This window comes from Eumetopias jubatus, unplaced genomic scaffold (assembly GCF_037043125.1).
Source record: "Eumetopias jubatus isolate StellerSeaLion01/CBP00866 unplaced genomic scaffold, mEumJub1_p1.0 scaffold_4, whole genome shotgun sequence".
Taxonomy (NCBI): domain Eukaryota; kingdom Metazoa; phylum Chordata; class Mammalia; order Carnivora; family Otariidae; genus Eumetopias; species Eumetopias jubatus.
In genome coordinates, this window is record NW_028274810.1 from 94,963,315 (window position 1) to 95,099,943 (window position 136,629).

Consider the following 136,629-nt stretch of genomic DNA (forward strand, 5'->3'; position numbering starts at 1 on the left):
TTCCTACCCTGGCCCCGCCGCTCTCCGGAGCTGGGAGACTGAGGGCAAATTCCCTAACCTTTGTGCGGCTCGCTTGCTTCATCTGGAAAGTGGCAAGGTTATTGGGAGGGGCACAGTGATCCAATCCTACTACATGAAAAGCGCCGCTGGACCCGTGCCTGGCGCACAAGAAGAACGCATTCAGGGCCCGCTCACTCCTTCTCTCCGGGCAATCACCGCCCCTTGCCTGACGTTGTCACTATTCTGCTCCCCATCGTGACCTGCCAGCCCCCAGGGTGGGGGTGCAGCGTTCCTCCCCCCAACTCCAGGGCCCTAGCTCCCCCATGGGTGAGATGAGGGTATCATGCTTTGTGACCCCAAGAAGGGGGGACCTCTGGCATATGCCCAGTATCTGCCCCATAGTAGGGGCTCAAAAGTAATTCCAGTGGAGGGGTGCCCAGACAAGAGCCCACCTGGGGGGACCCTCAAAGTCAACTCCCAGATGCACAATCTTTCTCCTGTTTGGCAGGTAGCTGCCCTTGAGCTGTCTCCTGAGTCTCACTCCTGTCAAAAGTTACCAGGGTCTCCCTGGCTCTGTGAGCCTCTGGGGGCAGATGCCCCCCCCCCAGCCCAACTCAGACCTTTCCCTTTGTCCACCCACATTCCTCCCAAATCCTGGCTACCCACCAGCCACCGGGCTCATCACCATCTCCTAATTTGGGCCGCCTCAAAAAGGCCGCTGGGGTCAGAGGCTGGGTGTATCTCAGCTCTGGGCGCTTGTGAGCCTCCATCCCCTCATTCAGGTGCACCCCCTCCCAGGGCTCCCATTCTCCCAGCAACACTACTCCCTTCTCAAACATGTACCCCCTCCAGCCTGCCCCCTCCTTCTTGTAACCTCTGTCCACTCCGGCCCCTTCTCGCTGAAGAAGCCACCCCGGGGCTCCCACTGCACACCCAGCCAGCAATGCCTTGGCTTGGCATTCTGACCCTGTAGGCTGCTGGGTTCCCCTGCCAACCGCTCCCCATTCTCCCTGATCGGTGGGGGTGGAGGGGATGTCAGCTTGTGTTCGGCTCCCTGGCTTTGCTCCCAGGACTCCCTTCTCCTCCCTTCCCCTTAGTTTGCAAACGCCTCCTTTAGAAAGGCTCAGGCCCGGACCCCAAGCTGGGCTAGTGCGCCCACTCCCTCTGGGCTGCCACCACTTCCTGTCCTCGCCCCTATGACGGCTCCACCGCTGCATTATCTGCCCTGAAAAGCTGGGGGCGCCCGGAGGGGAGGCTGGCCCTGCGTCCTGGCACCGGGTAGCTGGGAGCCCACTGAGAGTATGCTGAGCGAGTGAACCAAGCGTGGAAAGGAGGAAATTGGCAACCGCTGGCTTCACCCGGATTACAGGCCGGGGGTTGGGGAAGGGGTGGGGTGCGCGGGCGATGGGGGGGGCGGGGGGGAGTTGCGAGAAGTGTGGGGGCGTGGCCACGCTTGACGGACGGGCCCCCCGCCCCCTGCGAGAGGAGGCCGACCGGCCGCCCCGCCCACCGGCCGTAGATAAAGCAGAGCTCCGGGCCGCGGCGCAGGCAGCGGGAGTGGGCTCACCTGCCGCAGGTGCCCGGGGCGGACCCGACCTGGACCCTGGACGAGCGAGGACCGGCACTGCGGGAAGATGCTGCGCGAGCGGACCGTGCGGCTGCAGTACGGGAGCCGCGTCGAGGCGGTGTACGTGCTGGGCACTTACCTCTGGACCGATGTCTACAGGTGAGTGGGGCCACCGCGACGGCCTGAGACCCTCCCCCCCCCGACCCCAGAAATCCCGAGACCCTCCTCGGATGTGGGGACGCGACGGCCTTCCTCCAGCGCGAGTTGCTCCTCGTCCTGAGGCCCTTGCATCCGGAAATCCTAAGAAACTCACTCAGAAGCCTGACTGTCCTCAAACTGACAGCCTCCCGGAAATCTTGAGACCCTCTCCCACCCCGACCCAGACCCAGCTCCCTCGTCACCCCTTTCCCAGAGCCCCTCCCCTGGACCCCAGTCTTCCCAGGGTCTGACCCTCTGCAGCCCCTCTCCCAGGACAACCTGGGAGAACCCTAGTCTTTCCCCTTGCTCTCCCCTCAGCACCTCCCTTCCCCCCCCAGGCTCTCCCCTTCCTCTCAGAACCTTCTGACTCACCACCCACCTCAGATCAGCTGAGCTTCCTCCAGGATCTGCTGGGGGAGGGGGGGTGAGGGGGGGGCGTGGGGCCGGGCCAGATGGGAGCTGCCTTGGGGTGGAATCTGGCCCTGGGGGTTACTCAGGCTCCAATTTCACCCTGTGGGGGCTGCTGGTGGTTGGCCTGTCCCCAGGCACTGGCTGTGAGCTCCATGTCCCTGAATGCCTTCCCCTGACTTCACCCTGGGGTTGGGGAGGACTTGGTTCTGCCAGGCTGGAGGGTGCAGGGGCAGGGTGTTTGGCAGAAGAGCGTCCCTGACGGCACCCTGTTCCCTCCCCCTGTCCTCTGGCCCACAAATTTGGGTGGGGTGCAGGATTTCTGAGACAGCAGGACATAGGGTGGGGAAATTGAGGTCATGCCCCTCCCCACTGCCCCCAGCCCCCAGGAAGCAGGCAAGTCCAAAGGTCCACCTCCTGTATTCTGTGGGGCATCCTTGCGAAGGTGTGGCTGGTGTGCATTAAGGGGTGGAGAGGGTCCCGGCAGGGTCATTCCATGAGCATTCTATCAAAGCAACACTCTATTCCAAGCATGCAAAATGTTTCCCCCTAGCTAGATGGGACGGGTCAGCGCTGACAGGAGGGAGCATGCAGGACTCTAAGGTGGGACCCCACGCTGATAACCTCAGGCAGGTCCCCTAACCTCTCTGTGCCTTGAGCTGAGCTGGAGGTGCCAATGTGCCTTATTGCTCCCAAATCATTCTGTCATCCAGAGCACCCCGCCTCCTCCAGACCCTCACCAAATCCCATCCCTGTGTCTTCCCACACACCCTCCCCAGCCCATCCTCTCGGTCACCTCCGGTGGCCCTGGCAGCCCTGCCCAGCCAGTCCCCTGCCACCTCTTCAGCAGGCACCAGCCATGCTGATACCATCAGGGCCCCAGCCTCCTTCTGTGAGGACAAGTGTCCCGTCACCATGCAGACCAGGGACCCTCTCCGCTCATCTGCCCCTGGCCTCAGTTGTCCGCACGGACACCTCAAGGGTGGTTTCTGAGGGTCATAACACAGCAGGGGACTGTGGGCCCGGCCTCAGTGGCCTGGAAGAGCTCCCCTCTTTTCCCCACCCCTGATCCTAAACCGGGCACTGCCAGGGAGCGGGCCAGGAGCCAGTGCACTGAGGTCTCTAAGCCTCAGCTGTCCCTATACCCGCCTGTTTGTTCACTGGGGCACTTTTGCTGCAGCCTGAAAGGCTGGCATGGTGCCTCTGGTGGGGGGATGGGGAAAAGAGGGGGGCCATGCTCGGGCCTCCTGCCCTGCCCTGTCCTGGAAGAGAGAGGCCCAGCCCCAGCAGGGGCAGTGCATGGGGCAGGGGTGGACTCCTCTTCCTCCCTCTGGCAGGGGGCAGAGGTGTGATGATCCCCTGTGTCCTTTCTCAAGAAAGCCACCACTGCCACGATGACCCCCGTCTCCCAGCTGCACTTCACTCAAGACCCCATCACCCCCAAGAGTAGAACCCCAAGAGTCTACACCAGCGCTGTCCAGCAGAAATAGCATGCCAGCCACAGAGAGTGGCAGGTGTACATTTAATTTCCAACAGCCACATTTTTTAGGATTCAAATAAAGAGGTGAAATTAATTTTCATAATATATTTTATTTAACCCAAGAGATCTAAAATACTAGTACTCCCATATCTAATCAATACAAAAATGATTAAGGAGATAGTTTACATTGTCTTTTTTCATACTAAGTCTTTGAAATCCAATGTGTATCTTATACGTAGGGCTCGTCTCAGTACAGACTCACTGAATTTCAGGTGCTCAATATCCACAGGTAGCTGGTTGTCCCTGTACTGAATAGCACACGCAGTGGTTCTGACCCTCGGCTCTAGTGCATATGGAGCCGGATAATCGTTTGCTGTGGGGGGCTGTTCTGTGCGTTGTAGAACGTTTAGTGGCATCCCTGGCTTCTTAACCCCTAGATGCCCGTAGTAACCCCCCTGCCACTGTGACAACCCAAAATGCCTCCAGATAATGCCAGCAGTCCCCTAGCAGGAGGATAAAAACGTCTCCAGTTGAGAACCACTGGTCTAGTGGAAGGAAACCTCTTCTAGAACAAAGGAGATGGGGCTATTACTGCTCTTGTCACTCCTAGTATCCAGAGTGGTAAGAGCTAGTGTCAGTATGAATAATAGCAGGGATATTAGTGAGCACTTGGAAACCTAATGCATTCTCTTGTATCTTCCTCACCACAGACCTTGGGGGTCATGCTGAGATCATCCCATTTTGTAGACGAGGAAGCAGGGCTCAGAGAAGTGAGGCCAGTTGCCCGATGTCACACAGGATTCAGGTCCAGGTCTGTCTGACTCAGAACCCATGCTCTTAATCTCCACTCTCTTCTGTGTGACTTGAAAACTAGCAAGTTGAACTGGGTGACCCTCTCAGCCTGGGTCTCTTCCATCCTCCATTGCCCCCAAACACTTCACCCACCCCCTTTCGGAGTCCTTCTGGACTCAGACACAGGTTCTGACTCTAGACCCCACATGATGCCCCCCCCACCCAGGGTCTCCAAGGAGACATCAAGGGGCAAGGCCTGGTGGACCCTGGGCCCAGTTAGTAAGGGAGTATGTTTGGACCCCTCACTTCCTGAGTGACAAAAGTGAATGAACAAGTCTCAACACCCACCCCCTTTCCCAAGGGCTTGGGCCCCCTTTCCTGAGATGCACGCGCTGCCCCCGTTCCCTGCAGACACACAGTCGGGGCTTCCCCTGTGGGTGAGGGGGTCACTCAGGGATTCCTCAGCAGACCCTATGGTTGACCCACCCTTGGGGGTGACGCCCTGACCCAGGCACATTCTGAGTGCTGGTTTCCAGCGAGCTATAAGTAAGTAAATGCACAGAAAAAAAGGAAGAAGGGATTTTTTTTTTCCTAGAGATTTACTTTGCAGCAGTTGTTAAAGGTACTTCCTGTTTCCTTCTCTCAGTCCCAAGCATCTTCTCTTAGATCTGGCACATGTATGCCTTGCCCACACCATCTCCCCGACAGTCCCTTTACCCGGCAGCTGCTTCCTCGCTGGGGCTGACCCGGGTCCCCATCTGCTTTGGGCTTGAACCTGGAGAGGGCACAGAGCGAGTGGCCTCTCCATGTTGGTTTCAAACTCCCTACTCATTTTGGTTTCTCTGCGGAAACACCCCCAGAGCCGGGAAGGATGAGAGAAAGGGCAACCTTGGAGTCAAGTAACGGGGTGATCACACTGTGCCTGACTGTGTGGGCACACAAACCGGGCTGTGTAGACAGCTTCTCCTCTCCCTCCCTTGGTTTATGCATCTGTCCAGGGGAGTGAGAGACATCCCCTTCTCTCTGGGGAAGAAACGTCAGGATCCGTTTCCTAAAGTCTGCAGGAGCTTCAGGGCACAGATGACCTTAACAATGGTCTCTTGCCTCTGCAGAGCACTCTCCTAATTACATTTGACCTCAGGATGAGGTGGGAGGTAGGAGCGATCCCCCACCCCCTCCCCTGGGATACCCCAAGGCAGAGGCTGGCCGGTCATTTTTCCTGACGGTGTCTTGCCCATCACTCTCTGGCAGAAGATAGGCAGAGGGTACTGGGGCAGGAGAAGCAGGCACAGTAAAATGCTGGGAAAACAGGGAAGGGCACAGAGATGTACCCCACCTTGGGGAAGAGCCTGGAGAATCAAAATTCACCATCTCACTCCCTCGACCCTTAGACTTCCTCCCCATTGCTCAGTTGGTGTGAGTGTTTTAGAAAGTATCCTTAGGACAAAGGCCAAGGAGGGGGGTGGTCTGTGATCCAGTTAGAAGCATTAGAGAAGTGGGGTGCCATGGTCTCCCCGTCCCTGAGAGATCCAGGCCCTGCCTCACTGATCCCATCTCCTGCCGACTACCCTGCACACACTCCACTCTGGCCACATTGGTTTTGTGGATGCTATTAGCTCTTGACCACACCAAGCTCATTCGTGCCACAGGACCTTTGTACGTGCTATTCCCTCTGCCTGGAGTACTATTCCCCAGACCTCTGCAAGCCTGACATTTCATCCATCAAGGCTTACTCAGACGTCACCTCCTCTGAGCAGCGTTCTTCACTACCCTCGTTTCGTGGTACCCCACCTCAAGCCCCAGGCACTCTCCACCTCTGTACCATTTTTCCTCTTTTATCCACCTCTTTCTCGTCTCTTTGTCCAATTCGCTCGTTCTCAAACTGTGATCCCTGGACCAGCAGCGGTAACAACAGCAGCTGGCAACTTGTTAGAAACGCAGTTTCCAGGCTACACATTCGTGATGTTAAGACCGTGCCTGTGTCGCCAGGCCTTGGTCCTTCCCCAGGTCTGGTTTTATAAACACTGGTGACCAACCATGTCTGGTTTACATCATGCGTCTTCTGCGGGAAGTGCCTATGATTCTGGGTATCTGATCAACCTCAAGAAATGATAGCACATTTGGTGTCATAACTTTTGGGAAGATAACCCTTGTTAATTTGCCATTAGATGAATTCTAAAACTAAGAAAAGAAAGAAGTATAGTTTCTTTCCACAATGTAATATGTACAGCAAGTCATCACGTTGGGCACTTTAAATATATATAATTATATCTGTCGATTGTTCCCCTGCCAATTTGGGGGAGAAAAAGAAATATAAACCATGTTTCTCAGGCTCCACCCCAGATCAGCTAAGTCAGAGATGGGATGGTCCAACAGTCTGTATTTTAACAGGCCCTTCAGATAATGCTGACACACATTCCAAATTTAAGATCCGCTGGTCTAATTAATGCTTGCTGTCCTTCAGAGTATAGGGTTAGACCCCAGCTCCAATGCCCCTTCCTCCAGGAAGCCCTCCTTGACCTGCAGACCAGGGCTTCATGGCACCCTATGCTTCTATGTTAAAGCCATTCTCATCGCCAAAGCCACATCATCAGCTGTGTAACCCACTGAAAGTCTTCCTCTTCCACGAGAACGTGTGCCCCATGGGCCCAGGGAACATGTTCTCTCTTTTGCTGATCTACCCCTAGCACCTAGAACTGTTCCTGGCACATAGTAAGTCCTCGGTCAATATGTGTTGAGGGCATGAGTGACCACATAAGCAAGCCCTGCTCTTCCAGCCCTTCCTTCAGCAAACACTTTGAGCTACTATGAGCCTGAACTGGGCCAGGGGCTGAAACAGAAAGAAGAGACAAACCCCACCTTCAAGGAGCTACAAGGGAAAAAGACATGGATGGAGACAAATGTATTGAGTCGGGTCTTTAACGAGGGATGGTCAGTTGCCCGGCAGAGAAGTCAGGGAAAGGAAAGGTAGAAGGAACTGCATTTGCAAAGTGCCACAGTGAGCTGGGATAGTGCAGGCCTGAGAGGCTGGAGAGTCAAGCTGAGACCCAGGGGCTGAATGTCACTGGTTGGGTCCCAACTTTTATCGTATCGGCTGGCACTCAGGAGCCACTGAATATTTTCAAGCAAGCAAGTAACCTGATGTCTTTTTTTTTAATCCCTCTGGTAATACAGTTTGGGAAGCCAAGAAGGGTTGGTTCAGTCATTCATTTATTCCCAAAGTATATATGGAGCGTGGCCCTGTCCTGGACGCTGGAGTGCGATGGTCGGTGGGGCAGATGTCCCGGGGACTGGCAGCCTGTCCTGGGCTCGCTATCTTTAGCTTCCATCTCACAAGCAGGAGGTCATGGCCACCACCAGTACCCCCACTCTCTCCCTCGACACCATCCTGAGCCCCTCCCTGCAGCCTCCAGGGACAGTCAAGTTGTCCCCAGCCCCTGGGTCTCAGGTTTCTGGGGGATGAGTTCTGCAAGGTTCTTCCCGGGCATGGAGGCAAAGCCAGCAGGATCCGCAGGGGACAATGGGTGCCTTTGTTGCTTCTGCCAGGGCCGCTCCAAGAATAGCTGTTTGCTCAGCTCAGAGCAGGGCTGGTGCTGGGGTAGGAGGGTGTGGAGCCCTGGAGCTCCAATGCGGGCAGGGCGTTAAGCCCCTGAGCCTCTGGGGCCTCCTCCACTTTCTCCCTGGCCCAGAGGAACGAAGGTGGCAGGAGACATCGCTTAGAGCAACTATTGTCAGAGTCGGGTCCTAAAACTCATCCTGCCCCATGAGTTTGTAAAGCATTCTTTTTCCTAAATAGAACTGAATGCAGAAACCCAATATGTAAAACCAGGTGAAATCTCAGTGGCTCTGCTTAAAGGAGAGTGGGGACCCAGCCAAGTGATCCCCAGCTTTTCCATGCCTCCCTCCTTACCTCTTTGTCCAGGGCTTGCCCCCTCTGCGCTGCCCGGATGGCAGCCACCACCCCTACCCAGTGCCACACGCCACACTCCCATGTCACACTTGGTGAAACAGAGGGAAAGTGCCTTGCCCGAGACCATCCAGCAAGTTGATGGTCAAGGCTGGGACTTACACTAGAGGTGTATTTCCCTGACCCGAGCCCACCCACCATTGCTCAGACTAACCATATTCCACGTGTAGTGCTAATAACTTAACATTTTTCTTTACATCAACTCACATTTTATTACTTTGGTTTTTTTTTTAAGATTTTATTTATTTATTTGAGACCACACGAGAGAGAGCAGAGAGCACAAGCAGGGAGGGCAGGGGGCAGAGGGAGAGGGAGAAGCAGACTCCCTGCTGAGGGACTCGATCCCAGGACCCTGAGATCATGACCTGACCTGAAGGTGGATGCTTAACCGACTGAGCCACCCAGGCGCCCCTATTACTTTGTTTTAAATGGAGATCTTATGGGGTGTCTGGCTGGCTCAGTTGGCAGAGCGTATGACTCTCGATCTCAAGGTCATGAGTTTAAGCCCCACATTGGGCATGGAGCCTGCTTTACAAAATAAATAAATGGAGATCTTATATTATTACCATAAGTAGCAATCAGTGGCCATAAAAAGATAACACGTTTAATAAATACATAAACCTTCTTTTCGATTGTGCATCCCTGTGCCACCTGGCAGCATCTGACACACGCACCCTCTGGGCAATGCCACCAGGCACTCTAAGCATCTTGCCTCTGTCCCGCTCGGCTCCACCCTCTTTGCTGGGGTGTGTGCAGTGTGCCCAGCCCTATGCTGGACTCTGAAAGAGGAGGGATGGAAGAGACCAGACCTGCCCTCAGGGGCTCTCAATCCAGAGGAGGACAGGTACCCCACGGCAACACCCTGAGATGAAGGGCTGCCCCTGCCCGGGGAGGGACGAGGGGCAGAGCCTGTGGGGCAGCGGGGATGGGCGGGTGTCTTCCACGTCAGCAGATGGACACTCAAGTCTCCCTCAGCAACTCAGTGGCAAAATTGGACCCAAACCCACATCTTATGCGAAAGTACCCCCAATCCAGGGTTTTTGCTGAGACTCCGCTTCTCGTACTGATGGGTGTGGACAGATGGCAGCAGACCATTGCCAACGAGTGTCCAGCCTCCGATCGGCCCAGTGACCCCATGAGGGGCTAGGGAATTTAGAAGGGGGCAGATGGACAAGAAACAGGGTGGCTCCGGAGCTTTTTTTCTCAAGCTCCTCTCCCAGGCCTGGGTGTGGACTGCCAGGCCCTTGCCCACACTCTCCCGCAGTGGCCTCCAGACCAGTGGTCTTTACCAGCAGCCCCTGCAGTCAGTGGCCTGGGTCCTCAGAGAGACCCTGCAGGACTCACACTCATGGCCTTAACCACCCCAGGGCTCTCACCAGCAGGCCACACTGCTGAATGTCTAGACCAGTGGTCCTCAGAGTGTAGGCCTGGGCCAGCATCACCAACCGTTCCTGGAGATGGGGTCCTCACTGCAGACCTATCGGATCTGAAACTCTGAGGAGGGGTCCAGCAATGGGCGTGTGGACAAGCCTTCCAAGTAATGCTGCTGAGCTCTGAGAACCCCTGGTGGGAACCTCTCATCCAACCTGACCTCTGCCCTGCCAGCCAGACTCTCCAGGGAAAGGATCTACAGATCTCTAGCCTTAACAAAACAAAAAACAAAAACCCAGAGATTTAGACTGCACCCCTGGCTGATTCTGACGCCCAACCATAGCGGAAAACTATTCTGGAACCCAGGAGCGCCAGGCCCTCAGAAGAGCTGATGCGGTTTTGAGGCAGATGCTTGTACCTATAACTTAACCCCTGAGGATCCCACTTAAACCCCTCTGAGCCCTCTTCAGCCTCTGGAAACCTTCAGACCGGGGACTGGATTTAGCAAACCTGTCTGCCCTGAGCACCTTCCTCCCCCAGTCTCCCCATCCTTCCTATCACCTCCCCTTAAACCAGTGTCTCAAACCAGTAACAAAACACCGTGGGCTGGGTGGCTTAAACAAAGAAATGAATTTCTCACAGTCCTGGAGGCTGGAAGTCCGAGATCAGGGGCCAGTGTGGTCGAGTTGGAGTGGGAGCTCTTCCTGGCCCACAGGCGACCACTTTCTCACTATGAGCTCATACGGCCTTCCTCGCAGTGCAGGAGAGAGAAAGATCTCTCTCCCCCTTCTTACAAGACGACCAGTCCTATTGGATCAGACTTCATGCTCATGACTTCATTTAATTCTATCTTCTGAAAGCCCTCTCTTCAAATGCAATCATGTCGGGCAGCGGTCAGGGCTTCAGCATATGAATTTGGGGGCACACAGACATGCATATAGCAACCAGATCAAATCAGTCTGTTTCCTGCCCTGAAATCTTCATGGCTTTTCAAGAATTCCGAAAGCACTAGGGCGCCTGGGTGGCTCAGTTGGTTAAGCATCAGCCTTCGGCTCAGGTCACGATCCCGGGATCCTGGGATTGAGCCCCGCCTCTGCCTGCTGCTCCCCCTGCTTGTACTTGCTCTCTCTCTGACAAATAAAAAAAAAAAAGAATTCCAAAGGTATCAGCCTTTAATAGAACACCACTCCAGAACCCCTAGGAATAACTCAGCCCCTAGGAATGACTCTCAGAGGAGGGAGTTCCAAGCTGGGAAAGAAAGTGTGGTGGGAGGGAGGGATCTTTGTGACAGAGCCAGCCCACCCCTGCCCTTTGAGGACCCAAGTCCCAGGCTCCTTCCCTGGGCAAACCCAGCGCTTTGACACCTGCCTCATGCCCTTCAGTCAAGTTCTGCCTGCAGTTCGCACACTGGATTGCGGGTGGGCGCTGCCTTTGGAGCCAACTCATTTCTTGGTCTGGGCCTCAGTACGTGCACCCTTAGGGCCCCACATGGCTGTCCATCAGAAGCACAAGGAAGCCTGTTAAGAATTCAGATCCCCAGGCACCTGGGCGGCTCAGTCGTTAAGCATCTGCCTTCGGCTCAGGTCATGATCCCAGGGTCCTGGGGTCGAGCCCCGCATCAGGCTCCCTGCTCGGTGCGGAGTCTGCTTCTCCCTCTCTCTCTCCCTCTGCTTGTGTGCTCTCTCTCTCCTTCTCTGTCAAATAAATAAATAAAATCTTTAAAAAAATAAAATAAAAAATAAAATAAAGAATTCAGATCCCCAGGCCCCGCCCGCGAACATTCTGGCTCAGTGGGTACAAGACTGGCCCAAGGAACCTGTATTGTTACCAAGTATCCTCCCCACTACCGGGTGATTGCAGTGCAGCTGGGCCCTTGGGGGTCCCCCAGACCTGGCCACCCGGCGGGGGGCTGTCCCTTGCAGCCCCGCCCCTCCAGGAGTCCTTTTTGGAAGCCCTTCATTCCACCCGCCCTGGAATCCCCCCCTCCATGACCCTCTCTCCTCTCTCCCGACAGCGCAGCCCCAGCCGAGGCCCAGACCTTCAGCCTGAAGCACTCAGAGCGCGTGAGGGTGGAGGTGGTGCATGATGGGCAGGCCGAGGAGGTGGCCACCAACGGCAAACAGCGCTGGCTTCTGTCACCCAGCACCACGCTGCGGGTCACCATGAGCCAGGCGAGCGCCGAGGCCAGCAGTGACAAGGTACCCTGGCTGGGGAGGTCCTCGGAGGGTGGCGGGAACCCGGGGCCAAGCTAGAGCAACACCATCCAACACAAACAGAATGCGAGCCACACTTGTCACTGCCACATTCCTAGTGGCCACACTCAAAGAACAGAAAGAGACAGGTGGGCTCCATTTTAGTAGTGCATTTTCCTTAACTCCATAGATCACCATATTATTATTCTGACATGATACCAACATAAAAAAAAAAAAAACAATTCATGAGCTAGCGTACGTTCTTTTTCATACCAAGTCTCTGTCAAACTTAGAGCACATCTCAGATCAGATTTGCCATGTGCATGTGCGCAGGACACACCTGTGGCTGGTGGCTGCTGGACTGGAGGCAAGCTTAAGGCCAGACCGTGGAATGATGGCTTCGTGGAAGGTTAAAGCTGTGGGCTGCTTAGTGATATATTAGAATCACTGGAAGTTACAGCCCCAAACGTCCTTGGCCTCCTTGTGTATTAAATGGGGTGCCAAGTGCCCATGCAGCAGGGCGATTTGCCCAAGTGATGAAGCTGAGACCAGACATCTCTTCTCTGGCTTCTCTAGTTATGAACCTCCCCATGCGCCCTGTGGTAGTGATGGCACTGGGCATTATCCAAAGAAAACAACCTCAGCCCCGCCCCCTGGTGGTTTAGCAGGAGCAAGTCACACACCATGGCAGATGGGGGAGGGGGCCGGGGCCGGGGCGGGGGCGGGGGGGAGGGGGCGCGGGGGCAGGCAGCAGAATGCACCAGGGGTCATAGGTAAGCAGTCAGCACCCTGCATGCCCTCTGAGAGGAGGGGAGCCTCCTATCTCTTGGATAATTTGAGAGAAGCAGCCCACCAACCCAGGAATGCTTCCTGGAAGAGGGGGTTTGGATGTTTGGGGAGAATTGGCTTGACAGGCTGTGAGAGGTGAGTCAGGGAGGGTGGTCACTGCAGATTTCCCCACCTGTGATCTGTGATCTCTGCTCTTCTCTCCCTCCCAATGAACCCCTCCCTGCCAAGGTCACCGTCAACTACTACGAGGAGGAGGGGAATATGCCCATTGACCAGGCTGGGCTCTTCCTCACGGCCATTGGTAAGTTGATGTGGCTGTGGCCTGGGTGCTTTGCTCCCCAGGGGCTGACGCTGCTGCCCTTCTCAGCAGCACTTGGCCTGTTTCCCATGCTGCAGACCTGGCACTCGGAGCTTCCTCTGAATAATGCAGGACTGAGAAGTGATGCCACACATGCCCAGATCCTTCTGTCCCGGGGTGAGGGCTGTCCTGCAGGAGGAGGCATACCCTGGTCTGCCAGCACCTCGCCCCCAGTGTCAGCATCCCCACCCCAGGCTCTGTGGACCACTGAGAAGAGCAAAGTCTGTTCCTCCCCGCCTCTCCCCTGCAGCCTGGAGAAGAGCTTGCCTCTCATAGCGAGGGAAATGGCCGGTCTGCTCTGTCCCTGACAGTCCCAGCTATCCCCTTGCCCTCCCTAGACCCTGCCCTGGGAACACAGAGAGGAACTCCACCTAGTGCCAGCCTTTCATTTGGCATTGAGGACAGGGAGGCTCAGAGAGGTTAGGGAACTTGTTCTAAGTCACACAGCAACTCCCTGGCAGGTTGGGTCCAGGGCTCAGGGTGGTTCCCCTCCCGGGGTCTTCCCATCTGCACAGCACTCCCCTGCCTGGGTGCCAGGGCTCGTGGGGTGTGGTCTTCTTCAGTCACTCGACTCTCCTGCAGGTGAGGTGTTACTTTTATATCTTCTTTTTCATTTTAATTACATAATGTTTAAGCCAGGAGGAGAGGTCAGGGGGTCGTTCTATCTGTCCAGCCTTAATTTAGCATTGATAGAGCTGCCACATGGCAGGGAGAGAGAACTATCAGCTATTGAGAATGTCTTCCATTTATTCAACACCCACTCTGGGTCCTGGACGGTGCTGGGTGCTTCGAGGAGGAGAAGGAGAAACACCTGACCTTTCTTGAGCACCGACCGTGTGTCGAGCTCCAATCCTTTACTGTCACAATCTCAGTCCACTCTCCCAGCTGTGCCCAGGATAGGCAAGGGGTCTCAGAACTTCCCCCAGAAGACAACTAATTCCCACAACAGCTTCTCCTCCTCCAGCCACCAAAGTAGGCTCCACAGCGGCACACCTCCTGTTTGCTGGTCACCCTGACCCTCTTTCTGCACCGGGGGAGTGCCCAGCCTTGGGGTGGGGTCCTCGGGACACCCTCAGGGGGCCCTGAGAGAGGCAACAGACCCTCCTGATTTGCAGTGGAGGGCTGGCCCGCCCCTCACATGCACACATGGCCCCCGGGGCATCTCAGATGACCGGCCCTGAGGAAACCTAATCCCACTGAGACAGGGACACCTGAGGACGTAAACAGGAAGGGCAGTGGCCCGAGGCCTGTGAGGATGTGTCCCAGAGGGCTGACTCCACCATGAGCGAGACTTGCCCCAAAGCCAGGCAGACAGGATAGATGGCAAAAAGGTGCCCCATGAGGAGGCAGGACTGGAACCCCCGCCCCCCTGCCTTGTCTGAAGGACTGTGGAGCTTGTGCTCAAGGGAGCAGCAGGGCTGAGACCCCCAGAAGGCACTAACTACGCTTACGGATATTCAGGTTCCAGGGACCAGTAAAATGCCCACCCCACCCCCCAATAGTAAGCCTGACAATGTTGATGCTTGGCCAAAAAGAAAAAAATATTAATAAAATAATTTGCCAGCAATTATCACCATCATTCTAACATTTTCGCACCTAAAAAGTAGGCAGAGGAATCATTCCAGAATAGAAGACCGTAATTTACGTTGCAGAAATAAAGTCTTGTGGAAACCTCACCCACTGAACTTACAGTTCCTGTTCCACCAGGGACCCTGGTGGAAATTGGTTCCTCTTAGAGTCCACTGGTCTGTCTGACCCTCTGGGTCTTGTCTTCCTCAGGTATCTACCCCAGGGGCCCTGAGCCCGACGTCCTGAGTATTCACCACCCCTTCATAGGGAGGGCACCTCAGAAGCAGGAACACCCCGAAAGTTCTGGGATGGTGGGGCTGCTCCCCCAGGGACATATCAGAGTCCATCAAACCCTAGTTCTGCCCTGAGCCCACCCTGAGCAGAAACAGCCCTGGCTGCAGAGTAGACATAAATTAGTCCAAGTTCTGGTTCTGCCCCTCCAGCCACATTGTGACCATCACCGCCTTGAGCCCCAGGTTCCTCATCTGCACAGAGGGCTTCACCGCGCCCTCGTGCACAGTGCTCACAGGGATCCGATGGGAGGGTGTGTGCAAGGGGTAGATGCTCAGTCAATACATGTTCTTCTCTCCCTTCTGCTTGGGGTAGCCACATCTTTCCTCCGCCTAAGCCAAGTTGAAGAACTGTATTGTCCCTTGGTCTTGCTCCTGGGATTTGAAAACAAACCCATGGTGCCCTTGGCCAAACCAGGCCCCGGGGCTTGGCTCCCAGTCCTGCCAAGGACGTGCTGTGTGACTTTACCAAGCAGCCCACCCCTCAGGACCTCACTTTCTCCCAGCTGTAAAATGAAGGCTTCCCGCCTGTTGGTCCCTCAGGGCCTTCAAGACTCCAGGTAGGGCTGAGTTGCAAAGCCCTTCCTGTGAAGGGGACCGTGGGAGGGGAGGACCGGGAGAGGGAAGAATGGTCTCACCCTCTTGGCTGTGGTCCTGGCAGCAGGAGCAGGACATGAGCCTTGAGAATTTTTAGCATCATCCTAAGGACCTCATTTCTTGTGCCCCCTCCCCAGGGCCTAGGATAATTGCCCTAGTTGGCTGTGAGGGAGAAAGTCCTTCCTTCCCACCATACCCCAAGTTGCCCAGTTACATGAGAAGGGCCGGCACCCTGCCCCTGGGGGCCCGCCTGCCAAAACGCTTATGCCTCTGTGTCAAGCCTGAAGCCTCAGTGTCTAGATCCTCAGGGCAGACTACCTTGAACTCAATCCCAGTGACATTTCCCATAAATCTGCCCCGTACCCCAGGTGCAACCTGATGCCTTGGGGCTATTCTGGGGAGCTGAGGTAGGATTCCGAGCCTCTGGGAAATGTCATCTGGAGCCCAGATGCCCCAAAACAGATGTCCTCACCCTCCTTCCCTGCAGGGATGACGGAGGGCAGAGCTCTGGGTGGGTCATGACTGACGGCCCTGTTTTCTGTCCCTACAAGGACCATCCTGTTGAAACCCAGTTAAATTGAACATTAGAGGAAACTTCAAAGAGGAGAAGCCCTGGAGGTTGGGAGGTGGGTGATAAGAGAGCCCGATGACATAACGTCTAAATTTTATAAGGGGAAGTCAGTGAAACTTGTCTGAAGTTAATAAATCAAGGAAGAGCACTAAGTATTATGGAGATTGCCTCAGGCAGGTGAGAGGATGGGATGGACAGGAAACTGCTATTTTTTAGACGCTGTTTGGTGCTATTTGAGGTTTGTTTGTTTTTTTTGGGGGGGGGTTGCATTTTGTGCAAATATTACATCGATAAAATTTTTTTTAAATATTTTATTTATTTATTTGACAGAGAGAGAGAGAGAGAGTTAGCGAGAGCAGGAACACAAGCAGGGGGAGTGGGAGAAGGGGAAGCAGGTCTCCCGCTGAGCAGGGAGCCCGATGCGGGGCTCGATCCCAGGACCCTGGGATCATGACCCGAGCTAAAGGCAGATGCCCAATGACTGAGCCACCGGAGCGGGCGCCCCTACATCAATAAAATTTTTAAACTTAAGGAATTTATCATGAAGTAAAGCACAGTTAAGTGCTTCATAATGTTTCTCCTGTGACCTACTGTGTTCATGGACCCACCAACAGCCATGGTGTGGTGCCACCTTGACCTAGAGACGAAAGTCCCAGGGCTGCCAGGGTGGGGATATGGCCAGCTCCTCTGGGAATGGCCTTAAGGGGAGTAAGTCTTGGGTCTTTGAAAGCGGTCTTAGGTTTTAGAAACAGCCCAAGGTGGAGATCAGCCTGAGTCGGTGGAGAGGAAACAGGCCAAGGTCAGCGGTCTGGAGTCAGAGGCCCAAGTGGGGTACCTGGCTCTGCACTCTCTGGGGACTTTGTGGGCACTTCCCTGCAGGGTGCCTTGGTCTCATCCGTATGGTGAGGGTGGCTGGGTGGGTGATAACTCTCCCTGCTGGTATGATTGAGGGGAGAACACGCTAGGGGAGGTGCTCTGCCTCCGGCAAAGGGAACTGCACACACAGAAGAGATTGTTATCTGGAAAAGTAAAGACAGAGATTCCTTAGGGAGCCCAGGTCTCTGGCTGGTTCCCAGGGAGGAGCTTCAGGAAGCCACCTCCCTGAAAGGCAGCATTCACTGGGGAGTGTCCAGTTGGAAAGTTCATGAAGGTCTGGAAGCCAAAATTAATACTGTTCCTCCATCTGAGGCTTCAGTCTCTTTAATAGCAGCTGGTGGTACCCGCTTCCTCACTTTGTCCCTAGAATCCTTACCCTGCACCAGCCTCCAGGTTATCAGCCCAGTTTGCTGACAGGTGACATCTCTGAGGCTGGGTTTGCTCACCTCTACAGTGGCAACAATAATATTTATGTCATAGGACTGGGTACTCCAGGGCAGGCAGTGTGCCCCGAATGCCCACCAAGGGGTCCCCATGCCTCGTAGAGTGCCTGGAAAACAGAGGATGCTCAATGGTGATTTGCTGAGCAGATGGTATCAATGGGAGGAGCTTATCTAATCATGCATGTCCTATGGCACCCGACTGACAGCTGGGCTGCAGAGGCTGGACACTGGGGTGCTGCCTCTCCCAAGGACCAAGCGCCCTAGGAGTTTCCCCCATCCTGCCTCCTAGACCCAGAAAGGCTACATTCAGGGAATGGGGCTGTGAGCAAGGAGAGGACTTGAGTATTATCCCCAGGGTGAGCCGCCTCAGGGAGGGTGACATCAGCGGCCCTTCCTGTGCCAGGACCCTCCTCCCCCCCGCCCCCGATCCAGGGAGAGAGCAGGACTGCCAAGGGAACAGACCAGGAATGCATTCACTCCCATCCAGCTCCCGCCTCTGTCCAAGTCATGCTCCGCATGAGACGGAGCCCACGGAGCAGCTCAAACACCTGGACTCGATTCATCCCATTGTGTGACACTCCCATTACCTTGGGACAACCCCCTGCCCTGCCCTGCCCTGCCCTGCCCTGTTAGTCTCTAACTCGGGGCCATTTGGCCTCCCAAGGGACATTTGGCAATATCTGGTGACGTTTTGGTTGTCACAATTGGGGGATGTTACTGGCACCTGGCAGGCGGAGGCCACGGATAATGTTAAACATCCTCCAAAGCAGGTAGGGAAACTAGGGCTCAGAGAGGCTGGCCAACCTGCCCAAAGTCACACAGCTTGTAAGCAGAAAACCAGGGTTCAAACACAGCACTGTCTAACGCTAAATCTTGGGCTCCTTTTACCGCCCCACAGTTTCCATGAAGCCAGTCCCCAGGACAGGCCTAGGGATACCAAACACCCCTTCCCTAAGAGAAAGAATAAACAGAGACCCCAGTCTGGACCCTCTATCTGACAACCTGGCTTTCTTGGGCACCCTCAGATCGAGAGGGCTTGGAGACCCAGCTTCCCACCCAAAGTAAAACCCTGGTGGGAGGCAGGAATTCTAGAAGAGATCACGCACAAATGCATGTGTGCATACCACCAGGACAGACTGAGAAAGGCGGTCAGGAACTCCTATGAGAGTTTTCCAAACATGAGCTTCAGGTCAGGCCAAACGCACCGTGTAGGGCACATGACTTGGCATCTCTGAGCCAAGGCTCCTGGCTCTTTCCAGTGACTTTCATCCCATGCACCACCCAGAACCGCCTGCAGAACCATGAAGTGTTGGGGGGCGGTCCCCTGCCCTACCTGCTAGCCCCTCTCCAGTCTGTCAGGTGTCCGCTTGTGTCCTCCATCAGGCGGCGGGAGGTTGGGGCAGGGGCTGCATAAGATGGCAGCAAGCCCCACCCCTTCCAGGGACCAAGCGAATGTGTGAGCTGCACCCTAATCACACAGGGCTTCCTCCCGGCCCCAGCCCCGCCCCACCCTGTCTGGCAGGCTCCACAGCTCACCTGTGTGTCTGTCCCCAGAGATCTCCCTGGATGTGGATGCAGACCGGGACGGCATGGTGGAGAAGAACAACCCAAGAAAGGTACTGAGTTACCAGGGCACACGGACCTGGACTAGGGGGCTCCCGGGGCGCGGAGCCCCAGGATGGATGCTGCAGGCAGCCATGGTCCTCCCCACAAGCACAGACAGCTCTCCTTTTATAGATAAGGAGACTGAGGCCCACAGAGGAACCAAGCGCCTTATAGCAACAGCTGCAAATCACCTTCCCCAGCCGGATCCCCCATCCACAGGATGGGACACCCAGTTCACAGAGCTGTTGGAAAACGTCCTGCCACAGAGGAGGCGTTTGCTCTTATTACTTTGCCTTTTTTTTAATGTTTTTTTTTTAATAATTTTGTATTGTTATGTTCATCACCATACATTACATCATTCGTTTTTGATGTAGTGTTCCGTGATTCATTGTTTGTGCATGACACCCAGTGCTCCATGCAGAACGTGCCCTCTTTAATACCCATCACCAGGCTGACCCATCCCCCCACCCCCCTCCCCTCTAGAACCCTCAGTTTGTTTCTCAGAGTCCATCGTCTCTCATGGTTCGTCTCCCCCTCTGACTTACTCCCCTTCATTCTTCCCCTCCTGCTATCGTCTTCTTCTTCTTTTTTTTTTTTAAATGTTAAAACTGAATGAGGGGGACCATCGGAAGCAGAAGACCGCATGAATCATTCTCAGTTTGAGGCATGTTATTTTTAAGGGTGCACCCACACCCCTTCTCTTGTTTTATTCATTCATTCATCATTGCTTCATCGGTTTATCTACTCATTAATTTATTCCCTCTTCTGCATTTCACACTCCCATTTTGCTCCCCTACAAAGGACGATTCTAATGGGTTTAGTGTTCCTTTCTGTTATCACGGTTCTTGCAAAACACACAGTGTGGTTGGTGCGCATGTATCTTTAGCTTGCGTAGACAGCGTTGTGTTCTCTGTCTCAATCTGCTGTGCACGTTGCCCTCCAGGCAGGTTTTAAGCTCCAATGGTTTTGCTCTGTGTACATGCAGAGTTGCTTCTGTGTTCCATTTTCTGGCCTTCTATATCACTTACATTGGTTGTTGCCACCGGCTTATGTTACTTTCATAAAACAACCTAAACCCTGTTTTAAATGACATGTAGATGGATACTTGAAAAAGTTACATGAACACAGCCCAGAGAGAAGCCTGGGTCCTAGCAGCCAGCCCCGGACTCTCTGTACCAGGGACGTGGGGCCTCAGACCTGCTGGGGAGCCCCTTCTCCCCGGCTCCTCCGTGGGACTCTGCCTTCTGGAGGCCGCCAGCTGCAAGGAGACGCTGAGTCTGCGTCCGTGGCCAAGCCACATGACGGTAGACTCCACGGAGGCCTCAGCGGCACCCAGCCTCCCCCGAGCAGCTCTGCAGCCTTGGTGAAGTCACACAATCCCTGTGGGCCTGGACTTTCTCAGACTCTATCTGGGCCTGTGAAGTTTCATATGTTCTTTCTACTTGTCCCATACGTATTTGTTGATATTCCAGAACTGGTCAGGCCCTGGGGCTGCAGAAGGAAAGAGAGGAAGTCAGTTGCTGCCCTCAAGGAGCCCACGGTCCAGGGCGGGGGCGGGGGGCCCACATTAAACAGAGTGACATGGGTGACCATCTCATCACAATTGTCCCAAGTTCGCCCCCAAAAAGAACATGTACGGTGACCTAAATGTAACCCCAGGGCAGCCGCTCAGGGCTGGAGACTCAGAAAGGTTTCCAGGAAGAAGGGACGGTCATGCTGTGACCACAGGAGGAGTGGGGTTGGCCAGGTGAGGGAAGACCGGACTGCGCTGGGAGCACGGGACCTGTGAGGGCAGAGATTTGGGAATCTGCTTGGGGGGGAGCAGAGCGAGCCAGCTGGTGGGGGGGACGGATGGAGGGAGAGCGGGCCAGTCTTACCCGGCCTTGCAGCCTGCAGTCAGGGATTGGGGCTTTATCCTAAGTCAACAGGGAGCCCCAGACAGGGCTTAAAGCAGGAAAGCAACATGATCTGGTTGGAGCTCATTCTATTATGGCCCTGGCTGCAGCAGAGAAAGTGGATCGCCTTGCAGGTCCCATTTGGAGCACTCAGCATGTCTGGAAACAGCTGGGTGTCCGTCCATCCAGTCGTCTCCCCCTGATCCCCTCTGGGGACTCCAGAGCCTGTTGTAGAATGCGTGCCTGCTCATTCCTCTGGCCGCCCTCCGTCTCCCTGCCCCCCACCCCTTCCAGGCACAGGCACACCAGGCTTGAGGTTCATAAATGCCCAGTTTTCCAATCTCTGTGTCCCCCTCTGCCCCCATCCCCCTCCTGAGCTCGTCTCTGGTGCCTACACTGAGCCTCTCTGGGCATCAGATATGGGGTTCACATTTGCCAAGTCACCCCTGCCCCGATGCTTGGTGGCTGCTCTTTGTTCTCATCCTGGGGCTGTCTCTTCGGTGTCCTGTGGGGTCTGCAGCGGAGCTGGGAATCAGCCAGAAGGTAGCCAAGAAGGCGCTGACCCCTCTCCCTGACATTGCAGGCATCCTGGACCTGGGGCCCTGAGGGCCAGGGGGCCATCCTGCTGGTGAACTGTGACCGAGACACGCCCTGGCTGCCCAAGGAGGACTTGAATGATGAGAAGGTCTACAGCAAGGAAGGTGCCAGCAGGACCCACCTTTAGGGTGGGGGGCGGGGAGGAGCAATGGAAACACGCCTGCTCCACCGTGGGCTGGGCCAAGACTGAGGCAGGAGTGATCCTCCATCTCCTGGGGATGGTGGACTCAAATATCCACTCTTGGGGCACCTGGGTGGCTCAGTCAGTTAAGCATCCAACTCTTGATTTTGGCTCAGGTCATGATCTCGGGGTTGTGAGATCAAGGCCTGTGTCAGGCTCTTCGCTGGGTGTGGAGCTTGCTTAAGAGTCTCTCCCTCTCCCTCTCCCTCTCCCTCTGCACATACCTGCTCTGCTCTCTCTCTCTCAAAAAAAAAAAAAAAATCTACTCTTGCTAAAATGCAGAAGATAAAACTACTAATGCAGTTCAATTGGAACCATGGTTTTAGAACAGGAATTACACGTACACAAACACATAGGGAAAGGACTGGAAGGAAATTCCCAAAAAATTACAGGAGGTCATGGTGTCAGAGAAGACAATCAGTTTTTATGCTTTTCTACGGTTCCCACAATACATATGTGTGGGGTTTTCTGTCCCGATTGGAAAAGTAACGATTATTCCTGAGCCCACATTGCAGCTGCATGTCTCTTAATTCTAACCTCCTCTGCATCCCCCCTTCCTCAGACCTCAAGGACATGTCCCAGATGATCCTGCGGACCAAAGGCCCTGACCGCCTCCCTGCCGGCTACGAGATAGTTCTCTACATTTCCATGGCCGACTCGGACAAAGTGGGCGTGTTCTACGTGGAGAGTGAGTGACCCCAGTGCAGCCCTTCTGGAAGTTTCTATCTATTCGGTGCCCACTGAGCTAACCTCCCCGGGGTCCAGTTCTGCCCTCCACGTTCCCCAGAGTCCCCCCTCAGCAGCTATGAACCCTGCAGGTGCAGGTGACTGGAGAGGGCCAGGACGTACCGCTTAGTAACGGTCACTGGGAACACTGTTGTCCCTTGAAGTCAGGAGGCCCCAGGGACAGGCCTTTCCTCCCTCAAAGGAGTTGGTAGTGACTTGAGTTTATGTGCAAACCAGAGCTCCTTCTTCCCCCATGAAGCAGGGGAGGAAGGGCTTTTGAGGTCTACATAAATACGTGTTGAGCCTCCTCCATGCCAGGTGCTGTTCTCAGCGCTGGGGTCCCCTGCAGTGAACTCTGCGATCACACCCCACCTGGGGAGAGGTGATGGTCTGGGGAGGGACACATGATAAGGAGCACAATGGGAGAAAATGACACCCACCAAGTACGAGGACTTTCAGGGGCAGAGGCGAGGTATCACTGGCCCTGGGCGGTCCGGAAAGGCCTCTCTGAGCAGGTGACGTTTGACCTGAGGCCCAAATCCACAGTGAGAAGGAACCAGCCATTCATGAGCTGAGGGAAGAGTGTTCAAAGCAGAGGGAACAGCACACACAAAGCAGAGAGGAGTGGACCAGCTTGGAATGTTAGAGGAGCAAAAGGGAGAGATGAGAGGTGGGGGATGTGTTGGAGTCAAGGTCAGCGAGCTGGGCAGGGGCCAGGGCATGCAGAGCGGGCTTGGATTTTATTCTGAGAGCAGTGGAAAGCCATTAGAGGGTTTTAAGCAAGAGACTGTCAAGATCTGATTTATGTATTAAAAAGTTCTCTCAGCAAAATAGTTAGCTTTGCAATTTGCCATGATGAGGGGTGGGGCTTCCCCTGTGCGCCCAGCTGTCTGGGGGGCCCAGGATCTCTGGCATCCCTCTGGGGCCCGCCTCTAGAAAGGCCCGCTAGAACCAGGACAGTCGCCGTGAGGAGCTGGCCATGGGGGCCCCAGACCCTCACCACAGGGAGTGATTTAGCCCAGACGGCAGTGGACAGCTACCACCCAAGGCCAGTCCTCCTGATCCACCCTGGGCGCTGGCAGTGACCTCCCACAGGCTGGAATGTCCCCAGTGTCAGGCAGGCTCTGCTGCCCCAGGGGGCCGGAGCTGTTGACATTTATCCCGTCCAGCCCAAGGTAACCTCGGTGGATGGGGCTGCCGGCAGGGCAGGCGGGAGTGGTACATCAGAACCTCTACCTGCTCCTCTCGACTGTGGCATTGAACTGGGACATGCAACGTGTTGCTGATAGTGACACCTGGATGTTTTCTAGAGGGTTCTGTTCATTAATGGGAGTGGATTGCCCTCCGGCCCCGTAATCGCCCCTCACTTATTGCTTTGGCTGGGATTATTCTGATAATTATGAATTATAATCCTTGCAAAAGACAGAAGTCCCCCATGCCGTTAAGAAGACACAGGTGTCTGAGTGTCAGCCTCAGATTCTGCCCCAGGATCCCAAAGTCGGGGCCTGACCTCTTCCTATAACAAGACAGTGACCAGCTTGTCCCAGTTTCCCCAGGACCTCCCTGGTTTTCACGCTGAAAATCCCTCATCCTGGGAAAACCCTCAGTCCCAGGCAAACCAGGATGGTTGGTCACACCATCAAGGAGTCTCCTTGGGAAGTGGAATGGCTCCAAGGCGACCAGAAGGGTTATGCCAAACCATACCACGTGCCGGCCAGTAGGGCCAATGCCTGGGGCCAAGGAGAGGTCAGGGTGGCTTGGCAGGCACAGCTCGGGGCATGTGGGCCGCTCAGTAGAAGGGCATTGCTGGCTCCTGCAGGGAGAGCTGGCCACCGAGCTGGGGGCAGGGGAAGGAGGCTGCTTGGGACAATGGCTGCATTGTTCCCACCACGGAATCAATCCGCCTTGAGCCCAAGCACCAGAAAGAGAGACACATGTAAATCGCAGGCCACAAGAGGGAGAAAATTACATGCAGAAGCGCAAGAACATGTTCTTCCACCTGACCCAGCTTCCTGGCCAGACCCCTTCCCTCCCCAGGCCCGGGCGGAATGCCTGGCTGCCCGGAGTCCTGGGGAAGCTTTGGAGCTCTCTGCAAAGACAAGTCAGCTTCTAAGCCTGAGATCTCTCCCCTGAGCTTCAGCTCAAGTGTAGCCTGAATGCCTGGAAGAGAACTTTTTAATTATGCAGATCCATCTGGATTTATGTAGCGATTAGGATCTCCTGAGGGTGCACCCTGTTGTTTCTGAGTGAGAAGGACTTTACCTTCTGTGTCAGCTCCTTGGCACATCCAGGGTCTCAGTCTGTCTGCCTCATTTCTTGGGCCCATCTAAGGGAAGGTGAGGTGAGGTATTATTTCTTTGCCTTCTGTTCATTAGCCATTCAACACAAAGGCCGTAAGTTTCATAAGTTTTGCAGAAAGGGACATGCCAGCTCATTCAGGGGCTCTCGTAATACTGATACCTACAGGTCCCAGCTGTGTTAATGAGGGTTACCCATGGTTACCGGGGTTCCCTAAGTTACTGATGCTGTGTCATTTTATCTTGCAATGACCTTGTGGCCTAGGTGTTATTATCCCCCATTTAACAAACACGTAAACTGAGGCTCGGGAAGGTTAAGTGAATTCCCTGAGGTTTTGCTGCTTGTAAAGCCAGAACAGTATTGGAACCCAGGTCTCTCTGACTCTGGAAGTCATAACCACTAAGGTAAAGTGCCCTCAACAAGACATATAACCAGGGTCTAGTTGAGCACATTGTCCTTCATGAGGAGCTGTCCCGAGCCTGGGCTTCGGAGGTTCCTCTAATTTGCCAGTTTTAATCATGTACCCTATTTGTACGAGGACTGATCCGCGGGTGACAAGTCATTAACTGTTACCATTGTTCTTGACAATAAGTACTAAGCTGAGCCTGATTCTGCCCTTCCAGCTCTGCAGGGCATAAAGAAACTCCTTCTGGAACTGCATACTGTCCTCCTTCCATGCCTTTTGGCAATGCAAGTATCTCCTCTCCTCACTGCATCCCACCTCTGCCACACCGAAGGGCATCTCAGAGTCTCCCTTCCTCTGCTCACATGCTCCCCACCTTGCCTGCCTTTCCCCCCACTCCCCACCCCAGGAACCTGCCCGTAGCTCTCTCCCATGTTACATACTTCCCACATCGGCATTATCTTATCATCGGCCGAGCACTGCTCTTGGACAGAAATATAGCATCTTGACCATTTCTATCCACCACCACCCCCCCAGAGGTTGCCCGTGCTGGGAACAGAGTAGTAATTCTGCTCTGGCCTGAAAATTCTCCCATAGGGAGTAGCGTGGAAGCTATGGGTTCATTAGGTAGAGGTTTATTAAACACGACCTGTGCGACTTTGGCACTGGGCCCGGCCAGGCCTGTCTCTGCCCTCAGGTGACAGTCTCTCAGGGCCAACAATTAATCACTGAGCTCATACCCACTCAGAAGGGCTGTGATGGGCAAGGATGGGGGCTACAGAAGCACCACACAGAGTCCCTGGCTTGGTTTCTGGGCGTCATTCCCAGAAGGGACCCAAATCAAGGCCTGGAAGGAAAGGAAATATTCCCAGAGGAGGGAACAGCACTGGAAAGGGTTGGGGGACCGCAGTGGGGCAGATACCCTGGGGAAACCTGCCTTTCCTCCCAGCCACGAGATGGTACAGCCAGAGACCATGCACGGGGCTATATGCCAATGTGGCTTCCATTATACGGACGGGAATTTGGGGTATAAATGGGCACCTTGGTGTTTTGTGTCTGAAAGGGGAGGGGAGCTTGAGTTTCAGAATTGCACATGAATTTGAGCCCCAGCTTGGCCACTTGCTGGCTCCACGACCTCAGCAAGCCATTTTTCCTTTCTGAGAATCGGTTTCCTCATCTGCAAAGCAGGAACGTAATATCTTTCCTCAACACCACTCGGTGCTCCGTCCTCACTTGCTATCATTTCACCCGTGCCATCCCTGGGCGTTAGCCCATTTTTATAGACGAGGAAGCCAGAAACTAGAGAGGTGGTCTGGTTTCACTGTGCCACATGGCGAGCACACAGCAGTGCTGGGATGATGACCGGGCCATGGCCCTTCTGGTGGCATTTTCTGCTTGTGCTTTTCTCCCTGTGTCTAGAGGACAAGCTACTCGACCATCTTGTCCCCCGCCCCACTGACACCCCCTGGCAGGGGCGGGGGTCTGACGTGGGCCCTTCTCCCTCCAGACCCGTTTTTCGGCCAGCGTTACATCCACATCCTGGGCCGGCGGAAGCTCTACCACGTGGTCAAGTACAAAGGCGGCTCCGCGGAGCTGTTGTTCTTTGTCGAAGGCCTGCGTTTTCCCGACGAGGGCTTCCCAGGCCTGGTCTCCATCCACGTCAGCCTGCTGGAGTACATGGCCGAGGTGAGAGCTCCCAGGCCTTCCAGAGGGCCACTCCCGGGGTCCCCACAATGCTCCACTCCCCTCAAAGCATGGGGGGGAGGCCAAGATTGGAGACCCAGCTGCTCCGCATCGAGCACATGCACCTGTCTGCCAGGCTCCTCTGGGCTATGCTCTAGGGATCCTCCTGTTTGCTGCATCTACTCCCCAGGATTCCCTGTGGGTGAGGTTTTCTGGCATCCTCACATTTGTGCCCTGGTCTGCCCTCCTCCCTGCAGCAGTGTGGGCCTAGTTCTAAGGCACAGATCCCCAGTGGTTAGTGCAGGGAGCATGCTAGCCCACACACGTGAGATTTATCGACTACTTATATGCCCTGCTTTTCCCTCCCCGGACGGACCCTTCACCCTAACTGCGGGTTATACCAACTCTGACTACAGGCTGAACCCCAAATCTCAGCCCCAAGTAATGCCCCCAGCCCTACGGCCAGACATCTCACTCACCATTGTTCTTGGTTTGGGAAACTGGACAGGAAGGAGAGCGCCTGCCCCTCTAGAGGAGAAGCCCCCCTCACTTAGAGTGTGTCCTGCTGACAAGGACCTCTCGTCACAAAGACTGCAGCCCCATACTCCCACCTCTCAAGCCCACCCCACTTTGCTCAGATATAGGGAGGGACTTGGCTGCCCTCCCCGACACAGGGTCCCCTCCCCATTGTCACTTTCAGAGTACTTTGGAGGCAGGACACAGTGGGCTCTGCAGAAGGTGAGGCTGAATCGGGCTTAGATTTATGAGAACAGGCTCTGGAGTCAGACTGCCCAGTTTCAAGCCCAGGAGACAATGGGCAGGTGAATTTACTCCCTGTGCCTCAGTTTCCCCATCTGTAAGACAAACGGCAGAAGTTTCTGCTTCCTGGGGTGGTTGTGAGCATCCAAACTTGTAAGAACTCATCCACAAAGAGCCCTCAAGTCCGTCAGAAGAAGAGAGATAGAAAAGGCAGCATTAACAGGATGGGACAGGGGGAGGGCTTCTGCTCCCACCTGTGCCTGGAGTAGCCTGGCCATCAGGGCCTCAGACTGGCCCCTCCAGCAGGCACCGACAGAGACTCACAAAGCAGACCCAGGCAGGAAAGGCCAGCTAGACCCCTAGGCCCACCTGCCCCCATGGTCTCTGCCAAGGGCAGGTGCCCATTTCCTGTAGCTGTTCAAAGCCAACTACACAAAGGAACCCCGGAATCCACTCATTTTCCCTCAGGTTCCAGGCAAGCTTCCTGAACCTTTCCTTAAAGAACAATCTGGACATAGCAAAATTCCCCCAAGCAACATTAAAATGCTCACCTATAGAAAAGGGCAAGGTGCCCAAAGCAGAGACAGAAGGTGCAGGGCTGGCCCGGCCATCTCGCGGGCCGGTTTCAGGAAGGGGACTTTGATGGGGCAAGATCCGATAGTGGTTAAGAGTATGGGGGCAGCCGCCTGACCACCTGGGTTTAAATCCAGGCTCTCCACCTTACTAACCACGTGAAACAGGTCTGTGACTAGAGGTCTGTGACTCAGTTTCCCTACCTATAAAACATGGATTATAATACTATCTACCCCCTGGGGTTGCTGCAAAGCAGAAATGAAATGGCAGGTGTGGCACTACCCCAGGGCCTAGCATACCACAAGTGCTCAATAAATGTAGTATGGTTATCGGTTTCACCCACTTTCGAAAGCAGGCATGAAAGGTACCCTGACCAGACTTTCTGATCCCCTCCACTCTCCCATGCCCAGGAGATTCCCCTGACGCCCATCTTCACGGACACCGTGATATTCCGGATTGCTCCGTGGATCATGACCCCCAACATCTTGCCTCCCATATCAGTGTTCGTGTGCTGGTAAGCAATGGCCAGGGCTCAGGGAGACAGCATAGCAGAGTGGTTAAGGCTGGGGCTTCAGGGGCAGACAGACCTGAGTTCAGAGCCTGGCTCTGTCACTTACCACCTGTGTGACCTCGAGCAACTCACTTGACCTCTCTGTGCCTCTGTTTCTCTGAAATGCTGACATCACAGAGTCACCGTGGGCATTAAATGAAGCAGGCAAAGTATTAATTCAAGGTCCTGGCACAATTTGTGCTTTAAAAATAATAGCTATCATTCCTGGGGCGCCTGGGTGGCTCAGTTGGTTAAGCGTCTGTCTTCAGCTCAGGTCATGATCCCAGGGTCCTGGGATTGAGCCCCACATCAGGCTCCCTGCTCAGCGGGAAGCCTGCTTCTCCCTCTCCCACTCCCCCTGCTGTGTTCCTGCTCTCACTATCTTTCTCTCTCTGTCAATTAAACAAATAAATAAAATCTTTAAAAGAAATAGCTATCATTCCTTTTCTCATTCTTGGCCCACACCATCTGGTTGGGAACCTCCTATGCAATGGATGTTCAGTTCAGCTCATTTTATGCAGCTCTTCTTCTTCTTCTTCTTCTTCTTCTTCTTCTTCTTCTTCTTCTTCTTCTTCTTCTTCTTCTTCTTCTTCTTCTTCTTCTTCTTCTTCTTCTTCTTCTTCTTCTTCTTCTTCTTCTTCTTCTTCTTCTTCTTCTTCTTCTTCTTCTTCTTCTTCTTCTTCTTCTTCTTCTTCTTCTTCTTCTTCTTCTTCTTCTTCTTCTTCTTCTTCTTCTTCTTCTTCTTCTTCTTCTTCTTCTTCTTCTTCTTCTTCTTCTTCTTCTTCTTCTTCTTCTTCTTCTTCTTCTTCTTCTTCTTCTTCTTCTTCTTCTTCTTCTTCTTCTTCTTCTTCTTCGCACCTATTATGTGCTAGACAGCTGCAGCAAGATGAGGAACAAGGGAAAGGAGTCCCTGCAGGTGCATGCTGGCCATGACAAGTGGGACCCTGAGGCCCTGGGCCAATCCCCTGCCTCTGGGCTAGACACAGCTCTCCAAAAATCTGGGTGGGTGGGAGGAAGAGTCCCCCTTCTTGTTTTATGTGTTCGTGACGTTAGCAAACACCATGAGTGGAGGAGCTTGCTTGGCCTTGGCTCCAGCAGCCTTCACAAAGGCTGACTACGAACACATTTGTGGCCTCATCTGCCCAGCACAACCCAGAGGTGAAAGCTGCTTGTTGCCACCTCAGTTGGACTGGCCCTCGTCCCTCCTCACCCTTCCTCCTGGCCTCCCTCTCTTTCCTGAAATTCTCAGCATGAAGGACAATTACTTGTTCCTGAAAGAGGTGAAGAACCTGGTTGAGAAAACCAACTGTGAACTGAAGGTCTGCTTCCAGTATGTAAACCGAGGTGACCGCTGGATCCAGGTGAGGCACCGCGGGCTGAGAGGGATGTGCCCCATGGCTCAGGCAAGAAGAATTGGCCCAACATCAGTGCCCTGGCACCCAGCAGCTCCATGTATGGGAATTCTGCTGTCGGCTCATACGTGTACATGTGCACAGAGAAAAATGTATAAGGCAGTTCACTGCAGCATTGCTTCTTGAAGTAGCAAAAGGCTGTCCCCCAAGAGAGACTGGATAATGTTATTGATTATGTTTTAAGAAATGGGGTTGATAGGAGTACAAACATGCTCGGAGCATGCAGAAACTATTTGAAGAAGGCTATGTAAGGAGCCCCTGCCATCGCTTGCTAGTGAGGAGAACTAGGGAGGCTGGCTCGTCTGATGGCTCTCCTTGGTGTCCCCACAGGATGAAGTTGAGTTTGGCTACATAGAGGCCCCCCACAAAGGCTTCCCTGTGGTCCTGGACTCCCCCCGAGATGGAAACCTGAAGGACTTCCCAGTGAAGCAGCTTCTGGTGAGATGCTGAGGGCCACCTTGGGGTGGGGGGGTAGGGGAAATGATCCTGGGGACTCTTACAGGACAGAGTGGGCAGGAGACCTGGGAGCATTAACAAGTTAGTCTGTTGCCCAGAGCCTCCATCTTCTCATCTGCCGAATGGGTCAGTTGGGATAGTGACCTCCATGGCCCTTTCCTTGGAGACCTTTCTCATAGGAAAGTGTGACCACTCCCCAGGGCCTGGCACACCACAAGTGCTCAATAAATGCACTATTGTTATCAGTATCACTCACTTTGGAAGGCAGGAGCGAAAAGCACCCTGACAAGACTTCTCGATCCCTTGGATAAAAAAATTTACTCATAGGAGAGTTTTCTCGTAGGAAATGGGAACTATGGGAAAGAGACAGCTCCCGCCCCTGCCCCTGCCCCACCCCCAACTTGCAGAAAAATCAGTTTCAAAGAGGAAAATTATAGTTAAGCAGCTGTCGAAAATCATGGTTCCAACTTCAAAGCTCACTGAAGCTGTGGTTTTCAGTCTGTGTGTGTTTTTAAAAACAATCCGACCCCCTGATTCTAGAGGCCATTACCACTCCCACTGATGCCCGTAACAACTGGTGCAGTGAGGGCAGAAGAACCAAAACCTGCCTCTTTTATCCTCACCTTCCACCTTGAACAGGGAGGGGAGGCTCAGAGCACAAAGCAGAGACTGGGATAGGTCAGGGGCTTTTCCCAAGGTCACGTGCAGGGCAACCTCTGCTTGAGTTGGAGACATTCATAGGCTCACATCTACTTCCTGAGAACCTTCCCTACCCTAGAGCCCTCACCACAGGGAGACGGTGGTAGAGCCTGGCCTTGCATCTTGTTCTACCCCTTGACCTTGGGCAAGCTGCTTAACCTCCTCAAGCCTCAGTTTGCTCATCTGTAAATGGGGATGGAAATGGTATTCCACTCACAGGATCATTGTGAAGATTGAAGGCACCTAGAAGGCGTCCCGCTGCACCTAATACAATGATCATTATTAGCCGCCATTACAGTTGTCATGCCACAGCCCTGGACATTGTCCTCGGTGAGGACTGTCCGCTTCTTCCCACACTGTGAAGGGTAGAGTCAAACTGGCCCCCAGCAGCGGTTGCCGCAGGCCTGAGAACCAAGGCCTCCCAGCTCCTGTTCTCACGTTCTTCCCAGGTCACCACCTGCCTTCAGTGTTCCAGGCTGGCCTGGTGCCAAGGTCCCGGGCTGCATTGTTTCTGGGGGCCTGGGCCAAGCCCGGCTTTGTGCTATGTGCCTGCCTGCCTGTGTGATGCCCGAAAGCCCAGCTGCCCCAGCTTCCAGCAAATCACACCTTGCCATGTGGGGCTCCCAGGCGAGAAAGCGCTAGGCTGCAGCCATCCATGCCACTGGGCACGGCTGTCCCTTGAGTCTCTCCGCTGGGCTAGAATAAGCCACATCTTCCCACCTCAGGGGATTTTTTAACAAGAATTTTTGTCAGACAAGCTTAGTTCCAGCCCCAGTGCAAGTTCCCAAGCAAGCGCCCTACTTTTTCACCAAAAAATCCTGAAAGGAACCTTAAAATTCAGGGGTCCCTGGGGTTATATTGTGTGCCAACTCTAGTTTTTTGGAGCTCTGTTCTAAGAAGGATTCTGAGGCTCTCTGTGGGCTCAGTGAACAAATACGGGTGGTTGGGAATGGGTGGGGATGGTCTATATGTTACATATCTGCCATTCCTGTGTGTATTGGTCAGCTTTTACTAGGTACAGCTGCAGTAACAAACAACCCCCAAAACTTAGTGACTGACAACAACAAAGGTCCATTTCTTGCTTGCACTCTGTGTTGACGGTTGGTTGGTTGTCGGCAGCCCTCGTTCCTCATGCCTTCCCCATTCTAGAGCCCAGGCTGCAGGAACAGCCCCAGCCTGAGAAACGCCATTCTCCTAGCACAAGGAGAAGAGAACAATTTGGCAGACATACACAGAGGATCTTATGGCTTCTGCTCTAAACTGGCATGCGTCACTTCTGCTCACATTTCACTGGTCAAAGCTAGTCACATGACCGAGTCCAACATTGGGTGGGGAATTCTATTCCTTCCACTGGGAGATGCCACATACCAGCGATGGCTCAGGATGCAAAATCCTCTTCCTGGGAAGACGGTAGCAAGTCTCTGGGAACAAGGATACAATCTACCGCCTTCCCTCTGGTACTGAATCCAACACCTCTTTTACAGATGAGGAAACTGAGGGTCAGATAAATAGAGACGAGCAGGGATGTCAACAGCACAAAATGAGAACTAGCCCTGAAGTCACCCAAACGTCTCTGTGTCTAGAAGCAGAGGCACATGCAGAGACCCAGTGCACACACACACTAATCCACACTTATATACGGTCATGTAGGCCTACCCTCACACCAACCTGCCCACAAACTCAGCCTCCCCATGCCTTGCCCCCTGCTCTTCAGTGGGAATAAGAAGACCCCTAGAAACCAAGTGCCCACAGGGCCAGACCGAAGGTGGTGAAAGAGTAGTCATCAGTGGGTGGCTGAGCTGGGGCTAAGGACCTCTGGCTACAGGAGACTAATGATGGGTGTGTGCCCTCTGCCCAGGGCCCAGATTTTGGCTACGTGACCCGGGAGCCCCTCTTTGAGCCTGTCACCAGCCTTGATTCCTTTGGGAACCTGGAGGTCAGTCCACCAGTGACTGTGAATGGCAAGACATACCCCCTGGGCCGGATCCTCATCGGGAGCAGCTTTCCTCTGTAAGAGAGGCCTGGGTGGTGCTGGGGGAAATGGGGGTGGAGAAGTTACTCTTTCTCTTTAGGAATGGCCTGGGTTGCTCACACATGGAGCGATTGGCTGGGAAAATGAACCCCTTCCGTGACTCTGAAAAGATACAGACACTCTTAGAAATAAAACCAAGTTAGCCTTTATATCTTAGTATGACTTAGGTTCTAATATAAAACTAAATAAATAGCTCTTCCCAAAATGGGAGGGTATATAATGAGATTTAAACCAGGTAGGGAAGGGAGGAAGGAATCCATAGAAGGTAACCAAAAGAGGCTGAGTGGGAGGGTACCATCAAGTCCTTGGGGTGGCCCATACACAAAAGAGGGCTCAGAAGACATGGCCCTGCCCCAAAGCATGAGTCCCTGGCTCCCTGGCCTGTCCACAATACCATCACCCCTCCCCAGGTGACCCTCTTCCCAATGAAAAGGCAGATTCTTCCTTGGTCAGGACAGTCACTGGAAGAGTGAGTACTATGGGTCCTCATTTCACAAAAGGGCTGCCAGCAACCTGCATACATGGGATCAGCCAGGATTTGGGCACCAAGTCCCTCTGAGCCACATGGGATGCTCTACCTTCTGGGGGGAGGCCACTAGCCAGGCAGTGCCCGTTTGCCCACCTCCTCTCCTTCCTCTACTCAAGAGCCACTCATCCATTCATCAGGTATTTCCCATGCCCCAGCCAAGTGCCAAGCCCAGTGCTAGCCATGGCATTCCAAACCTGAAACCCAGCCCCCGCCTTCAAGGAGACAGTGGAGATCACAGACATGAAACAGCAGGGAGTGGGGAGGGAGGACCATATACAGTGATAGAAAGAATGATAGGGAGCCAGGGAAACCCAAAGAGGGGTTCTTAACCCCTTTGGGGAGTCCAGGGAGGGCTCCTTGGAGATAAATATTTACTGAGGGCCTTCTCTCTGCCAGGCACTGTCCTAGGCTCTAGTGATAAATCAGTGAGCCAAGCAGACAAAGACCCAGCTCTTGGGAAATTTTCAATTAAGGTGGGAGGAGTACAGGAAATCAACATGAAAGCCAGCAAATGAGACCTTTCTGGATGCTAATAAGTTGCAATGAAGAAGGTAAAATAGGGGTACATGGTAAAGAATGAGGGGGCAGGTGCACTTCAGCTTTTGTGGTTTTAAGGAAATGACTTGGGAATCGAAGCTTGAATGAGAAGGGAGCAGCCATGGAAGATCAGAAGGAAAGAGCATTTCAAATAGAAGGGAAGGAAAGAGCATTTCAAATAGAAGGAACAGGGAGGGCAAAGCCTTGAGGGGCTAACAAACTTAGGAAGTAGAACAAAGAGGAAGGGAGGGAGAGGAGGTAGCAGATCCAGGCAGGGGCCAAATCGGAGAGGAATTTGTTGGCCACTGGGAGGGCCTTGAGTAATAGTCTAAAGGTACTAGGGAGATCAAAGACCTCAGAGAGTCTAAAATTCAGGAAGGGCTTCCTGGAGGAGGTGTCGCTTGAACTGATTAAAGATGGAAGTTAAGTAGAAGTTAATGTAACAAAGAGGCACATGGGCTAGGGCAGATTTTGGAACCATGCCTGTGCCTTAGCCTCCTCCAGCAGTCCAGGAGGACCCCTGAGCACAGAAGCTGGTCTCTTTATATCCACTGACACCCTCAGGAGCTGAAAGGGCTGAAGGCTGGGCTCCATGGCCTTCACAGAGGCCATGGCTCCAGCTAACGCCTCCTTTTCTCCCCTTGGGCTCAGATGCCTTCCTGCGGTACCAGGGTCTCTCAACCCCGTGGCTCAGGCTCCTTCCCGTGACTTTTGCTGATGCCACCCTGGATACAGGCTGGGTTGCAGAGGCTGAGCTCCTGTAGGCCCTCTGGTGAGGCAGGCACAGTGGGAAAGCATCTGAAAAGCTGCCTCCTCTCCACCCCTGCGCCAGGTCCGGCGGTCGGAGGATGACTAAGGTGGTGCGGGACTTCCTGCAGGCCCAGCAGGTGCAGGCGCCTGTGGAGCTCTACTCGGATTGGCTGACCGTGGGCCATGTGGACGAGTTCATGACCTTCGTCCCCATCCCGGGCACAAAGGTGAGCTGGCCCCTGAGGCTAGAGTGATTAGGATGATGGAGAATCCATGTAATACCAGCTCTTGTCAGCTGGGGGCAGGGTCTACAGGTAGGGGACTGCATAGAGGAAGAAGGAAGTAGGCTCAAGTTGGTTTGCCTGTTGTCGCTGTGGCGGGTAAATATTTAACCCAATATACCAAAGTATTAGCATTTCAACATGTAATCAATGTAAAAATATTAATGAGAGATTTTATGTTCTTTGATTCATACCAAGTCTTCAAAATCTGGTGTGCATTTTACTCTTCACCACACATCTCAATTCAGATTAGCCACAATTCAAGAGTCCAATAATCACGGGGCTGGTGGCTACTGTATTTGCCGTGATGCTCTACAGAGCTCTGGGGTACGGGTCTGGGGCTTTTTCACTTTCTGAAGTGAAAGGAATGGCTGCAACGTCATACCCTAGAAATGTCGCACAAATGGCCCATCCTCCTGGGAGACACACTTCCACCCTGTCCAAAGCCCATTTGGACTCTGAGCTTTGACGCGATGGCATTGCTGAGGTGAAGGAATTTCTATAGCAGGAAGGGTGAGAAATACTCCCCCGAAGCAGAGAAAACCCTGCCAGGCCGCCTTTGGCCCTTGGCACGGGGAGACCTGAGACAAGAGGCAGACAGGGCTCCGAGTCCCCAGGGACTCCCTTGTGCTCCCTGGCCCCTTCCGCTCTGCTGACACTGTCCCTTCTGGACATCCTCTCGCAGGAATTCCGGATGCTCATGGCCAGTACCTCAGCCTGCTACAAGCTCTTTCGAGAGAAGCAGAGGGAGGGCCACGGGGAGGCCATCATGTTCAAAGGTGGGTGCCCACGGAACCTTGGCAGGGAGTAGGGAGCTGAGCCCCCAGGGAGATGCTCAGGAGGATGGGGCAGGTGATCGCTTTGCCCCTGGGCATCCAGCTCCCCTTCCCTGGGCGTCTGGCCTGCTCCAGGCTGTGAGGTCACCATGGTGGGAAGGAGCCCTGGCCTCTAGTGACCCTCGCTGTGGTCAGCGAGACCCTCGAGCCACCCACTGCTCCTTATTATCGTCAGCAGTGCCAAATGCTTCTTCAGGCCCTGGCGTCTACTTTAAATGGCACCAGGCCCAAAAGAGAGTTAACTGACATGCGATCTGTATACGAGGAGCTTGAAAAGGAGATAGAGAAAAACGTACACAATGCAATTTAGGGACGGGAAGAAAAGTGAGAGTAGATAGACATGATCTGGAGTCAGACCTCATCACCGTCAGTCCCAGAGTGAGAAATTACCCGCTTCATGTAGATATCCCCTTACTTGGGGCAGCTGCTGATGGGGATTAGCTGTGTGCTCTTAAATTAATCATGGAAAGAGGGAAAGCTGATCAGGTGGAGACAGTGAGCCAGGTTGGAGAGGCCATGACAATTTCTTCCTTCCATGTTTTTCTTACATTACTTTGTGTCACTTTTCAGGTTGGTATCTCCAATCTGCCTACTCCCAAAAGTCGTGTTACTAGGGCTGGTTGATACATTATATACATCACTGCCCACCAGATCCGAAGGCAGTGTTCCTGATAGTGACTGGTATCTAGAGCGGACAAGGCCAGTTTAAGCCCTCTGTCCTTTTTTGATTCCCCACCAATGGGAAATTTTTTCCTTGGATTGGCAGGCACGAGTCTGGATTTTCTGGAGGCTTCTTTATATATTCATCATACCCTAAAGCTACCCATAGGATATAGAAACCGTTATCTTTGTACAGATGGATCCAAGTGGGGTGTGGAGATGGTGCAGGAACAGGGCGTGACAGCCCCAATCTCTTTGCCACGGACAAGCTGATCTTCTCAGATCAGGCCAAATAGAAGGAGAAGGAGGAGAAGAAGAAGAAAGAAGAAGAGGAAGAGGAAGAGGAAGAGGAAGAGGAAGAAGAAGAAGAAGAAGAAGAAGAAGAAGAAGGGAGAGGGGGAGGAGGGGGAGGGGGAGGAGAAGTTAGAGGAGGAAGAGGGGGAGGGGGAGGGGGAGGAGAAGGGGAGGAGGAAGAGGAAGAAGAAGAATTATTATTAACAGCTTAGGCTCTGAAATCAGACTGTCTGGTCTGCATGTGGGCTCTGCCACTAGCTATAAGACCTTGGACAAGTCATTTACCTTCTCTGTGCCTCCATTTCCCCATCTTTAATGCTAGCAGGTACCTCATTGAAATGCGGGAAAGATTCCTGAGTTAATCCCTGTAAAACATCTAGAAGAGTGCCTGTCACACAGTAGATGCTCGATGAGTGTTAGGTATCACTAATCAAACCAAAATCCATGTGTGAACTAGGAGGTAGGTGCAGGCAGCGCGACCAGGGCAGGGGCCGAGCATGAGGCAGGTCTGGAAAACAGAAGGGTGACCTCTGGGTATCTGCTTTCACCACCCTCACCCTGATCAGCTGCTTATCCTTAGAAGTAGGCTCCAGGTAGGAGACCCAGATACCTACTTGTGCCACCCCACCCTCTGGACAGAAAGAGAGCAAGGCACCAGCCCCTCGTCCCTGGTCCAAGCAACATGGTCACCCTGGCAGAGGGTCCTGGGTTCCCGGGGGCTCCCCTCCTGTGTCCCAGCCTGTCCCAGCTCCATCTCCCTCCTCCCAGCAGTTAGCCCAAAAGCTGGGGGTGGGGGTTGATAGAGGGGAGCACCCTGGCTGGGTACCTGAGGCCAGACTCTCCCTTATGACCTCTGACTTCAACAGGCTTGGGCGGGATGAGCAGCAAGCGAATCACCATCAACAAGATTCTATCCAATGAGAGCCTCGTGCAAGAAAACCAGTACTTCCAGGTGAGGGCGGAGCAGGGGGCCCTGGGAGGGATGGGTTTGTGCCCAGTGACACCGCTCACATCCTCACGGCTTCCAGAGGAAAGGACCAACGGCACATGTCAGAGGGAAGGGCCTCCATGAGCATTTGGTCCAGCCTTCCTGCATTGCTCCTGTGCTAAAGCCGGAAGCTAAATGGAGGGACGAAGGCAGGCATGCAGGTCAGCAGAGGCCAGAAGCAGACAGGAAACCAGGGAAGGAAAGCATATCAGACAGTGCCAAAGAGCCAAGAGCTCTGTAAGTCTAGAGCCCGTGACATCTGGGGCCCTTTAAAATATGATGTAGGAGCGCCTGGGTGGCTGAGTCGGTTAAGCATTCGACTCTTGATTTTAGCTCAGGTCTTGATCTCAGGGTCATGATTTCAAGCCCCATATGGGGCTCCATGCCCAGCATGGAGTCTACTTAAAAAACAAATTAATTAAAAAATAAATAAATAAAATATGACGCAAGATCCAGACTGCCCTCTAGAAAAATGCAAGTGTCCATATATGCCCTGGATTTTTATTTATTTTAGGGGGTCAGAGTTCCCGGAAGTTTGCCATGAACGGATCCCACCTTCTGAGTCCCCATCTCATTTCTACATAAAAGCATGATTTCTGTGCTCTTCTGTCTTCCCTCTCTGTTACCACTGTTACCGGACCCTGGTAGGAGGGGCACTGAGAGGTGACGGGGGGCTAGGTGAGCGCTAGAATTCTCCCTGGAGTGCTGGGGCCCAGGGTCTGCTGCTGCAGACAGGAGCAGTGTTGACAAAGTGGCAGGAGTGTCCCCTCACTTGCCTGGCCTCCCTTTTCTCCCCTCACCCAGCGTTGCCTGGACTGGAACCGTGACATCCTCAAGAAGGAGCTGGGGCTGACAGAGCAGGACATCATCGATCTGCCCGCTCTGTTCAAGATGGATGAGGACCGCCAGGCCAGAGCCTACTTCCCAAACATGGTGAGGCACTCTGGGCCCCAAACCTCATTGAGGCCAATCAGGGGCAGCCAGATCCAGAACGACTCCGAAGGACCCCTTGGCTGGGGCTGTTCACTCACGAGGTCCAGGTCCCCGTCCTGGCTGAGCCGCTCTGTGGCCTCGCCCCCCCCACCCAGGCCCTTCACCCTTCCAGGCTGCATTCCCTCCTAGGGGTGAGATGCTCATCCTAGCTGCCTCCCTGGGGTTCTGGGAAATCCTTTCCCTTAACAGATAGGAAAGTACCTTCTAAGTTAAAAAAAGGCCTTTACAGACAGGAGGGATGTTGTTGTCAATAGAGGAGAGTCTTCTGGGAGACGGAGGGAGATTAGAACACACACACACAGATACACACTTGCATGCACACACCCATTCATACACATATAACCACGTGCTGGTACCTGTACACACATGTGTGCCGAGGTAGGTCCCCTGGTTTTCCACTTCAGCTCTGCCATGTATGAGCTGTTTTGCCCCCTCCGTGCCTCGGTTTCCTCATCTGTAAAATGGGGATGATCACAACACCTACGTCATAGGGGAGTTAGGAATGCCCAAGAGCTTAGAACAGAGCCCAGCGGGTAGTAGGTGCTCATTAAATGGGAGCTGTTGCCTCACCCCCATCACAGGTGAACATGATTGTGCTCGACAAGGACCTGGGCATCCCTAAGCCGTTCGGGCCCCAGGTGGAGGAGGTGTGCTGTCTGGAGACGCACGTGCGCTCCCTGCTGGAGCCCCTGGGCCTCTGTTGCACCTTCGTGGATGACATCTCCGCCTACCACAAGTTTCTGGGGGAGGTGCACTGCGGCACTAACGTCCGCAGGAAGCCCTTCTCCTTCAAGTGGTGGCACATGGTGCCCTGAGCTGTGGGGGGCTGTGCTGTGTGGGTCTCAGCCTGTCACTAACCAGGATTGTGGTGGGACCGGCCCTTGTGGTTCTTACAATTGCAAGACACCCTTCAGCAATAATGGTCAGGAAACTTGGGGGGGGGAAGGATGATTATTTCCAGGACCTGGAAATTGCACAGCACACCTGGGGCCACATAGCAAAGTTGCAGGGAGAGAGAGATGGCACAGGCCTGGGGTTCTGCTTTTTTGGGGGGTCAAGGGTGGGGGCCAGGGCTTTTGCGGGCTCCTTCTTTATTGGTGAATTTAAAACATAAAAGCAGGAATGTAAAACTCAGGATGAGGAAAATCAAGGGGCCCAAATGGTCAGCTTTAGAAACCAGCCAAGATTTCTAAAACAAAGGAGCCTGGGGGAGGAGGAAGCCTGGACTTTAATCTAGTCCTGTGGCTGGCAACGTGCTTATTGGAGATAGCTTGCTTTGAAATGGATACCTCAGCAATCAAAGCCCAAATCAGGCACTTGCATTACCAAAAAGAGAAAACACAACGGTCAGGCTTCAGGGGCCTTGGCATGTCTCTCCTCCCTTCCTTCTCCAGACCCCTGGCACCAACCCCCCCCACAAGAGCTTTCCCCCTGCCTGGCAAGGACTTGACAAGGCCTGGACTGCCCCGCCGCCCCCACCCCCGGAGGCCTCCGGGAAGGGGGTAGGGATTTGGGATATCTGTACTTTGCCATCTCTCAGAAGGACCCCAGCGTCCACCAAAGTCACCTCTGATGAGTCTCAACTTGGTCCTTCCTGAAAATAGCTGTGCATTTGGTTAGTGTCTGTCTAGCCCTGACACGAAAAACAAAGAAACAAAAACTCTGTACCCAAACCATTCCCCAAAGAGTCCTTAGTCTCTTGTCCAAAATTGAAGGAAGGGAGAAGGGAAGAAGGTTCTGGAGGCTCTGGGATCGCCAGCTCTGGCAGCCATGCCCTGAAGGTCAAGGTAGATACCATGGAAAGGGACCCTGGGGCCCCAGACGTACCTTGAACTGCTGTCATCATTTCATATTCAGCTCCCTTGGGGTGTGCAGGTGGCTGCCTCCAATTATTCATTCCTTCCCAGCCTCTCTCAGATCCCCTTGTTTTCTCTCTGCAGTGTAGACATCACTGACTAGCTTCCCCATTCCCTGAGGGTCCAATAATTTAGCTTAGAACCTTCCCCAGAAGTGGATTTAATCGGACCTCTCCATTTCCAAGATGCTCCTTATACTTCATCTTTCTGATGGACACAGGCTCTCCCAAATGCTTGGGGGGGGTCCCCCCAGACCAGCGTCCTTGTACTTGAGAGCGCCGTGGGTGTAGATGCCCGGGCTCAGCCATACCCTTCTCCTGCCTGGTTCTCCATTCCCTGGGCAGTCTCTGGCCCCCCTCCTCGCATGCCTCCACTTCCTATTCCTGATGCCATCCCTCTAAGCAGCTAGATAGGGACTTTTTCACCATCAGCCAGGCTCAGACCTGCCCCCAGGATATGATTAAAGACCCACCTCTTCTCCCCAGACCTTAGACCCAACATCTAAGGACCTGGCCTGGCCCCCAGCCCAACAGCCAGTTCTGGACCAGCTGCTGACCTTAGACACAGACTGTCTCTCCCATGGAAGTTCACCAGCACATTTGCTGAACACCCGCTTATTTACATAACCAGATTAATTCCCTGGCTCCAACCCAAAAGACTCGGTTTCAACTAAAAAAAAATTTCCTGGAGGGCCAGCTGATGTCAGGAGAATAAGTGATATTAGAATTCCATTTTGCAGGCTAAAAAGAACCAGTTTATAGCCAATGAGAGGGTTATAAATTTGTATTCTTGGGAGAACAGGATTTTCTTCTTGGGTTATTTCATTTACGTGTTCAGCAAACATTTGTCGTGTGCCTACTAAGTGCCAGGCACAGTGCTGGGTTCTGAGGTATATGGTGGTTAGTAGCACACTGGGCCTGGTCCCTGCCTCCTGGAGCCAGTCAGTTCTCAACATGCACTGTCCACATCCAAATGGCCAGCATTTGCCCTTTTAGTGATGTGCTCTTTAGAAGCGGCAAACCACTATATTCAGGAAATGCCCAGGGCACAGATCTTCCTGCAAATCACTATTTTGGATGAAGGTGGAGGGTTCTTTTTCAACCAGGCCTCCTTTCCCACCCAGCTGGGCCAGTAACATCCGACAGATCAGACCCCAGAGTCTTCAGAAACTGTTGTGCCCCTGACTTTGGGGGCCAAAGCCCCAGATCTCTGCAACCCCAGAGCTGAAAACACCAAGTGCCTATTTGAAAGTGTTTGTTCATCTGGAGACTTAGAGTTTGTCGTGTGTGTGTGTGTGTGTGTGTGTGTGTATTAAGTTAATGTGGGGTTTGGGGTTTTCTTTCTTTTTTTTTTTTAGTCCACCTTAAGAGGAAGTGAGCACCTCCCATGTGGAGACAGTGTGTGTTTATAGATTTTTCTAAAACTCTCCCCATCGGTAAGTTGGTAATTTCTGACGGTTCTGGAGCGTCCAGGACTCAGACTCATATTTCCATCTTGCTTGCCCACCCTGCCCCGTGTGACTACCCTCAGCGTGCACACCTCCCCCAGTCCCCGTGGACTCATCGCTCTTCCCCACCCCCCACTTTCTATAAATGTAGGCCTAGGATACAGTTCTGTGTTGCAAAACTCAACTAAGTTCCTGTTTCGATCTTTATTTTGAAATATTTTGTGTAAGAGAGAAGGGGGGGATGCCATGAAGATGGCAAGAAGCAGGGCACAGTTTCAACTTTCTGGACGAGAGACCATGATGGAGATCGAAAGCTGTTTGGGGAAGAGCCTAATTAAATAGCAATAAAATAAACCATCAGAGGGGAAGTCATGTGTTGGTGTGATGTTTGTTGTTGCCTCATCAACACGGCCTGGAGTGAAGCAGGCCAGACAGGGGCACTGTTCTGGTCTTGCAACACCTGCTCTTCTGGACACAAGGTCAGGGCTCAGCAAAGGTATCTCAAGAGTTTGGAATCCCCCACACATTCAGTGGATGTATATTACATGGCCACCACCCAAGGTCAAGACCAATACCCACAATAAAGTCTGGCTGTGTTTTTCTGGTGGTGTTCCCCAGAAGCAGACCCTGAAGTGAGCAACTGAGAACAACTTATTTATTATTTATTAAGTGAAGGGTACAGGACAGGGAAAGGGAAGAAGCCGAATAAGACTATGACTTGAGGTGTAGCCTCAGCCTGATCACTGGAGAGCTCTGGAGCATAAGTGCAGCTCAGAGTTGTCCCACCTAGAGGCAGAGTTTTGTACACCTGCACCAGCCAGTCATTGGCTATGGGGACTTTGGCTCTCTGAATGGGTAAGGTGGCACCAGTAGCCCATGAGCAATCATCTAAAGAGGATCACAGCTGCAGTTAGCAGCAAAATCACAGGAGCTGGGGAATGGGCTCACAACCAAAAGAGGATCTGGTAGGGCACCAACAGTGTCCACTGCTCTGGATCATATCATGTTCTTATAATATGGAATTGTTACATGGGGACATTTGTGATTTGACCCATGTTATAAAAGTCCATACTGCATAGCCATGGTCTAACAGGATCTTTGTGAACAAACTCTCCAAAGCCCAAAAATAAAGCCACCTAGTTGTTTGCTGAGCCTGGAAGCCACTCCTGAGCTCTTTGGGATGGACCTGGGGGCTTCTTACCCCTCAGCCCCATCTTGGACTTCTGGACTGATGTGTTGGTGAAGCCATCTTAAGAAGAGACTGCAAAATGAAAACCACTAGTTCTCATACTCCCAGACTTAACCCGTGGTCCAGCTCTCTGAGTTCATGCTTCCCTTTTATACCCAACTAAGGTGGCCCAAGCCACAGCAATGACAATCTTCACTAGGGTTTCCCCAACCACCAATTTCTGAGACTCCCCAAGGGATGGTGGTGTGTTAAATCCAGCCTGGTGGTGCTTTCCTATTCTGGCCGCTCACCTACACGATGGCTGGAAGTCACCCTGAGACTTCTAGAACAGCACTTTCCAATAGAAATGTAATGCAAGCCACGCATGTAATTTTAAATTTTCTACTTATAGGACATCTTCATTCAGATTAGCCACAAGTGGCTACCACATTTGAAAGCATAGTTCTAGAATCTTCTCTGCCAGGCTGAGCCCAATTATAAGAGTAGGCACATTTCTTAAATCCCCAGTGTCCAGCTAGTCTGACTGCAATGGCTAACAAAAGTTTATTATTATAATACCGAAAAGAGAAGCATAAAATAGACATCAGCCTTCCCCAGCCCCACTGCACAGAGCCTTGCCCCTCCAGAAGGTCCTCTTGCCTGAGTGTAGCTGCTGCCATGTTACCAGAACTGGCCTCTCCCTCAGCAAGGCAAGTACCTTTGGCCATGCCACCTCTGCCCGCTGTCAAGATGAGAACCCCCACCAGCCTCATAGAAAATAGAACAGCCTCGATTCTAGCTTCCTTCCCCTCACTGTCGTCTGGGATACAACTCGAGTCTGCATGTTACTGCGGGATGTTGTCTGCAGGTCCCCAGTGAGTGGAGTTGAAGTCTCCATTATCTCAGACCCTTCATTCCAGATGGGACCTGATCCATACCTCAGCAGAGCCAAAAGCTTGTGGAAGTGGGATCCCTCCCCCCAAAATAAAAGAGCAGCCAGGGATGAATTCTGCCTGCCCAGTGGTATGTATCCAGGATCTTCACCCAAGTGGCATCAGGTCCAGGGGACCGAGAGCAATATTTTTGGTAACTAAATATAGTGAGTGACATCAAATGACAGCACGTGGAATCTCATCCACCAGCTGAACAACCAGAAAAAGGACACGCCCAGGCAGAAAGCTCAGCTCTGCTGCCTTGTCTCCAGGCTGGCTCATGTGAGAAATCTGCCTTTTCACTTGTGCTTCACCTCTGGGCAGCCCAGGCTCCTTTTGAGCCCTGATCTCTGAGAAAACAAAGGTCTGGGCTTCTCTAGCTAGTCTGGAAGCAAAGGGCCAGGTTCAGGTCAAGACTGCTTGTGCCGCAGCCCCTCATGCTCTATAAGCAAAGGCCCATTTTGTCCGTCATGGGTTTGCTGCCAGATGACTCTTACGGACCAGTCTCTGACCTGCATTCTGGAGCCCTCCTTACATGCTACCCCGCTACTGGAAATGTTATAAGGATTATTCTACTTACCTCCTGCAATTCCTGGCACACAGCACTCGGCAAAGACTTTTTTTTTTTTAAGATCTTATTTATTTATTTGAGAGAGACGGAGAAAGCAAACTTGTGGGGAGGAGGAGCAGAGGGAAAGGGACAAGCAGACTCTGAGCTGAGCGCAGAGCTCGACCCAGGCCTCGATCCCACAACCCCGAGATCATGACCTGAGCTGAAATCAAGAGTCGGACGCCTAACGGACTGAGCCACCCAGGCGCCCCAAGCCACCCACGTGCCCCAAATACGCTTTGAATGAAAGAAACGCCTGTTTGGCTAGGCAATGGAAACAGAAAGATCAGCCCAACTAGATGTGAGTTGTTAATAGCCACCATTTCTTACTCACTGACTACGTGCCAGGGACCTGCCAGCTTGAACTATGTGAAAAGCCATTCTGAAGGTCAAAATGATCAAATAGAGATGATTTCATATGATATTTTACATTCCTCATTGCCTCTGATTCCCCCCCACAGAGCTGTGGGGTTACTATCCCCACTTTACAGATAAGGAAACTGAGGCTCAGGGAGGAAGTGACTTGGCTCAAGTTTCCACAGCAGGAAGTAGCGGAACCAGGATTCCCACCAGGGTGATCTAACTCCAGACCCACCTGCTGAGGCTCTGCTCTGGACTACCCCGTCTGAGAAGCAGCTTCCTAACCTGAGTCCAGTGGGTCATCAGCTCTTTTATTCATAAATGTTTCCTTTGTGCCAGTCATTTCTTAGTGTGGCCCATTAGAACCTTACAACAAGAATGCCCCACTACCTGCAAGCATATGTCTGGGGATTATAGGATTCCTATAAACCCCTCAAAGGCAACAGAGCCCAGGGTGAAATGACCTGTCCACAATGTAGTGTGTTTTCTCCAGGCTTCAACTCAGAGTAAGATGGCATCTCCAAATGTGAGAAGCAAATTACATTCATTCATCTGCCATATCCATTCTTTTTTCCAATTAACTGTTATTGTAAGCATCTATTGTGCATAAAACTAAAGTGATGGTATGATTTCTCATCTAAACCAGAGTGAAAGGGGGCACTACAAATAATTTCACCCAGATAAGAGGTGAGACTGGAACCACGCTGGGCAAACCAGGGTATCTGTTCTCCCTGGAAACCCCTATGCATGAGACATGATCTCATCCCTCCAGGAACTGATAGCCAAGTCATGGTGACAGACAGGAGACAGACTGATGGTAGGCACTTGACAAATATTTGCTGTATGGAGAAGTGAAAAAGGTACAAAGAGCCTTAGAATCACACACACACACACACACACACACACACACACACACACAATTTTTTCCAGCTGGGAGAGTGACCAAGGGTGGTCCTGGTGTTCATTTAGGCGAGGATGAGCATCGAATGAGTGTAGGAATGGATGGCTGGTCAGAGAAGGGGGGCTGCCAAGCTGAGCAGAGATACAAGGGGACATAAATGTGTGCCCTATTTCAGAAATGGGGACTCTCTGAAGATTGAGGATAGCTGCAGCCACATGTTCAATCCTGCATTTTAGAAAGAGGACAGTAACATAAATATTTTTTACCGCTCTTAAACTAATAGGAAAATAATTTTTAAGAAACTACCTGAAGAATGATCAAACCATGGTACATGCCTACACTTAAACATTTGGCCGCACATAGATGAAATAAATCTATGAGCACTGACATGGAAAGAGCTCCAAAACATTGGGGCGCCTGGGTGGCTCAGTTGGTTAAGCGTCTGCCTTCAGCTCAGGTCATGATCCCAGAGTCCCGGGATCAGGCTCCCTGCTCAGCAAGGGAGTCTGTTTCTCCCTCTCCCTCTGCCCCTACTTGTGCTCTCTCTCTCAAATAAATAAATAAAATCTTTAAAAAAAAAAAAAAAGAGCTCCAAGAGAGCATTTGATGTTGGTATTTTTTTTAAAAAAGGGAAAAAAAGAATGTCAAGCAGAGCCATGGATTTCTATAGAAACATACATATGTATACACATGCAAAGAAAAAGATAGGGAAGCAATCCCATGAAACTGACAATAGTAATCACCTCTGGGAAAGGAAGTGTGACCGAGAGGATTTAAACTTTATCTATGTTGCTTGAAATTTTTACATTGTGAGAATTTAATTACATATGTATTTTTAAACTTTTTTTGAAAGCTGCCTGAAACCCGTGGCATCTTTTTTATGCTGAAGTCTTCCCATCCTGATTAGCATAATCTCTTTTATTCCTCTTTTATTCCCCCAGCTGGGCTTCCCACCACAGTTTAAGACTGACCAGCTCCTTACAGATACCAATTCATTTACTCCTGCCCGTGAGGAGACTGATTCTTTTTCCCCATTTTACATGATAGAAGAGTAATGCACAGAGACAGTAAGTAACTTGCTCAAGGTCACACGGCAAATGACTGATAAAGCAGCATTTGAACTTCCAATGGCCTGCACACTTAACCACTCTACCTCCCTGCTCTCTAGAAAGTCGAAATTGCTTTTAACTTTTTGCACCCCTCTGACTTGTTCTGTTTCCAGGGAGCCAATGTCTAGTCACTACCAATGAGTATTTACCACTATTTGTTTTTTGCATTTCATTTACATGACTCTGTCTCTGATAGAAAGGGATGCTCAAAATTCAGATTCAGCTGGAAAGGGAATTTTATCATGGACTGTGTTGACAAAGCACACACCCACACACATCCAGAGGATCAAATTAACTGCTAATTTGAGAGTATGCTGGTGATGTGGCAGGCAGACGGGAGTGAGACAGAGGTTAGCAGGGTGGGTGAGCTCTAATTGTGTGTGTGTGTGTGTGTGTGTGTGTGTGTGTGTGTGTGTGTGTGTGTGGTGTGGTGTGATGCTATAGGGCCCAGCAACGTGACAGTCCCCAGAAGGCCTCGGGCCACTTACTAAGTCCCAGCAGCTGAGCTGACTTCAGCTGTGTGAAACGCAGCCCCATCTGGAGTGGGGGTGGCTCGTGACTTTTGCTCCGGGAGTTCCATAGAGGCTGCTCATGAAATTGGAGAAGTCTGTCGCATATGATGGTCCTCATCCCACTCAGAGAGCATATTTTGAGAAGTATAATTATATGGTGGGGTTTAGAGGGAGGAGGGTTTAGATAAGCCCTTTTTAAGGGCAGGTTGAAAAGGGCTATTAAGGAGTCATGGGCAGTTCCGTGAGGCAGGGGCATCCCCTGCAGGTGGACCAGAGTACCTGCAACCACCACATTCCCAGGAGCCTTGGGTGGCCTGCCTAGAGCCCAGCCATCTCCCCAGTGGAGAATACTGACCTCCTAGCTGTATGATTTAAGTGAATTGTTGACCTTCTCTGAGGCTCAGCTGCCTCAACTTTAAATGAAAGACAGAAATCCCTACCTCATGGGGTTGCCTTCATGATTAGACAGAGAAAATGTACCCAAAGTGTTCTGCAAGAGGGCCTGATACACAGGACCAGTGAGTCCTCCAGAAGAGGCAGCTGACCTGGAGGCCATGCTGGGGTTTGGTGGTTGATTGGATGTGGCAGGGGGAAGAGCTGAGGTACATACCAGGTTTCTGGCTTGGTGGTGCTGAGAAGAGAGGAGCTGTGAATGCCTCAGGTGATATGTACGGTTGGAAACACGATGAGTTTCAGAGACGATTGGGACACCCAGATAAAGACGCTCAGGAGACAGCTGGACAAAGGGAAGGAGTCAGCCAGAAATGGAAGAGAGAGCCCATTGGTCAAAGGCAAATGAAATCCTGAATTTTGGACAGAAAGGCCCGAGTCCCACCGTGGAAATTAACTGGGGTGAGGCAGGTTTTTCGCAGAGACAAATAACTCTCCCAGGTAATAAAATTATCTGATATTTCTCCCCTAGATCTTATCTGATAAATCTCCCCTAAATCCTTGGCCCTCTGGCTGGGGAGGAATCTGGCCAGGTTGCCCTAAATCACAAGACTCTAGAAATATAGTGGATTGTACAAATGATAGTTGATACACCACAATGGTTTTGGTTTTAATTTTTAATTCTGGACTGGATTTCCAGCCCTTGGGAAAGGCAGAGCTCCTAACACAAGATTCCCACCCAAGATGGCTCAGCTTTCCCATTATCCAAAGACTAAGAAAGTCTATAAAAAAATCTTCTAATCAAGAAGTGTTGTTATGAGGACTAGGGAAGACTATTTATGTAAACACATTTGTAAGTGATGAGGCTCAGCATAAACTTAAAGCACATAGCCGACTGTTGAAAAGTAATACTTCACTCACTAGACAAATGGAAACAGACAAACAAAAAAACCTCGGATCTCACCACAGGGACATCTTGGGAAGATCTGTCAGGAGCAGGCCATGAAAACTTCTAAGCCCTGCAGCTGTGCCTTTCTGGAATCCCAAAGTTCAGGGCGGAGGTGCAGCCATCCAGGAATTTATTCCTCCGTAACTCTTGAGCTCCCCAAATCCCCATGAAGCCCAGGAATGATGTGACTGCAGGGCGCATGGGGCCCCTTGGCACCAAGAGCCCCTCCATAAATCAAGGTCTTACTTCTGCTGGCCTCAGGCTGCTTTTTCCAAGGTGACCTGGGCAAAAGTAAAAGGGTAGTCACTCCTCTAGAAATAGTATCTGCCTTCGAGATGAAAGAATCATGAAAAAGCCAACAGGACCAATTCTCTAGAAACGTATTCCTTGGAGGGAGAGGACACTCTTCCTTCATCTCAGAAGACAGTTCAGCCAGGAAGAGTTAGAGTGACAATCTTCCCATGATTTCATCCAGGTTGGGTGGCCCAAGAGGCTTTGAGGCAGACTCAGAGGAGCCCTATTCCTGTGCTGGATCAGCCCCAGTGAAAAGTCAAGGTGACCTCAGCCCCGTCAACAGTTGCGCTCAAGATGCCCCACCCCCACCCCCACCCCCACCCCAGGCAGCCTCCGGAATCACAGAACCCTATATCAGCTGGCCCAACACCCTGATGATACAGGCAAGGAAACTACAGGCCAAAGATGGGGAGGAACTTGTTCGAGGTCACACAGGCTTGAGAAGATTCGAGGTTAGACCCAGGGGTCCAGGCTGTTTCTTGTGGCCTCACTACATCCCTCCTTTAATGAGGCCACAGAGCAGTGTAGCCAGGTTCCAGCCCAGGGCTCCAGAAACTTAGCCCCAACAAACCAATTTGTATGGCCTTCTTGATTTCCCCAGTCACATCTAAATGATCTGTGAGAAAACCAAAGACTGTTAAAAGGTGCCCTTCATATGTCAGAAACAAGCGGGCAGGGAAGGGAAAATGTCATTCCTGACAAACACGGGTACCTGCAAAGCCAACCACCTACATAAACTTTGCCAGAGGTGACCCAAGAGACCAAGCAACTTGGAGGACTGGGGTAATCAAGCCCCAGAGGGAGGCAAGCCCCGAGATGAGCCACGGAGAGGTCAGGGAAAGCAGCTGAGAGGACTAAACTGAAGATGGACACACATAGACTTCTCGCACAAGACTGCTGGGGGTGCTTAAGTGAGATGATGAAGCCCAGTGCCAGGCATATCGCAGGTGCTCAAGCAATGGTTTCTGGTGCTATATGGCTAAGTAAGCCACCAAGGGCTGGCTCCCCTCTCCCCACTATTTTACAGAGCAGAGCTTGCTGAGGTGTGAGTGCCTGGTTGCCCGCCTAGCCGACCAGTAAACCCGGTGAGGGCAGGAACTGTGCCTGGCTTGCTCACTCACTACAGCGGCCCAGCGCCCAGCACAGAGCAGTGCTGCTGGTGTATCTTTGGATGGATGGGTGAGTGGATGGATGGATGGATGGATGGATGGGGGAGTAAGTGGATGAGTGGGTGGGTGGGTGGATGGGTGGGTGGGTGGATGTATGACCCATCATCTTCGACATCCCCTCCGTTCCTTCACCAACTCTGCCAGTTTGCCTGGGACCGAGGAGTTTCTCGGGATGCAGGACTCTCCGTGCTGAAACCAGGACAGTCTCGGGCAAACCGCACTGTGTCTGACAACTGTCTGACTAAAGCCACTAAACTCATCACTAAGAGATGAGTGATACTACTGACAAATTTTCAGGAAGAAAGGGGGCTAAGATAGGGACTGGACTCAGATCGGACGGCTCCTCCCTCCCCATCATCTAAGCCCGGGTCTTTCCAACGCCCTCCTTCTCAGACTCCGCCCCCTTCTGGGAAGGTCACCTTAGGAAGGCGGGAGGCCAATTGGGCATGCGCCGCGCACGCCGCAACTGCGCACGCTTGCGTTGGCTTTCTCCGCCTTCCCTCCTCCCACTCGGGAAACCGGAACCGCCTCCCAGTCGGCGGCTCCAACGCGGCCAGCGGGCCCCGGGGGACGCCGGGCCGGCGCCGCGTTGCTCGGCGGGACGACGGCGGAAAGCGACCTCGGGGTTAAGGGGTGGGACGCGACGTCAGAAGCCAAGATGGCGACGGTGGTCGGACTCTCCTTGAAGCGCCGGTTCCCGCTTGCAACCGTTGGCGGAGCCTGCCTGCAGGTGAGGTGCGGGGCGGGAGGGAGAGGGCAGGCAGGAGAGTGATGGAGGCGGCCTGTTGCTGAGGGGGCCGTGGAGGAGGCCGAGAGAGCACAGCGCAAGGCCTCAGGGAAGGGAAGGGAAGGAATCGCTCCCACTGCGTAGTGCTCGGGTCTGGGCCTGGAGCATCCCTGTCCGTTATCCTTCTGCTCCTCGCAGCAGCTTGGGAGGTTATCAGGGCGGAGACGTTTTTTTTTTTTTTTAAGATAGGAAAAGTTCAGAGAGGGGTCTCGGGTTGCCCAAGGTCACATGGCAAGCGAGTAACACTGTTGGAAGCAGAATTCGAGTCCAAACCTTTGGGCTCCAAGCCCTTTCTCTGTCTTCAAACTAGCTTCTGTGGAAGAGACAGACCTGCGGGAGTGGGAGGGATGGGACCTGGGAAGCCAGGTCTCTCCTCCAGGATGCAAGATTGAGGGTTCCGTAAACGGGCTGGACCGGGATTGGGGAGGGCAGGGCAGGGGAAGGGAGAAATGGAGGCAGATCACTCTGTCTCCTGAAGGATCTGGACCCTTTCCCTAGTGGGGAGTTTGCGGGAAAGATTGGGTGCCTTGCAGCAGCGGCATCCTCTTAGTGGCCCTTTCTGTAAGGGGCTTACAACAATACCGAGCGCAGAGTTTTGGCACGGATCTCGTAGGTACAGAGCTTGGCTCTGCCCTTACGTATTGGTTTATATTACTCAGTGTGCAGTGATACGTTTCCCCGCACCCCCCTCGTATTGTCAGGAAACCACACACTTCTAATCCACCTTGTAAATGGGAATATTTGTAAGGGGAAGGGAAATTGCCATTGCACACATAAGGCACTAAGCACTTACGAATCCCTTTCAAATCTGTTTCCTCCTCTGGGCTCCTCAACAACCCCTGCAACGTGGGTGAATAGCAGTTCTTAGCTCCTTTTTAGAAGTTTGAAAACTGAGGCCCCGGAAAGAAAATTTTACTTGTTCAAAATATCATGGCCAAGAACCGGAAGATACAGGACCTAAATCCGTTATTTTTAACATAATATGAGAAAAACTCCTAGCACAGATGTGGGCACTGATGAACCAAGAATTAGTTCCTCTCCCCTTCTTGCGCTTACATGAGAATATCTCTCATTCTAAATATTGCTCTAGCCCTATAACAGTTTGTATGGCCTGTCTTCTGGTACTAGCTCTTTCCAATATGGTATATGTGAACTCGGACAAGTCATTTTATAGTCTTTCTGAAACAGGGAGATAGGGAAGGAGGACTGCCTACCAGAGCCTCAGGTTGGTGTCCTCGGAGCATTAAATTGATGACTAATAATGACCTTGTTTACCAGTTCCTTTTATAGTTGCTGAGGAAGCAATTAAGTTGTGAGAGCCCCACCAGTGAGAGTGAGTTCCAAAGCTCAGGTCCCTCTTCTCTTCCATGAATGAGTTGAGGAGAAGGCTAGTTTCATAAGTCAGTTTCGTAATTCCAGGTGAGGCCGTTGCAGGGTTTCCTGAGGTCAGAGAAATAGGAGTCCCTCCTCTCCACCTCTTAGGAATCTGCATTCATTCCTGTAAAAGCCACCTCAAAAGAATCCAATAATGAGGGGCGTTTGGGTGGCTCAGTCACTAAGTGTCTGCCTTCAGTTCAGGTCAAGATCCCAGGGTCCTGGGATGGAGCCCCACAGCATCAGGCTCCCTGCTTAGCAGGGAGTCTGCTTCTTCCTCTCCCCTCTACCTGCCACTCCCCCTGCTTGTGCTCGCATGTGCATGCTCTCTCTCTGTCAAATAAAGAAATCTCTAAAAAAAAAAAAAGAATCCAATAATGAACTTGGTATATTATCTATGGGTAATATTCAGGTTCCTAGGACTCTAAGATATGGTAGGATTTTTCTTCTGAATTCCTTTTATGCATTAGTCTGCACCAGTGAACCATAGTTCTTGCCTACAGTGTTTGGCTGTAAGGTATTAATTGATTGTGTTGCCTTACTCGTCTAGGCTGTGAACAACGTTAGGGCAAGTACCGCCTTCTCTCATTTGTGTATGTCATTGCTCTTAGCACTGGAGGGTCTTAGGATACCTGTCTGCCAATCAGAATAATAGAGAAACTAGTGATATTGCCAGTGTTGGAAAGCAGAATTATTTTCTGGGCTATGCTAGTCGCTTGACCCTCCATTTTAATCTTAGGAGGTAGATAGTAATATTACCTCCTCTTTTTTTTTAATTCTTTTTTTTTTATATTTTATTTATTTATTCATGAGAGACGGGGGGGGGAGAGAGAGGGAGAGAAGCAGAGGGAGAAGCAGGCTCCCAAGGAGCAGGGAGCCCGATGCAGGACTCGATCCCAGGACCCTGGGATCATGACCTGAGCCAAAGGCAGACGCTTAACCATCTGAGCCACCCAGGCGCCCAATATTTCCTCCTCTTTATACAACAGAGGAGATAGAATCAGAGAGGTTAAGTAATTTGCCAAAGAACACACAACTACTAAGTGGTAGAGCTTGGATTTAAACCAGTGCCACTCACACATTTCAGAAACAAGCCTGCACTTTCCGTTTTACTCAGGTTTATACAGACTCCTTTGCCTTCCACCTCTCCATTTCCACATCTTTCTCTCCTACCTCCAGATTTGTGTCCGTTCTGTTGAACTCCAAGTCTGTTCCTTAAGGAAACTTTCCTAAAGAAATAACAGGGCCGGGGCACCTGGCTGGCTCGGTTGGTAGAGCATGCAACTCTTGATCTCAGGGTCATGAGTTCAAGGCCCACATTGGACTTAGAGCTTACTTAATTAAAAAAGGGGGGGAGCACCTGGGTAGCTCAGTCAGTTGAGCGTTGGACTCTTGGTTTCAGCTCAGGTCATGATCTCAGGGTCATGAGATGGAGCCCCATGTGGGGCTCTGCACTCAGCATTGAGTCTGCTTGAGGTTTTCTCCCCTCTGCCCCTCTCTGCACATTCTCTCTCTCTTTCTCTAAAATAAAATCTTAAAAAAAAAAAAAAAAAGAGCGCCTCAGATGGTTGGGCATCTGCCTTCAGCTCGGGTCATGCTCCCGGGGTCCTGGAATTGAGTCCACATCAGGCTCTTGGCCCAGCGGGGAGCCTGCGTCTCCCTCTCCCTCTGCCTCTCCCCCTGCTCATGCTCGCTCGCTCTCTCTCTCTCTGTATCTCTCTGTCTCAAATGAATAAATAATTTTTAAAAATCTTAAAAGAATATTCTCCAAAGTTTGAATCTCACATACACAACTTCCATCGAGTACATTTAAAGAAATTTGCTAGGGGTGCCTGGCTGGCTCAGTCAGTAGAGCATGTGGCTCTTGATCTCAGCGTCATGAGTTCAAGCCCCACATTGGGCATAGAGAAACAAAACAACAAAACAAAACCCTTACAAGGTCCTACGTGATCTGGCTCTCCTGCTGACTTTCTAATTTCCTTCCCCATTCCTGTCCCTCTCACTCACTCCATTCTCAACAACATTGACCACCTTGTTGCTCCTCAAACACGTGTCCACCTCAAGATTTGTGCTGAGTGTCTCCTCTGCCCAGTTTGCTCTTCCCCTAGGTACAGGCATGGCTTGCTCGCTCACCTCCTTCGGGTCTTGCTCAACTGTCAACCTTTTCAGTGAAGTCTTCCCTGGCCACCCCATTTAGAATTGTAGAATTATAGCCAGGACCCCCACCCCTCCCCCCCATGTCCCCCCCCACCCCATTGCACCTATCCCCTGGGCCCACATAGTATCGATGTTATTTGTGTGTGCCTCCAGCCACTGTAAGCTCCACAAGGATCAGAATCTACGTGTATTTTGCCCTTGATCTCCAGGGCCTAGAACAGTCCTGGAACATAGAAGCCACTCTGTAATATTTATTGAACAAATAAACAAATAAATAGGTCTGGGCTAGCTACTACCTAAGATCTTGCTAATTGTATGAGTTGAGTGTTCTTAGGTTTGTTTGTGAAAAGGAATTATCTTTTTGTGCTCTTCTGTTTTGGATTTGCATTTTCGCCACAGACAGAATAGATAAAGGGTCGAACTTTGCAGTCAAATGACCCATGTTTGAATCCTGGCTCTTTTGTTGTATGATTTTTACTTTCATTTTTTAACTGAGAATAATAAAACTTCCCGTTGTTGTAAAGATTAGAGACAGCTTAGTACAGCATTTCACACATGGTAAGGGCTCAGTGAATGGAAGTTTTGTTTTTGTTTTTTGGGGGATTTTTTTCATTTTTTTTTTTTTTACTTCTGGGACACCTGTGTAACAAATTTTTAGATTTCTCTATTGCACGAATTTATTTGTTCTTATCGCAGCTGCCATATTCCTCTGGATTAACTCTTAGTGCAGCCCTCAAGTGAACCACTCCTTCACTTAGAACCACAGCCTCCTCTGGTAATTTTGATTTCCGTATCTTCTCTCCTTCTTCCTGTTAACCCTCCCCCCCATCCCACCAAGTGTTGTATGAAATATACAAAATGAATTTAAATTAGTTGTTTAGAAAAAATTAGTAACACTTTGGGGTACCCCAAAACTTATGTTAGGGCTCATTGCCTTATAGTACTCTGTTGTGATGCACCCCTGCATTGTTTTTGTCTCACATCATTCGTAGGATAAGGATTTAAATGATCTGTAAAAAACCTAATTACATTTGGGGAGATCTGCATGAGCAAGTGTAGACCTTTGTATTTTTGTAGAGTGGCTATGAAGCGACATAGGTCTTAGGAAGAGGTGTTAAGGTGAGGACCTGTGGCAGGTGGTGGCCGTCACCTTCAATAAGCCTTTGTGGGAGTGAGACCGAGCTTCCTGGGACTGGATTTTTTTGCCCTCTGATGGAACTATTAAGGCAGCCTTCACTACCATGGAACTAGAGTTGGCAACAACAAAGTCCCAGGTTCTTTTGAAAGTCCAAGCTTTACTAATGTTTTGGCCAAAATAAAAATTGAAGGAGTTATGTTTTAAAGGCATTTTGTCCCTCTCTCTTCTAGCACCTACCACGGGCAAGGCAGCCACCCACCCAACTGTCACATAACGCAGCAGTTACCTTCCTGGGCATTTATCCCAGAGAGATGGAAGCATGTTCACAAATATTCATTGTAACTTCATTCATTGTAGCCAAAAACTGGAAACAACCCAGATGTCCTTCAGTGGGAGAGTGGCTACACAAACTGGAGTCCATCATACCATGAAACACTACTCAGTAGTAAAAAGAAACAGTACTTGGATGAATCTCCAGAGAATTATGCTGAATAAAGAAAAGCCAATCCCAAAAGGTTACATACTAGATGATCCCATTTATATATATGTGTGTGTGTATATATGTGTGTGTGTGTGTGTGTATCTTGAAATGACAAAATTACGGGAATAGAGACGGATTAGTGATGGCTAGTAAGGGAGGGAGGCATGAGGGGTGGGGTGTGGCTTTGATAAGAGCAATTCTGGGGTTCTTTGTGGGGATGGGAATGGTCTGTGTCTTGACCGTACCAGTGTTGATGTTCTGGTTGTGGGATGGTGCTATAGTTTTGGACAGTGTTTTCACAGGAGGAAATTGAGTAAAGGATATGAGAGATCTCATTATTATTTCTTATAAATGCATGTGATTCGGTATCTCAAAATGAAGTTTAATTTTTTTAAAAAGCAACAAACTGTAGATATATACAACACTGTGAATGAATCCCAGAAGTATTTTGTCGAGTGAAAGAAGCTAGACCCAAGTCCGATTGCATTTATATGAAATTCTGTAAAAGGCAAATCTGTAGTGATAGAAAGCACAGCAGTTACAAGGGTTAGGGAGAGGGCACTGATTGTAAATTTAGGAACACTAGAGAACTTTCTAGATGGAAATGTTCTGTCATAATTGTGGTAGGAGTTACACTTCTTTGTTAAAACTCATCAAACTATACACTTAAAATTAGTGAGTTTTATTGTAATGAATTATACCTCATTAAATCTAACCAAAACAAGGTGGGGGCAGTTAGCAAGCAGAAGGCTGCGGGAGCAAATCATCTTCCGTGATCTTTTCACTTCGTCCACTTTGTCTTAAATGCCACAAGGTGGCGGTAACCAAATGTTCCTGCTGTTTTACAAAATGGAGTTCCTAGGGGGTGCCTGGCTGGCTCAGTCGCTAGAGGGAGCGACTCTTGATCTCCAGGTCATGAGTTCAAGCCCCACGTAGAGCTTAAAAATAAATAAAATAGAATGGAATAGAATAGAATCCTGCCTTTAATTCTTAAAAAAAAAAAAAAGATGGAGTCCCTAATGGAAGATGTTCCTTTTACTGCTGACCCTAGCCAGATTGGTAATAAAGGAAAATACCACTTCACCTTCATTCTCGTCTTCTCTCTGTATTTCCTTTTCTCATACTGAGATCTGATGTTTATATTTTCAGCCTCACTTAATTCAGGACACTTTGTGCCGGCAAGTATGACAATCACATTTCTTGTAGTTACACAATTAACCTTCCCAGTTTTTCATCTTTTCTTACCAGTTTATAAGAGAACTAGCTGGCCTGGGAGATAGGCTGCATGTGTCTGCATACAAACTGGGGGCTCAGCTGCTAGTTGCTGTTTGGACTGACAGGACCCCCACTCTGCCCCTCGGATGGGGCCCAGGGGACTTGGTGTGGCCTCCACCTGCTGTCCTCCTCCTGGATAGAAGAGTTTCAAGGGCTGTGGGTTGGGGACAGCATGTTTGCGTTAATCTAATGCTCAAGTTTTGCTTTTTTCATTTTTCCCTTTTTAAATTTTATTTTAAATTCAGTATAATTTTTTGCATTTTTCTTCAATTTTTCTTAACTATAAATTGAATTGCTGTACACAAAGGCCTGGACCAGGTACGCTGGGAGATGTAAAATGTAACCTGTCCATGCTGTGAGTGGTTAATTTTATGTGTCAGCTGGGCCACAGGGTGACCAGGTAGTTTGGTCCAGCACTCTGGGTATTTCTGTGATGGTGTTTTTGGGTGAGTTTAACGTTTAAATCAATAGACCAGGGCGCCTGGGTGGCTCAGTCAGTTAAGCAACTGCCTTCAGCTCAGGTCATGATGCCAGGGTCCTGGGATCGAGCCCCGCATCAGGCTCCGTGCTCAGTGGGGAGCCTGCTTCTCCCTCTGCCTCTGCTGCTCCTTCTACTTTTGCTCTCTCGCTTGCACACTCTCTCTCAAATAAATAAATAAAATCCTTTTTAAATAAATAAATAAACAAACCAAGTAATGTGGGTGGGCCTTATCCAACCAGTTGAGGACGTAAGTCGAACAAAAGGCTCCTTTTCCTCAAATAAGAAGGACTTCCTCCTGCCTGACTGCTTTCAAACTGAACATCAACTCTTGGGTTTTAAGCCTGCTGGTCTTTGATCTACAACCACATCATCGGCTCTCCTGGCTCATGGGCGTTCAGGCTTGGGCTGGATTTACATCATTGGCTCTCCTGGGTCTCCAGCTTGCCAACTGCAGTTCTTGGGGCTTGCTATCCTCCATAGTCATGAACCACATACAATAAATCTCTTTTTATAAATACGTATATGTATGTATGCATTTTTTCATATGTATGTATACATGTATATGTATGTATAAACATACACATTGCTGATTCTGTTTCTCAGGAGAACTCTAATACACATGCCCTCAAGGAATTTAAGACATAAAAAGAAGACAGAACCGGGGCGCCTGGGTGGCTCAGTCGTTAAGCGTCTGCCTTCGGCTCAGGTCATGATCCCAGGGTCCTGGGATCGAGCCCCGCATCGGGCTCCCTGCTCCGCGGGAGGCCTGCTTCTCCCTCTACCCCTGCTTGTGTCCCCTCTCTCGCAGTGTCTCTGTCAAATAAATAAATAAAATCTTTAAAAAAAAAAAAAAAGAGAGAACCAAGAAGAGACCTGCAAATATTCACAAATAAATAGGATAGTAGAGTGTTTAGGAACATGGGTTCTGGAGTCAGGCAGACTTGGGTTCCAGTCGTGGCTCCTCTCATCAGCTCATCATAAATAGTGGTTTTAAAAATGAGTATGAATTTAAATATGAAACTTTTGAGCAATAGCACCCTTTTTGCAAATCTGTTCTTAGGGGGAAGCTGTTCCGGTGAAGGAGGGAAGGAATCAGAGACCAGACCTCTTCACTGTCGCTCTCATAGCAGCCCCTGCAGTGGCGCTCCAGGGTTCTGAGCGCACGGTGTGAGCTGGCAGAGACGGAATACCCAGGAGCTGATAGAGAATCATCCTAGAGAACAGGACTCAGCTGTTTGTTAGTTCCCTAAATGTAGTCTCTTCTTTCCTGCTACAGTGCTGTGAACTGAATGTGTTCCCCCAGAATTCATACGTGGAAACCCCAGCCCCCATTGTGATGGTGCTTGAAGATGGAGCCTGTGAGAGGGAATTAGGGTTAGATGAGGTCAGGAGGGTGGGGCCCTTACAGAAAGAGGAAAAGACACGAGATCTCTCTCTCTGCCACATGGGGGCATAGCAAGAAAGCAGCCATCTGTAAACCAAGAAGAGGGTCCTCACCAGACACCAAGTCTGCCTGACACCTTGATCTTGGACCTCCCAGCCTCCAGAACTGTGAGAAACAGATGTTGTTTAAGCCACCCAGTCTTTGGTGTCTTGTTACAGCAGGCCAGGCTGACTGAGACACCTAATCTAGAAGCACCAGCATCTCCTTACAACAACTACAGTAGCTTTCTGCTAGTTTCTCCACATGTTGTTTGGCAGTTCTTCCTTCAACCAGTGATATTCTTCTCAAAAATAAAGAATGATTATGTCTCCCACCTGATAATTTGTGCTAGCCTCTCATTGCTCTTAGGATAAAATCGAAATCTTGACTTGCTCACATCTGCCACTTCCATCCTTACTCAGGCCTCCCTCACTCACACTGGACTTCTCTCGGTTCTCCCAGATGTGCTGTGCTCTCCCCAATTGGGCCTCCACACGTGTTGCCCCCTCAGTTTATACATCCCTCCTCCTTCCCCTGATCCCCACGTACCGAGCCACAGCTTGAATATCCTTTATGGGGCCTTCCCTGATCTCTTGTACTAGTGTAAGTCTCTGTTGTGTTCTTCCCTCTTTATACTTTATTATGAATATTTAATTTCTCTTGCCGGGGCGCCAGGGTGGCTCAGTCAGTTGAGCATCTGCCTTCGGCTCAGGTCATGATTCCAGGGTCCTGGGATCAAGGCCGGCATCAGACTCCTTGCTCAGCGGGGAGCCTGCTTCTTCTTCTGCCTGCCACTCCCCCTGCTTGTGCACTCAGCTTGTTCTCTGTCAAATAAATAAAAATCTTTTTATAGGGGTGCCTGGGTGGCTCAGTCGTTAAGCGTCTGCCTTCAGCTCAGGTCATGATCCCAGGGTCCTGGGATCGAGCCCCGCATCGGGCTCCCTGCTCCACAGGAAGCCTGCTTCTCCCTTTCCCACTCCACCTGCTTGTGTCCCTCTCTCACTGTGTCTCTCTCTGTCAAATAAATAAATAAAATCTTAATAAATAAATAAATAAATTTCTCTCTTGCTCATACAAAGTAGATTCTGTGAGGGCAAAGACTTTGTTTCATTATGTGCTATTTCACCCGCCCCCAGTACCATATCTGGTATGTGCTAGGTGCTTAGTATTTGTTGGATATCAAATGACTGCCTTTCTCAGGAAGACTGTCAGGAGGCACCTTGGTGGCTCAGTCGGTTAGGCATCCCAACTTGATTTCCGCTCAGCTTGTGGTATCCGGGTTGTGAGATTGGAGCCTTGCCATGGGCTCTGGACTCAGCAGAGTCTGCTTTAGACTCTCCCTCTGCCCCTCCCGGCTCCGTGCGCTCACGCGCTCCACTCCAAAATAAATAAGTCTTGGGGCGTCTGGGCGGCTCAGTCATCAAGCATCTGCCTTCAGCTCGGGTCGTGATCCTAGGGTCCTGGGATCGGGCCCCGCATCGGGCTCCCTGCCAGGCAGAAAGCCTGCTTCTCCTTCTCCCACTCCCCGTGCTTGTGTTGCTGCTCTTGCTATCTCTCTCTCTCTCTATCAAATAAAACCTTTTAAAAATTAGTTAATTCTTTAAAAAAAAAAAGACTGTGTGTCAGTAATGTGTGGGTTTGTATCCAGTGTGGTAGTTTATAGTGCCAGCTAAACAGGAGGATTTATTTTGCATTTTTAATATTTTTTTCCCTTCTTGTGAATTTTTTCAATTTCAGGCCTGCCGGGGGGCACAGACAGCTGCCGCCGCAGCTCCCCGAATCAAGAAATTTGCCATCTACCGATGGGACCCAGACAAGACTGGAGATAAACCTCATATGCAAACTTACGAAATTGATTTGAATAAGTGAGTATCTATGTGAGAGCTAGGTATTTGATAAGTGAAAGTGTACTCTTGATCTGATTCAGGGACATGCTTTTCACATCCTTGGAAGGTTTAAAAACAGATCATTCAGTGGCTCTGGAATTTAAATCTCTTTTTCAAACAAGAATGAAGTATGTACCTGATTCAAAAAGATAACCGGGGGCACCTGGGTAGCTCCGTCAGTTAAGCATCTGACGCTTGGTTTCAGCTTGGGTCTTGATCTCAGGGTTTTGAGTTCAGTCCCCATGTTGGGCTCCCCTCTGGGCGTGGAGCCTACTTAAAAAAAAAAAAAAAAAAGACTAATACCAAGAAGATTAACTTTTGAGAAATTCCTTTCCTTTTCCCAAATCAGAGGATGACAAATTTCTAGGAGTATTGGTAGAGCTGGATAGACACCATAAATGTGGCAGGAATGGTGATAGGACAAGATAGGGGTGTAGTTAAAATATTAACAAAGATTCGTACCGCTATTATTTTTTCTATTCCTGTCACATCAAAGTGCCACAACTTAGTGGCTTAAAACAACATAGAATTATTATCTCCTAGTTGTGCAGGTTAGAAGTCTGGTAAAAGTTTCATCAGACTAAAATCGAGGTGTCAGCAGGCCATGTTCCTTTCTGGAGACTAAGGGGAAATCCATTTTCTATTCCTTTGGGCTGTTGGCAGAATTCAGTTCCTTACAGTTGCAAAACCAAGGTCCCTGTTTTCTTGTTGGCTGTAAGCTGAGGGCCACTCCCAGCTTTTAGAGGCCTCTGTGCTCCGTGGCTCATAGTCCCCACCTTCAAAGGCAGCAACAGCAGCTTGAGTCCTTCATCTCTCTCTGAGCCACTCTTCTTTCATCAGCTTCCACCCTGAAGGATCTCCACAGGTAGCCAAAGGGAAGGAAGAATCTGGTGAGCTGGGCTCCAGCTTCCCACTGTGCCACCCCTGCCCTCCCCAGCATAACCAGAACTGCTCTATTTTATGATCTGTTTTATTTGTCAGTGAATAAGTATTTTATTTCTTTTGAACAAAAGCTTCCATAGTGCCAAAAAAAAGATTTGAAAACTACTACTCTCAATGCTTTCTTTGACTCTGTATTGACACATAAGTTCTATTAAGCAATATAGCTAGTTGATATATAACGTTCTTGTCAAGGAGACAATTACAAACACTCAGCAACCAAAAATCATTAGTAATATTCAAAGAAAAGGAAATTGTACAGGCCACACTTGATTTTGGTTCAGGTCATGATCTTGGGGATGTGGGATCGAGCCCCGTGTCAGGCTCCATGCTCTGCGCAGTCTGCTTGAGATTTTCTCCCTCTGCCTCTTTCCCCTGCTCGTGGGTGCCTACAATAGATTAGATAGATAGATAGATAGATAGATAGATAGATAGATAGATAGAAGAAAGAAAAAGAAAGAAAAGGAAGGAAGGAAAGAGAGAGAGAGAAAGAGAAAGGAAAGAAAGAAAGTCGGTCAGTCTTCAAAACAAAATCAGGGGCATCTGCCTGGCTCAGTTGGTAGAGCATGCAACTTTTGATCTCAGGGTTGTGACTTCAAGCCCCATGTTGGGCATGGAGCCTACTTAAATTAAAAACTATTTTAAAAATCCATGCTCTCCAGAGAGAGAATAAAATCCAGAGTTTCTACATCATGTTATTCACGAGGACCAACGTACAGTCCAGCATCACTAATCATACCAAGAAGAGTGAAACATGACCCAAACTCAAGTGGAAAGACAAATAGTAAAATAGTAAAATGAGAGACCCAAATCCAACCACATCAATAATTACACCATGTAAAGGCACTAAACACTCCAATTAAAAGGCAAAGATTGTCAAAATAGATAAAAAGCAAAACCCAGTTTCATGCTGCTTACAAGAAATGCACTTTAAATATTGTTAAAAACAAAATTCAAGTAAGTAAAATTTTTTTAAGAGTTTATTTATTTGACAGAGACACAACGAGAGAGGGAACACAAGCAGGGAGAATGGGAGAGGGAGAAACAGGCTTCCTGCTGAGCAGGGAGCCCGAGCGGGGCTCGATCCCAGGACCCTGGGATCATGACCTGACCTGAACGTGGACGCTTAATGACTGAGCCACCCAGGCGCCCCGCAACTAAGTAAATTTTAAAGATTTTACTGGCTTTATGTAACCATTCCTGAATCAGGCAGCATCTAATCTAGCAGATAGATTAGATGCTGCCAGGTGCCAAGGGGCACCCCGTGGTTCATACAGTTAAGCATCCAGCTCTTGATCTCAGCTCAGGTTTGATCTCAGGGTTGTGGTTGGAGTCTGCTTTAAACAAAAAAAAAGGTGGGGCACCTGGGCGGCTCAGTCAATTAAGCGTCTGCCTTCGGCTCGGGTCATGATCCCAGAGTCCTGGGATCGAGCCCCACATCGGGCTCCCTGCTCAGCGGGAAGCCTGCTTCTCCCTCTCTCGCTCCCCCTGCTTATGTTCCCTCTCTGTGTCTCTCTCTGTCAAATAAATAAAATCTTTAAAAAAAAAGAAAAAGGAGCTCCACAGAGCTGCACAAAATGAAAGACTTATAGGCAGACAGGAGTGGGAAGAAAGACCAAAAAAGCATATTGGTTATGGCAAGGTCACTTTCCTTTACAGAATGGCAAAATCAATTAGGCAAATGCCTAACTAGGTGATTCCTAATTGACTGGTTTTAAATTACATTTCTGGAAGAACCAAAACTGAAGGTCAGTCTCAGTTTGACATGAGGCTTGGCATAAGTGACTCCATTTGGGGCCTGTTGTTTTGTTTTTAACAAAATAAAGACACAGGTTGAAAATAAAAGATATCCATAAAAACTGCATAAGCATAAGAAAGGTAGAGTGGCTATCGTAAAATCAGATGACTAAAAGGCAAAGAATATGCCAGAAATAAGAGGACATTTCCTAATGATAAAGGGACCATTTTATCAGGAAGACATGTCAGTCATAAATGTATATACACCTAATAACAGAACTTCAAAGTTGGCAGAATTGAAGAATTTCAAGAATTAAGGAACAAACATCTGCAGTCCTTTCAGCAATGGGTAGAACAATTAAGGAGTAAAGACATAGATAATCTGAACATTATCAATCATCTTGCTCTAATTAACGTTTTTGAGACATCACACCAAATGGTTGCAAAACACGTTCAAGTGTGCATGCTACGTTCATTGTGCTAACTGGGCCGTAAAACAAATCAAATAAATTCCAAAAACTTGGGATCTTCTAGTGTGAATTCAAATAGAGAGCAGTAACAGTAGGACATCTGAGAGAGACACAGCCCTTAAAATATGATGTAGGAGTGCTTGGGTGGCTCAGTTGGTTGAGCATCTGACTCTTGGTTTCGCTCAGGTAATGATCTCAGGGTCCTGGGCTGGAGCCCCACATTGGACTCCGTGCTGGGCATGGAGCTTGCTTGCGTTGCTCTCACTCTACCCCCCCCCATTCCCCTTCTCAAAAAATTAATTAATTAATTAATTAATTAATTTTAAAGATGTAAAAACTAGAAGAAAATTCTGTGTATTCATGAAACCTCAGGAAGGGTTGTGGTCTTTTTAGATTTAACAGTGATAGTATCATAAGAGGAAAAGGTAGTTTAATTATGTAAGTATTTAAATCTGTGTTTTAAAAAATTCCATTACCCAAGGGGCGCCTTGGTGGCTCAGTCAGTTAAGCATCTGTCTTCGGCCCAGGTCATGGTCCCAGGGTCCTGGAATCGAGTCCTGCATCGGGCTCCCTGCTCAGTGGGGAGTCTGCTTCTCCCTCTCCGTCTGCTGCTCCCCTTGCTTGTGCTCTGTCAAACAAATAAATAAAATCTTTAAAAAAAAAATTCCATTACTCAAATTAGAAGTCAAATAGCCTAAGTTGCTGATTGAGGGCTGCAAGTGGGGAAGGGGCAGGGTTAGCATCAAATATAATAGATTTGTGGTATATATTTTGGTGTTGTCCAGGGCTTTTCTGGCTCCTAAAACCCTCGTAATCCTCCTAAAATCCTTGTAATCCTAAGAGATAAGAGCTACAGGGTCATCTTTTATTATAATAGTTTGGTTTTGCTCCTAGTTCCTGAAATAGCTCCAGATAAATAATAAAGGTAAAATGGGTAGCCTTTTTTTTAAATTTTTTATTGTTATGTTAATCACCATGCATTACATCATTAGTTTTTGATGTAGTGTTCCATGATTCATTGTTTGTGCGTAACACCTAGTGCTCCATGCAGAACGTGCCCTCTTTAATACCCATCGCCAGGTTAACCCATCCCCCCACCCCCCTCCCCTCTAGAACCCTCAGTTTCTCAGAGTCCATCCGTCTCTCATGGTTCGTCTCCCCCTCCGATTTCTCCCCTTCATTCTTCCCCTCCTGCTATCTTCTTTTTTTTTTCCTTAACATATATTGCATTATTTGTTTCAGAAGTACAGATCTGTGATTCAACAGTCTTGCACAATTCACAGCGCTCACCATAGCACATACCCTCCCCAGTATCTATCACCCAGCCACCCCATCCCTCCCACCCCCCACCACTCCAGCAACCCTCAGTTTGTTTCCTGAGATTAAGAATTCCTCATATCAGTGAGGTCATATGATACATGTCTTTCTCTGATTGACTTATTTTGCACAGCATAACACCCTCCAGTTCCATCCACGTCGTTGCAAATGGCAAGATTTTGTTCCTTTTGATGGCTGCATAATATTCCATTGTATATATACATGCCACATCTTCTTTATCCATTCATCTGTCGATGGACATCTTGACTCTTTCCACAGTTTGGCTATTGTGGACATGGCTACTATAAACATCTGAGTGCACGTACCCCTTCGGATCCCTACATCTGTATCTTTGGGGTAAATACCCAGTAGTGCAATTGCTGGATCTTAACGGTAGCTCTATTTTCAACTTTTTGAGGAACCTCCATACTGTTGTCCAGAGTGGTTGCACCAGCTTGCATTCCCACCAACAGTGTAGGAGGGTTGCCCTTTCTCCGAATCCCTGCCAACATCTGTCATTTCCTGACTTGTTAATTTTAGCCATTCTAACTGGTGTGAGGTGGTATCTCATTGAGGTTTTGATTTGTATTTCCCTGATGCCGAGCGATGTTGAGCACTTCTTCATGCGTCTGTTGGCCATTTAGATGTCTTCTTTGGAAAAATGTCTCTTCATGTCTTCTGCCCGTTTCTTGATTGGATTATTCTTTGGGTGTTCAGTTTGATAAGTTCCTTAGAGATTTTAGATACTAGCCCTTTATCTGATATGTCATTTGCAAATATCTTCTCCCATTCTGTCCGTTGTCTTTTGGTTTTGTTGACTGTTTCTTTTGCTGTGCAAAAGCTTTTTATCTTGATGAAGTCCCAATAGTTCATCTTTGCCCTTGCTTCAAATGGGTAGTCTTTTGTTACTCATAAGAAGAGCCTTTCAGCCACCAGCCTTTATGTTAATGAGGTGATTTCTAGAAATCTCCTAGATAACTGGGAGAAACCCACCCTGTCTGGAAGTTTGGAACACAGAGCCCTACCCCTTGACCTGGGAGGGGAGAGAGATTAGAGGTGAATCACTTAAACCAGCAGCCAGTGTAATCAATCATGCCGAGGCCCTGAAGCCTCCTTAAAATCTGTAGAGTATGGGGTTCAGAGAGCTTAGGTGGGTGAACTCATGGAGGTGCAGGGAGAGGGCATGGCTCTGCTTCCCCTTCCCACATACCTGGCCCTGTGCATCTCTTCCATTTGGCTGTTCTACTAAATCATAGTCTAGTAAGTTAACTGTTTTTCTGAGTTCTGTGAGCCACTGTAGCAATTATCAAACCCAGGGAGGGGATCATGAGAATCTCTTGATTTATAGCCAGCCATCCGGAGCACAGGTGACAGCTAGGCTTGCAGGGTCTGAGGAGGGCGGGCAGTCTGCGGGACCGAGCCCCTCCCCTGTGGGACCTGAGGCTGTCTCTGGGTCAGTGGGCAGATTGAGTTATGATGTGGGACACCTGGCTGGTGTTGCGGGATTGCTCCGTCCTGGAAACTACGCATTTGGTGACCAGGAGTATCAGAAGTGAAGTATCGGGGGTGAGGAGGTGACAGGTTCCCAGCTTTAAGAAAATTTCCTTTAAAAAACATTCCTAAGATCTCATAAATAGAGAGGCAAAGAACACGGGTGGACAGAGTCTGCAGCATTAGTCGACTAGAACAAACAGGCCATGCGGGCGTGGATTTTCATCTGTTCTCTGGTGCGCCTCCAGCACCCGGAGCAGAACCTGGCACAGAGCAGACTTTCAATAAACAGTTGATGAGTGCAGAAAAATCACTGATTTTATGACAAATATTCAGCCACTGTGATTTTCGGAGATCTCTGATTAAAACACTGACAATAGTAAAATTGTCAAGATAGCAGAGGTTTTTAAAGGTCACCGTTCCCAATATTAGCAAAGATAGGGCGGTGGGGTATTTGCACATTGCTGCTAGAAGACTGATAAGGCAGCATGTTAGCTAATCTCATCCTGGTGACATTTCATAGCATAGGTCAGGTTCTGTGCCGCACTCATGCTGCACACCTTAAATCCACACCTTGTCCATGATGTCTCAGTAAAGCCAGGAAAACAAATCTGGATCGTGCTAAAGGATGTTTGGGGAGGGGGCATATGTTTTTAAAGGCCATGCATAGAGAAGTACCAAGCGGCACGGGCAGCAGCCAGAAATAGATGTGTTGAGCACTGGGCTGTATACCAGCTGCCGTGGAAAGGGCAGGTTTTTAGTTCATCTTTGTAACAATCGTGTGCCATAAAGATCAGTTCCATTTTACGGATCAAGAAACAGGCTCAGAGAGCTTGAGCCATTCCAAAGAACTGCACTCTCTACACGATGATAATCGTGGTTAAACTAAGTGTATGTGGCGGATGCTCCCCACCTCATCTTCCCATGTGTCAGTTCACCCGCGGTAGTCCCGTGAGATGTAGCAGCTGCTCTGCACTTTGCAGGCAGGGGGCTGAGGAAGGGGTTTGCTCGAGGGTCCAAGCCAGGACTCTGACCTGCCTTCCGGACACCAGGCCTGCACTCCACCTTCCAAGCCCAGTGCTACTACCCTTCCCCCCTCTGGCTGTCCCCACACGCATGGACACTCATAGCGCTTTGGAGTGGGGGACTGTCTCTCCTGCAGCTTTCCTTTTCCTAGAAATGTATACACAGTGCGACTCCACCATGCACAACATGTATAAGAATACACAAAAATAAAAGTATGGAAAAAATTCTGAGCAGCTAATGTGTGCAGATGTCTCAGATCATATTATGATAAAGTGCAGGGAGTTGGAACTTCCCATCAATACAACTGGGGTGTTCTATTGTTTTTGGTCAGATGTGGTCCTATGGTGTTGGATGCTTTAATCAAGATTAAGAATGAAATTGATTCTACCTTGACCTTCCGAAGATCATGCAGAGAAGGTAAGCATTTCCTTCCTTGTTAGGCTTTAGACACTTAGGCTCTGGTTCCGGGGCCCACCACAACTGAGCTGGCCTTCTGCCAGGTGACCTTGCTGGGCATCACACTTCCTTTCCTTGGGTAAATGCACCAAAAATTCCAAGCATAGGGGCGCCTGGGTGGCTCAGTCGTTAAGCATCTGCCTTCGGCTCAGGTCATGATCCCAGGGTCCTGGGATCAAGCCCTGCATTGGGCTCCCTGCTCAGCGGGAAGCCTGCTTCTCCCTCTCCCACTCCCCCTACTTGTGTTCGCTCTCTCGCTGTGTCTCTCACTGTCAAATAAATAAATAAAATCTTAAAAGAAAAAAAAATTCCAAGCGTAGTACAGGTTCTGGTTTCTGAGTTTTCTTCCCACTTGGGAGCTTTATGTCACGTGGTTACTGCATCTGGCGATCCCCCTGAGCTGCTGCACCCTTCGGGGACTAGCTCCCGGCTGCTAGCAGCCACCTCTGCACCGCGGCTGAGCTCATTCACTGGAGGGGGGGTGGGGGGAGACAGTGGAGAGTTTCTAGTTGGTGCTTATGCACACATAACCCTTATCCAGCAGGGGGTACCATGCCCCCCTGCCCAGCTCCCAGCATTACGTGTGTACATGTGTATAGAGCAGCTGCTCAGTAGGAACGTTCTGGGTGGGAACAGAGTTTTCCACAGTTGCTGCTGCTGCCACAGGAGCTGATTTTAGGCAGTGTTCAGACCAGCATTTTTTACTGTAATAGCTGTGTGTATATGTGACATGTTAGAAAAATATAATTACTAATGACCATGTAACAGTGATAATCATCTTTTAATATAAATTTAAGTAAAAATGAGTTGATTTTAAGAAAACTCATAAATAATCCTTCAGCAATACTTGGATGTGGCAAAAATCGCAGAGGGACACCACAAGGGCTGATGGTCCCTGACGGCCGCAGAGCCCAGTCAGTGGGCCAGGCTCTGTTCTGGGCACTTGAAGGGGGGAGACCAGCACTGTGAGTGTTTAGGCCCAGGGAGGTGAAGGGACTTCCAAAAAAACACGTAGATAGTTAGCTGGGGAGCCAGGAGTCAGCCAGAGCCGTCAGATTCCAGAACGGCACTCAGGCGGTACACTCTGTTGGCCAGGCTTGGAAGACCTGGGATAAAACCAAAACAGGGTAGTTTGGGCCACGACCAGTGTGAAACTTCTTCCTAAAATGACCTTCCATAAAAGAAAAAGTCACTATAGATACCGGCCCATCACTCTTGTCTGTGTTCTGCTGTACGTTTCAAGTATTTCAGTCTTCCTCCTAAGACATCTGCTTTGATTCAGCTTGTCGTACAGGATGGGATTTACTGTACCAAATGCTGACAGATATTATGATAGTCTGGCTGAGTCCTGCTGTTCGGGGAACGTTCTGCTGTAATTAAGTACCAGCCTTCCCCATGTAAGTCCTGGCAACACAGGAAATATAGATGCTTTTCAGTAACCTTTCCCCGTAAGACTTTTTCAGAGCCAAGAACATATGATGTGATCCATCTGGACTAAAAAGTATGAGGCAGAATGATATTAATTGCCACTCCTTTTTATTCCCTTATTGATTGTTAAGAGAATTTCCAGGGGAGCCTTTTTCAAAGATTCATTGGATTTATTTTTTAAATAGTATACCATTTCTTATAAGAGCATACTTCTCTGGTTGGGTGCCAGGCACACGTAAATATATTGATAGCATTCAGTCTCTTAGGAAACTTAAGGGGTATTTGCTTAATGATGGGTCTTTGTGTTCTCTTACATACTTACTAAGATTTACAGGAGGGTGCCTGGGTGGCTCAGTCAGTTAAGCATCTGCCTTCGGCTCAGGTCATGATCTCAGGGTCCTGGGATTGAGTCCCACATCAGGCCCCCTGCTCAGTGGGGCATCTGCTTCTCCCTCTCACTCTCTGTGTTCTCCCTCTCTCTCTCTCTCTCAAATAAATAAAATCTTAAAAAAAAAAAAAGGATTTACAGGAGAAGAAGAGGGTGTGGTCTTACTAAAGTGATAACCCAATACAGGTTTCACAAGTAATCACATTTCTCTGGCCTGATGACCTTCAAAAAAACAGCTTCAGAGAAGTGGGTTCAGATTGCATAGTCCTCTTTAAACTCTGAAATACCTAGGAAATTTCCATACACAGCAAATGAGTCCAGGCAAAGAAACGTGTCATTTTCAAGGTCCTTGGTCAGCACCTTGTTTTTGCTTGGTTTGCTTTGCTTTCACATGAGTTCATTCTTCTCCCTGGAAAGGCAATGCTCAGGCAGTTAATGTGGGTTTTGTGTCCCAGGGGCAACCACTGTGCTGCTAGTTGTAGTGAAGACAACAGAGTTAAGAGTTCTATGTGGATAATCCATGTCCAGGCCTCAGCTGGAAGATGACCAGCACAGTGTTGATTTGCTTTTGGGCTCTGTCTGTCACAGTTTGATTTCAAATAACGGGCTTTTTAAAAAAGGGTTGGGGATGGGGCGCCTGGGTGGCTCAGTCGTTAAGTGACTGCCTTCGGCTCAGGTCATGATCTCAAGGTCCTGGGATCGAGCCCCACATCGGGCTCCCTGCTCCGCGGGAAGCCTGCTTCTCCCTCTCCCACTCCCCTCTGCTTGTGTTCCCTCTCTCGCTATGTCTCTCTCTGTCAGATAAATAAATAAAATCTTTTTTGAAAAGGGTTGGGGGTTGGGGTGCTAATTTACTTCTGAAAATGCATGAAGCATGGCGCTAGGACCGGTGTGGGAACTCCATGATGCCCACAGTGCCCTAGGCCCCTTCTGTCTCCAGCACCGGCTGTAGCATGTAGATTCCAACCCCTGTTGCCTCACGGTCACAAAATGGCATTTGGAACTACAGTCATTAGATCTAGGCAGGAAGACGGAGGAGAAGGAAAACCGCAACGGGGCACCTCTGCCACAGGTGTATTCCATGTCGGTGCTGCTCCTGATGGTAGGGGAATGACATTCTAGAAAAAGAGTTTGAAGCTGGACTGCCAGAACCTGGGTGAGGAAGTGTTAAATATGTTCTCTCTCAGGCATCTGTGGCTCTTGTGCCATGAACATCAACGGAGGCAACACTCTGGCCTGCACCCGAAGGATCGACACCAACCTCACCAAAGTCTCAAAAATCTACCCTCTTCCGCATATGTATGTGATAAAGGATCTTGTTCCCGTGAGTTTCTGCCTCCCCACCCTCTCCCATCCCCTTCTCTCTGCCACTCTCCCCACCCCCTTTTTTTATCTTCCAGGGAGAAGGGAAGAGGTGTGTGTGTGAGGGAGATATATGTTATTCTCTAGGGCAGGCTTTTTTCCTGGGTTTAATTAAGGAATTTGGTCAAGATAAACATGCCTAGAAGATTCTCCAGCCGCTCATTGGGGAGGATTGTTTGGGAATAACAGGGCATCGGATTTTAGAGTTGGAACAGCCCCAGAATCAAGAATTTGGCCATAACTACAAAGAATTCATGTGGAAAAGACCGGTGGGGAAGGCAACAGTTGTAACATATTGTACTTTAATCTCTGCCTCCCCGTGTCTTAGCACCTTCACTGACATGGCTGCGGGATTGGAGGGTTACCCAAGTGGGTGAAGGAGAGATTTCCCAGCCGCGATTAACACTCTGACCGTTTCTCTTTCTGTCATCCTTGCTGGATCAACGCTGAGGGAAGAGAGTCAGACTTCTGCTGGTGTGGGATGGGGAAGTGGGCAGTGTCCAAGAAATGGGGTGAATAAGAAGGCTAGGGAGCGATGGTGGAATCTGATCCTTCTTTTCTTCTTCTTCCTCTTAACCTCAGGACTTGAGCAACTTCTACGCTCAGTACAAATCCATTGAACCTTATCTGAAGAAGAAGGATGAATCCCAGGAGGGCAAGCAGCAGTATCTGCAGTCCATAGAAGATCGTGAGAAACTGGTCATTAGTCCCCATTTATTGTCTTGCTTTGAGGAATTGTGTTGCAAAGATGCTTGCCGGGAAGCGCGGCGTGAGGGGATGGGGCGGGGGTAGCAGCATCAGACGCTGCAGACCATTATGGAGCGTATTCAGGAAAGGAACTGCAAGAGCATCTGTCCCAGGGCTGGGCACCCATCCTCTCAGGGCCAGGGGGTAGTGTGATCCCACAAGGGGCCCACAGTGCACCAAGGATCCAGAGCACATCTGCCCTGCCTGGAAGGGCAGATGATTACCATGTTGCAGAATGTTTCAGAGGAAACCGGTATGCAGATGATGGAGTCTTGCCAAGGTGACAGCTCTGTCAAAGCTGCTCTTTAACGGTGTGGGCACATCAGACACATGCCGGCCCCTGGCAGTCATGCTCCCCCCCTGTATTACAGGTGGCAGCCAAAAGGGGACTGGAACCTTGCCGTTCTTTCCTAACACCGAGTGTCTGGGGACTGCTGGGGGGGGGCGGGGCGGTGATGGCCCTGTCACTCTCTTGGCGTTCCAGTGTCCAGGCTGTGACATCTTACAGTGAAGGGGTCATTTTCAAGTTTTCAGTCTCCTTCTCTGGCACTCTTCCCCCTGAGAAGCCTCTGATTTACACCTGCACTCCCTGCATATTCAGTGTCCTTGTGGAGAGGGACGGTGGGAAAGGAACCCAGCAGCTGGGTCCTGACAGCATGTCTGCACGGGACCAAGGACGTATGCTGTGTCACAGTCGGCACGTCACGCGGTCCTCCGATTCGGCACTTGCCCAAAGAGCATCCCTGACCAGCGCCTCTCGAGCAGGCTGAGCACACGTCCAGGACGGCGGCCGAGTCTTACTCCTTTCTGAATCCCGAGGCCCTGGTGCTGGTTATTAATCAATATGTATTAGGCACGTGGCTGAGTAAATGCACTGTACCTTTTAGAAGTCTTGGAGAACGTTGAGGCCCTCTCCTCTTCTGTAGAACTTTAAGGAGAGTCCTCATGTGAATACACAGCGCTCTTCGCGGAGTGATGTAATTCAGTGCAGACAGCTCTCTCTCGGGTCAGGAGTTCTTGTTCTCTGGACAAGGCTCTGCCCCGCATTCCTGACTGGGGCGGTGGGGGGGGGGGGGGTCCTGATTGGACCTGGTTTCCGGTCTCTCTGGCCATCTCACCCTCCTGCATTCCTCCCTTAGGCAAGCCCCCAGCTAGGAACTACCTCCTTGATGCACTAGTAGGAGGGCATGAAGGGCCCCCCTGACTGTGTTTTCTAGATAACCAAGTTTACACATTTAAATAAAATACCAAAAATTCGTTAAGCATTTTTCACTTCCTTAAATTAATACTCTGAGGGGCACCTGGGTGGCTCAGATGGTTAAGCGTCTGCATTTGGCTCAGGTCATGATCACAGGGTCCTGAGATCGAGTCCCACATCAGGCTCCCTGCTCAATGGGGAGCCTGCTTCTGCCTCTCTCTCTCTCTCTCTGACTCTCATGAATAAATAAAACATTTAAAAAAATACACTGAACATAACTTTTTCTCACGGTTTTAAAAGGCATGCTCACTGTGGGTAATTGGAAAATACAGATAACTATTTTTAAATATAAATAATCTGTAATATTCCAGCACCCAAGGATAATGTCCATTGACAGCTACTTTTGTTTTTTCTTTTATGTGCTGCATTACATTTTTTGTAGCTGGGATCAAAATGTAAATATGCTTTTGTATCCCGCCTTCACTTACGTTATTGTGCGCATTTTCCCATGTTTGTTTTTTTTTTTTTTAAGATTTTATTTATTTGACAGAGACACAGTGAGAGATGGAACACAAGCAGGGGGAGTGGGAGAGGGAGAAGCAGGCTTCCCGCGGAGCAGGGAGCCCGAGGCAGGTCTCGATCCCAGGACCCTGGGATCATGACCTGAGCTGAAGGCAGACGCTTAACAACTGAGTCACCCAGGCGCCCCATTTTCCCATGTTCTTAAGAATCTTTCATAAGAAAAAAAGAATTCTTCATAAGTATTTGCTTAGACGTTGCTTTCAGCTACCTGAGTTGAATGCACTGTGTATTATTTAACCATTCCACCTACTGTTGGACAAATGAAATTATTTCCAGTTGCTCAGTGTTACAAATAAGGCTGGTTAAACATCTTTATGTTTAAAGTTCTAGCCAAAAATTTGAGTTCCTTTTCTTGTTAATAGGTTTTTCTATAAGTGGATCAAAGAATATGACCATCACCCTATGCTTTCTAGACCCATGAGGCAGTTGGCACTCCCATCTGCTCTCTGAACTGAACATAGATTTTCTTGAAGACTCACTGTTAGAATCATGACTGTCAATTCTGTGTCATCTGTTACAGTCAGCTGTCAGTGTGCCCTTCTGTCTTGCTGCTTTTAACCGTTTCTGTTTTTCGCAAAATCAGAAAGTCCAGTTTGTTAGAACTGGGGGGACAGATTGAGTCAGCAGGGCAGGGTTCAAGTGCAGGCGGGCATTCCAGAGTCGGACTGCCTGGGGTCCCATCCCAGCCGTGGCTACTTGCAGCTGTGTGACCCTGGACCAATGACCTGACCTCTCTGCGACGCTAGTAGTCCTCATGCCATAGGATTGTTGTAATGATCAAATGAGGGAAAGTGAGTACGGCATGGGGCTTATTTAGGATGATGTCCCCGTTGCCAGCCTGGGCAGAGGCTGGGGTAGACTCCTGGATGCCCCAGCATGCAGGTCCTTCCTCATTTCTCCTAGAGTGCATTCTAGGCAGTAAGGTGTTTGGGGTGGGTTGGTTGGTTTTTTGTAGGGTTTTTTGTTTTTGTTTTTGTTTTTGTTTTTTAGATAACTGAGAGGTTATTGTCTATTAGAGGAGAAGTGCTTGGACTTAAGAACTCTGGATTCTAACCCAGCAAACACATACATTTCGATTCCAAGACCTTTTTTATGAATCTGATAAATCTCTGCAAGCCGCCCCTAAGACTTTGCCAAGAAAACTCACATGCAAGTAGGCGCTTTGTTTGTGCACTGAGCCCAGACAACATGTTCAGTCAGCTGGAGATGTGACCGTCCTTCCCCTCTGCACAGGACGGGCTGTACGAGTGCATCCTCTGTGCGTGCTGCAGCACCAGCTGCCCTAGCTACTGGTGGAATGGAGACAAGTACCTGGGGCCTGCGGTTCTTATGCAGGTAAGGTGCTCCCTCACTGCCCGAAAAGCTTCAAACTGAGGCATCCAGGGGCACCTGGCTGGCGCAGTCCACTGAGTGGCTGACACTTGGTTTCGGCTCAGGTGGTCTCAGGGTCCCGAGAGCCAGCCCTGTGTCGGGTTCCACGCTCAGTGTGGAGCCTGCTTCTCTCCCCCTCCCTCTGCCCCTCCCCACCTCCCTCAAATAAATAAATATATACATCTTCTTTAAAAAAAAATGAAGTCCGAGAGGACAGTATATTGTTGGAAACCAGATGTTCCAAAGGGCATCCATTACAAACAGGGCAGTTGGCTGCATTGTGTTCACTTGGCTTTCAGTAAATCTTCATCTGCAAAATATCTCATTTCTGTGTGGTGAGGGCCACCCCTCGCGTGCTTTTTGGCAAAGTAGGCCTTGCAGGTGTTTAAAACATATCCCAGGTGCAGCTGGCTCTTGCCTACCCACTTGCCCACTCTCCCCAGACCGCAACTGTCGGGTGGCCGCCCAGCTCCCTCGCACGGGCATTTCTGACCTGCAAGCAGGGGAGAGAAATTTCGTCAAGGGGCAGCTTCCCAGCTCTAAGGCTGGAACTGGTTTCCAGGCTAATGAAAGCCTGGAGTCCTGGGTTTAAGGGTTACTTGGCAAGAAGACAGCACTGCCTTTCAGGGCCCGTCACCGTATGTGTATAGTCCACTGCAGAGAAACTGCCTTTGTTCCCAGAAAGCTGTACTTTTTAAATCTGTGGTCAGTGCTTTTCACAGATTCCCAATTTCAAAAAACAAGTTCTCATTTCTCATCATCCCACAAAAAGGGAAGCTACGTGCCGTGTGAGCACTTAACAGTATTGATTTCCATCCACGTGCAAGGTCGAATGATGAGGCGCATCCACAGTTGGCCTCTGCCCCCACGCTGACTTGGTGGGGCACGGAGCCCCCTCCGCTTCACTGCGAGCAGCTGGTGCTCAGGCGGTCAGCTGCCTTCAGCCGGCTTGCACCGGGCTCCAGGGCAGGCTGACCAAGAGTCCATCCGTGGAACATACTATGTCCGGACATATCTGCTAAGTCATCAGTCTACTGGGAGACCGTGGGTTGGTGCTCTGAGGACAGAGTCATGTGATATGGTCCCTGCCTTCCCTCACTCATCATCTGGGCAGGAAGCCACCGAGCACCTTGAGATAACGAAACGATACCTAATTACGTGTAATGAAGCACCAGGGTACCAGGTGCGGTGCGCTCCGGGGCGGGGGTGGGGGGGGCGTTAGTTGAGAGGAGTTCTAGAGGAGGGCCCTCTCCTTGAAAGGTGGCAAGAACTACAGAGCAGAGACAGGCCTCTAAGCTGAGGGACTCCCTTTCTGCTGCTCCCCCGGGGCTTTGTTATGTTGCCAGCACGGCTCATCAGCCCCCCGGCTCCCCAGGCCTACCGCTGGATGATCGACTCGAGAGACGACTTCACAGAGGAGCGCCTGGCCAAGCTGCAGGACCCCTTCTCCCTCTATCGCTGCCACACCATCATGAACTGCACCAGGACCTGCCCCAAGGTATGTGCCCCCCCCCCCCCGCCTCCTGGGCTCCTGGGGAGCGACCAGAGACCGCTGTCCCCTCCGGGCAAGCTTGCCGGCTAGCTGGCCCCTGGCTGCAAGGACCAGACTGGCTCAGCCCCTCCCCCTCGGGGGAAAGGTTTACTTGCAGGGCGCACACGGGCCTGAGGGAGTCGGGGATGCCCCGGGAATCCACGAACAGGAACCTCTGCTCTACCTGACTCGGCAGGAGCTGCAGGAGGAAAGGCAGCAGAAGGCGGGTAGCTGTGGGGACTGGATTCCCGCTCTGTGTCACAGGGTCTCCGGCTTGCAACGTTGCTGCCAACGTGCTATGCTCTCGCAGCCAGCCCCTTCTTTCTCCACAGCTTCCATCCATCTCAGGGCTCCTGCTCACCTTGCTTTCATTCCCGCTTCCTGCTCATCCTCCCGCTTCCTGCGCTCGCCCTGACCTTCGGCTCCTGCCACCTGCCTGTCTTCTGTCAGCCTGTCCGTGGCAGCCCGCGTCCCAGGAGGATGGCCCGCTGTGGACTGGCTGCCCGCTGGTCAGGTGCCAGCCCTGGTCCAGTCAGCGGGCAGGGAGCAGCCAGGGCCTTCCAGCAGAGACTGTGCAGAGCAGGGTCCCTGAAAGAGGCAGCGAGGAAGCAGGCAGCAAGATGGAAAACTCTAGGGTAACCAGTTGGCAGTTTTTAAAAAGGGGTGGGGGGAGATAGCACAGCTGAAACAGGAAATCGAGACTGGGTCATTCCCTACTTTTTTGCTGACACTGTTTCCAGGGACGCCCGTCGCTACCACGGTACTTCTCATGGTCTGGCAGCAGTGGGGCCTGGCGGGGGCCCCCAGGCGAGGGAGAGCAGAGGTTCCAGCCTGCCCCCAGGCTCTGCCCCCCGGGACCTCTAACTTGTGGGGCAGGTTAAGCCACTGATGTGCTGAGAACAGCTCCTGGCACGCAGTGAGCGCTCAGTAAATGGGCCCACAGACCGGGGTCTGGCCTAGGAGGCTGTCAGAGATGGCAGTTCCAAGGGTAGGCCGGCCCGCCATGTTTCTCCGAAAGCGCTGCCTGGGCTTCTGAGGTGCGTTCCCCGGGCAGGCGCCTTTGCAGGAGACAGGAATGGAGGCGCTCAGTGACCTGTGGGACGAGACGAGGCCCAGACTGTGTGAGCTGGCAGGGTCCCTTTCACAGCCGGGGAAGCTGAGCCCTGGGCAGGAGTTGGGGGAGGGGGGCAGCCAGCGACTTGCAGAAGTCGCTGTGGGGACAAGGCAGGGCTGGGAAAGCAGGCCCCCCGCCTCCCAGAGCGGTCTCTTCCTGCTGCCCCAGATGAGGTGCACGCCACTAAGTCCTGCGTAAACGGGGCCGGGCAGGGGCACCGCGGAGGCCCTTCCAGAGGTTTCCCACTGCCCACAAATGCACACGGGTCCTGTTCCGGTGCACGCTGCCTTTTCCCCTTAATTTACTTTGGAGACCCATATCAGTCTTTGAAGAGTGTCCTGTCTCCCTTTCTTTCTCTCTGAAAATCTCTTGTTTCTTTTTCTTTCTTTCCACACTTTTTCCTCCACTATGGAAGTGCTTTTTTTGGCAGTAGAGTTGAATGGACAAAAGTTTCTTGGTTGGGTGGGACAAGGCAGTCACAAGTATAGACAGTACCTGGAGTGAGGGAAAGTAGATGGCTTGAGAGAAGTCCACGTCATCTGGAGCATCCAGGTCACGGTGTTCCATAGCAGCCCGTGGGTGTCCGCGGAAGGCATCTTAGTTCCCTGGGCCAGCTCCATAGCCCAACATGGGGGGCCGGGGCCAACCAGAGAGCATCAGGCCCTGGAGAGTCGGTGTGGGCAGGGGGGTCCCGGGGCCGGGCCTGGGGGGGAGTACTTGGGCAGGGCCAGGTGGCAGAGCCGGGCACTTGGCACCAGGGAGAAAGTTGTTATAAATGCCACCTTCCTCCTTTATTTCCTCAGTCTGCATGCTTGTTGACGGTGCATACGCAAACAAACTCAGGGCCCTTGATTTCTTGCCACTGAGGGGGCATGGCCACGTATCCTTGGCCGGTTCCTGGGTGTTAGAAGTGACAGACGTCGCTTCCTGCTCAGCGTCTTCACGACCCATCTTCTGGGCCTCTTTCCACACACTTCAGTGTCAGGGTTAGAGTTGTCCTGCTAAAACGGGGGGACTCTCTTCTAACCTTGGAGGAGTCCTTGTCTCGTTTTGCCACATCTTCACGTGTCTCCCTCCCACGCGGGGCCTAGTCATGGCGCCTCCTGCAGAAGCGGCGTGGCCGGCCAGTCAGACTGCTGATGGCGCTTAGGCTCGCTCCCCGTCACCCGTGAGGGCTCACGTGTGCCCGTGGGAACGTGTAAGGGCTCGGGGGCCGCTAACTGGTTGGGACACTGGCCGTGGCCGTGGAAAAGCTGCCCCCTCCCAGATGTGTGTGCGTTTTCAGCACACAGCCCTCGGGGGGTCAGCCCTGGGCTGGGCTCTCGCCGGCCGCAGGTGGATGTGCAGGTGGAAACGGGAGAGCCCTGAGCCTGAGCCCCTGGCTTTGGAAGGACGTGGTTTGCCTCCACCTTGCTTTGACCCTGTTCCCGCTGGGGGAGTTTGCCCAAGGCCCTGGGTTCTTCATTCGGTCTCGCTTACCCCGTGATATCGATTCTTTTCTCTTCTCTCAAGGGGCTGAATCCAGGCAAAGCTATTGCTGAAATCAAGAAAATGATGGCCACCTATAAGGGGAAGAAAGCATCAGTGTAACTGTTCCCACGCCAAGCATGACAGCCAGCTCGGCTGGACACACCTTATATCCAATTCGAGTCCCTTCAGAGGTCTTGATTTTCCATGAATACAACATGTATAATAAAAATTTTAAGAAATAAATGTTATTCTACTTTATTAACAAAAAAGTAAGCCTGTTCCTCTTACTGGCTGAAGAGGAATGCACAGGTGCCAGAAGGAAGTGTCCTTGTCCTTGGAGAGGGGCGGGGGCTCCTGCACTGAGCCCAAGGCGGGGCTGGACAGGCATGGCCTCGGGGGCCTGTTCCCTTCGCCCCTCCCCGGCTAGACGCCCTTGGGCAGGCTCCTTCCCCTCTTAGCCTCTCCGTTTGCCGGTCTGTACGGGGAGGGTGGTGACTGTCCGCCTCCCCTATCACCGCGGGAGCACCCGGCCCTTGCTCTGCGTGCTCACAAAGTGTTAGCAGCCTCCCGGATCAGAATTAAAGCCGTGTCTTGCCAAGTCATCGTGTCTTGCCAAGTCATCGTATCTCGCCAAGGCGAGGTTAGCCGCCTCCCGCACAGAGCAATGACCGGGTCAGCTGTGACCTCGAGTTACACGGCTGACCTCCAGGGGCCTCTCCCGGCAAGCACGGCTTCCCGACACGGCTGCCCAGGCGGCAACGCTCTCTGAGAAGCCAGACGGTGCAAGATTGTGTCGGGGTGGAAGTGAAAGGCCCTCCACACCCCGAGTCCCACACCCCACCCCCCGCTGACAGTTGTATTTCCTTCCAGACCTTTGTGTCATGACAAACGGGCATACAGAAAGCTTTCCCTTCAAGATCAGGGTGTGATGTGGGGCACCTAGGTGGCTCAGTCGGTTTAAGCATCCGACTCAGGTCATGATCTCAGGGTCGTGAGATCGAGCCCCCTGTTGGGCTGAGCATGGAGTCTGCTTGGGATTCTCTCCCTCCCTTCCTCTGCTCCTCCCCCAGCACACACGCTCCCTCGCTTGCTCTCAAATAAATCTTAAATAAAATGTTAAAAAAAAAAAAAAACGGTGTGATATAACCGGTCCACTTTCCATTTTTCCTCTTTTCTATTGTGGTCACATACACATAACAAAATTTATGTGCTTAACCCTTGTTAAGTGCACCGTTCAGCGGCATTAGGTACATTCACATCGTTGCGCAACCACCACCACTGTCTAGAACTCTGCATCCTGCAAAACTCGTCCTCCTGAAAGAACTCCCCACCCCAGCCACCACCCTTCCGCTTTCTGTTTCTGAGACTTTGATGACTCGCCCTCCTGCGAGTGGAATCATACAGTATTTTGTCTTTGTTAACACTTCACTTGGCATAAAGTTCTCATGGTTCATCCGTGTTGTAGCCTAAAAAAAAAACTTTTTTTTTTTAAGGTTTTATTTTTAAGGGGCGCCTGGGTGGCTCAGTCCGATAAGCATCTGACTCTTGATTTCCTTCGGCTCAGGTCATGGGATCAAGCCCCGTGTTGGGCTCTGCTGAGCAGGGAGTTTACTGGAGATTCTCTCGCTCCCTCTCCTTCTGCCCCTCCCCGCCCTCCCCACCCCCACCCCCCGCGTGCATGCTCTCTCTAAAAAGAAAAAAAAATCTCCTAACATGGGGCTCAAATCTACAACCCCAAGATCAAGAGTCGCATGTCCCACCAACTGAGCCAGCCAGGTGCTCCAGAACTTTCTAAGGCTGAAGACTACTCCATTGTGTGTAGATACCACATTTTGTGGATTCATCCATCGACACCCACGTGTTTTAGCTATTGTGAATAACAGCAGCCTTTTGTTTTTACCACACAATATAGAAGGGCCCCTTCGGTGCTAATAAAGATCTACCTGGGGCACCTGGGTGGCTCAGTCCTTGGGCTCTTTGGGCTCAGGTCGTGGTCCTGGGGTCTTGGGATGGAGCCCCACATTGGGCTCCCGGCTCGGCGGGAGGCCTGCTTCTCCCTCTGCCCCTGCTTGTGTTCCCTCTCTCGCTGTCTTTCTCTGTCAAATAAATAAGTCTTTAAAATAAAAAAATAAAAAAAAATAAAGATCTATCTGTGTGTGTGATTTAAATTCCGCCTGAGCCTCTCGAACCCCGGGTTCGGTGCTCTGGGTGCAGGTGCACGGTAACCGCCCTGCTGTGGCCGCCCGGTGGACCGACCTCTCACTCGAGAACACTCCAAGGCTGCTCTTTCACCCACAGCAGTGAGATCGGCCGGAAAACAAAGGCTCCTTGCATCGTGAGGCAGGCGGCCAAGAAAAATGCCTGACTCACCCAGGATGAAACTTAATGAGCGTTTCTGGCTTTTTTGAAAAGGGACAGCTCAAAAGCACTTGTCTCCAGCATTAACAAGAGGTGAGGCACTGGGGGTAGAGTTGAGCAAGATGTGTTCCCTGCCACCAAGGAGCCCAAGTTGCCAAATTAAAAAGGAACAGACACTGAATTACTAGAAATTCAGAACAGAGTCTTCGCCCTGAAGTATCGCATCTCAAATTCTTGACCACCCCTGGACGAGCACGCAGTACCCCGTCCCCAGGTGCCGCGGGGCTTCAGTTGAGAAGCGGGAACCGAGAGAGCCCCGGCAACCCCAACACCTTCCACGCCCACTCACACCCCGTCCACCTCTGTCGGCCCCAGGAAGGTCACAGTCATGGATCCACGCATGATTTGACTTTGCCTCTCATGCCTCAATGGGTAGATAAAGACGGGTTTTCTCGCCAATAACGTCATGGCTCAGGAAACAAGCTCTGTGCCGCCCATTCTGGGGACGAGGCAGTGTCCGGTCCTGGGAGTTGCCAACCGCAGATCTGCTTCCGCACCTGTCAGATCCGTCACTGCCGGCCATTCTCACCCCGTCTCCAACTGAGGCCAAATGGGATCCACCCACAGCTGCACTTACTGCGTATTTCACCTTTCCCTGGATTGCAGGCAAACGTTCCATTTCAACAGTCACAAAGACTTTCCCAATAAAAACTTCAGACCTGAGCAGAGAAAGATAGTATTTTGTCCCTTATGCTTATGCTACTTCTGTGCTACGTCTGAACCGTGTCCACATGATGTGCCTTTATTCACAAAAGTAATACTGTGGAATTCCTCGAGTTCCTCTGAGATGGGACCCAGCCATCTCTTCTTAGGTCTTCTTAGAAGACCTAACCCTGGTCTTTGGGCAACTTGAACCGCTGCGCCTCTGTTTTCCTGTCTATAAAATGGTAATTAATAACATTTACTGCTCAGAATTGTGGTTCAATTCCAAATGAGAATAAATGTGAGTTCTCACCCCCCCCAAAAAAAGTAAATATGTGAGCTGATAGATGTGTGAACTCAGGGAAGAGAATCCTTTATACCTCAAAAAAGCTGAAAAAAATTTTAAATACTTCACATATTAATCTTCAAAAAAATAAAGACAAACGGGAAAGCATCTAGCCTGCAGTAGAGCGAATGCTCCAGAATTGCAATTCAGCTGATTTGTCTCAAATCCCTACGGCATGCAAGGCCCGCTCCGTGCCACAGGGACCACCCAGGCCTTCGGGTCCCAGCCCCCTGCACCTGATGACCTGGGATGTATCTCACCTGCTTGGCCAGAGCGGGGGACCTCCCATCCAGAGGATGGTTTTTCACCAGGACCACCAGCACTCATTTCTCATGTCACACCGACCCCAACGCCCAAATTCTCTCTGGCCCTTCTCTTCCTTGCCCAGGAGACTGCGAGACAAATTGCTGAAACCCCACTTTATGTGTCTAGACAGCCATCATCTTGTCAAGGGGTTTGTTACTAGATGAGAAAACCCGCTTTTGTTGCAAAAATCTAGTGAAACTGGAGAAACTGAGAAGTAAGGCAATGCTCCAGAATAAACAGGTTCATACTAGTGACTTGTCAAACCTTTTGCCACTTGGACCAGGCATATTTTATGTCCTTCTCGGGGGCCTCCCAAGGGAGCAAGCAGCCACTTTGCAAGGAAAATTCCTTGATGGGTTCTGACCCACAGGTGACTGGAGCCCAACCCACAGACCACTCAGAGGACCACACAGTGAGAGCCACTTCCCCAAAGGTAACCCCAGCAGACGGCAGGGCCTTCCACATCCTCCGTGGTTTGGGAGGAAGCCCATTGAGGCGATGGGTGGAGCGGCAGGTGCAGCTCCTTCCCAGATGGCTCAGAAGGTGGAGCCTCTTCAAAGCCCAGCACCATGAGCAATATAAATGAGGGGACTAATCTGGCAAGGGGGTCTCTGAGCCCCCTACTTTTTTTTTAAGATTTTATTTATTCGTCAGAGAGAGAGAGAGTGCAAGCACAAGCAGGGGGAGAAGCAGAGGCAGAGGGAGAAGCAGGCTCCCCGCCAAGCAAGGAGCCCGATGTGGGACGCGATGCCAGGGCCCTGGGATCATGACCTGAGCCGAAGGCAGACGCCTAACCGACTGAGCCACCCAGGCGTCCCGAGCCCCCTGCTTTTATGAAGCTTCCAGCCCAGCACCAGGAGCTAAAGAAAGCAACCGGCTTCCACTGAGCACCTGCTATCTCATTCTGCCCTCTGAACAGCTTCCGTTTTCCACAGCAGGAGAGGGGCTCAGAGAGGGAAAGTGACTTTTTTAAGCTTATATAGCTAGAAAGTGCCAGATGCACATCGCAGCCCAGGTCTCTGGTGCCAGAACCCAGCCCTGGTCCCCATACCACACTGCCTCTTGGCAAGGCCATCCTAGCAGGTCATTTCTCCGAACCCAGCCATTCTGCCTGCTGTGGCAGTCTGGGTTCCCCGGGCAAGAGGTCTGTCAGGCATTGGGCTAGGCTCTGGAGGAGGACATGGGGACTCTGAGAAGTCGCCTGCCTGCCCTGGAAATGTCATCAGCAGATGACACAGAACTCGTCAACAGAGTGAAGCCAGCCGCATCCCCCAGGTGCTCAAGCTGCCCCGCCAGCAGCCTGCCTTGAGCTCAGCAAGTGGCTCCGTTGCCCCGACCTGCTCAGAACAGAACCACGGAGCGTCTCTGATTCCACACTCCTGCACTCCACATCCCACCCATCAGCAAGTGCTGCCAACATTTGCTCCTTTAGCAAATGTGTGTATGAGGTCTTGCCATGTATCAGGCACTGTCAAGGCCTTCCCTGCTTTCCCTTCTGGAGTCTGTCCTGCACCATTACCCCCGCAGCGAAGTTCTGGCTCTTTCCAGACCTTTCCATGACAGGCTGTTGTTGGAGTTTTCCTCTGCCTGCCTTTGGCTGCTCCCCGTGTCTGTCTCATTCACCTCATGTTCTCAGCACCTAGAACAGTGCCTGGCATGCTGCAGATCATGCTGGATGGATGATGAATTGGGCCAGTCCTATCCTGGCCCTAATATGATCCTTCCCTGATTTGCCCAGACCCTGGGGTCTCTGATTCACCTTCTGCCTTTGGAGGTCCTTAGTCCAGAAGCCACCGACCCCGGGGTCAGGGGACACCATGTCTGCGCCTGTCACGATGGGGCAGTGTGCTAAGTGTCACATACAGAGATGAGGTGTCCGGTGCCTGTCAGGGCCTCCATGCGTCCCACCTGTGCAGGTGTATCTGCAGTCATGCTGTGAGGCTTCTGGGGTCTGGGCTATCCCTCCACTCTTCCTCTGGCATTTCAGACTCCTCCCGTGCATCACTGCGGAGTCTCCCTGGGTCCATACACATGTTGGAGTCTTGAGTCCCTGGGCAGGTGTGTCTTCCTTCTTTGACGTTTATCAAGCCATGCCAGGTGCTGTCCCAAGTGTTTTACGTTTTTCCTCAGGTGAGCCTCAAAACAGCTCTATGAGGTGGGCATCGCTGATGTCGTTGCCATCCTGTAGGTTAAGAAAGGCCCAGAGAGAGGTGACTTGCCCAAGGTCACACAGTCTGGACAAGATGGAGACCAGCCTGAAGCAGCACGCATTGCCCTTAACCACTGTGGTATGCAGCTGGGGCTGACTCCATGTGTGCAGGGCACGGAGCGCGGAGTGGGGGGCAGTGGTGGTTATATCTGTGTTTCTGAGTGTCACACCACTGTTGTGTATGTGTGCGTTGTCTCTACGTGTCACCTCTGTGACTCTATGTGTGTGTGTGTGTGTGTGTGTATGTGTGTGTGCCTGAGGGTTGCTGTCTCTGAGTGTGTGTCTGTGTGTTCTTGCGTCTGAGGGATGGCTGTCGCGGTCCCTGAGCGCCCCCCACCCCGTGTCTGTCTGTCGCCGGCGGGCGGTGCAGGCGGCTCAGACTACAAGTCCCGGCAGCCCGCGCGCGGGGCGGACGTGGGGCCGCAGTGGGCCGGGCGCGGCTTGGCTGCGCGCACACCCCGACTGCGGCACCTTCCCAGCCGCGCCAGCCGCCGGCTCCTGCAGGTGCGCCGGGCCACGTCGCGCCCCCGGCCTACCGCCCCACGCCCCCAGCCTCCCGCCTCGCGCCCCCGCCGGGGGGCATCGCGACGCCCGGGCCCGGGCCACGGGCCGCAGCGCCGGGGCCGGCGATGAGCGCGAGGAGCCGGCATGAGCGCAGGTGAGTGCGCGGCTCGGGCCGCCCAGAACCGGGCGCGGTCCCCGGGCCTCCCGTCGTCGCGCCACGCGCCACGCGCCACGCGCCACCCCCACCGCAGCCTCGCGGGCCAGGAGAACAACCCCCGGGGGGGCATCCCCGTGCCCGTCCCCGCCCCGTCGGGGGGAGTGGGCACGGGGCGCTTCCCAGAGAGGCCAGGAGCCTCGGGGATGGCGGCGCGCGGAGCCGTCCCCTCCCCGCCTTCGTGCAGCCCGGGGCGCTGTGCAGGAGGGTGATTGGAGGTCCGCGGGGAAGGGGCGCGGGGAGTTGCCCCACGCCCACTGGACTCCCTCCCGCAAAAACAGATGTCCAGGTCGAGGAAGAGCCGTGGAGGCCGCTGCATCCGGGGCCTCTGGGTAGTTATTCCTCTTGGATGAATGAATGAAGGAATGAATGAATGAATGGAGTTGGAGAATCCAGGGGTCCCGAATCCCTGAGTCAGAGTGTCCTGGACACAAATGCCACTCCTGATGCCCTACCTCAGGCCCCCAGAGGAAGCCTGGCAACACCCAGGTCCAAGGACCACACCCTGCTTGTTACCCATCCCAGACTATGTGTCCCAGGCCCACCCTTTTCCAAGTCTAAATCCCACCTGCTGCAAAAGGAGCCGGGAGACCTCTCTTCTTCTCATCTCCATGGCAGTCACTCAGACCCCAGACCTCAGCAAAGGGCCCACCAAAGGTTGAGCATGGTCTACAGAGGCAGTCCCCTCAGTTCTGGTCTCTCCGCATCTCCCACCTCTCTTCCCACCCCACCGGAAGCTCAACGTGCACCCCAGTGAGGGAGGGGGAAAGCTGAGAAAAGAGGCCCTCTGAACTCCAGATCTAAAGATCAGGTTGCTACTAGCAGGTTGTTCCTCACTCCCCTAGCCTGGCAGAGGAGAGGAGCCTCTGGCTGCAGGGGTAGCACGGCAAGGAAGGAGGCAGCCCTGCTGCCCTGGGCCACTGCCAGGTTAGCAGCAGGAAGCAGAGCTTCCGCAGGAAACAAGAGGTTCTCAGATGGCTTTGACTCCAGCCCCTCCCCTCTGCAGTGCTGGTGGCATTACCCCCCGGGCTGTGGAGTCAGGGGAGGTTCAAGTCTAGTCTGGACCATCCATAGTCTGGACCATCCATAGCTGTGCACCCGTGGACATATTAACCTCTCTGTGCCTCCTATTAAATGGGATCCAAATCCATACTTTTCATGGGGTGGCTGCGAAGATGAACGAAGAGGAATGTGTTCATTCAGACCCACTTATTTCCAGCTTCTCCCTTTTCCAGCTGTATGACTCTGGGCCAGGTGCTTTGAAGCTCTGTTCCTGCAGTTTCCCCTACTGTAAAATGATGTAAAGTAAGCTGATAATAGCCCCTCCCTCCGAGGGTGATGCGTGAAGATCAGTCCGTGTTATTCAGAAGAGCAATACAATCTGCGTGAAAAGTATTCTCATCCCGCACAGCCTGCCCGGGGCTAGCCTGAGCTGGTGTTCCTGAAAAAGATCAGACAGGGCCCTGACCTTCCTGGGCCATCCCTGGGGAGACTGAAACGTGACTGGAGACAAACCAGCACTTGCGAGTGTTTTGACAGGGGTCCCGCAGGAGAGTGCGCACGGGGCTTTGACCTTGCCGGCAGACTACAGTTTTCCACAGACGTGATGTCCTCCTTCAAGCCCCTGTTTTGTCCGTCCTTAGGAGAGCATGCTTCCCAAGGAAATGGGGGGTGTGTGATGGGCAGCAGGACACTCTTCCCAGAGGGAACATTGTTGAGATCGCTGGGGAAGCAAGCAGACGAGGGTGGCACGAGGTGATCTCTGGCATGCCCCTTCCCAAAGAGGCTCGCCCCTCTGTACCTGGCCCCCGACTAATCAGGGGCAGGGGTCAGTGACTCCGAACCATTGCTTCCATGCTCCGTTCCATCAGCGAGATGCGCAGGCGTGCCCTCGTTCGCTCATTCAGTGAATAGTTCCTGAGTCCCAGCCGTGTGCCGGGCACTGTGAGCAGGACGGGGACACCCGGTCCGGCCTGATGGCATGATTGTTGGTCCGTGGGTGTGGCTGAGGCCGGCAGAGAGGGCTTTGGAGCAACACAGACCCTCTCCAGCTGCTAGACAAGTTGGGGGGGGCCAACTGCCTCTCCAAGACTCAGTCTTCCCACCTGTAAAATGGGATAAATTGCAGGATGGTTGCAGGACGAAATCAGATCGGTACGAGCGAAGCAACCTGCTCCAGTGGCCCAGCATGCCACGCAGGCTTCTTCCCCATCCCCAGCCCAGCAGCGAGCCGGGGAGAAGCAGTCGAGTGTGCACAGGGGAGCAGGGGCATGGCTGTGGATTCAGACAGGCGGATGGGAACATGGAGGAGAGCCTGAGAAGTGGGTCAGAGCCGAGCCACACCCCTTTGGCAGGGAAGCCAGCAGCTGCTCGTGAAAGAGGCCCACGCCCCAGGAGCGTCAGCCACCCTGGGGCGGAGCTGCTGGGGGTTACGCTCCTAGTGAGGGGAAATGGAAACCCAGAAAGGTTAAGGCACTTGCCTCCCAAAACACAGCTTGCCTGTAAGAGAGCCAGGGGCTCTGGGGAAGAAGCCGTGAGGATGGGGGTGCAGTGGTTAGGAGTGTGGACTGAGAGCCAGACCGCCTAGATCCAGATCCCACCACTCACTGGCTCTGTGGCCCCTGGGTCCCCGGCTTCACCTCTCCCGGCCTCAGTTTCCTAATCTGTCCAGTAGGGATAGAAGTAGTACCGTCTTCATAGAGTGAGGGTGAGGAATAAGTGAGTTACCGTATGAAGCCTGTGGAACAGTGCCTGGCCTGTGTCAACCCCTTAGAACCCCGAGGTGCTCTTTCCCTTACGCCATGGAAACCCCCAAGACCAACCGTAAGGGCCAAAGCATGACCCACTGTGCCCCACTCAGGGAGTCGGTCTCTGGGGCAGGTGGAGGACTCTGGCAAAAAAGACAGCTGAGACTCCAGTAGCAACTGGACCACCACAAGAGAGGTCTGTGGCTTTTTGGTGGCCAAGGACCTGAGAACCCAGCTGGCCAGGCTGTGTCACTTGCCCTGAAGGCCTGCTCCTCTGCCCCCCCGGGCCAGGAGCCAGAGCGAGTCACCCCCTCCCAGGCTCCACCAGCTAGCAGAGGGCCCTCCGCCGTGTGTTGTCTGCGGGCCATTGTCAGGAAGGGAAGGCAGTGCTGCTGCCCTGACAAGCCCTGCTCACAAGCCAGATGGGACCAAGAATGACAGGGACCGCCCCGGGGGACCCGGCTTGGGGTCTGTCGGAGCCCCGGGAAGAAGGCTGCTGCTGGCCAGAGCCCATGGTTGTGGGCTACAGGGTGTGTGTGTGTGTGTGTGTGTGTGTGTGTGTGTGTGTGTGTGCGTGTGTGCTTCTGCTGGCCAGAGCCCATGGTTGTGGGCTACAGGGTGTGTGTGTGTGTGTGTGTGTGTGTGTGTGTGTGTGTGTGTGTGTGCGCTTCTGCTGGCCAGAGCCCATGGTTGTGGGCTACAGGGTGTGTGTGTGTGTGTGTGTGTGCGTGTGTGCTTCTGCTGGCCAGAGCCCATGGTTGTGGGCTACAGGTGTGTGTGTGTGTGTGTGTGTGTGTGTGTGTGTGTGTGTGTGTGTGTGTGTGTGGTTTTCCCCAGAGACCGGCCTCTGTGTGTGTGTGTGTGTGTGTGTGTGTGTGTGTGTGTGGTTTTCCCCAGAGACCGGCCTCTGTGTGTGTGTGTGTGTGTGTGTGTGTGTGTGTGTGTGTGGTTTTCCCCAGAGACCGGCCTCTTCCTGGACCTGGTGGCTCTGTTTGTTCTCCGGGTCAGCCGAGTGGACAGGCAGGGCCTGGCCGGAGGTGGGGCTTGGCGTGTTGAGTCATCGAGTTCAGAGAGGCCTGGGGAGGTGAGGCCGGGAGCCCTGGTCTCTGATAGTGCCCACTTGGGTCCTGAAAGCACAGGATCCGGCTCCAATGTCCTGGCTCCACCATTTACCGGGGTGTCTGTCCTCCTGAGCCTCAGTTCCCTCATTTGTCAAATGAGAGAAAGGAGTCCACCCCCTCATGTTGCTGGAGGGTTAGATGAGCTAATTCATCTGGAGGCATAGAGTGGGGCTTGTCATTGGGGAGTGCTTAATGGCTGTTAGCTGCTCGGATGATGATGGTCATTACCATAGTAATTATGGTCACCATCGTTATGTGGAGATACGGGGGCTGGGGAGGAGAGCACAGACTCTGCCTGGTGTGTTGGGGACACAAGGCCCCCGTCCTCAGATGTTCTCAGGTGGTGCAGCAGAGGGATAAAACCCACGCTGGTGTCAGCCTGCCTGGACTCGCATCCTGACACCACTGCAGCCATGCTGTGTGATCTTGGCCAAGTTACTTAACCTCTCTGAGCCTCATTTTCCGCTATAAAAAGGGGATAACAACTGAGCTCACACGGCATGGTTAGTGTGTTAACTGTATTGAAAAGGGCCAGGAGCAGAGCGTGCACATAGAAGGCTTTCGGAAGTGCTCTGAAAGCTTCGGAAGCCCAAGTGTTTGGGGACAGAGCAGCTGAGGGGCTGGGGATGTTGTGACAGTGGCAGCAGCCTGGGACACTCTGGGCTTGTTGGTGGAAACTTTTAGGTCAGGGCTCTGCAGGGCTCTGGCCAGGGAGGGGAAAGGGTAGGGGCTCAGAAATCTGCAGCCTGCCCCCACCTGCCCAGCTTTCCCTTCCCTCTAAGTGAATCCAGAGGCTCCTGTGAAACCTGTAGGTGCCCAGCACTGCTGTTCGCTCCGGCAGGTCTGGGGACGGGCCCAGGCACCTGTGTGTCTCAGCCCCACAAAAGCTGCCCCTCGGTGGGAGCAGTGAGCCCAGGCCCTCTGCAGCCCCAGCACACTCGCTATCCGCCTGCCTGCCAGAAACATAGCTCTGCCATAGGCGAGACAGGAGGAAACAGAATTTCTGCAATAGAACCATGTAGTGCTGTTCTCTGAGCCTCAGTTTTCCGATCTGTACAATGGGGGTGATAGGCCTTCCTCGCAGAGGGTTAAGTAAGGAACCCTGGTAAGTGCTCAGCTGGGATGTAGCACCTTCTGTCCTCCACTCTTCCCTCCTCTCTGCCCACCCCCTTCCCCCCGCACTGGCTGGGCTCCTCTCTCCCCCATCCCACCTCCCGAGTGGGGGCCCCTTTCCTGGCTGCTGTCAAAGGCAGGCCTGACATCTCCTCAGTCCAGACTCGACTTCGCAGCATCTCCTCGCTGCCAGGACTCTGGTGGGCCCCGGAGTTGAACGAGGATCAGCAGCCCTGGTCCATGCCCTCTGGGTGGGGACCGGATGCAAAAGTGGGACACAGAGCTCCCAGGAAGCAAATAGCTGGATGTGTGAGGGCTGTGGAAGCTCAGGGCGCTCACCAGGCCCTGTCCCCCCATTCTGGGCCCACACAGCAATAACCAGACACACAAGGAGACGACACTGTGAGTGGGAGCCCCAGAACAGTCAGATAACAGACCCATGAAACCTTGAGCCATTGGGTCTGTCAGACCAGTTTATAAAATTGCGATGCTTTTTTTCTTTTTTTTTTTTTAAGATTTTATTTATTTATTTATTTATTTATTTATTTATTTGAGAGCGAGAGCGAGCGCGCACGCTCGGGAGAGCACAAGCTGGGGGAGGGGCAGAGAAGCAGACTCCCCGCTGAGCAGGGTTCTGAGCATCCTGGGATCAGGACCTGAGCTGAAGGCAGACGCCTCACCAACTGAGCCACCCAGGTGCCCCTGGCGATGCTTTCTTTTTACTTCAAGTCTTTCCTTGGTCATGCCAGCATTAGCAGAAATACAAAGGTCGTGGTTTTCCATCTAAAATAACCCGTTGTCTTCCTGCTTGCCCCGTTCCCATAGTGTTCCTCTCCCCGGTGTAAGCCCATAATCGCAGATGAAGACAGCTTTCCTGGCCACGACCTCGCTCTGAAGCACAGCTCCAGCAGCAGACTGGGGTCTTCAGTCTTCAGAATCAGGCACCGCCAGGAAACCTGGAGGCAACCCGGTCCTGAGGTGGTTGTGTCCCATCGCAGCCATGGCCCCAGAATCCTCACTCACCGGAAAGTGCCACTTTGGTTCCTGCCAGAACCTTCATCTCATATACCCTTGTCTTGAACAATCTTATTGCCCCCTTCCTGTGCTCTTCGGCATCAAAGGTTTGGCTGCCTTTGGTCCTGGGACCGACACCTGAAGCTTTTCTGTGCTACCTGCCGCTGCATTTTTCCAGTTTGCGTGCCCAACCTGCTCCCATCTGCCCCTCTGTGCTGGTCCTTGGTCTCGGCAAGCTAGTTTTCCAAAAGCTCTACTCTGGTAATTGTAGGCGAGACCCCATCAACGGAACATTTCTGCTGACCTCTGGAAGCATGTCAGGTTTTTTTGTTTTAGAGAGAAAGAGTGCGGTGAGGGGGGGCGCGGGGGCGGGGAGGGGAGCAGAGGGAGAGAGAGTGTCCCAAGCAGGTTCCACGCCCAGCGCGGAGCCCGACATAGGGCTCGATCCCACGACCCTGAGATCATGACCTGAGCCAAAATCGAGAGTCGGACACACCCGGCTGAGCCAGCCAGGAGCCCTGCGTGTCAATTTTAATAAGAGGACTCTGTCTGTACCTGAGAAATGGCAGGCACAACGGGGACTGCCTTTTCCCAAAATGTTTCAGGTCAGTTACAGCAAACAGGACGGCAGCCGTCGGGGAGAGCAGTCTCTCCGGCTCCTTTTTGACCACAGCAGCTGCATGGAAGCCGCCGCAGCTTCCACACCGGACCGCAGAATGACGATGCTAATTTTGTTTAAAGTCGTAAGTGAAGGAGGAGCGCACCCCTCCCATGACCTCTCTCCTTTGCGCCCACAGACAGCAGCCCTCTCGTGGGCAGCACGCCCGCCGGCTATGGGACCCTGACGATAGACACATCTGTAGATCCCCTCAGCTCCTCAGTTTCATCCGTGGTAGGTGGGCCCCGAGCCCCGGCCCCCCCGACCCCTCTCCGCCCCCCGCTCTCCCCGCCACCACCTGGGCCCTCTCTGTCCGCGTCCCCAGAGGCTCAGCGGCTACTGTGGCAGTCCATGGAGGGTCATAGGCTATCACCTCGTGGTCTGGATGATGGCGGGGATCCCTTTGCTGCTCTTCCGCTGGAAGCCGGTATGGGGGGTGCGCCTGCGGCTCCGGCCCTGCAACCTGGCCCGTGCAGAAACACTCGTCATCGAAATAAGAGACAAAGAGGTGAGGCAGCCTGGTGCTGCAGGGAGTGGTGCCAGGGCAGGGGCGGGTCACACGTGGAGTCTCAGCCCCATCTGGCTGCTGACTTTCTGTGGGACTGCACTCAGGTTGTCCTCTCTGAACCTCTGCTTTCCCATCCAAGCAGTGGGCAGAAGGGTGGCTCCTACGTCCTTGATCCCTGCCTCGCGCAGCAGGGGCCGCCGGGCAGCAGGGTGGGACCTGGGAGTGGGGGAGTCTCTTCTGGTACCGAGTCCATACCTCTGTTCCAGGATAATTCGTGGCAGCTGTACACTGTGCAGGTGCAGACTGAGGCCGTCAGTGAGGGCAGGTGAGGCAACCCCATCACCCCTCCCAGAAGCCCCTGCTCCCCACTCGCCCCCTTGCACAGCCACTCTGAACAGAGGCACCAGTGCCTCGCACCCCAGGGGGGGACCACGGCTCCATGGGCTGGGGAGGTGCTGGATCAGCTTCCGGAGCTCCACAAGAACCCCCACGCCCCTCCCAGCCTGGAGCTGCCGGCGCAGGACCTGGAGGACGGCCGGAGCCAGGCGGCAGTGGGGGCAGTACCAGAGGGTGCATGGAAGGACACCGCCCAGTTCTGCAGGAGCGAAGAGGCAGTGAGTGGACAGCTGGGTTCTGGACAAGTCCTTAACCCTCCCTGGGCCTCGGTTTCACGCTCTGTACGATGGGAGGGTTGGACTCCACATTCCCCGGGCACCTCTGGTTCCATTGTCCCCAGTGTCCAGGATACTCTGCCGACCACCTCCCCACCTCCTTCCTGTGACTCTGGCCTCTACCCCTGCGCTGCCCCCCGCTCCCCCTCCTCCTGAGGCTGCCTCCAGCTTCCTCTCTCCCCTACCCAGCAGCGGGCCCTGCGGTACTACCTCTTCCGGGGCCAGCGCTACGTCTGGATTGAGAGCCAGCAGGCCTTCCGCCAAGTCAGGTAGGGGTCGGGGCCGTGGCCCAGCATGGGCTCTCCTCTCAGCCGTGTGCCTCGGTCCCCTGCGACGCGAGCCGGTCATGAGCCTCCCCAGGCCCCGGGGTCTCTGTCACCAGGGCATAAAGAGAACCCCTGCCTCCTCGGGCTGTTTTGAGGGGGGAAGTACATAAGCTTCGCCTAAAGTTTGGCTCAGCCTCAGGCCGAAGTGAAAACGCTGAATCAGACCTTAGGCTCTGGGCTCGGACCATCCATCTGGGGGCTTGTCCCTGCTTTGCCTCCTCCTAAGTGCTTGATAAATGGGAGCTGCATCTGCAGAGGTGAGTGCCAAGGGGACGTGGGGATGGCACCAGCCACGCGCCTTGTGTGGCTTCTCATCCCCCCGGAGCCCTACGTGGCAGGTGCCGTCACCATCCCCGCTCTGCAGATGAGAAAACAGGCACAGAGAGGTTAAGTCGCTTACGGAAGGCACCATCGTTGTAAAAAATCGTCCCGTCACTTAGTAATGGCAATTCTTGTCACTATTAAGTATTCTCATCGTCGCTCAGTGTTCTTCCTCGGCGAGGTGGTTTGGGGCCCGATCAGAGGAACGGGAGAAGGTTAAGCCCAGAGTCAGTGAGGGACCTGCCTCCCTCAGGAGCTCAGTGGGCCAGAAGGGGCCTGGAGCCCCGAGTCCCATGGGGCAGGAGGCCCCGTCGCCCACATGAGTCTCCCCCCCCCCACCACCCCCCAGCCTGCTGGACCATGGCCGCACCTGTGACAATATCCACCGCTCCTGCTCTGGCCTCAGCCTCCAGGACCAAACCGTGAGGTGGGTGCCGCCCCATACACTGGGGACCCCGGCTTGCCCCCCCAAGCGTGGCCTTGCAGTCCCCTGCCTTCTCTGGGCCTCGGTTTCCCTGGCCGTAAGATGAGGAGCTCGGTCACCCTTGGAGGGTCAAGCTGCTACTGCCCCTCCATCTCTTCGCCCGGCCATTTCTCTTACAGGAAGACCATCTACGGCCCCAACGTGATCGGCGTGCCGGTCAAGTCCTATCCGCAGCTGCTAGTGGACGAGGTAGGGCTGGCCCTGGGCCTCGCCCCAGCTCTGGCCTGGATTGGCCATGTGACCCTTGCCGGGGACTGGCCGGCTTAGGGTCACTTGATAGTGACAGACCAGAGCAGTTGTCCCCCCCTCCACGGGGAAGAGTCACCTCAGACCCAGCCCCGTCTGCTCAGGGTGAGGAATTGGAGGCTGTGGTCTAGGCTGGGGCTGGGAGTAGAGGCCGGGAGGCCAGGCCACAGAGCCCGGGCTTCTCCTGGGCCTTGCTGCGCCTGAGCCGCCTTAGAGTAGAGGCACTCGGTTCACACACAAAGATCCCAGGGTTCAGAGGGGTGATGTGACATAGGGGACAGAGGGGAGCCCATGGCGCAGACACCCGAGAGGACACTGCACATCCCAGCCTCTGAGCCGGAGGCAGACGCCCATGAGAGGGAGACTAGCTCCTGGAGTCAGGCCTGATGGAAACCCCAGGCAGCCACTGGGGAGCTGCGTGGTTTGGGGCAAGTGAGTTGACCCTTCTGTGCCTCAGTGCCCTCATCTGCAAAATGGAGTGTGGAATTGTCACCACCATTGGGTGTCACTTAGAGGACATGCTTAGCAGGGGCCCGGCATCTACACGCCTGGGTCCTCTTTAGAGCCAAGAAGCCCCGGGGCTCCATGGACGTCTGGAGGGGCTGAACAGGGCCGCCCTGGGAACGCGGGCCCTGATGCTGCCTCCGCGCCCCTCCCCCAGGCACTGAGCCCCTACTACGGGTTCCAGGCCTTCAGCATCGGGCTGTGGCTGGCGGACCACTACTACTCGTACGCCCTGTGCATCTTCCTCATCTCCACCGCCTCCGTCTGCCTGTCGCTCTACAAGACCAGAAGGGTTGGTGGGGGGGGGGGGGCGGTGGTGGAGGGGGCGGGGCAGCCGGGTACCCCAGAGGGCTGCCACCCACCCACTCCCCACGTGCCCCCCCCCCCACAGCAAAGCGAGACTCTGAGGGACATGGTGCGGCTGTCGGCGCGGGTGTGCGTGTGCCGGCCCGGGGGAGGTGAGAGCGAGGGAAGGGAGGGGGGCTCGAGCGGGTGGCTGCGGGTGCCCTGGGCCGCGCTGAGGACCCCCACTCGCCTGCAGAGGAGGAGTGGGTGGACTCCAGCGAGCTGGTGCCGGGAGACTGCCTGGTGCTGCCGCAGGAAGGCGGGCTGGTGCCCTGTGACGCAGCCCTGGTGGCCGGCGAGTGCGTGGTCAACGAGAGCTCTCTGACAGGTCAGCCCGGCCCCCGCAGCCTCGGAGGCCCCTCTGCCTTGCGGCAGCACTTCCAAATTTCTCTTCCCCTTTTGCTCCCGGGTGACAATCCTGGGCTGCGAATCCTACACCCGGCAGGCGCTCAGGGCTTCAGAGAGGTTAAGCGCCCCCGCCCACCCTCTGGTGTATTGCTCTGAGTTATAAAAGTAATACTGCTTGTCATAAAATCATTCCGACAGAGTAAGAATGTGTTCCCCACCCTCCCCCCCAGCCGTGTGCATCCACGCACACACACACACCGCCGGGCTCCCCCGAGAGCAGGTTCCTGCTACCTGGCTGGCACACATCCTTTCCGGGTTGTCTGGCTGTGTCTTTATGTCTTTTGCCCCGAGCCTCAGTGTCCCTCTCTGTAAAATGGGGGCAATGGTTTCTGCATGTATGGTTACAAGAGTTAAGTGTGCTTAACTCTTGTCTGGGTGGTGGGGAGGAGTGGCGTGGAGGCGCCTCACGGGCTTCCTCCCGCGTCCCTCCCAGGGGAAAGCGTCCCAGTACTGAAGACGGCCCTGCCGGAGGGACCCGAGCCCTACTGCCCAGAGACCCACCGGCGGCACACACTCTTCTGTGGGACCCTCGTCCTGCAGGCCCGAGCGTTCGTCGGACCCCGCGTCCTGGCAGTGGTGACTCGAACAGGTAGGAGTCAGGGAAGCAGGGAGGCCTGCCAGGCTCACAACCTCAGGCAGGGCAGGAGCCATCTCTGCCGCTGTCCCGCTGTGGGACCTTGGGCAAGTCCCACCCCCAGCTAGGGGCTGGCCGACGATGTGGGCAGGGATGTGGCCAGCAAGCGTGAGCCCACCCCTTAGGAAGGGAGCAGCCCTAGACAACTCCAGCAGGTCACACGGGAATGGGACCTAGTGTCCCCAGATCTTGAGTGTTTCGGCAGAAGCCAAATATCTGGATTTTTAGTGAAACCACCCACTTTATAGATGCTGTCCACTCATTCCGTTTTCACTGAACCCTGTGAGGGCTGGGCAAGGCCTATGGGCCATCACAAGTCACCCCAAACTGGATGATTTCTCGTCCCGGGAGCACCGTGTCTCTCAACCCCCAGGTGTGGTGGAGTAGGGCAGGGGCTGGGAGGGCTTGTTCTGACCCTCAGCCCCCCACTCCACCGCCCCGCTCCTCCCAGGGTTCTGCACAGCCAAAGGGGGCCTGGTGAGCTCCATCTTGCACCCCCGGCCCATCAACTTCAAGTTTTACAAACACAGCATGAAGTTCGTGGCTGCCCTGTCTGTCCTGGGTGAGTGGCCCCCTGCACCCCCCTCCGCTGCCTCCCCCCCCCCCCCGCAGCCCCTTCCCAGATCCTGCTGAGTCGCGTGCTGTCTCCCCAGCTCTCCTCGGCACTGTCTACAGCATCTTCATCCTGCACCGCAACCAGGTGAGCCTCGGGGCCCGGGTGGGGGCCGCTGGCAGGGACGCAGGGCCAGCCTGGCCTTTGGCACTCACGGTGCCTCCTGCCAGGTGCCTCTGCATGAGATCGTGATCCGGGCCCTGGACCTGGTGACGGTGGTGGTGCCACCCGCCCTGCCAGCTGCCATGACCGTGTGCACGCTCTATGCCCAGAGCCGGCTCCGGAGTCAGGGCATCTTCTGCATCCACCCGCTGCGCATCAACCTGGGGGGCAAGCTCCAGCTGGTGTGTTTTGACAAGGTGGGGGCCTCAGGGCGGGGGCCACGGGCACCACGGCCAGGCCTCCACACCTGCATTCCTCAGTCGGCAGCATTGACCGAGGGCCCGCTCGGTGCCAAATCCCGTCCTGGGGTAGAGACGCTCAGAGATCCCACCCCCACACCCCGCCCAGCTCCCATGCACGTCAGGCTCTCTGTCCGGCAGACAACTATCTGAGATCAGCCGTTCCCTGGTGCTGCTCTCAGCGCCCAGACCCAGCAGAGACCCCCCAGGGTGATGTCCCCCCACCAGAATGAGCGAACCAGGGGGCACAGGGAGCTGCAGGTGGTGATGGGTCTGGGGAAGGGAGCGAACAGGGTAACGTGATAGGGTGGTATGTGGGGTCACTCCCTTCAGGAGATGGCATCCAGAAAGGCTCCTTGTGACCTCAGTGTGGGGTGGGGGGGTGCTCCCGGAGACATGAGACAGGGCAGGTGGAGGCTGGGGAGCAGTCAGCATGGCTCCTCGGAGGAACAGACCTGGGGCATGGGGAACAGTGGGGCAAGGGGGCAGGCTGAGACAGCCAGGGCCCTGGTCGGGCAGGGGCTGGTGAGCCCCGATGAGGAGTTCGGACCTTAATGATTCTGAGGGCACTGGGGGCCACAGGGAGTTTTTAAATGGAAATGTGGGCCTGATTGGGTTCACAGCGACCCCAGACTGGCAAAGGAGCCGGACACGTACTCTGTGTGGCCAGGCCCTCTTCCTGGCCCCACATCAAACAGGTGTTGGGGGGGTGGCAGAGGGGTTGTGGGTGGGAGCCTGAAACGGGCCGCCTGACCCAGCTGTAGGGTGACGGAAGACTTCCTGGAGGCAGAGGTGCCAGGCAGAGGAAGTGGGGGCTGGGGGGGCGCCCCTGGCAGAGGGACCTCTTCTGGCTCCTGCGCTGGCTCCCAGGATTCCCACGGGCCCCGCCTGGCCTGGGGTGGGGGTGCCCAGCCCAGCGGCACAAAGCAACCTGGGACTCATCACTGGCCCGCCCCTTGCCCCCTGCAGACGGGCACCCTCACGGAGGACGGCTTGGATGTGATGGGTGTGGTGCCCCTAAAAGGGCAGGCGTTCCTGCCTCTGGTCCCAGAGCCCCGCCGCCTGCCCGTGGGGCCCCTACTCCGAGCGCTGGCCACCTGCCATGCCCTCAGCCGGCTCCAGGACACCCATGTGGGCGACCCCATGGACCTCAAGATGGTGGAATCGACTGGCTGGGTGAGGAGGCCGAGCAGGTCAGCCCCTGCCTCTGGGCAGCTGGGCTCTCACTAACCCCGCCTGGTCTTCATTCCAGGACTTCGGGTGGCGTCCGTTGTGCCACCATCATTAATAACAATGGCCGAGGCCGCGTGGGAGCACCCACTTGGTGCCAGTGCTACGTGGCACAGGCCTTGGCTCGTGCTCCTCCTGTAGCCCAGGAAGGAAGCTTCCAAACCTGCCTCACAGGGAGGAAGCTGAGGCTGAGGGAGAGTTGGAATAACTTGTCCAAGGTCACCCTGCAACTTGTAAGTGGCAAAGCCAGGGTTTGAACTGGGGTCCATCCGACTCCAAAGCCCGTGTTCTTGACTTCCATCCGCTCTCCCATGAAGGAAGTCTTCCAGGAGTCTTAACTTGAATCTCCCGCCACCTCCCTCTGTGGGCCCAGCCCGCGCCAGGCCCAGCAGAGGCCAACCTTCCCTGCCTGCCTCCCAGGTCCTGGAGGAGGGGCCGCCTGCAGACTCAGCGTTTGGGACCCAGGTCTTGGCGGTGATGAAACCCCCACCCCAGGAGCCCCAGCTGCAGGGCATGGTGAGTCATGGGCCGGGGGTGTGCTTGTGGGGGGCGGGTGGGAGGGGGCTCCCCAGGCCGGCCCTTCAGCTGCCCCTCCGTCTCTGCAGGAGGAGCCCCCGGTGCCCGTCAGCATCCTCAGCCGCTTCCCCTTCTCGTCAGCCCTGCGGCGCATGAACGTGGTCGTGGCGTGGCCAGGAGCCGCTCAGCCGGAGGCCTACATCAAGGGCTCCCCTGAGCTGGTGGCAGGCCTCTGCAAGCCCGAGACAGGTGAAGGGGATGAGAAGGCGGCCCAGAACGGGGTGGGCCCCCAGCCTCCTCCCAGCCCTCACCTCCTTGCCCCAGTGACACCTGCCTCTCCCCGGCAGTGCCCCCGGACTTTGCCCAGACTCTGCAGAGCTACACGGCCGCTGGCTACCGTGTTGTGGCCCTCGCCGGCAAGCCTCTGCCTGTCACGCCCAGCCTGGAGGCCGCTCAGCAGCTGACAAGGTGGACTGTCCCCTGCCTCCCGGGGACTGGGCCTCGGGTCCTGGCATGGGCAGAGGGGGGCTCTCTGCCGGCCGAGCCGCAAGAAGATGGCCTTGCCCAGTGGCGGGGGAGGGGGGGGCCTGTTCCACTGCGTGACCTCTGACCCAAGGATGCCCACCCTCCAGGGATGCCATGGAGCGGGAGCTGAGCCTCCTGGGGCTGCTGGTCATGAGGAACCTGCTAAAGCCCCAGACCACAGCGGTCATCCAGGCTCTGCGGAGGACCCGCATCCGTACCGTCATGGTGACAGGTGCCCGTGGGCAGCATCCCCCCCGCCCCCACGCCTGTCATGGGCAGAGGGGAGGGCGTGCCGCACCCCTTCTTTTCAGGCCCCTGCTTCAGGCCAGGTCCTTTTCAGACATCTCATGGGTCTTCACAGGATCCCTCCCAAGTGGCCTTTGTCCCTCCACTTGACAGATGAGGAAGGGGAAGCCCCGGGAAGTAGAATGACCTCCAGACGGCACCCCCCCCCCCCCCGGCCCCCCGGGCTGGTGTTGAGCAGCCTGGGTTCCAGCCCGGCGCCTGCCTGCGAGGTGGCTTCTCCGGGTGCCAGCGCCCCCTGTAGGAAATGGGGGGAATTACATCACCCTTGAAAGTGGTGAAGTTTCATGGAGCAAGAAAAAATTCTAGCCAGGGCAACGCGGAGGAGCCCAGTAGGTCTGTCTCCTTCCCCTTGCCCCCCCCCCCCCCCGACCCTTGCGTGTGCATCCACACACGCTTTCCAGCAAAGTCCTGCAGCACTAAGTGGTATATGTGGGACATTGGCCCTGATCCCCACTTTGCCCTAAAACCTTTGATGCCTGGTTTTATAGGTGAGGAAGGTGGGGTTCAGAGACGTCAATGAACCTGCCTGAGCTCACCCAGCCAGTCATGGCAGACAGCGTGTCTGGCCTCAGTTTTCCCATCTGTAAGCATCAGAGTGAGGATGCCCCCCCACCCCCACCCCCGGATAGGAGCTGGGTCCTGACCTTGCCCCACACTCCTAGGGGACAACCTGCAGACAGCGGTCACGGTGGCCCAGGGCTGCGGCATGGTGGGCCCCCAGGAGCATCTGATCATCATCCATGCCATCCCCCCTGAGCGAGGCCAGCCTGCCTCCCTCGAGCTCCTGCCATTGGAATCCTCCGCAGCTGTGAACGGGGCTAAGGTGAGACCGAGCCGGGCTTCCAGCCACACACCCCACCGATGACCCCATCCCGTGTTACCTGACCCCGGCCCCAGCTCTCCGGCGTGGGCAGGGGAGGCTGAGCTGAGCTTCCTGGGTCCCCAGGATCCTGACCAGGCCGCCAGCTACACCACGGAGCCAGACCCCCGATCCAGCCACCTGGCCCTCAGCGGGTCCACCTTTGGTATCCTTATGAAGCACTTCCCCAAGCTGCTGCCCAAGGTAGGGCTGCCCCTGAGCTCCCTGGTCGCTCTAAGCCTCCCCATGCTCTGCTCCCTCCTCATGGCTCTCCCACCCCCACCGTGCAAGCTGCCTCAGCCTCACCCTCCTCCCGTGCTCTCAGGTGCTGGTCCAGGGCACAGTCTTTGCCCGCATGGCTCCCGAGCAGAAAACAGAGCTGGTGTGTGAGCTCCAGAAGCTACAGTGAGTACATGTGGGCAAAGGGCCTGCGGGGGGCTAGCGCGTCCGCAGCATGGGGTGGGGGGGTGCACGAGCCCCCACCTCCCACTGCAGGCATTCGGAGTTACCATCACCGTCAGGGAGAACCCCAGCAGGCTCTCCTGGGGCCGTCAGGCCAAAAGCAGTCAGGACCCCTGTTCACCGAGCCCCTGAGATGTCCCGGGCAGCAGGTGGGCAGCAGGGACCGGCCATCCCCACGCTCGCCAGCAAGCCCGTGGGAGGCCAGAGGGGTCGTTCCGCTGACGCGGAGGCAGCTCACGGGCTGCAGCCAGGCCCTCCCCACCCCCCGCACCCCTGCGCAGGTACTGCGTGGGCATGTGCGGGGACGGTGCCAATGACTGCGGGGCCCTGAAGGCGGCCGACGTGGGCATCTCGCTCTCCCAGGCCGAGGCCTCGGTGGTCTCGCCCTTCACCTCAAGCATGGCCAGCATCGAGTGTGTGCCCCTGGTCATCAGGTGAGGAGGGCAGGGTCCGGCGGGGCGAGGGGGCGGGCAGGGGTGCCCTCAGGGCTGCCTAACACCCCAACCCTGCACCCAGGGAAGGCCGGTGTTCCCTTGACACCTCGTTCAGCGTCTTCAAGTACATGGCTCTGTACAGCCTGACCCAGTTCATCTCTGTCCTGATCCTCTACACGGTGAGTGGGCCAGAGCCCGCTGCCTGGAGCAGGCCCAGAGCCAGGCCACTCAGCAGCGTGCCTAGGGGCCCAGCAGCTCTGGCAAGGATGGCGCGGCCTCAGATCCCGCCCTGCCACTTTCTAGTCGCGTGGCTTGGGTGATTCCCGAGCCTCAGGTGGCGGTACACAGTGGGTCCTCAGAAACGGGGACGGCCGTCCTGTGCTAGCGTGTCGTCCCTGTCCTAGGGAGCACCTGTCTGCAGGGGAGACTGAGGCAGAGCCCAGGCAGGGCCGGAGGCAGGAGTGGGCTGGAGCCAGGGCCACTGCTCCTTCCCCACGGATCCTCGCCCCGGCCCAGACCTTGGCGGTGTCTGTCCCACCTGCTCGGAGGCCATCTCCCCGGCTCTGCTCTGAGCTCACGCAGCTCACCCCCACGGAAAGCAGGCGACCCTGTGGGGCAGTGCAGGTCTCGCACTAGCACCTGTCCCGGCGTTCACCGAGAGCTGGGTCCTCTGGTGACCGAGGGGCTCCGCCAGGCAGAGCCTGAGCCGCCCTCAGACTGGGAGCTTCCTGTGGGCAGGAGGAGCCGACCGCATCAGGTTTAGTGTCTCAGGGTCAGTAGGGAAGGATGCCTTCTCCCTCAGACTGGAAGAGGGGCTCCCTGAAGGCAGTGCGGTGTCTTCTCTGCCAGACTAGGAGGTCCCCGGAGGCAGGAGGGCGCTGCCCCCGCACCCCCCGATACCGTGCTGCAGGGCAAGAATCCGACCTTCCCCACAGGACTCCCGAGGGGCAGGGAGCTGGTGCCTCCCTGCTATCTTCTCTCTGCCCTTCCTCCCCTACTGGCAGATCAACACCAACCTGGGTGACGTGCAGTTCCTGGCCATCGACCTGGTCATCACCACCACCGTGGCCGTGCTCATGAGCCGCACGGGGCCGGCGCTCGTGCTGGGGCGGGCGCGGCCCCCGGGGGCCCTGCTCAGCGTCCCCGTGCTGAGCAGCCTGCTGCTGCAGGTGACCCTGGTGGCCGGCGTGCAGCTGGGGGGCTACTTCCTGACCGTGGCCCAACCCTGGTGAGTAGGGAGCCCGGCTCCCAAATCCCACCCCATCCTCCGCACACTCGTTCCCTGAGCCCCGGTCTTCGCGCACCCAGGTTCGTGCCTCTGAACAAGACCGTGCCCGCGCCAGACAACCTGCCCAACTATGAGAACACAGTGGTCTTCTCTCTGTCCAGCTTCCAGTACCTCATCCTGGCCGCAGCCGTGTCCAAGGGGGCGCCCTTCCGCCGGCCAATCTATACCAATGGTGCCGCTGCCTGGCAGGGCTGGTGTGGGTGGAGGAGGGACGGGCTGTGGGAGTCTGGTGCCTCTGGGGGGTCCCCCACTGGGCATGCGTGGGAGGGGGCAGGGGCTCCCTGGCCTGATGCACGCCCTCACCCCCAGTGCCCTTCCTGGTGGCTCTGGCACTCTTGGGCTCCATCCTGGTGGGCCTGCTCCTGGTCCCTGGCCCCCTGCAAGGTCCACTGGCGCTGAGGACCATCGCTGACACCTGCTTCAAGCTGCTGCTCTTGGGCCTGGTGGCCTTCAACCTCGTGGGGGCCTTCATGCTGGAGGTGGGCCTCACCCTGGGCTGGGGGCGGAGGGGGGCTCTGGGGCTGGGCCGTAGCCGCCGCTGTGCACCCTCCCTGTCCTCTGCAGAGCGTGTTGGACCGGTGCCTCCCGGCCTGCCTGCGGCGCCTCAGGCCCAGAAGGGCCTCGAAGAAGCGTTTCAAGCAGCTGGAGCGGGAGCTGGCCGAGCAGCCCTGGCTGCCGCCCACCACGCCAATGAGGTAGTGCAGGCCCCTCGGGCCCCCGGACACTGGCTCTCCCTGCCTCTGAGCCACCACCTGGCACCCATCGCCGGAGACACCACCGCCCTCCCGCCCGTAGCTTGGAGGTGGGCAGATGTCATGTACTCCTGCCCCGAGGCCGCCCGGCCCAGCCTGCCCGGCCCTCAGCTGGGGAGCGGCTGTTGCTGTCCCCCATTCAGACATCCCGTGTAGAGACGACAGCCACCAACCCCCCTCGGAGCCGCTGTCAGTGCAGCAAATAAAGTCGTAATATTTTCCTGGGCAGCCTGTCTCCCACGTGTTACCGCTGACCGGGTGCCTGGCGGGTGGCCCCCCGCGTGTGTCTGCCTCTGGTGCCCCTGGTTTTTCAGATCACATTGGGCGACTCCCCTCTCAGGGCCTCCGTGTCTTCATCCGACAGTAATGATGTTTTCGGGTTGAGCACGGGCTTCGTGCCGCGTTAACACCTCGTGTGTGTCTTCATTCAATCCTCATCGCTGTACAGTCAGTCTTATCCCCATTTTACAGATACAGAAACTGAGGCTTAGAGGCCACACACTTAGAGGTGGGGCCAGATCGCTCGGACCCCAGCATCCACACTCTTCCTTCCTACCATCCTGTGCAGGCAGCAAGAGAAGGGGCCATGCCTCCCACGAGTGCCAGAGCCTCCGAGACTTTTAACGGGGTCAGTTCCCTTCTGCCTCCCATGCCCATGCCCCCCGGGACGAGTTTGTGATCCAGCTCCCCTCTCAGATGAAAGTCCAGGCTGTGAGCCCGCGTCTCCCAGCCCGAACCACATGCCCTGACCCCGGGGGAAGGGTGGGTGCTTCTGACCTCATCCCACCAATGGGACACTGGCCAAGCCCTACCCTGGAGAGGCAACTCGGTCATCTGGCCCGGCGGTGCGGGGCAGGAGGGAGCAGGAAAGAAAGACGGCTTCCTGCCCTCCGGAAGCCCCCGCCGACCTCATTACCGGAAGCCCCGGCGCCAAACCCGGCCTGCCTTCGCAGGAGCTCAGTAAATGTGGACTCAAAACTGCGGAGAAGGGATGTGGGGCGTGAAAAAGCAATTTATACTACGAGGCGCGTCCACAGACCTTCTGCACTGGGCACGGCGTCATCAACCAGCAGTAGTTCAGGGTGGCAGTTGCTGGGCAAGGGGAGGCTGGAGGACACCGGGTTCGAATCCCTCCTCTACCCTTCGCTGATTTACTCATGCGGGTATTGGGCAGTCATGTGCCAGGTACAGGTGCTGCCCGGTATACAAGAAACTTGGCCTCTGCCTGTGGACAACTTGTAACCTGGTGGGAGAGGCGAGCAGGGAAGAAGCGAATCTCCAAGGCCGTCGGGAGAAGACGGCCTTGGACACCCACACCCACTACCCCGTCCCTACGTAGCTGCCACCTCTGCTTGGGTCCTTAGGGCCAGGGGAGGGGGTGGAAGCAGCAGAGAGGGTCTGGGGGCCGGGACACAAGAGTGGGAAGCTTTGGGGCCTCCGTTTCCCCCTTTTGTCATGAGCGTAGGGGATAGCCTTTCTGCCAGGTGGTGTCCCCTCCTACCCTAGTGGGATTGTGGCTGGCAGCAGCCAAGGGCTAAGGGAGGGCAGAGAGGGCTGTGCTGGCCCCGAGGGCCCATAGGGCTCCAGGTAGCAGAAGTCCCTGCTATTCTGTGATAGACCCTGGAGAGGGGGTGGCGGATATTCATTCATTCATTCATTCATTCCTTTGACAAACCAGCACCAAGGAACAAAGGATGCATGGGACATACGGAGTTTCTGCCTAATAGGATTCAGAGTTTAAGGGATAGGCAGTTGTGGGGTGCATGACTGGGGGCAAGGAGATCCCCATGTCCTCCTAGCCAGAGCTGCCGCCTCAGGCATGGGCTCCCCTGACCAGGCAGGGTGGAGGTCTGCCCCAGAGGCAGGGACCAACAGCCCCACCCAGCCAGTCTCTCCCAGGAGAATTGAGTGCATATTCATTCATTCCATTAATGTTTACTGAACAGCTGCTCTGAGCCTGGCACTGTGCCTAATGAGCATAAACGGGGGATGAGCAAACACAGACTTTATCGCCGTCTTCACGTAGCTCCCAAGCTCACATGGGAGAGGAGCAGGATTCAAATGGGCACAGACAGGGCAACGGGAGACCTGTGAGCTGCAGAGCAGAAGGTGCTTAGGGGCAGAACAGGGAGAAAGGGAAGGCTCCTCTGAGGAAGGGCAGGTTTGGTCTATCACCTGAAGGAGGCGGACCTCATCGGTGTTGCAGGAGGAAGAAGCAGCTTGAGCAAAAGTCCTGTGGCAGCAGAGGAAAGGGCTTAGTGAGAGAGTGCCAAAAGGCCATGTGGCTGCTGGGAGATCAGGCAGGGAATGAGGAGGCAGAGCCAGACCAAGATGAAGGGTGGGGTCCTGGCGGGAGGGGGGGGTGGTCACAGGCGAGTTTAGCTTTTTTCCCAGGTACCATGGGAAGCCAGCAAAAGGCTTTAAGTAGAAGGGGGCCAGCGTCTGAGGGGGTCAGGGAGGGCAGAGCCCACTTGGGAAGGCCTAGATTAGAGGTTATTGGAGAGTCCGGGCAAGAGCTGATGGTGGCTTACACCACAGCAGGGGCAGTGCCCAGACTCAAAAAATATCTGTGAAGCAGGATTAGTGGCTGGGTGCTGGGCTGGGTGCAGGGGCGGAGAGCAAGGGAGGAAGCCTGAGGGATGGAAGGATGCTGGTACTGCTGCCCAGATGGGGAGCCCTCCGGGAGCCAGTCAGGAGGCATGAACTTGGACTTGGATCCTTGTTGCCTTGGGGACATTCTTGGGGCCAGGCCTGGTAGCCTGTGGTGCACCGGCGGACAGCAATGCTGGTTCTGGAAGCCAGCCCCCACCTGGAGCTGGCTAGGGAGACCCAGAAGGCACAGCCAGAGAGGCAGGAGAGAAAGCAGGTCCGAAAGGCTGTCCTGGAAGCTAAGAGAAGCCAGAGGGGAGAGAGCTGCGTGGCCGTGGGCGAATCCCCTTTAGGGGACTCGGTTTCTTTCTCTGTGAAATGGGGTAACACGTCCTCCAAAACCCACCTCACACCAGACCGCAGCCCAGACGTGGCGAGGAGACGGGGGAGGCGTTCTGCCCGCCTGAAGTCTGCGCGCCCATGTGAGAGCGGCCCCGGGGGCGCCTTCCTCAGGGCCGCCCCAGAAGCGGGCTGGAGCCCCGCGGGCGCGGCGGACGGGCGGGCGGAGCTCGCGTTAGGACCCAGCGGCTTCGGGGCTGGAGGGCGGGCGCCGACCCGTCGGGGGCCCGGAGGGGGGCTCGGAGCGGGCGGAGGGGCGGCTCCGCGGGCGGACTCGGAGCGGGCGGCGGAGTGACCCGACCAGGTAGGCGCGGGCCTGGCGGCCGGAGCGGCGGGGGCCGCTAAGGGGCCCCGGGGGGGTGGAGGGGCCTGGGGTGCGGGGCTCCGCGGGCCCCCGGGCCTGGGGAAAGCTGCCGGGCTTTCTGAACCCCGGGGCCGTCTGAGCAGATGCTAAGAGGGCACTTGGGGGCTTTGGAGTCGCTTGGAGGGGGGGCCCGAGTTTGGAGGAGTTTGGGGGAGCCCGAGTTGGGGCGTCGGGGCGCGGGGGGGGGCTCTCGTTCGCCCGGGGAGGCTGAACTGCCGCGGGTGGGGTGGGGGCGTCGGCGGGAGCAGCCGGGCCACAGCCGCGGAGAGACAAAGGGACAGCCGGGACCGGGAGGGCGCGGGGAGCCACCGAGCGGTCTCAAGGCTGATTGTTCCCAGCTGTGCGCCGCCACATCTGGTCTCCCCCCGCCGCTCCGCAGCCGGCGCCCCCCACCCCCCTCCCCCGGAGCGTGGGGTCCGGGGCTCTGAGTAGGCCCGGCTTATCCACTCCTGCCTACGATCGCTTGGGGTGGGGTCCCCAGCTGTGGAAGGGGCCAGAAGGGGGCCGCCTCCTAGGCAGGTCCCGGCCTCCCCACACCCCAAAATCCATAGTCTAGACAGAGGTGCTTGGAGATGGGGTCCCCCCAGGAGGATCCGTTAACTCCCACACCCCTTGCCCTGGGAGCCCCTTCCCCCAATAAGCCTGGGCCTGGGTCCCAGACCTTCCTGGTGAGGAAGACTCCCATTTAGGAGGCTGAGAGGCCTAGGAAGGGTTTGGGGGACAGACAGCTCCCACCCCACTTCTTAAGACCCCTTAGGCCCCAACTCAGGGCCTCCTCCTGAATGGTGACAGCTCCAACTGGCCTGGCTGCCACCAGCCCATGGGGACAAGGAGGGGATAGTGAGGCCTTGTGGGGAGTTAGAAGGAAAGCGCTCCAGGTCTTTCGGTCCCTCCTATCATGAGAAGGCCAAGGGTTTTCAGAATGGGACTGTGGGGAGCCAGATGTGCCCTGCCTCTGGGGCAGCTTGAGTCATGGGTCTCATCTCCTCCACCCCACCCCACCCCAGTAAAGAAGGGAGGTGGTGAATGTATGAGCCAGGCGCCGGGTCGGGGAAAGCTCAGGATTGGGAGGGAAGAGGGACCGCTGCCCGATGCCCACGTTTCCTTCCCGTCTCCCTAGACGCCCGGGGGGGCAGTTAGGGGTCCAGTTAGCTGTCTGCAAGAACTCCCTTCGCCGTGGTAGGAGGGGCCCTCCTGGATGGGCCCTGGGCTCTCTCCCAGCACTGTCGGCAGAAGGATGACAGTCCGGAGACTGCCTCCCACCGAGCTGGGACTGCACACGGGGACCCGTAGACCCGGCCAAGCCCACGGTGTGGCCAAAGACTGCAGTTCTTGAACTTCAAGAGCCTGGTGAAGGCTAAGGACCACTGTTCCCTCCCCACAAAATGACCCGCGCAACACTTGTCATACAGTGTTAGGGGGCTCAGAACCCCTGGGCTGGGTGACATCACAGTCCCTCCAGCACTGCCCTTCTAGGATCCAGAGAAACTCTCCTCAGACTCCACCCTAAGTGTTTCCTGCTGCTGCAGACAAATAGACCTTAGTCTCGTGAGTCTGTGATGAAGACAGCCAGGTCTTAGGAGGCCTGGAGGCCTGGCAGGAGAGGAATCTTCTGGGGGTGGGAGCCCTGCCCAGGCCTGGCTGCCCTTCGGCCCCTGGGGCCCATGCATGCATGTGGTTTCCTGCAGAGCAAGACACTCAGGGCCCGGGGGCTAATTGGGAACAGGTTGTGGGTTTGGCAGCCGCTGCGGAGTCCTGGCTGAGTGGGGCCGGGGTCCTGAGGATGGGCCTGGGGTCAGGGGTTCACATGATCAGTGCATGAGACACCAGAAGGCGCTGAGTCAGAAGGCGGGCATGGCTGTGGGCTGGGAGAGTGGAGTCAAGACTAGTGGGGGGCTAGAAAGGCCCCCTTAGTGAGAAAGGCTGGGTGGGTTCTGTCCATTTGCTAGATCAACCCTGCAGCAAGGTTGGAGGCCTTGTCCCTTGGGACCTGAACACCCGGTGGGCCACAGGGGACAGCAGATGTCCCTCCAAAGTAGCTCCCCCCACCCTGCCCCGCCCGACTCCTGGCCCTCCCTATGCCTGGCTTCCATTCCCAGCGCCTCCTTCTCTGGGCTAGATGCAGGGGAGCGGAGGTGGGCTCCGCAGTCCTGGGTGAGTGGGCCTGAGCTACAGCTTGCCCCTCCTCTTCCTCCAGCTGTCCTGACACCAGCCCAGACTGCCTCACCTCGTAGCCATGAGAGCTGCCTACCTCTTCCTGCTGTTCCTGCCTGGTAAGTGCTCCTGGGGCTGTGGGGCTCCCCCCGCTGTGGGCGGAGGTTGGGAGCTGGCAGTGAGCCTTTATTGGGCCCTGTGGCCAGAACTCAGCTCCCCGGGTCGCAGGGCCTCCGGTCTCCTGGACCACAGAGTGGACTGGCCAACCCCTCCCGAAGTCGGAGGCACCTCCCAGGCCCTCATCCCAACCCCCGACTGAAGCAGCCAGGCTGGGGCTCTGGAGAGTGGGCACACACCCAGGCACTGGGAGCCCATGCTTTTCCTCTAAAGTACTGACCCTCCTGGGAGCCGATGTGTAGGAGGGAGAGCTACGCAAGGCAGGGAGTCTCTAAGTCTGGGTTCTAGGCCCATTTGGGACCCAACCACCCTCTATAATTTTCACTGTGGAGTGATCCCTATTGGTCAAATAGGAGTTATCAGTGGGGATCAAAGGCCCTGCCAGGTCTAACATTTATTAATTTAACAGATATTTGTTGAGCTCCTACTATGTGCCAGGCACCGGCCTAGACTCTGGGGATACAGTGATGAACCGGGCAGACACATCCCTGCCTTCGTTGCTGCCCGTCTAGGGAAGGGCAGGTGACATATCAAGTCCGTGTGATAAATGTCAGTGTGTCGAGTGCTATGATGGAAATGGAAGAACGGGATGGAGAGGGTGGACGGGTCAGTGAGGGCCTCTTGGCAGGACTGAGTTTTTAGTTGAGACCCGAAGGAGGAGAGGTTAACCAAGATTACAGGCCTAGGGAAAGTCAAGCGCAAAGGCCCTGGGGCAGACAGGAGTGTGCTGAGTTCCAGGAATAGCCGGGAAGCTAGCCTGGGGTTGCCAGGCCAAAGATGGTCAGTGAGGTGACACAGGAGCAAGGAGTGTAAGGACCTTTGTGCTTGAGGAAGGAGTTTGGATCCCTTGGATCTAAGAGTCTAGTTGTAGAATCTTAGTGTCTTGCCGGCCTGCCCTTGGGACCTCTACTCATCCTCCCCAGATGTGCCTCGGGGCCCCTGCTGTCCTTCCCTGCAGGGCACCCCCTCATACTTGGCTTCCTCGCAGCAGGCCTGCTGGCTCAGGGCCAATTTGACCTAGACCAACTGCCCCCGTTCCCAGACCACGTCCAGTACACCCACTACAGTGACCAGATAGGTAAGGGCCTTGCCCCGCCCAGGTCTCCCCACACCCTGCTGGGTGTGCCTGACTCCGCTGGGCACCCGGTGGGAAGGGAGAGGTGGGAGTCCTAGGGGGTGGTCCTGGGTTTAGCCGTGACCTCCTTGGCCCCTGGGACCGAAAGCTCCCCCGACCCCCTACAATTCCATATTCATCTTTGTTCTCAGACAACCCGGACTACTATGATTATCAAGGTAAAGGGCCGGGCCGGGGCAGGGCAGGGCAGGTGGGCGGGCAGCTGGGTGCGGGGGTGGAGAGAATGGAGCGGACCCCCTGATCGTGCCCCGTCTCAGAGGTGACTCCTCGGCCCCCCGCGGAGCAGTTCCAGTTCCAGTCCCAGCAGCAAGTCCAACAGGAAGTCATTGCGGCCCCCACCGTAGGTAGGCTGCCAGCTCCTGACGGCTCTGGGAGCGGCGGGTCTGTGCCAGGGTGGGGCAGCTGCTCTGAATGGACCCCTCTCAGTGATCTCTGCCTGCCCCTCTCCCAACACCAGCTCCAGGAAATGTGGAGACAGAGCCCACGGAGCCTGGGCCTCTGGGTAAGAGCTTCCCTGACAGCTGGAGAAACAGGGGCACGGCCCCAGGAGTTGGGGTAGAGTGGGGCGCGGCGCTGGTGGGACGGGGGCAGCCGAGCCTTTGGCTTTGGCTGGGTAGATGGTAGGGTCAGCGGCTTGCAGACATGCCCCTGCTTTAGGCCAGCAACTCCAGGGCCCCTCGGGCTCTGGGGGACCCCCTTGCCCCCGGGCTTGGCTGCAGACTCAGGAGGAGCCCTCGACCCCCAGACACTGGAAGAGCGGGGGGAGCGTGCAGGGGGCTTCCTGCCTGCCGGCCAGCAGGCCCAGCTGGTGCCCGGGGCGGGTGAGGCCAAGAGCGGAGCCCCTGTGCTGCCCCCACGAGCCTGCGGGAGCCGGACCGTGAGGGCCGCTCTCCCCGTCGTGAGCTCAGTGTTAGGGTGTGGTCCTGTGTGCACAGCCCTGCCCATGTGGTTGGTGTGGACTTCTGGGACCATGTGCGTGTGGGCGTGTTTGAGCTTATGCGTGTCCTAATCTATGCTTCCAAGTGTGGTTGCTGCTCTGTGCACATATACAGTGTACAAAATCGGGCAGCCCCCGGAGGCCCGGTGAGGCTGGCTGTGCACCTGTGCGTGCCCGTGTGCGTGTGTGCCCCGGGCCGGAGGGTGCAGGGTGGACCTAGGCCCTGATAGGAGGGCCAATCTTGGTGGGCAACGTTGGGGGCTCCCCCCGCAGCTCGGGGCCCCACGCTGCAGCCCCCCCGTCTGATCCCGCCCATCCCCTAGACTGCCGTGAGGAACAATACCCGTGCACCCGCCTCTACTCCATCCACAAGCCTTGCAAACAGTGTCTCAATGAGGTCTGCTTCTACAGGTGAGCACAGGCAGGGCGGGGGCCGGGGGGTGGGGTGTGCAGCAGGGGCGCAGGGCGGGCAGCAGCACCCGGCCGAGGTGGGACTTGAGGGAAGCACAGATCCTGAAGTTGAGCCCAGACGTAGGGGTCGGGATGCTTGGGCTCCCCCAGTGGGGCTGGGTGAGGGTGGGGTGACGCCACCAGCCCGGCTCCATATCCCCAGCCTCCGCCGCGTATACGTGGTCAACAAGGAGATCTGTGTCCGCACGGTCTGTGCCCATGAGGAGCTCCTTCGAGGTAGGAAGGCCTGCACCCTTAGACCCCTCCCCGCCCCCCACCCTCCCACCTGCTGGTGATTATGCATGTGTTCTGCACCGGGGCCACTTCCGGGGGGGGATCCTGAGCCCCCTCCTGGCTGCTTAGCCTCGGAACATTCCCTGCCCCAGGGTGGAGAAGGGGCCAGTGGTTTTCCATCACCCGGCCCCACCCTGACCCCAGCTCCTTGCCCCCACTGCAGCTGACCTGTGTCGGGACAAGTTCTCCAAATGTGGCGTCATGGCCAGCAGTGGCCTGTGTCCATCCGTGGCGGCCTCCTGTGCCAGGAGCTGCGGGGGCTGCTAGGGCGGAGCTGGTACCCCCCCCCCCCCCCCCCCGCCCTGGACCTTCCTCGGATCCGGGGCCCTCAGGCCCTGCCTGACCTGGTGCTTTTCTCCCCAGCCTGACAACCCTTTTATTCTGTAAAAAGTTAGTGGACTGTGGCCCTGGGGGTTCGTTTCAGGCCCCTCTCCCAGCCTGCAGACACCCCTGGGGCACAAGGGGGGCTCCCCACTCCCCACTCTTTGCCCCCTGATGAGGGGCATCCCAGGCCTCTGGGTGGGACCTGGGCCTCTGATGTGCCTTCTCAGTCCCTCTGAGGACAGTCCCCTGGCCCCTCAAGGTGGGCTATGCCCCTCACTCCAGCTGGTCTGCTTGGATTTCCTACAGCTCCCGGGCATAGACCACCTTTGTTTTATATAAAATTAAAATTGTTTTTACAAAAGATTCAGTCATTTTTCGGTTGGGAGCCAGAGCGGTGGCCAGCTGCCTCCGACAGTGGTTGTCTTCATTGAGAGGCTGCCTGGGGCCCTGGGGAGAAGGGACTGTTCAGGTGACCTGTGGCCTTGCCTCTGCGGTCCCAGTCCTGCCTCCTCAGCCACCGGCTTCAGCGGACCCACCCAGAAAGATGGACTGTGACAACTTTCCTCCCAGGGTCTGTGGGGGCATGGCGGGGGGATACAGCTTCCTCACTGTTCAGGCTGCTTGGTGAGGGCATGAGTTCCCTGTCATCAGAGGGGTACAAGGGGCATAAGCCAAGACGGGAGGCCGCCCACATGGAGGCATAAAGATGCACGTAGGGTATAAAGCAGGAGGTCAAGGTAGGTGGGCTCAGATCCACCTTTGGGGGAAGGCTGGCGGTTCAGAGGGCAGAAATAGGGCAAGGCATTAGAATGCCTCCCTCTGACCGGCTCCTGAGGACCAGGCTCCCCGTGCGTGGCCAGCACCCCCTTCCCAACGGGCCTGGGAATGTCTCCGTCTTACAGACAGGACACCTAGGGACAGCAGGTGACCCACCAAGGGTCCACAGCTAGAGGTAGCAGAGCTGGGGCAAAACCTGACTCCGCTGGACTCCAGGGAGGAGAGGAATTTCTCCTCGCAAACACAGAGCACCTTGCACCAGTACCTCCTCATAACCACCCTGTGAGGCGCGTCCCCATTCTACACACGAGCAAACCGAGCCTCGGAGAAGTTGTGCAGCTTCGCCAGGCTCCCTGGGCGGAGCCAGGACAAGACCCCAGGGTCACTCCCGGGCCTGGGACTGCCACTGTCCAGAGGGGGGCCCTGTCCTGAGGAGGGGCCGGAGAGCTGTAGCTGGAAGGAGTCGAGCTGTGCAGTTTGGGTCACGGCCCCATCTGTTACCTGCGACGGGTGGTACAGGAGCCTGGGGCCCTCCCTGCGCCAACATCCTGTGAGGCTGGGAAGTGGCACAGCCCTTCTCAAGCCCCACCCACCCACCCACCCCCGTGCACCCCTGGCCAGGGGGCCTCATCCCTCCCGGCCTAGGCCCCAGTGTCTCCCCCCCCCCCACCATCTCTCAGGTGCAGAAGTGAAGAGACACGCCTGTACAAACCGTTTTTAGAAAATGAGGTCTCCTTGCTACAAAAAACAACAGTTCTGAACCGTTAACACTGAAAAAGGTATAAAAATACAGGGGCTCTGAGGAATTTCCTGAAACACACTCTGAACTAAGGCAAAGAGAGCTCTGGAAAGCTGGGGGAAGGCCTGGGTCTCTGACTCCCAGGCTCCCTTCCTCTTTCCTGTGAGCCCATGCTCCAGGGCCAGCCAGAGGCAAGGGGGCCTCCGTGACCCCCGGCTTCGGCTCAGCCACTCAGGGAGGCTCTCATGGGACCTGGAGGCTCATCCCAGGGGAGGGACCGGACCGAGGTGGGACCCACAGATGATGCCAAGAAGCTGCTGCTGGAGTCCCCGGCCCTCAGCCCTCGGTGCTGCCACCTGGCTCCTCCCCACCCCCAGCCGAGTTCTGGTGGCCCAGACAGGCCAGGGCCGGGGCCGACCACGTGGACAGATGGCTGCTGGCCTGCCCTGGCCAGGGCTGCTCTCCAGGATGCCCACCAGGAAGGGGCTCATTCCCCTGTGGGGCCAGACATGGGGGAGAAGGATGCTGAGCTCCTCCGAAGCTCCTGTTGCAACTGTCCCTTCAGTGCGGACACCTGGAGAAGAAAGAGAAGGTGGGGCCAGCCCGGCCGGCCCAGGCCCCCTGCCTGATGTCAGAGAAACGGGGGTGGCTGCAGCTGGGGCCCCACAGGGGACCCGATCCTGCCTGTTTCAGGATAAAGTGGGTCTCATGAAGCACCAGGATGCTTCCCTCCCCTCCCATTCCGTCTCACAGGGCAGCTGGTTGTCTTCTGACTGCTCCTCGGCATCTCTTCAGGGGCCACCTGTCCCCACTCTCATTATTTAAGTAGGCCTGGCGCTAGCCCGACGGGGGGGACCCATGACCCAGGCCTGGCCTACCCATGCACAGGTCAGGGATCTGGGATCCAAGCTGGCCAGTAAGGATCATCCCTGGGACTTCTACTATTGCTCTCAGGAGAAAAAGGCCCCTGTTCCTCTAGGATGGTGGGCTGCTGGGATAACCTAGGCTGGGGCTGCTCAGGCCATCTGTGCCACCCAGGGGACAGCCATGAGGACGGAGTTCCAATGACATCACTTGAGCCCGTGTCTGGACCATTTCAGTCACGGGTGCCGCTGACCGCTTCTACCCAGGGTCGCGGCCCTCCTCTGCCGCTCCCCTCATGTTTCCACATCCTGCGGAGGGGCCTGGGTACCTGCTCCTCCAGCCCAGGCACCCGCTGCCGGTGGGTCCGCTCCTGCGCCTCCAGCGTGCGCTCTGTCTGCACCTGGGCCTGCAGGAGGGGCGGCTAGTCAGGGGTCTGGCCGTGTGTGTGTGTGTGTGTGTGTGTGTGTGTGTGTGTGTGCGCGCGCGCGTGCAAGGGGGTGTGGGGCGCCTCCCAGGAGCCTAAAGGGCCCCTCAGGGCAAAGTCAGTGCAGACAGGGGGTATAGGAGAGATCCCTGTTTGTCCCCCACATCCCTGGCCCACCTGGTCTGTGAAGCCTGGGTCAGGGTACCTAGTGAGCCCCACTGACAGGCATGCACACACGCACAGACGTGCTCAAACACAGACAGGCACCCCCCCCACAGGCACAAAAGCAAGCACGTAAATACTTACCGGGTTCACATGGATGCATGCATATGTGCAAAAGCCCAACACTCCTACATACATCTACATACAGGAAGACGTCTGTACAGAAAGACACACACACACGTAAAACACATTCCTAATACTTCGACTTGCCACGTCTGTGCACAAGACTCATGCTACACGCACGAGAATACTCCCAGGCACACTCACACCTCTGTGTGCCCACAGCCTACACGCACACAGGCTCACATGCTGACTGGCATCTCTTTTCTCTCCACGCTGGGGAGGACCCCTCCCTCTGGGACCTGGCTCTGGGCTGCCCCCTCCAAGGGTCCGGACTCATGGGTTATGGAGGCTGAGGAGCCTGGGCTGGCTGAGCCATCAGCAACTCCCGGGACGGCTCGGCACTCAGGCCGAGGGCAGGGGCGGGAGGTGGGGGTCCCGGTCCAGGGCTTGGGAGAGAGAGGGTAGCCGGGGGCTGGACCTCCAGCAGCTGGATCTGCCTCTGGGCCTCAGCCAGCTCCAGCTCGGCCCCCGTGAGCGTGCGGTCCAGGCGGCCCCTCTCGGCATTCAGCCGCACCGTGTCCTCGTGGCTGCGAAGCTTCTCGCGCTCCACCTAGGCAGGGAGAGCAGGAGGGCAGCAGGGGGCCCCGGGAAGGAGGGAGGTCCCGCCAAGAGAGAGGGGCTCAGGGAGGGGTGTCGGGTTAGAGGCAGCAAGACCAGGGGGCCAGGGGGCACCCGAGGCCCCAGACCCTGGGGACACGTGGCCAAAGGCAACCGCGGCTAGGACCCAGAGGAAGGGAGGGGAGGGCCCTGGAGGCTCAGCCAACCTTGTCCAGCATCCTCCTGAGGGCCGCCCGGTCCTTCTCCAGCCGCAGCGCTGACCGCTCCACCTCCCGCTTCTCGGTCTCCAGCTGGGCGAGCTCGCCCTGCAGGCTGTCCAGGCGCTCCTGCAGCAGCCGCCGCTCGTCGCGCAGCTTCTGGACCGTGTGCAGGGCCGCAGCCTCACCCTCCTGGCGCTGCCGCAGCACCTGCAGAAGCCAGCAAGCCCCTAGCGCCGCTGGCCCTTGGCTCGGCAGGGCGGCTGGGAGGCCCACGGCAGACAACTATCACCTGAGGCCGCCTCTCCGGGCCTCGGCTTCTCCGTCTGTGTAATGGGCGTGCGGGCTGAAGGAACCAGGCTTCCCCAGGGGAGGCTGGGCCTGGGTCTGAGATGAGGCTGGGATAAGGAAGGTCCCACCCCATCCGGAGGGCCTCAGCGTCCTAGGGACCGAAGGGGCCCATCCAGGCCTCACCTCCTGAAGCTGTTGCAGCCGGCCCTCCGCCTCCGCCCGCTGCAGCTCCAGGTCCGCCAGCTCGCCCCGCATCGTCTGCACCTGCTCGCCTAGGGAGCCGCTCTGCTTCCGTGCCTCGGATAACGCCTGCCGAGCAGCCTCCAGCCGTTCCTGGGGGACGGGGGCTGATGGAGCCAGGATGGAGCAAAGGCTCCCCTCTCCTCTGTACCTCCAGGTCAGGGTCACAGCCCATACAACAGCTCAAAAATCTTACCTGGAGGGCGAGGCAGACAGCAGGACTGGCCCACTGACCTACGTAAGGTGGGGACCCCTCAGACCCCAGCTCTGTCCCATCAACCCTGCCTCTGGGTGTCTGTAAGCCTCTATGAGTAGACTTACTCTCTTATCGCTCCCCCAAATCTCCTCTTATCGGCCAATGCTTTCATTGCCCCCCCCACCTGCAAGCCTCACTGACTGGCTCCCTAGGGTTCCCGACTGATGACCCCAGGGGCTGGCACTCTATCAGGGCCCCTCAAAGCCTGCCCTTGGCAGCTAACTCTCTCACCGAGCCCACCCCGAGCCAGGCCCCGGAATCCATACTTGCAGCACTTGGCGGTCATGTTCGCAGGCGGTGAGGGCCTTCTGCAAGTGCAGATTCTTGTCCTGTGTGCTGGTAAGGCTGGCACTATTCTGGGCCAGGGCTTCGGTCAGGCCCTGCACCTTGTTCCGCAAGGCGCCCTCACTCTCTTCCACCTTGACCAGGGCCCCACTCAGCCGTTCCACTGTCAGCTGCAGGGTCCCTGCCTTCACCTCACTGTCTGTCACCTGGCAGGAGAACAGACAGGATGGTAAAGTGGCTCTGCTCTCGCCATGGCCTCTAGCAGGGACGCTGAACCCAAGCCAAGCCCCTCCCACTCTGCCTAGGCCTTCATCACTGATGCTCATTGTTCCCATGTGCTCCCGCTGGCTCAGCCTACTGCAACCAGGGCCCTGTCCCACTGCTGGTTAACTCCCCTCCCCCGGAGTGCCACCCACCTGGTTGTCTCAGACCCCACGGTCTCCTCCCCATTCTCATTCCCTTCTCCTCCCTGCTACGGAAGAGAAGGAGTAACCACCACAACCACCACAACCTGGAAATGTTCTGTGTTCTTGACTTTGGTGGGTGACCCTGCAGGGCTCGCAGAGTTACTGAACAGTCTAAAGCTGAGCTTCCTGGCAGCCAAGGCAAACAGGGACATGAGTGGAATCTACATCTCTAACTTGTCCCACCTGCTTCCTAGAAGTGCAGATTCTGTTGTCAGAGTCTTAAACTCGGATTCCGTCTGTGTCTCTTATTAGCTATGTGATCTTGGGTAATGATGTCATGTCTGAGTCTCTGCCTGTCCATCCATGAAATGAGGATGACGCTTGCCTCACAGGGTTGCTGGGAGTATTATGGGGTCCGTGTAAAGCACCTGGTGCTGGGCGTGCAGATGAGGAGCCTGCAGGCGGTGGTGGGGACCCACCTGTCTCTGCAGGAAGTCCACCCGGTCCTGGAGGACCTGGGCCTGCGCCTCACGGTCACCCAGGCCCAGGCGGCTGCGCTGCAGCTCCCCCTCGAGCGAGCGCCGCTGCAGCTCAAGCTTGATGGTGCGGCTCTCAGAGGCGTCCAGCACCTCCTTCAGGCGCCGCTTGTCACTCTCCAGCTTCACCTCATTGGCCTTCATCTGACTGACCTTCTCCTGGGGGTGTGGAAGAATCAGGCCTCAGCTGCCCAGCCGCCCCACACCTCCCCCCATCCCCTCAGGACCTTGAGGGGGCTGGTCCAGTCACTCCCCGTGTGACCTGGGGCTGGCCTGTGACCCTCCCGAGGCCTCAGTCTCCCCCTATGTTCGCAGGATGGGTTGACCTGAGGATCCCAGAGCACATTCTGGTTTGGGCTGAGTCTAACAGGCTTTGTGATCCAGGGTTCTCTCTTCCTGCTCTGTGGCCCTATTTCACATCTGTATAGTGGGGAGACTGCACTGCCCAGGGGCACCACAAGGTATTCACAGAGCCCTGGGGAGGGAGGAGGGAGGAGGGTAAAAATGCAGATTCCAGGGCATCCCCTGCTCTGCTGCATCACTCTCCAGAGGCAGGCCCGGAAGCTGCATTGTGTGACCTGAGCTGAGCCGGGTAGGAGCCCTGGGCCCTACCTGGTTTTAGGTGATGATGTTCTTCCCTCCCTCACACGGGGTCAGACGGTAAAGGAAGCTTGAGGAGTGGGGACAGGACAGGAAGACAGACTGGGGCCCTTCCATTCCCATTCCCATCCTATTACAGCCAATTAACCCCACCCCAGGCCCGGCCCCCCTGTCGCCGTGCTCAGAGCCCCATGTCTGCCATGTCTGGGCCTGGCAGCCCCACTCTGGCCCCTGCTCAGCTGTGTTCCTGGCCTCCCCGCCCCGCGGCCCCCGCGGCCGGGCCCAAGGCCAGAGCTGGAACCACAGACATAACAATCCCGCTCAGACTGACCTGGAGCCAGAGGCAGGGGGTGGGCTGTGGGGGCGAGGATGGGGGGGGAGGGAGCGAGGGGAAGAAAGGCTCAAGGCGTTGGTGGCCTGGACTGTCACCACCCGGGCCAGGGTGCCCTGCCTCTCACGCACACACACACATACACACACACACACACACACACACACACACACACACACAGAAACCCCAGAGCACCACTCATGTGGCTACAGAGAGACAAAGGAAACGGAGGGCCCCCGAACACTGTATGTTAAGACCCTTCAAGCATCATCTCTGGGAGACAATGGCTGGCATCCCCCGTTTACAGAGGAGGAAAATGAGAGCAGGCAGGCAAGCAGCCGGGCCAGGACTTGAACGCAGGCTTTTTGCCTTCCGGCTCAAAAGCCCAGACCTTTTCTTCTACGGCCTAGTGACTCCGAGGAGGAACAGGAGGGTGGAATCTGAATGGGCTTCCGGACGGAGTCACAGGCTGGCCACATTAGCGGGCGCTGTGACCCAGACAGACGGCAACAGAGAGGAGCACAGTCGGACCCACAGCCACCCCTGCCCCGGCTGGCCCTTAGCTCCCACCTACCTGGCTGGCCCGGAGCTCGCTCTCCGTGGCCTGCAGGCTCCTCTCCAGGGTGGCCACCTGGTCCAGGGCGGCCCGGCGCTCCCGTTCGCTGCGGCGCACGCTCTCCTCCTGCTGCACCAGCTGCACCTGCACCCCGCTCAGCCGTCCATTCACGCCACGCCGGGCTGTGGCACCCCGGCCCCGTCAGGCCCGGCCAGGCCCCAAGAGGCCCGGCCTGCCCTCCACCCACCACAGGGCCCTCGAGGGTCTGCCGGTCTGGACACACGGAGTGGGGATTAGGGAGGGTCCCCCAAAGGAGACAGCCCCTCCAAGTCAGGTCATGGTGGCCAGGGCAGGGACTTTAGGAGCTGTTCAGGCCAATCCCACAGGTCCCGCTGCGGCTGCTAAGAGCACAGAGAACAGGGCAAGGACTCACAGGGTGACACTCACCTTCTTCACTGTCGGCCACAGCCTTCTGCAGCTGCCTCACCCGTGACGTCGCATTGTCCCTCTCGGCCTCCATCTCGGCCAGCTGGCGACTCAGGGTGCTCATCTGGGCCTGAAGCTCATCCTGAGGCCCCCAACGTCCGGGGAAAGGGAAGACCTCTGCTCTGACAACCCGCAGCGCCCTGCAGGGCCCTGGGCCACCCGGTTCCCTCTCCAGCTGCTCACACCCAGCCTCACCCGTTGTCTCTGGGCATTCCGCAGCTCCTGCAGGAATTCCCGGAGGGCCCCTCGCACTGCCTCGGGGTCCAGGTCTGGAGATGCCGGGGAGGTGGCAGGTCCTGGGGATGGTGGCTCAGACCCAGGGCTGCATTCCAAGGGGCTGGGGCTGCTGAGCCCTTCACCACTTCCTAGGGGAGGAGATGTGCTTAGGGGTGCAGGAGCCCTGGCCTCTCCTGCCTGGAAGGGGCCTGCAGGCTCCTCGTACACCACCTCACCCACCCTGCTGCACCCAGCAGCTCGCATGAGCTTCCCGCTGCATACTGGGTCCCTCACCCTCTCGCTGAACCCTTCCCAGCCCCCACGGCCCTCAGAATAAAACCCAACATGCCGGCCATCACACAGAGGCCCTGCAGCTCACCCTAGCACAGCCCTCTCACCTTTTACAAGCTGTCCATTCCACATTACTCTCAGGTCCCCCTTCCAGCACCAGGGCCTTCATGCATGTTATTCCCTTCTCTCCTCATGGCTTCTCTCTGCCTGGCCCATTCCTTTAGGCCTGCTTCCCAGAGGTGTCCCTGACCCCAGGCTGGGTTGGGGTGAGCTCATCCCCCCCCCACCACCATGAGGCTCCGAGATCTGCCTCCCCGCCCAGACCAGGAGCAATATGAGGGCTGCACCCCCCAGGGCCCAGTCCAAAGGTGGACACTCCACCCCCTCAACAACACTCCACCCCCTCGATGCTCCTGTGTGCCAGGTACTAGGCTCTCCTGACATCCTATTCCGCCTTCACAATTCTCTGAGAAGGAAGGACCAATGCCCCCCTGCACAGGCTGGACGGGCTAAGGGATTTGTTTGGTCTCAAAGCTGGGAAGATCCCGAGCTGAGATTGGGAACCAGATAGGCCTATTTCCAGGCCGAGAAATGAACTCAGCTTGAAGAGGTGGGAGGGGCAGTGCGTACAGAGACAGGGCGGCACCTGGAGGTCAACATCGGAACTGCAGGACAGGTGGTCAGCATCCTCTTGCCTGAGCCAAGTGACACCCAAGCTGCCCCACAGCTCCATCAGCACCCACAGGACCCAGGGCAGGACGTCTACCCACTGCCCCCAAGGGCCCCCACCCCCACAGAGTGAAGCTAGCATCTTCACAGTGTCCCCACGTCCTTACCTCCCACTCCTCCACACTTTGCTCCCCGCCCTCCAGCTGCTCTGTCACCTCTGCTGTTCCCCGGACAGGGGAACTGCCACTCAGGACCTTCCACTTGTCCTCAGAGTCTCTTCTACTTATCCTACCTCCAACCTACTTAGTGGGGCTCTCCATCTCCCACAAAAACACCCCAACCCCTGCCCTTGCTATATCGTTAAAAAGTTTCTTTACTGCAGGGCACCTGGGTGACTCAATCTATTGAGCGTCCAACTCTTGATTTCAGCTCAGGTCATGATCTTGGGGTCCTGGGATCAAGCCCCGAGTTGGGCTCCACACTCAGTGGGGAATCTGCTTAAAGATTCTCTCCCTCTCCCTATGCATGCTCTAAAATAAAGATAAATCTTAAAAAATATTTGTGATAAAATTTATATAACATACAATATGTCTTCCTAACCATCCTTTTTTAGGTTTTTAATTAACATTCATTAACGTTATACTTAATGGGGTCTGTGCATGTGTGTCTTAAGAAACCCCTTCCTGCCCTAAAGTCATAAAGATATTTTCCTATATTGTCTTTTAAAAGCTAGAGTTTTGTCGTTCACATTTAATCTTTAATCTACCTGAAATTGATGTTTACGTAAAATGTGATGTAAGGATCTTTTTCTCCCCCCCCCCTTATGGATTCTCAATTATCCAAATACTATTTATTGGAAAGCCCATCACAGATCAAGCTTCCAGATTAGATCAGATGTCTTTAGACATATGGGTCTGGTCCTTGACTACTTGATCAATGGCTGTCTCAGCAGCACAGCGCCTGAAGTACCAAAGCTTTATACTAACTTTTATCTTTGGCAAGGCAAGCCCTGCCCCCACCCATCTAGTTCTTTTTCTTCAAGTGTGTGTTGGCTTTCTTAGCCTTTGTTTTTCCACTGAAGTTATAAAACTGGCTGGTCGAGTTTGACACACACAAAGTAAGGATTTTGACTGGAATAGCCTTGAATCTATAGATGAATTTGGAAGAACTGACAACTTTATAATAGTGGACTTCCTGATACACAAACATAGTATGTTTCTATTTAGGTTTCCTTTAATGTCTCTCAGTAAAACTTATAGTTGTCTCCATAAAGGTCTTGTACATATTTTATTAGATTATTAGAATTATTTTTTTTCCTTGCATAGTAGAACTTATCTGTAAAGTCATCTAGAGCTGGTGTTTTCTTTGGGGAAGAGAATTCTTAGTGCTAGTATACACGACATTTTATCATTTATGTTGTTGGCAATCTACCAACAAACGTTTTCTGCTTCCACTGACATAATAAAATATAATTTTTGTAGATTGATCTTGTTTCCAGCAAACTTACTAACGTTTCTTATTTGTTCTAACAATTTATTGTAGCTTCTCCTATATTTTCTACATAGAAAAATCATGTGATCTGTAAATAGTGGCAATTTTGTTTCTCCCTTCCTGAACCTTAATATATATTAATTCTATGTTTCTTACCATAGTGTACTGGCTAGGACCTCCAAGACTTCCAGTACAATATTAAATACAAGGGTTAAATGTCACATTTGCTATAGGGTTTTTTGTTTGTTTGTTTTTTAATTTTTTTTAAAGATTTTATTTATTTATTTGACAGAGAGAGACACAGCAAGAGAGGGAACACAAACAGGGGGAGTGGGAGAGGGAGAAGCAGGCTTCCCGCGGAGCAGGGAGCCCGATACGGGTCTCGATCCTAGAACCCTGGGATCATGACCTGAGCCGAAGGCAGACGCTTAACGACTGAGCCACCCAGGCGCCCTGAGCTACAGGGTTCTGAAGACCTAGTTTATCAGTTAAGGAAAACTTTTTCTAGTTTTCCCAGAGTTTGGATCATAACTGGATATTGTATTTTATCAAATGCTTTTTCTGCATCTATTTTGATGGCCTTTCTAACCATCTTTAAGTGTATAGTGTAGTGGTATTACTTATATTCACACTGCTGTGTGACTGTCACCACTGTTTCCAAATCTTTTCCATCACCCTATTTTGGGTTGAACTATGTCCCCCCAAAACTAACAGGCTGAAGTTCTAACCCCTGGTACCTCAGATTGTGAATTTATTTGGGAATAGGGTTGTTGCCAATGTAATTAGTTAAGACGAGGTCATAGTGGAGTAGGGTATGCCCCTACTCCAATATGATTATAATATAAAGGGGAAATTTGGACACACACACGAGAAGGCCATGTGAAGGCTAGAGTTCTGCCACAAGCCTAGGAACCACAGGCTGGAACAGATCCTTCCCTAGCGACTTCAGAGGCAGCACGGCCCTGCCAACAGCTTGATCTCAGCCTTCTGGCCTCCAGAACGGTGAGACACAAATTTCTGTTGCTTGGGGTACCTGGGTGGCTCAGTTGTTAAGCGTCTGCCTTCAGCTCAGGTCATGATCCCCAGGGTCCTGGGACTGAGGCCCGCATGGGGCTCCCTGCTCAGCGGGAAGCCTGCTTCTCCCTCTCCCACTCCCCCTGCTTGCGTTCCCTCTCTCGCTGTGTCTCTCTCTGTCAAATAAATAAATAAAATCTTAAAAAAAAAAAATCTGTTGCTTAAGACACTCAGTTTACAGTACTTTGTTTTGGCAGCCCCAAGCAAACTAACATGTACAACCTCAAACAGAAACTCTGTACCCACTAAAAGTAACTCCCAATTCTCCCTTCCCCCAGCCCCCAGGAACCCCTAATCCACTTTGTCTCTATAAAATATGGCTTTTCTAGGCATTTCATGTAAGTTGAATCATACTATATTTGTCCTTTTGTGACTGGCTTCTTTCACTTAGCATAATATTGTCAAGACTCATCCATGTTGTAACACGTGTCAGAATGTCAGTCTTTTTTTTTTTTTTTTGAGAGAGAGAGAGAGAGAGAGAGTACAAGCTAGGGGGAGTGTGGCAGAGAAAGAGGGGAGAGAGGGAGAGAATCCCAAGCAGACTCTGTGCTCAGCATGGGGCCTGACGCAGGGATCGATCTCATGAGCGTGAGATCATGACCTGAGCCAAAGTCAAGAGTCCAACACTTAACCGACTGAACCACCCAGGCGCCCCAGAATGCCATTGCTTTTTAAAGCTGAATAACATTCCTTTGTACGGATATACCACATTTTGTTTATCTATTCATCTGTCGATGGAGACACTGGTTGATTCCACTCTTTGGCTACTGTGAATAATGCTGCTATGGATGCTGGCATACACCTATCTGTTCCAACTCCCTTTTCAGTTCTTTTGGTCATACACCTAGAGGCTGAATTATTGGGGCACATGGTAATTCTAAATTTTCTGAGGAACTGCCAAGCTATCTTCTATAGCAGGGGTGCTGTTTTACATTCTCAGTAGCAACATCCCTTGATGCCCTTTTCCTTGCCGATTTTCCAGCACTTACTACCACCCAATACATTCTCTATTTCATTTATATACCGCATTTACAGTCTGCTGCTCCCATCCTGAGCCTATAAACTCCGTAAGAGCAGAAATGCTAGTCAGTTTTGTCTACTGCTCCATTCAACTGTATTCAGCACATAGTAGGTGCTTAATAAATATTGAATAACTGAATGAATGTGATCCTGGAGCTAAATCTGTAGATTTGAAGAGGCAAGGACTCAATATCCCCTAGTGCATTGCCCGTGGTGCTAAGATGCTACAGGTTCTATTCTAGGCCCTAGGAATCAAGATTCTGTCAGGCTGAGACAAGGCGGGTGCTCTGGAAAGGCGTGCTCACACCCCCTGAAGCACAGGGCTGACCTTCCCAGGGTCATCCACAGGGCCTTGGGAGCAAATGGGACTAGAAGGATTTCTGAAGGAGTTGCTGGAAGGGCTCTTAGGCTGGGTGTCTATCTGTCTGGCTGTGATGTTGAGGGTCACAAGCCTAGTATGGAGGGGTGTCAAGGTAGGGGTGGGACACTGAGGAGGATGGGGTGCTGATGGGGAGAGGGTAAGCATCAATTCTATTAGATGGAGCCTCAAAGACTCAGGGGAGTCAGGGGCCTTAAGAAGCAGCACCATCACCCCCTTGAAAATGAAGCAACCAAGGGAGCACGGATCAGCGAAGAGAAGGAACCTCGGCGGGCTCCCCAAAGGGAAGGAAAGCGATATGTGGGCGGGATTGAGGATCGTCGTCAAGGAGAGGTGCGGTCGGGCCAGCAGCAGGCTCTCAGGCGAAGCCGACCTAGATGGGGGCGTGGCCAGGGGCGGGGACTCCGCAAGACACGCCCCCTCCCACCGTTCCCCCCTCCCCCTTCCCGCCGCACTCTGCTCACCTCCGGCTGGCGCGCTCCGGGCGGGGGAGCCGGGCGAGGGCAGCGGGGCCGGGCTTGGGGACCGCCCGAGGCCCAGGCCCCGACGCAGGGCTGAGCGCAGGCCGCCCAGCTGCGCCTCGGCCGCACGCCGCTGCGCCTCAACGCGGGCCAGCTCGGCCTCCAGGCCTTGCGCCCGGCCCTCGGCCGCGCTCAGCCGCAGCCCTAGGTCCGCGGCCTCGGCCCGCGCCGCCTCCAGCTTCAGCTCCAGGCTGCGGCCGTGGTCCAGCTGCTGCTTCTCGGCGCCGCGCGCCTCCTCCAGGGAGCCCAGCAGGCCTCGCTCGCGGGCCCGGAACTCGCCCTCTTGCTCCTGCAGCTTCCTCTGGGCCCCCTGGAGCTGGGGCAGACGACGCCCGGAGGTGGGGGTCAACAAGGCCGCCCCCAACCCGGCGCCCCATCTCGCAGGCCCAACCTGGAGCCCACCCCCCCCCCCAAGGCGGCTTGCACAACACTTGACTTTTAGTGGTCCCCACCCAGGCAGGACACGTGCAGGAACATCCGAGGGAGCGTGGGAGTTAACTACTAGAATTTGTTTTTTCTCTTCCTTCTGTGTGCGTGCCTTGTAATATACACAGTTTCTTAGTAATAAACTAACAGCCCACATAGATAGGACTTACCAGTGGCAGGCACTAAGTACTTTCCAAAAATCTCAACTCTAATTACCACTATGAATCATCTCTGTTTTACAAATGAAAAAACTGAGGCACACAACAGTTGCATAACTTAACGGGCTACTAAGTTGAGAGCCAGGATTCAAAGACAGGCACACTGACTCCAGAGGCTGTTTTTTTAACTATTAGGTTGCACTGCCTCTCAGTGCACATAATTTATCAATAAATCACACAACAGGGCATGTAGTAAAAAATTATTTTCTGATGGAGTGCATGGTCACACACACAGCCCTCTGGTTTAGAGAATAATTCAACCCTCATGGTCATCAGTTTCACCAGAAACCACCATTTATGGAGCACCTGGAAGCCAGGATCTATGCCAGACCCCCATCCCATGAATGCTCTGAAGCACGGAGAGGTCAGGTGACTTAGTCAAGGTCACACAGTAGATTTGCTACAGCGAAACAGCCAGAAAAGCAGAATGGAAAGAGTGCAGGCTTTGGAGTCAGACAGACCTGGGTGGCTATGCGACCTTGAGTAGATCTCTTGACCTCTCTGAGCCTAAGTGTCTGGGTATCTATGTAAAATGGGGCTAAATACACCTACCTCCCTGAGGCTGCTGGGAGATTCAAACCCGGTTATGTCTACAGAGCTTCCTCTCACCCCCCTCCACCCCTGCTAAACAGTTCTTGCAGTTGTTATTACTATTATGCCTGGGGAAGAATCTCAAAGAGTGGGGGAACAGGGACGAGTCCTAGGGAGTCATCTCTCAGAATGACTCTAGCACTGGAGTCCCCACCTACTTCTTGCTGGTGAGAGGAAGCACAGGGCACCCCAACTGTCTCCTAAGACCCTCCCCATCCACACAGCCCGCCCACCCAAGTTACCTCTTGCCGCATGGCCTCCAAGCTGGCCTCGCCCTTCAGCAGCTTCTGTCGGAGGCCCAGGGCCTCCCGCCGGCCCTCCTTTTCTGCCCGCTCGCCCAGTGTCAGGCGGCCCTGCACCTCCACCAGCTCCCGGCCCAGCCTGCCGTTCTCGCTGTCCAGCATCTTCATCTGTGAGAGAGAGTGGACACAGGGAGGACCTCGGACCCATTCTCAGCATCCACAGCCCCTTCTAGCCCAAGGTGTTAAGGGCCTTTACAACTCCGCCTCTATACCTTGCCCAGCCCGGGCCCAGGGAGCACTCAGGACCCACTGCTCTAGGGATACAAACATTGAACACCACCTCAAATCCAATGGGAACCTGCCCCAGATAACTTCACTGAGCTCCAGCCACGCCAGGGACCTGGGCACCAAGGACCTCCACTGACTGCCTCATCGTAACCACTCACCGTGGGGAGTGGTGGACCCCCATCCGAAGAGGAACTCTGGAGGGCAGGAAGCACAACTTCCCGGCCACCCTTCTCTCCAGGGATGCCTGGCTTTTATAGAGTACTTATCACACGTCCACCCCTGTTCTAAGCACTTCAATCGTATGAGCTTATTTCACCTTCGCACAACTCTATACGAGGCAGATGCTAACATTATCCTTATTTAACAGATGAGAGAACTGAAGTTCAGAGAAGAGAAGTGACTTGTCCAAAGTCACACAGCCCACAAGCAGCAGACTGGGAGTCGATCTCAGACAAGCGGAATGCAAAAGTATGTTCTAAGACCCCATTTTCCCAGAGAAGCAGGTGGGGGGTGAGGCCCAGAGTGGGGAGAACACAGATCATGCTGTAGCATGCGAAGCCCCCAGCAAGAGCCTGGCGCACAAATATGACTTCCTTTCAGGGACTCCCGTGGTTTCTCGGAACTTCCACCCAACAGGAAGGGCCCTGAAGGGGTAGAGGGGGGCACTGGTGGGGGATGAAGAGAATCTGGTAGCCAGGCTGTGATAGCACTGGGCAAGGCAGAGCCAAGGAGCCCAGTGGGGCTGTCGTCTGTTCTGCAAGTCTTCTGGGAAGGCCTGAGCCAAGGATGGCTTTTGTATTTTTAAATTGTTGGAAATGGCTCGTTTTTAAATGGTTGGAAGAAAATCAAAGAAGAACGACATTTCTCACACGGAAAAATGATATAAAACTCGAATTTCGGTGTCCATACACAAAGTCGGAATGGAACACATGCCCACGCAGTACCGTGGGGCTGCTTTCTCGCTTTGTGGTTATGCCAACTGTGTGGCCTGCAATGGCAGAATGCCAGAAATATCTACTGTTGGGCTCTGCAAAAAATGTTCACCCACTCCTCATCCACCTCACTGGGTCTTCTTGTTCAAAAACTCCTTTGAGATGTGGACAAAGCTCCAGACCCTCTCCTGGGAGAAATGTGAATTAGACTACGTACACAAATGTGTACACACACACCCCCAACGCACACACACTTCCACACACAGTTTCAGGGGTTCTTAAGTTGGCAAGCTTTGTTAAAGGTCAAGGCCCTGGTTTTACAGATGCGGGGGCCCAGGCGCCACAAAAGGGGGTGCTCCTGGTCCAGCAGCCAGTGCCCAGGGAGGGTACCTGCCGCCGGAGCTCCTGCAGCTCCCTGCGGGCCTCCAGCCGAGAACGTTCCACCTCCTGCAGCCCAGCCCGCAGCTCCTCAGCCTCCTTGCCCATGGCCACCCGTGCCTCCGCGAGGAGCACCAGTTTCTGCTCCTTGTCCTCATTAGCGAGCTTCAGGCTGGAGCGGGGAGGAGGCAGAGGTCAGAGGTGGCCACAAGTCCCAGGAAGAGTACAGTGTGTGGATCTACACAGAGGCTGTTCCCCTAATCCCTCGAGTGGGTCTGGCCGGCTCGTGGCCTACAGGTGCCCGGAGTGCTACTTGCCCATGTGGCCCCTCCTGAGCTATGTGCTGGTGGGCCGGGGGCCAGGCCCGAGGCCACAAGAGGCAGACCAGCGACTCCAAGGTTGGGGCTAGTCTCTGGGACGACACCAGCAGGTGGGGTCAGAGTCTGGACCCAACCTTGCCTTCCGCTACCCTTCCCTTTCTTTCAGATAGGAAAATCACCTAAAACCACCCAAGTGCCCAGCTGTGGTTCAAGGGCAAAGACTCCCCATCAGTGTTATCGCCCCAGAACTGTAGGGGTGAAGTTAGCTTCCAGGGACCAGACCCAGTGTGAAGGACGGGCTCGGTGAAGGACTCGGGGCTGGTCCCCTCACGTTGCCCCACCTGATCCGTTCGCTCTCGGCCTTCTTCACGGCTGCCCTCAGCTCCTCGTTGGACCGCCGCAGGGCCTCGCGCTCCCGGACACCTTCGTTCAGGCTGCGCCGAAGCTCGCTGGCCTCCTGGCGCTGGGCCTCATGGCCATCCTGACCCTCACGCACCTGGCGCTGGGCCTCCAGCAGCCCCCGCCGCAGCCCGTCCCGGGCATCCTCCAGCAGGCGCAGCTGCGTCCGAAGTTCTTCTGCCTGGGAGGGTGGCAGGTTGTCATGGGACAGGGTACAGGCCCCACTCCAGCTGGGACTTGGCAGAAACCAGCCCACACCCACGTCCCTGGCCCCTCGCTCTGCAGCAACTCCGACCACACGTATGAATTCTGATTTGGGGCAAAGCACGCTGCAGTTAGCGGTGTCTGGGCCTGAAATAATCACCCACCGGGATCTTTCTATGGAGGGACCCCAAGAGGGCAGGGACCCCACCAGTGCCCTGAGTCCCACATGTACACCACCAGGCCTCCGTAAATGCTACGGCCTCCTTTCTGCATTGGCCGTTCATTTGTTCTCACATGCTGGGACAAATCTTACACTCTTCTGGACCCTAGCAGGCCAGGCCCCAGCAGCACTTAGTGCGCTGCCTGGAAAGGGTCGGGGGGGGGGGGGGGGGACAGCTCACCTCGCGCGCAGAGGATTGCCGCTGCCTGTCCAGGTTTCGGGCCTGTTCTTGCAGCCTCTTCGTCTCCTGGGCGTGGGCAGCAGCAGCCTCCTCAAGCTGGGCCCGCAGGTCCCGCAGCTCAGACGTCAGGGCGTTCACGGTGCTCTGGGACAGGTGGGCTCCCTCAGACTTGGTGCCACCGCACCCCTCCCCTGGCTGTTCCCAGTGGGGCCAGCTCAGCTGTCCACCTTCAGCTCCAAATACGGCCCTTCCCTTCCTGCTGCCCGGCCGGGCCCGTCTGCTGGTCCCCTGCTGCCCAGTGAATGCTGTCCCCATAGCTGCTATCACTCTCGGGCTAGGAATCACCAGGCAGAGCTCTGCCACCTCCCTCTGACGGGGGCTCCCCAGGAAGGGCTGAAGCTGCCCCCACAGCCCAGAGGCTTCCCCAGGGCAGAGCCATGCCCCCCACCCCTTAGAAAGGGGGCCCCTCCAGACAGGGTTGTGCCTCCCAGCTCAGACAGGGGCCCACCTGCATGGCCTGCCCTACCCGGTCCTGCTCCTGCCGGCTCTGAGCGTCTCTCTTCTGCCGTTCCATCTCTAGGGAGATGGCAGACAGGCTGTGCTGTGTGCCCATCAACTTCTCTGACAGTGCTGTCTTCTCTGACTCCTTCAGGGACAGGGCCTGGGCAGAGGCAGGGAGCAAAGGGGCATGGGGACTTGGTTGGTCATGGGGGCATGCTCAGGCCTTTCCCCCACCCTGCCCTGGGAAATGTGCCCACTGGGGGTTCAGTACCTTGTCTGGGTCACCACAGGTGGACCCGGGGCAGCAGTGCAGACTTACCCCTTCTATGGCCCCAGAAATGACTCACCTCCTCTGTAGCCCCAGAAAAGGGCACAAGAGCCGTAACAGTAAGTCTGGACATGGACGCAACTTAGAAATCTCACTAACTTGCCACAACAATCCTTGCCCTTCATTATTTCCCTTTTACAGATGACGAAACGGACTCAAGAGTAAAGTGAGTTGCTCAGGGGGACACGGTTAATGAGGAGATGGACGCAGTCCAGCCTGACTCCATGACGTTATGGGAAAGTCAGGAGTTAGCTCTCTTGAGGAGGGTCCGCTGATACACGTGGGCATCACGGGGGCTGCTCAGAAGGCAGTCCTGGGGGCACCCTGGCTAGCTCGCAGTGGCAGAAGGGATGGCGGACTGTGGGTCCGCTTTCCTGGACCCGATGCTCACGGTGTCATGAACGCGATGCCACTCGGTGAGTTCCCACCACACACCAGGCATGGCTCGCTGAACATGGGTCTCAGCAACGCTTCACACACGCCCCTTGAGCCCCTCCCCCATTCCTGCGGGGGAGGGCACTGAGACCCAGAGAGGAACTCCTAGCTGCTGGGTGGCTGAGCAGGGACCGGCCCCAGGACACGGGCTCCTCAGGCAGCAGCAGAGGCCACACCAGGGCTCACGAACCTGCTGCTTCTCGCTCTCGGCCAGGAGGAGGCCCTCATCCCGCTCCTGCTGCAGCGCGGCGATCTCTTCGCTCAGCTCTTCCTTCTCAGCCTCCAGTCGTGCCAGCAGCTCTTCCCGCTCCCGCTGCAGCTGATTCTGCAGCTGGGCCCGCGAGGCCTCCAGCTCCCGCCAGGCCGCCTCCTGCGGGCCAGGCCCGGGCACCAGTGACCCACGAGGCTGGGCCCCGGCAGCCCCTCACCTGCCTCAGGACAGCAAGAGCCACTTGTAGCCCAGACCCCGAGGGGCAGGGCAGGTGACTGGGTAACTACAAGGTGGGGTGAGTGATCGGGGCTGTGACGGGGACACGCCAGGGCTGTGCAAGCCCCAGGGAGTGGCAGCCGCCTGGCCTGGGGGTCAGAGAACATTTCCCAACGGAGAGACGGGCAGCAGTCAGCCAGGTCAAGAGAGAAAACAAACAGAACCCCAGGCCCAGAGTCCAGCCCCAGAGATGGCCTGGAGGGTAGAGAGAACCTGACACACTATACTTAAGGGCCCCGGAGCTTCCACTACGAGGGGACACGGTGAGCAAAGGAACCAAAGTCACAGGCAACAGCCAGGCCAGACCAGGCCCTGTGGGCTGCAGGGACGGCTCGGCTGATTCTGAGAACAGTCAGGGCATCAGAGAGCCTCAAGTCAGGGTGACAAGGAGTAAGCCGAATTTGGGGCTAAGGAGTTGTTCAAAGCTATGGAAGAGGGATGGGGATAGGGGCTCGGGTAGAGAGGAGCTGGGTGGGCTGCGAGGGATGAAGGGGGCCTGGGGAGGGCAAAATAGCTGGACAGAAGAGTACAGATTTGGTCACGTGAAGAAGCCAAGTCAGAAGGTGCAGGAGGGGTTAGAGAGGACACAGGAGTGTGGCTTCCTAGGGGGTGGGTGGGGGGGTGGGTAGAACCCACAGGGAAAGAAAGGCCCCCTCGGGGTCCCAGGCAGGTACCGGCCCCACACTAGGCCCTAGCAACTTTGTGAAAAGGAGGCACAAGTGCTTCTTCTTCGAAGGCTTTGCTCCACCTGCTGGAGAAGTGAGATACTATCTACCCAAATCCAGGAAGATTACATGGGGGATGTGGCCCTCCACTGGTCATAAAGGACAGCCTGAACCTCTGTCGGAGACAGCCCTGTCCAACATGGGTGACTCGGGTGCCCTGCCCTGAGGCCTGCTCTGGACTGTGTCTCAGGGCCATAATAATCGTGGAGCACTTTTGAAGGGCCAGTCATTATGCTAAACCCCCTGTACGGATTATCTCACCTCATCCTCACAATACTCTGTAGTACCGTCCCCACTGTAACAGACGGGGAAATGAAGGCCCTTTAGGTAACCTAACCAGGACGTGGCCAAGATCAGGTCCAAAGCCAGGCAATGAAATTCTAGAACCAGTGTGTTCTTAGATAGCTCTGTTCTGTCTTCTAGTAACCTGGCTCTATGCCTTTCCAGAGTGGTCTTTCATATGCAGACAGCACTTCTTAGCAAATGAAAATGCGTTCCTACTATACGTTAGGTCAGCATTTCCCAAATGTGGCTGTGGATCCCCTGCATCAGGATCACCAGGGCTGAACTGGATTTGGGGCCTGGGAAACTGCACGTTTGATAAAGCACACCCAGTGGATTCTCTCAGCTGCCCTTAGGGGAACAGAGATGAAGTTCCATTTCACAGATTTGGAGACTGATGCGGAGTGAGAAGGATGAGTGCTCTGAGGTCACAGAGGAGACACTGGTTCAGAGCCCTGCCTGCCCCAACCAGCTGCCCGAACCTTCTCTCGCTGGAGTTGTTGCAAATCCTCCTCGTGGGCCGCCCGCTGCTCCCGCAGAGAGGCCTGGGCCTCCCGCTCAGCCTGCACCAGCTTCTGGGCCATCAGCTCCTTGTCCAGAGCTGCCTTCTCCTCTGCAGTTGTCATCTGTTGCCGTAGGCCCGCCAGCTCCCCTGCACAGGAGGGATGGGAGGAGGGGAGAGGCTTGGGTCAGAACCTCCCCATGGGCCAGCAGACTCAAACCACATGAGCCATGTGGGCAAAATCCCAGAGGGGAGAGGGCCCACCTGGGATCTAGGCTGAGTTCCCTTGGAGAAGCTTCTTGCCCTCCCTAGGACTTTTTCCCCATCTGCCACATGATTCCATTGGCCCTGTCCCCCTCCCTATCTAGCTGGAATGGCATCAAAGGAATGAAATGACATGAGGAAGACCCCCTCAATGGGGCGGTTAGCAAAATATAACCACCCCCGTTATGGACTGAATGCTTACGAGGGGTCAGACTCTTGGCCGAGCACATGAGAGATCTACTCTCACTGCAGCTTCAGGGTAACACACAGATAGCTTACCTCGTGCCCAATCTGCAGAGGAGGAAATGGAGGCCCAGAGGAGACAGGTAATTCCCCAAAGCTGCACCGCTTTCCATAAGGCATCTCTTCTACTGACTGATTGCTATAAACATGCTCGGTGGGCTGTCAGCACTAATGGACGTGACCATGGGGAAGCTGCACCCCACTGTGGGCAATCTAAAAACCATCTCCTGGGTCGGAAGCCCGCCAGAGACTCTTTCAGCATTTCCCTTCCTGCTTCTGTCTGGCTCAGGTAGATATGGACGGGAAAGTTAATTTTCATGGCCCAAGTAGATGCCTAGTCCACACTTGTTGAGCAAGAGGAACCCCTGAGTTCAGACGCTGGGCAGGGAACGTGGAGGGCAGCGGGGCTGAGAGTCCATGGCTCTACAGAG

At 54.4% G+C, this 136,629-nt stretch overlaps 5 protein-coding genes, 1 long non-coding RNA gene and 2 other non-coding genes across 12 annotated transcripts in view; 6 read left to right on the forward strand and 2 right to left on the reverse strand.

Moving 5' to 3' along the window:
- The first annotated feature begins 1,529 nt into the window (after nt 1-1,529).
- PADI2 (peptidyl arginine deiminase 2) lies at nt 1,530-42,876 on the forward strand. 2 transcript variants are annotated; one of them, XM_028108310.2, is made up of 16 exons: nt 1,530-1,726; nt 11,798-11,981; nt 12,993-13,065; nt 19,023-19,084; nt 21,552-21,669; nt 22,309-22,434; nt 26,681-26,859; nt 28,599-28,702; nt 29,988-30,099; nt 30,481-30,588; nt 33,164-33,315; nt 35,236-35,380; nt 36,120-36,213; nt 38,091-38,176; nt 39,017-39,145; nt 39,787-42,876. In XM_028108310.2, the coding sequence occupies exons 1-16, from the start codon at nt 1,635-1,637 to the stop codon at nt 40,018-40,020; spliced, it is 1,998 nt and encodes a 665-aa protein (XP_027964111.1). In that variant the 5' UTR covers nt 1,530-1,634; the 3' UTR covers nt 40,021-42,876. The 2 variants fall into 2 exon arrangements, with proteins under 2 accessions (XP_027964111.1, XP_027964112.1); XM_028108311.2 differs by having other exon boundaries at nt 1,643-1,726; nt 11,803-11,981.
- Nucleotides 6,349-6,481, forward strand: LOC114213422 (small nucleolar RNA SNORA72). Its single transcript, XR_003610208.1, has one exon. It is a non-coding gene; the product is annotated as a small nucleolar RNA SNORA72 (small nucleolar RNA).
- An 8,538-nt stretch (nt 42,877-51,414) lies between the features above and the next one.
- SDHB (succinate dehydrogenase complex iron sulfur subunit B) lies at nt 51,415-80,774 on the forward strand. The gene is made up of 8 exons (XM_028108215.2): nt 51,415-51,632; nt 61,756-61,883; nt 69,216-69,301; nt 72,344-72,480; nt 73,101-73,217; nt 76,279-76,380; nt 77,792-77,914; nt 80,574-80,774. The coding sequence occupies exons 1-8, from the start codon at nt 51,561-51,563 to the stop codon at nt 80,649-80,651; spliced, it is 843 nt and encodes a 280-aa protein (XP_027964016.1). The 5' UTR covers nt 51,415-51,560; the 3' UTR covers nt 80,652-80,774.
- On the forward strand, nt 56,054-60,349 carry LOC114213173 (uncharacterized). Its single transcript, XR_003610153.2, has 2 exons — nt 56,054-56,873; nt 59,656-60,349. It is a non-coding gene; the product is annotated as an uncharacterized LOC114213173 (long non-coding RNA).
- Nucleotides 80,775-86,937: 6,163 nt separating the features above from the next.
- Nucleotides 86,938-105,686, forward strand: ATP13A2 (ATPase cation transporting 13A2). Of its 4 annotated transcripts, none has more exons than XM_028108229.2 (29): nt 86,938-87,110; nt 93,963-94,057; nt 94,149-94,331; nt 94,598-94,656; nt 94,834-94,945; nt 95,192-95,271; nt 95,999-96,076; nt 96,253-96,322; nt 97,041-97,175; nt 97,275-97,341; nt 97,425-97,556; nt 98,070-98,225; nt 98,722-98,832; nt 98,924-98,970; nt 99,054-99,242; nt 100,254-100,460; nt 100,935-101,030; nt 101,120-101,279; nt 101,378-101,498; nt 101,663-101,787; nt 102,524-102,684; nt 102,808-102,924; nt 103,046-103,125; nt 103,464-103,616; nt 103,699-103,795; nt 104,621-104,844; nt 104,925-105,076; nt 105,214-105,383; nt 105,469-105,686. In XM_028108229.2, exons 1-29 carry the CDS (start codon nt 87,101-87,103, stop codon nt 105,601-105,603), a joined length of 3,522 nt encoding a protein of 1,173 aa, XP_027964030.2. In that variant the 5' UTR covers nt 86,938-87,100; the 3' UTR covers nt 105,604-105,686. The 4 variants fall into 4 exon arrangements, with proteins under 4 accessions (XP_027964030.2, XP_087878716.1, XP_087878718.1 ...); XM_088022590.1 differs by having other exon boundaries at nt 95,195-95,271; XM_088022592.1 differs by lacking the exon at nt 100,254-100,460.
- Nucleotides 93,745-93,879, reverse strand: LOC114213424 (small nucleolar RNA SNORA16B/SNORA16A family). Its single transcript, XR_003610210.1, has one exon. It is a non-coding gene; the product is annotated as a small nucleolar RNA SNORA16B/SNORA16A family (small nucleolar RNA).
- A 285-nt stretch (nt 105,687-105,971) lies between the features above and the next one.
- Nucleotides 105,972-114,422, forward strand: MFAP2 (microfibril associated protein 2). The gene is made up of 9 exons (XM_088022593.1): nt 105,972-106,284; nt 111,206-111,281; nt 112,328-112,417; nt 112,606-112,632; nt 112,732-112,818; nt 112,932-112,976; nt 113,735-113,822; nt 114,025-114,098; nt 114,319-114,422. Exons 2-9 carry the CDS (start codon nt 111,245-111,247, stop codon nt 114,420-114,422), a joined length of 552 nt encoding a protein of 183 aa, XP_087878719.1. The 5' UTR covers nt 105,972-106,284; nt 111,206-111,244.
- A 1,548-nt stretch (nt 114,423-115,970) lies between these two features.
- The window catches only part of CROCC (ciliary rootlet coiled-coil, rootletin), a 41,131-nt gene continuing 20,472 nt past the window's right edge, over nt 115,971-136,629 (reverse strand). Inside the window, exons 20-37 of the mRNA XM_028108538.1 lie at nt 135,672-135,841; nt 133,886-134,065; nt 132,958-133,092; nt 132,432-132,575; nt 131,769-132,007; nt 131,120-131,279; nt 129,510-129,677; nt 127,976-128,348; nt 122,567-122,736; nt 122,333-122,453; nt 121,904-122,067; nt 120,342-120,557; nt 119,437-119,661; nt 118,858-119,007; nt 118,393-118,593; nt 118,047-118,178; nt 117,188-117,265; nt 115,971-116,569 (exon numbers count right to left, since the gene is read on the reverse strand). Coding sequence (XP_027964339.1) covers nt 116,483-116,569; nt 117,188-117,265; nt 118,047-118,178; nt 118,393-118,593; nt 118,858-119,007; nt 119,437-119,661; nt 120,342-120,557; nt 121,904-122,067; nt 122,333-122,453; nt 122,567-122,736; nt 127,976-128,348; nt 129,510-129,677; nt 131,120-131,279; nt 131,769-132,007; nt 132,432-132,575; nt 132,958-133,092; nt 133,886-134,065; nt 135,672-135,841 — 3,113 coding nt within the window. The 3' untranslated portion in view covers nt 115,971-116,482. The remainder of the gene's footprint in view (nt 116,570-117,187; nt 117,266-118,046; nt 118,179-118,392; nt 118,594-118,857; nt 119,008-119,436; nt 119,662-120,341; nt 120,558-121,903; nt 122,068-122,332; nt 122,454-122,566; nt 122,737-127,975; nt 128,349-129,509; nt 129,678-131,119; nt 131,280-131,768; nt 132,008-132,431; nt 132,576-132,957; nt 133,093-133,885; nt 134,066-135,671; nt 135,842-136,629) is intronic.

Excerpts from the sequence above, each read along its gene's own strand:
- MFAP2 (XM_088022593.1), top strand. The coding sequence starts at position 111,245 with ATGAGAGCTGCCTACCTCTTCCTGCTGTTCCTGCCTG. Across the intron at positions 111,282-112,327 it reads CTTCCTGCTGTTCCTGCCTG|CAGGCCTGCTGGCTCAGGGC; the intron begins GTAAGTGCTCCT and ends GCTTCCTCGCAG. Across the intron at positions 112,819-112,931 it reads CATTGCGGCCCCCACCGTAG|CTCCAGGAAATGTGGAGACA; the intron begins GTAGGCTGCCAG and ends TCCCAACACCAG.
- SDHB (XM_028108215.2), top strand. The coding sequence starts at position 51,561 with ATGGCGACGGTGGTCGGACTCTCCTTGAAGCGCCGGTTCCCGCTTGCA. Across the intron at positions 69,302-72,343 it reads CCGAAGATCATGCAGAGAAG|GCATCTGTGGCTCTTGTGCC; the intron begins GTAAGCATTTCC and ends GTTCTCTCTCAG. Across the intron at positions 72,481-73,100 it reads TGATAAAGGATCTTGTTCCC|GACTTGAGCAACTTCTACGC; the intron begins GTGAGTTTCTGC and ends TCTTAACCTCAG.
- ATP13A2 (XM_028108229.2), top strand. Across the intron at positions 103,126-103,463 it reads TGTGAGCTCCAGAAGCTACA|GTACTGCGTGGGCATGTGCG; the intron begins GTGAGTACATGT and ends ACCCCTGCGCAG. Across the intron at positions 105,384-105,468 it reads TGGGGGCCTTCATGCTGGAG|AGCGTGTTGGACCGGTGCCT; the intron begins GTGGGCCTCACC and ends TGTCCTCTGCAG.
- PADI2 (XM_028108310.2), top strand. The coding sequence starts at position 1,635 with ATGCTGCGCGAGCGGACCGTGCGGCTGCAGTACGGGAGCCGCGTCGAG. Across the intron at positions 33,316-35,235 it reads ATCGGGAGCAGCTTTCCTCT|GTCCGGCGGTCGGAGGATGA; the intron begins GTAAGAGAGGCC and ends CCCCTGCGCCAG. Across the intron at positions 35,381-36,119 it reads TCCCCATCCCGGGCACAAAG|GAATTCCGGATGCTCATGGC; the intron begins GTGAGCTGGCCC and ends ATCCTCTCGCAG.